Below are 144179 nucleotides of genomic sequence, written 5' to 3'. Positions count from 1 at the left end.
CTCCTCTCTAGGCACCCTGTCATATGCTTTCTCTAAGTCCACAAAGACACAATGCAACTCCTTCTGACCTTCTCTGTACTTCTCCATCAACAGTTTCAGAGCAAACATCGCATCTGTAGTGCTCTTTCCTGGCATGAAACCATACTGCTGATCACTAATCATCACCTCCCTTCTTAACCTAGCTTCCACTACTCTTTCCCATAACTTCATGCTGTGACTGATCAATTTAATCCCTCTGTAGTTACTACAGTTCTGCACATGACCCTTATTCTTATGATACTAATGCAGTATAATGCACTTCACATCTTCTATGCTTCTTCCTGACCAGAGTGCTCAATACATTTCATTACTGGCATGCACTTGTTTCATTTGTCATATAAAATATAGGCTGGATTCAATAAACCTTGCACGTCTAGCTAAAACCATGTGCGCACATGATAGTATGCCAATTTGTAATCAGTAAGCAGCTCTACATGGTTTTTAGAGCTGCAGAAAACTCGCTAAACATTGTGGCATGCTAATTACAGCATAAACAGCTGAATTATATGCTGGATCAACCAATCCAAGATGGTGGAGCTATTCAACAAGCTATAATGCGATTGTGTATACTTAGTGTAGGTTTTAGCCTCAAATCCAAATCATATTGGAATACAGCCACAGAAACTACATTACGTGAAAAGAACATTAGGGGCTGCTACTGCTCATCTGCATGTGTATGTGGGACATGCTCAACTCTATGCTACTGCTGATAGACCCCAGCCAAGAAGGAGAAGGGTATTTAGATCCCATTTAACATGGTCTACATGAGGTAGAAATAGCAGAGTGATATAAGGTGGATAGAGACACACTCTAGAAACTTTGCAACCTCAGTCATCTTCAACTGACAGCAATAGCAAACCAAGGAAAACCAATACCCGTGGAGACTAAGGAATGTGTAGCACTCAGAATTTTAGCTACAGGAACATTCTAGAGACCAACAGCGGACATGCAGGGGGTGTCAGAGGAATCAACATCCAGGAGTTTACATCAGTTCCTGAATGCTATGTTACAGCATGCCAGTGACAATATTTTCCCTATACCCCTGCAGACAGAGCCACAACTATGCAGAATTTCAAACCCATAACACACTTCCCTGGACTCTTGAGTGCCATAGACTGCACACACATTGAGATCAAAGCATCACCCGAGAAACAGGGAAGGGTCTACATAAGGGTTTCCACTTCATTTACCAGGTCATGTTTAACAATAAGGGACTCATCCTGAATGAATGTGCTGGCAGCCCTGGCAGTTACCATGACTCTTATATCTGGCACAACTCACAGTGCTTTCAGAGGTTTTCCAGGGGGGATATCCCACAAGGCCATTTACTGGGTGATGCAGGATATATAGGTTCATAGGTTAGTACTAAGCTAACTGCCCTTGTGAGCCATTTTAAGCCTAGCCAATTATCCCTTGTGAGACTCAAACCCTGCACCTTGTGCTTGCAAGACAAACACCTTAACCATTAGGCCACCCTCCCAACCCAATATACACATGATCCATGGCTGATGACGCTCATCAGAAATTCACACACACTCACAGAGGAACGCTATAATGAGGGTCATGCTGTCTATCAAAGAGCATGTGTTTAGTCTGCTGAAGTCATGGATTCAGTGCATAGATACATCGGGGGGGGCTGCAGTATGATCCCTGGACTTGTGCTGAAATTATCACTGTCTGTGCTGTCCTACATAATATTATCCTGAGAAAGTAGCTGCAACAGGAGCACCAAGGAGAAGGGGCACACATTCCACCACCACTGGCAAAATCACTACAGTCACATGAAGGTAAAGACTCAGAGGGGGAACCACCAGCTGCTATGGGTGAAACTAGAAGGAGGAATGCACAATACCCCCTCTTCCAAGCCAAGAAGCAATGGATAGCACACATGTTTAATACCTAAGGGGTATAACTTTCATCCTATGCACATACATGTAGTAAAAGTGATGGCAGGCAACACACACAAACTTTACTTATCCATGTAATGGCTGTGTACTGCTAGCATTAAACAAACTCAGACCTGAATTATAATAGTTGTAACTGCATTGCTATCAAGGTAAGCACTGAACCTGAAACAGAAAAATGAATGGGTAGAAACACAAATGAATGGCAGATAGGCGCATACTGTTACTTGAAAATGTACCTAAGTAGAATGGGTGTGAGCTTTCCAGCCATGACATCAGTATGTGACAGGAACGATTTACATCTATAGATTTCTGCTGCCTATCACCTAATAGACCTTATACGTTGAAAATATGAGCAATACAAAAAACAAAGTCTCTAGTTATCCATACCTTCTGACAACCGGAGCAATAAGCCTCACTGATGTATCAACAATTTCAATGCAGTAATCATAATAGTGAAAAGGCTGTAAGAAATCAGTACAAATTTCAAAAGAGCATCACCAACACACATATACTAAGCACCCAGCTAGTTGTGCACCCTGTGCATCAGAAAAACTGCATATAAATCCATGAATCCAAAAGATAGAAACAAGGTGATGGCACAGTTATCATCATTTGCACAGGGTGTTGTCTGGGGTGCAGGAGGCCGAGGCTGACACAAAGGTAGTGACAGTGTGTGAGTAAGAAGGAGAGACAGGCAGAAATGTAGCTATCTGTCAAATGGCCACTAAGACAGAATGACCTACAAGTCTCATGAATGCCTTATACACCTGTTATTGTTTCTGTCTGTATGAGCACTTGATGTGAAACACATTTGTAAGTGCAAGAACACAGCCAAGCTCTTTGATGGCTCTATGTCCTGGCATGATGAATATGTGTGAGCTGTGCATGGTAGAGGTATCACTTCATCATCATTTCCCTCAACCACAAGAACTGGCTCTGGCTCTACCAGGACTTGCGCTGGCACATCTATGCCCATGGTCAGATGTACTAGTCCTATCCAAATGTGAGAGATGATTGCTGGACTAGTTCTCCTCAAAACTACCTCCAGGTACATAACCTCGTGGCCTACCATGTCTAGTTGTGGACACCTCAACCACTGATGGAGCAGCAGAAGCAGTGCCACTGCAGGAGAGGGATTGTGCACAGCTGCATTGGCTAACAACAGATGATGATGCTGACCTACAGCTATGTGGATACTGTTCCTGTCCCAGCAGATGTTCCATGACAGACACTGTCCATTCCATTGTATCATTCATCTGACCCACTGAATTGGCCACATGGATGGCAGATGCAGTCATCCATGTCATCCTGTGTCACATCTAGAACCCTAAGCATCTGCTTGTAGGCCTAGTGGAATGTGCCTGCACCTCCATAATGCCCCCAACCATACACTGAGTGGCACATAATGACACATCAGGATCAGGTGGAGGGTGGACAACAGGAGTCCTCTGAGCACCCCTACCAACCCTGTTGTGTGACATTTCTCATGGGATTTGGCTATGGCCACAGTCAATCAGCAGTGAAACTGCAGTAACCATGCTACCTTGATCAAGTGTGTCACCCTCAACCTCTCCAATGTCTGGAGGCTCAGTAGAATGAGTTTGCATAGGCATACTGACTTTGTCTGATGAACATCCAGGGGATGTAGGAGTACCTCAGTGTCAGATTCAACCTCTGCACCCACAAACTATGTCTCTGTTTGGCCACCATCATCATCGCAGCCTACCAATACTCCAACATCAGGTAGTAGGAGTCCTACACTTCTACTGTCAGGATCACCTGTGATAATGCACAAAAAACACAAGAATGAAATTGCTACTACACTAAATATTAAACCAATTTATATGATAAGAAAGTAACATTGGTCACACAATCACAGATGGTATAGCAGTACAGAAACTCATTACACCCTCCTTACCCATGCAGATAATTTATATATGTAAAGAATGGTCATTAATAATCAAATAAACATTTGCTTACCATGTGCAGATGTCTGCACAGTTTGTAAGGATGATTGTCCTGGAAGAAATGAATCAGAGAAAGAACAGCAATTAACCATCATGATGGGAATAATACTGGGGGGGACAGGGAATACACAATCACTTATATGGCCAACCATGCACATGTGTACTGAACAACTGTGTTATATAACACTCTTAATTCATCAATATGTACATAATTGAAGCATTTTCACTGGAAGCATTATCTAGATTATATATTTAAATATACAAGCAAATATAAAACTTGTCATTATGTAAGCTTACCTGGATGCTGCTGCTGGAGCACACTTGTCCTCCCAGACACATCAGCACCAACATCAAGCACACAGTGTACAGTTTCCATTGAGCAGTCTGGATCTCTCACAGTGGACAGGAACTCTTCATTTGGTGTCAGTAATGGCTCAGTAGCTGGACCCTCCCTGTAGGCAACTGTTCTTGGTCTACTGAAGCTACTTTCCTCTGGGCTGATGAAATCATATGAGTGGCCTGATGACGTGTCTGGTCGTAATTCATGCTGCAACCTCCTACTGCATTGACAACACTGACTGACTGGTTCCAAATCTCCATTCTGCCAGCCATACCCTCATGCCTTATCTCAAGCAGAAAGTCTCCATGGCACCTTAAAGCCTGGATTATATCTTCATTTTCAGAGTCACTGAAAAAGGGAGATTATGTGGATTTTTATGCACGGGTGCCATAATCCTATGTGACATAAAACAGAGAAGAATAAAATGCATAAATATCACAAAACTGACGTCTTGTTTACATACACATTTGACAGAATTAAGCACTGGAGACGCACTTTTTACTTAGTAAAACTGAAGGTTACATGGTTGTCCCACCTCCCCGTCACAAAAAAACCGAGGTTTGTACAAACCAAGGAATACCACTAAAGCAATGTATTATGTTTCCTACTGAAATATCAGGATGCCTATACATTTTCAACAGAAAAGCATTTGAAATGCACTTTTTTTCTTGCAACACAGAATGGTAGGTACTCCACCCCACCCCACCCCCAAAAACAACAAAAAATGAAGGTTCATACAAAATAAGAAATACTACAAAATTAATGGTATATATGCTTTACACCCAGTTATCAGGATGTGTACACATTTACAACAGAAAAGTCAATCTATGAATGCCAGTCACTTGTCACTGTGGTCACCACTCCCACACGTGTCAGGGACACATACATTACATTTCTCACCAATAACATAGGATAATGTAAAATGAAATTTCAAAAATAATAGTTGTGTTGAAAGTATAACCTGTCTATCTGAGAAATGTAAATGCCTGTCAAAAATGCCTATTTTTACAGTAAAGTACATGAAATGCATACAGATAAAAATTCCATTTCTGCTGGATATATAAATACATCTGTAACATTTTACAACATTTAGAATGTACTTGAGTAATACAAGCATACTTTAGCCAAATTATAAGCCTTCTCTACCAATAATCTCCTTCAAAGGAATACCAAATGTCTGTTGTGTCCAAATACAAAAGTCTCCTCCTCACCTTCAAGTTCCCTAGATACACTCTTACCTTTTTACAGTATAGATTCATCCATCTGAGCACTGTGAAGATGCAGATGAGGTGTGAACTCATTAAAGTTGCTGAATACCAAATTTGTGACATCATCTGGCAGAGCCAAATATAGTGAAGGCTCTTCACCAGTGTTAGTTGTTAATGGCTTGTGAATGATTAGTGTGAGAGAAAGAAGGAAAACACTACAGTAATTCAAACACCCTTCCATGTAATCGATGTGTTACTGAGGGTACAATTCAAAACTGTGAAATTAACTTCAGCAAGCTTTTAAATGAAATAAAACAGCACACATTTAGTATTTTTGTTAAGTAATAGCCAAACTCTCCTGCCTTTGTTGAAAAATGTTTTTCACTGGCATGTAATTTGATCATACATTTAAAAGACAATGATACAAGATGCATTATAAAAATGATGACAATCTAAACCAAAGACTGATTTGCATTTGTGCAGACATATTCATAAATGATAGTGTGATCATTCAGTGCATTAAACATGTAAGCCACAAATGTGCAACCAACTGAGAATGTGTTTTATAATATCATTAGTCTGATAGCTCAGATCCAGAGCTGTGTAATTATTTAAGATGTTTAATTTTTGTTTGGTCTTTAACATTTGTTCAATGTGTGGCTTAGTCCAAACATGGTCAGGAGCATAAATATGTAAAAATTGATGTCAGTTTCCTTAGAAAATGCAATCATGCTTAGCGGCATTCCACGAATATCAACACTGTGGATGATAATGATGACATAAATTACTCTAGTGTACCAACTGTGTGTGTGCAGTACAACTTGTAAAGATGCATAATATATAAGCTAGGTAGAGATAAAAAAAGAAAACAATGTTACTTGTAAAAAAGAAACATTGTTACTTACTTCACCTACCTTCACGCAAGCAGGCCAAGTGGTATTGTGTGGCCATCAGCACTCTGGGCAGTACTGAGTGAAAAAGTACACCTGTTGCCCAGCTTTCCATGTGGCACCAGCTGTAAGTTCATTGCCAGAACACAGGTGAACCAGGGTTTAAATTCAGCATGCTGCATTTATTTTTTTATTTTATTAATGGTATTCCACTGAAATTTATATCAAAAATACTATAAAGATAACTATACTTAACAATAACTATGTATAGCAGGTTGATTGAACATACACATGGTATCATATGTATTATTTGTGCAACTGGGTATTATGACGATTACCGTTCTGTAATTAAAAATTTATATTCTGAACTGGGCTGGACTTTATACTTTGCTGACAATCATCTACACACTTTACATAGCAAAAGTAAAGCTGCAAAACAGAATGCATTGTGTGGTCTGAACCAGAGCTCAAAAATCTACTCTGAAAGAAATACAAGTATATGCATTTCCAGTACACATTATTCCTGCATCACACCTGAAAATGTATAAATCAGGGCCTTGTAATGTCAGGTGCACACACACACACACACACACACACACACACACACACACACACACACACACACACACACACACACATGGCTAATTGAAGTATAGCACCACTTATCTATAAGGTGTATTTTATTAATGACCATTGTTAGCAAATACTTCTTATGTGGCAATCAGGATAAAACACCTATTTAAAAATATATGTATTCTCTATTTTACATAAGTTTGAATCCCGCAATGTACAAATTACTTTTATCAGTCTGTAAGGCCCACACAATATGTGTCAAGTCAGAGTATTGATCCAACTGTCACATTATCCATGTTGCTCTCCAAGCATCATCATGCAAATGCAGTTGGCATGGCATGGCTTTGCTAGTTTGCACACTGGCCATAAAACTCAATATAATGAATTAGAGTGAAAACACTTTAACCATTGTTGGAGTCCTGTGCAGACATGATAAGAGCTAGGAAGGAAGGTGCCAAATTCAGGGTACAAAGATGAGCTGTGTAGGAGTCAAGAATATTCATTGCTTTCCTCATAAAATGCTACAGCAGTAGGCTGCTGCAGTGGACTATAACTGAGCATATTTAAACAATCCTACCTTAGTTTGTGATTTACTGTGGAGTTGGGTGGTAAGAGAAGTTTTATTTGAATTTATATTGTATTTGTTATCACTGTTTTTAACTGTTTGTAGCTAGGAAGGGATAGCTTGTTAACATGATTTACTTTGATTCATATTTTGTTGTTTTACCTTTAATTTCATTGTTGGTTGTTAGAAAGGGATAGGTTTTAGACAGGCAAGCTCTAGCCACCCCAAGGGGCCTAGACAGCTATAAATTCACACAGACTGCAGAGAGGAAAATCCTGAGCATATCTAAACAATCCTACCTTGGTTTGTGATTTATTGATGCTTGCTGTTTAAAAGAAGTGCTACTGTGAGTGATGTAAAGGAATTACAGCTTTTGTCTGACTTTCAGAGCTTGTATGCTCAGAAAAACTTTATTGTACTTAATTTATTATTTAGTTGAATAATACTGGTGTGTTTTTTGGTCATAGAAGTTGATATAAGTTCTCTTTGAATTCTGTGCATATTGTTTTTGATTATTCTTTTCGCTTATATTTTATTCGTTTGAATCTGAATATGGATTCCTTAAATGAGTATGTAATTAATGACTTGCTAATACACAGCTATCTAGTACAGTGTAATAAATACTAAGCATATTTAAAGTTAATAGCTGATAACACTGGTGATCTGTGTTCCTCCTGTCAAAAGTTGGATGATTTGCTTACCATTGTTAGAAGTAAATCTAGACTTAATGGTGGTGATTGCACTTGTGCAATTGGCATGGCTTGGAGAACTGTTGTTTCATATATTAATGGCTGGACTGATTAGCTAAATAATGTTAGGCACAGAACAAATAGAACACATTTAGGAAATGATGTGTCTATTGTCTGTAAAGATCATTCAACCACTATGAAACAAGATGATGCCTCTGACAACTTTGGAACTCTGGATGCAGGTATTCAGCAATCAGAGGATCCAGTTTGTTTAGAAGGAAACAAAAAACAGAAAGAAAGGAAGAAGTTCACAACAAATAACAAGGAAGAAAAAGAAACTGATTAATGACTGTAAAGGAAAGAGAATACGTACTAAAAAGGACATTTTGGCATGTAACACACTGGTGAGAGGGAATGATGATATTTTTCTATCAGAAAACAAACTTTCAGTCTACAGAAAAATGCATAATTTTTCCAACAGAGAAGGTAGAAAAAAGAGGCAAGGGGCAGGTGAAAAGGATGAAATCAAAATTGAACTTAGAAGGACTGAAGAATTTTACTGTAAGAAAAAAAGAAGGGAAAGACAGATGTTGAATACATGGCTCAAGCTGTGGATTTACAATACCAGCTTGATGAGAATTTAATACACAATGAAAGCAATGGGATTAATAAGACTATTGGTGATGAAGATCTAGCCTTCGTAACAATTGATAGAGCAGATATTACTGTATTAGAAGCTGAAGATTCTTTAGAGCAGGCCAGCAAAGACATTCTTGTAATTGGAGATTCAGTTATTAGAGGAACTAATACTTATAGTTGCAGAGAAGATAATGAACATTGAATAGTGTTATGCTTGCCAGGAACAGAGACAGAAGATGGGAGACAAGTCTTGGAACACCTTAATGTAAGGAAGTACGAATCCGTTTTTATTCATGTTGGTACAAATGATGCCATCCACAAGGTTTCTCTGACTGTTAGTAGGGAAATGACAGCCTTCTTAGATAGTATAGCTTGTACTGGTCTTTGGACATATTTTTTATAAATCAGCTATGGAAAGGATAGTCAGCTCATTGTGAATGAAAAGATTTTTGGGGGTAAATACCTACATGGAAAAAATGTCCTGTTTTAAAAAATGGAAATGTATAGAACATCCAAGCCTAGTTTTTGGCACATATATTTTCAGACAGGATGGTGTGCATTTGTCAAGATCAGGGAAGAGAATTTTTGCAGCAGATATTTTGCAATATTTTGACAAACACTAAGCAGGATTTTTGCCAGGTCTAAAATTTAACAGTTTACAGATAGCAACATTTGATGCATCTCTGATGTTTGTTAATGCTAGGTGCATTAATAATAAAGTTGTTTTATTGGAAAACATGTTACATTCCCACAAGATTGATGTAGTTATTTTTTGTGAAACATAGTTAAAGAACAATGACTGGAAATAAGTTTTGTCAGGGTATAAATGTTTTACTGTAACAGACACTCTAACAAAAAAACTGGTGGAGGTGTTACGATAGGGATTAAAGATAATTATAAGACCTGTGATTATTGCATGTTCAATTATAACACCAATACTATAGACTGTGTAACTGTGACCATAAAGACAGCCCTGGAACATATAACAATTGTTGGAGTGTATAGACCACCAAAGTCAAGTGCAGATGACCTAGAGGAATTCATACATTTCTTGCATTATATTATCTGGGGACTTAAATTTATCAGAAACAGACTGGAATAATATTGATTCAACAACATTAGTATGGAAATTATTCACAATGAATATTCAGGAACAACAATTGCTTCAGATTGTAAAAAACTATCAGGGGATGGAACATACTAGATATTGTTTGTGTTTCTAAAGAAATCACTGTTACTTCAAGTCAAGTTTTACCAACATTGATGTGCAGTGATCATGGGGTTATAAAGATTAATTTGTTGCTAGATATTTCAGCCAAATTGAAATCTAAACCAATGCACAGAAGGTTAATTACAGATTGTATGGAAGCAAAACAGTCACTATGTAAAACTAACTTGAGTGATGTGTTCAATGGAAAAACTGCAGATGAAATGTGGAAAGTTTTGAAAGAGAAATTGTTTGAGTGCAAAAAAATCAAAAATAAAATTGTTTAACATCAGGATCAAGACATACAACATCAGGAGGGTATATATCCACAAGAACAATATACCTGATTAAGGTGAGAGACAGAAAAGAAATGGAAGAGAAGTCAAATTACAACTTTTAAATCTGAAATAAACAAGCTGGACAAACAGATTAAGCTTAGTGTAAGACAAGATCAAGAAAAATTTGAAGAAAATTTATATAAAGATATTGAGAATAATAGGAAACTTTTTTATGGATACATAATATGTGGAAGGAGTAAAGACACACAAATTGATGAACTGTGTGCAGATTCTAAAATGTATTCTCAGACACAACAGATTATAAACATATTTACAAAATCTTAAGAAAAGCAGTTTGGCTCTACAAAAGGGGTGACAAGTTGCCCTAGTGACATCTAGGTAATCCCAGATAGTGGAATCAAATGTGATTATATTACAAAAGAACTGTACAAACTAGATCCAAACAAAGCGCAGGGAGGAGACGGAATTAGCAACAATGACCTAAGAACGCTTAAGCAAGAACTTACGGTACCGTTATATTTATTATTCACTGGGTCATGTAAATATGGGTAGATTTCTCAAGATTGGAGACATGAGCTTATTAAACCTGACTTCAAGGGAAAGGGGAGTAGGACATATAGACCCTTAAGTCTACTTTCATGTTGTGGAATAATAATGAAGAAGGTAATATTGAATAGGTTATTGTCATAACTGGATAGGTTGTGACTTGAAACCATATATCAGCATGCATATGTGAAAACAGATACATTACCACCTGTAACATGATATTTTATAACAATATAATAACAGCTACAAATGAAAAATTGTGCTGTGATATAATTTATATGCATTTAACTTCAGTATTTGACAAGGTCATACACAAAACACTGATCAATAAATTAGTACAACTAGGCACTGATGTACTCTTGATAAGATGGATAGCTGCATGGCTTACAAATAGGACATGGCAAGTATCATACAGCGACTGGACAGGTGAAATCCTTGGTTACTGTCAGGGTGTCCAACAGGGCAATGTTCTTGGCCCTTGCTTGTTTAGATTATGGGCCGGATTTACAAAAGCTTGCACGGAGTTGTAGAGTAGAGTAAGACATCAGACAGCCAATATGTCTGCCGAGCGATCCAGAAACGGCTGGCAGGGGTGTGCATAAGAGCTTCTAAAGCTACTCTTGCACAGACAGCATCATGGTATGCAAATTACCTCATTTGCTGCTGAAAGCTATGCACATAAGGTAAATTTGCAATCCAGGAAACACTAACCTGTCTGTGGAAGGGTAGTGTTATCTGCAGAAATGTACTCCGTTAGCAATGGAGTACCATTCTACAAATAGCTAAACGGAGCTATGACAGCTCCAAATAAAGGATGTATACAGTTAAGGAAGCATGCCAATAGCCAAATATAAGGCCATTGGCATTTATAAATGTTTAAAATGATTAAAATCTAACTTTTTTCCCCCGATCTCTGATGTTTAAGCATAGCGCAGCACCACACAAACGTGCAGTGCTTTAAAAAAACTAGAAAATAATTTAAAAAGAGCCAGAAATAGCAATTTTCACTAAAAAGCTTATCCTGCATGCAGGTGAATGGCAGGCTGAAGACAACATGGCCACTGAGTAGTGGTTGCTAAGGGGGGGGGGGAGCTCAGTGTGAGAGATGTAACCATGCATTAGTAGGCAATCCTATGCAAATGAGGATAAGGATAGTGAATCCTAATTTTCCCCAGCATGTGAGCCATGTCCCAAGAGTGTAAGTGTAGGAGTAGGGGAGTAGTAAAGTAGAATATAGGTAACATCATGTGGGGGGGCATCAGAAAGGCTGTAAGCTTATTGGAGCACAGTGTCTTGTGTTTACCCTGACTTGCTCAGGATTGTAAGAGACATGTCTACAGTTGTCCTTTTTGAAAACCAGAAACCAAAGGCATACACAGTGAATATATCTGAAATTTCTTGCAAATGTGCACACAGCGTGTGTGCACGTGTGCGCTCATGTACGCGTGTGTGCACTTGTTTGCGCTGTGCTGCCCTGGGCAGAAACAGAAAGGGAAAAGGAAGGAAAAGAAGTAGTAGGAAGTTAACCAAGGAGAACTAGCAGAGATACCAGGTGAAATATATCAGAATCAGCCAATTATACAGGTAGCAGGCTAACCCAGCCCAGCCCAGCACCTTAAACTCTGCAAACAGCATTCTTCCCTGTTTTTTCCAAAGAACTCTGCAACACTGCAGTATACAAAGAGGGAAAGCTTAAAAACTTTAAAGTCAGACAAAATGTTAGGGGCTGCTCTTGCTATCATAAACCAACATGTGCAAGGTGCTGAGGGTGGTGATGTTGTGAATGCTGCTGAGCAACCCACAGTGAGGAGACGGAGAAAAGTGTACAGACCCAGGGTAACCTGCCAGGGGCTACATCAGCTGGAGATAGTGGAGCGCTATAGGGTGGACAGAGACCTCCTGCAGCAAATTTTTGAGCTGTGTCAGCCATGCCTCACACACAGAATCAACAGAGGAGAACCCATCCCAGTGGATACCAAGGTATGTGTTGTCCTAAGAATACTATCTACAGGTACCTTCCAGAGACCAACTGGTGATATGATGGGGATTTCACAGGCATCAGCATCCAGGGTACTGCACCAGTTCCTGGATGCCATGTCAGGACATGTCGGTGAGCACGTATATTTCCCCAATTCCCGTGAGGCATTGGCCAGCAATATGCGTCTTTTCCACCAAATAGCAGAATACCCTGAGGTAGTGGGTGCAACAGACTGCATGCACATTCACATCAAAGCACCACCCAGTGAGCGGGGTAGGGTCTACATCAACTGGAAGGGCTTCCCCTCCATCAACTGCCAGGCCGTGTGCGATGCCCAGGGCATAATAATGAATGTGTGTGCTGGCTGCCCTGGAAGCTATCACGATTCCCACATATGGCATCTGATGCAGCTGTACCAGAGATTTACCAATGGGGACACCCCTGACAGTCACCTAGTGGGGGATGCTGGATACGCACTGGACCCGTGGCTGATGACACCCATCAGAAATGCACACACACCCGAACAAGAACTCCATAATAAGGCACACGAAAAAACAAGAAACATTATTGAGCATGTTTGGGATGTTCAAGTCATGGTTCCATTACCTGGACACATCTGGTGGAGCCTTGCAGTACTCATCAACTACATGTATCCAAATTGTCATGGTATGTGCCATGCTAAAGAATATGATCCTGCGGAAACAGCTGCAGCAAGAACAGCAACATCTCCCCACCATTGCCAAGGCCTGCACAGGCACAGCATGACTCAGAGGAGGAACAACCTGAGCTTGCCCCAGTAGGCAGAAGGAGGCGTGCCCAGTATGCCCTGGCCTTGGCAAAGAGGCAACACATAGCACATACACTGGCTCAGTAGGAACCATGGAAATTATACCTCTCCCTGACCTGCACATACAGTAAAAGGGATGCCTAACTTGACACTACCTGTTTTCAAACATGTATAGGAAGTGTACTACGTGCATCCGACATAGACAGCCCTGCAGTACCACCTGAGGCATGAATGCCCTATTTTAAGCAAAATAAAGCACTACTAAGCACATTTTACCAGTATTGAGCATATTTAAATACAATTGCATGTAGCTGTGCACCACGCTAACCAGCGCAACGTCGGGCAATGTTGAGCAATGTTGGGCAATGTTGGGCAAAGTCGGGTAAACACACTCACACCTGCTTTACTTTTCCTTAAGCAGTCTGGTCTGCCCAGCAGGAAAATAAAAAGCAGTGACAGGGCTCGAACTCAGGATACTGTGCACTATAGTCACAGTACTGAACCACTAAGCCATGACAGCATTTCACTGGCACAGACACAACTTAACTCACTCACACATACCAGGTAGGGGGGTCACATACCTAACAGTCACAGCCAGCAGGACAAATGTAGACAAACGCAAACACAAACAAATGCTGTATCATGCCCTCTGAAGAGGCATATGAGTAACCTCCCCCCAGGCCTATGCAAACAGATAACAGCAGGCCAGGCAGTGTGATGTGGGTTGGGTAGGCTATGAAGTCACAAACTAATATGTGTGTAATTGGAAGCTAAGGTCTGTAGTGCAGTGGTATGCCTCAAGCCAGTATGATAGGCAACAGTACAGACTGAAATGGAGTACCTGACATAGTAGTGCAGGCCTAGCAAATGTGTATAAGTGTCAGGTGAACCCTTCATCCTATGTACACCCACACTAACAATCAGGTGTGCCCCCAGGGTAGAAATGTACAAATAATAGCTATCCCCACTGTATGTAGAATGACTCATGGAAGCCCTGCAGGCACACTGTGCTTCCTGTTGATGTACAACACAAAGGTGAGCCCTGAAGTAAAAACCAACTTGATTTTCACACACATATAGTATATATGCTCATACTGGGCATGCTCACACAATTAAACAAATTTAGCAAATTTCAGTCAGCAACATACTGAAAGGTCATACTGGGCATGCTCACATACTTAGGCCATGTCTGAGTACAGCAGTGGGCGACACATATCTGACAGTTGCAATTCTTACTCCAGACACTTGTCACTATTCAGCAATCCTGCCTTGTGCACACACTGATATGAAAACAGACCCATATAATATATTGGACACCTGTCATAATCAAGCTATGTACTTAAGTTGTTCAAAGAAAGTAAAAAAACAAAGAAGATCAATAATTCTCTGATCAGTATCATCAATAAACAATGAGCACTCCTAACATTATCCAAGCCATTGTCAAAGAGTCCATAAAGAACCATGAAGCTTTATTTCGCTATGTCATAAATATCAATGTAAACTCATATATGTTCTGAGTCAGTGCAAGCTGTAAATGAATACATGTACATGACTGACATTGCCAACATCTTGTCAGACAGGTTCATACATATTTACCCCCTTCTCACTGACAAAAGAGCCCAGTTGTATTCCCCTGCATTTCCCCTTGGGACCTCGCCTGGGTGGACACAAACACCTAACCAAAGTCACCTACTTCATCCATTATTTGCACAGGCAGTATACTGCTCTGCTGCCTCGACCCCCTTTTGGAAAGTTGGACAGGAGTCTCCCAGAGGAATTTGAAGAAGTATGTGTATCTGCTGCTACTTAAGCTTCTGTAATCTCTAACTCCTGCTTGTTGTCTGTGTAAGCTATCTCCCTGCCAGGGCAGCCAGCAGCCTAAACCCCTCTTAACTCTCCCTCTCCATTCTCACTCGCTTCTAACTCCCTGAGTTACACTAGATCTTCCTTAATTCAACCCTATTTTAGTCCATAGACTTCCCTAGTGGGCCTAGTGCATTTCTGCATTTGGCCACTAGAGGGCGTCCCCACCCCTCTGTTATTTGCTTTTGCTTTACTCACTTCTTGCTTTTCTCAGCTTTTATTCTTACTTCTCACTCTCTCTCCTATATCTTATAACCCTCTCTACCTATTATATATATATATATATATATATATATATATATATATATATATAGATATACATATATATATATATACTACATCCAGAACCCCTACTTACCCTGCTACAACTTACTCTTCTGTAATCTTTGCTCCACTGATTGGCTCTCGATCTTCTTCTGGTTTCTTCCCACTCCGTTAGCCTCCGCTCACTCCGCTCACTCCTGCCCCCAAATTCCACCCCCAGCACCTCTACCTATATCCCTCTTGTAACCACACCCACTTCCTCTCTACACCAATCAACCTCCTAGACATGCCCTATTCCACCCAATTACTTTCTTTAACCACACCCTCTTCTATTCTACATTTTCACCCTCAATTCTAAACTCTCACTCAAATATTTGAACCTTTTTCCTCCACTAACACCTACTCCAACAACCACACCCCTCCACCCCACATACTCCATACTCCCCACTATCTCTACAGCTTTTACCATACTAACCTTGCATGATACTCCCTATAAACATATACAGAACCATTACAATACTATACCACCAAACAACCTTAATCAACATGCTCTCGAAACCTTCATGCATCTCTATTTTACTACTACTACTTCTTAAACTTTCATATCTTCACTACCTCACCCAACCCTGTACCTCCCACCATACACAATTCTATCACATAACTAACCATCTTAGTTCCCCTCTCACACATTCACACTCATCTATTTCTCCCCATCTATACCCTATAAAACACCTCCTATCCTTCTCATACAAACTGTTCACCACTCAGAAAACCCCCATTCCCATAGCAACCAAGAACCCCTTTACAATCACAATAAAACCCAATCCTTTTATTAAACTGCTAAATTACCTCTCTAATCCTATCTTTCATCTGATTACCAGTCTTTTATCAGGTGATATCCATCCCAACCCAGGCCCCTCCACCTCCACCTCCACACACAAACCTATATTACTTACTTCTATAAACTCCCAAAGCATAGTCAACAAAGTCGCAACCCTCCATGCCTGGCTCATGCATAACAAACCTGACATCCTAGCTATCTCAAAAACATGGCTAAAACCCTCTATAAAAGACTCTGAAATAGTTCCAGCTAACTACTCTATTCTTAGAAAAGACAGGTCCCACAAAAAAGGAGGTGGAGTAGCTCTCCTATATTCATCTTCCTTACTAATTACTCCCTACAACAAACCTATTCCACAATTTAACAACGCTGAATTACTCCTAACTCTCCTACAAGTTAATAAGCATAAAAACATATGTCTAGCATCCCTTTACATTCCCCCAGGGGAAAATATTTCCACACTTGAAGATATCCTCTCCTGGCTCTCCAACAACATCAGCAATGAAACCATAATCTTAGGAGATGTAAATATTAATTGGGCCTCCATCCAGTCACCAACTACCCCCCTTAACATCAACCTATATAACTTCTCCCAGCTGATCAACACTGTTACACATCAAAAACCTGTCTTGTGGCAGCATTCTAGATTGGATTCTAGTGTCACATCCCCACAATTTCTCAGACAGTGGTACTCTTCCAGACCCTCTAAGTGATCATATGCCCACCTTCACTCACCGACTCCCCTGTATCTTACACCGCACCCACAATTATATTACTACCCGTAACCACAAAAACTTCAACTCAACAACCTTTTAAATTCCTAAAAGCAGTAACTGGAACAATCTAAGGACACTATCCTTAGAAGATACAGTTGCTTACTTCAACTCAACATTCTTAGAAATACTAGACTCCCAAGCCCCTCTGAGGACAAAGAGAATAAAAACTAATTCTGCCCCCTGGCTAACCAGAAACACACTATCAACCATGCACCTTAGAGATAAAGCCTGGGGACTATATCAGAAAAACAAGACCCCTGAATACCATATTGAGTACAAAACCCTTCGAAATAAAGTAAAAAAGTTTATTATCTCTGATAGACAAAAATACTTTTTTACACTCCAAAACAATAATAAAACAAATCCTCAAAAGTTTTGGAAAGGAATTTCTACCCTCCTTAATCCCAGTAAACCTCACACCCCTACCTCAGACCCAAATGCTCCAGATTTAGACTTAGCTACCCAATTCAACTCCTTTTTCATTGAATCTATTAGCAAACTAACTTCCTCTTTCCTTAGCTCCACCTCACCATCTAATACATCCCCACCCTCTCCTGCAAACATTCCACCCTTCACTATCACTCCTCCCTCATTCCCATCCACTCACAGTCTATCCTCCAGCTCTTCTCCTACCCCAACTTCCACATCATCCTTACCATCCTCCAACTCTCTCTCTCTCCACACTCAGCTCTATTTTCACTAAAACCAATATCCACTTCTACTATAAAGAAACTCCTTCAGAAATTGAAGCCATGTACAAATGCACCTGATAACATTCCATCTTACTTCCTAAGTATAGCTGCTGAAGCAATTGCCTATCCTATAAGCATTCTAATCAACCGTTCCATCCATGAATGTACAGTGCCCCAACTCTGGAAACAAGCCTTCATCATTCCTCTGCATAAAGGTGGTAATAACTGTAACGTCAACAACTTCCGACCCATTGCTATCCTGTCCCCCATTTCTAAACTCCTAGAAAAGTGTGTCCAACTTCAACTCTTACATCTCTTAGATAATAACCTTCTAACCCCTACTCAACAGTTTCAGGCCCAATCATAGCACTATGACAGCCCTCCTCTCCTATCTTGAGACTGTTAATAAAGCACGTGACTCTGGCCAAATTGTTTCCACCCTACTACTTGACCTCTCTAAGGCCTTGATACTATCTCACACAGCCTGCTCTTAACTAAACTTTCAAAACTTAACCTCTCCCTCCTCCGTGAACTGGTTCTCCAGCTATTTATCAAATAGATTCCAAGCTGTAAAATGGAAAAAGGCCACTTCCTCCTTTCTTAGTACCCCTACCGGAGTTCCCCAAGGTTCCATTCTTGGTCCCCTTCTTTTCAATATATTTATAAATGATTTCCGCAAATCCATTCCATTCTCTAACATCATCCAATATGCAGATGATTCTACCATTATCTGCTCAGCTACATCTCCCTCTATGCTCCAAAAGCTTACACAAGAAGCTTTTTCAATTACTGAACATTGGATGAAAATAAACCACCTAGCACTCAATGCCTCCAAAACTGAACTAATGGTATTTACCCCCTCAAAAACTACTCCTTTCGATATGAACACATTCTCAATTACTAGTGAAAATAACTCATCCCTGGAACTGGTGTCTGAAACCAAGTTACTTGGTGTCCAAATTGACAACCAGTTTAACTTCAACTCCCATCTACAGCTAAATATTAAAAAAACCCATCAAAAACTAGGCATGCTCTATCGTCAGAATCAGTACCTCACATGCTCCTCTAAAATCACTCTCTCTTCTTTTCTTATCCCCTCCCTTCTCTATGGAGCTCCTCTGCTAACCAATCTTCAGTCCTCTCTAAAAAAACAACTTTCTTCCTGCTATAACAAAATCGCTAAGTTCACAAAATGCCACAGGTCCTCCACCCACTACTGCACCTCTCTCCGAAAACTAAACTGGCTTGAGTTACCTAATCAACTCAACTACACTCAGTTAACTATAGCCCACAAGCTCATTCTCAACCCATCTCTCTGTCCCTCCCTGTCTTCTGCCTTCATGATGCACCTACCCGATAGAGTTTTAAGGTCTAACAATCAAAACCTACTAGAAGTACACAAACCAGCTCGTCCTCCAGGCAAAAACTTACTATCCTTTAACCTAGCCTGTCTCTGGAACTCACTCCCACCATCCATTCGCACCACTCCCAATCATAACATGTTTAAAAAATCTCTTCATATGTATCTAAGGTCCCAATGGGAATGCTCTTGCTCCCACCCCTCATAAAAATATGGTATTTACATCTTCCTTCACACTCACGTTACCTGACTGTACCTTATAAAGCTTATGTTCCTTACAAAATAACCACTCTGTATGTGTAAAGTAACATCACTTTTCTCTAAACAGTACTGTTTGAATGTTCCTAAATTTTTGAGTTTTGTTTAAATTTTTTGAGTATTGTTTGAATGTTTCCGGAATTTTTGAACTCAAATGTTTGTATCTTGTACAATTGTATTATTTTTATTATCATGCTATTGTTTGTACCTAGTTTGTTTGTTTTTTGGAGCTTTTCTCCCCAGGACTCCATTGAAAACCGGTTCTTTTTGGCCCAATGGACTATCCTGGTAAACCAACTGCAAATAAAATAAATAAATAAAAAATGATCATACCTGGAGATTGTGAAAACCCAGAAATCACATATACAATAGTTAAACAGCTCTTTCCAAACCTAAAAACATGGTATGTATGGGATAAAATGGTTTCCCCGGCTGTGTCATATGTGAACTCCAAAACAAACAGACCCTGCACCTGAACAGTTTGTTGACACTCACCGTCTGTACAGGATATGAAACTGTTGAATGGGTTACAGCAACGTTTGGCACACTCCACAAGTGTTGATGCACAACAGACCATGGGAACTATTGACTTATAAGCCTAATAAGCCTGATGTGAAAGGCCATGGAATCCATCATTATGGGACTCATAAACAGAGATATTGAGAGCCTGCAAACACCCAACCCTACCCATTTTGGTTTGGTCAGGGGCAGAACATGGTTCCTAAACCTGCTAGACAGTTTTCAAGGCAGTTACCTAGGACATGCATCAATGAAATGAGCTACACATGGCCTACATAGACCTTGAAAAGTCCTTTTACAACATCCCACACACGTCGTATCCACAAAATCAACAACCTGTGCATAAACACGTATGTCATCTGATGGATTGCCAACTGGGGCACAGATAGATCCCACAAGGTAAGAATTGTGGCCTCCTGTTCAAGTTGGTAACAACTGCTGTCCCCCATGGCTCAGTCCTGGGACCCCTCCTGTCTGGTGTATACTTTTCAGAAATACAGTCAAACACGAGGGCTATGTTTAGCAAGGTTTGTGGATGACTGCAAAAAGGTTGTCATAATCAATGTTTGGGACAACAGAGACATCCTTAAAAAGGGTCTCAGTCAGACAGATGTGGTGTTAAACTTATGGGCTCAAGCTAGTCATACAAATACCACATATTTTCCAACACCCTAAATATGGAGGTAATAATAAGGGATCTATGGACACATGTGGATAGTCATCACTACTTCCAGAAACACATTCACAAAGTGGTTAGAAAATCATGCTATATGTTTCCACAAACTGCCAAGGTCTTTGCATGTAGGTCAAAGGAGGTTCCCTCTATTCATCAGTCATCAGACCCATCATAGAGTACCACAACACACTTGCGATGAATCTGACTAGGCACCTTCAGCAGCTGGAAAGATCACTGACGTACCTCAACAAGAGCATTACTGGCCTCAAACAGTTGCCCCATGCAACAAGACTGAATTTAACTCAATCTGTACTCTGTTGCATACTGTCTACTCAGGTGATCTCTGCCCAACAGACAGGTCCATGTCCAATGCAGAATGGATGTACATGTGCTATCTGAAGTAACACCAAGCTCACTGTACTACATGCTCTAGGGATATCATCATCACAACAATAAATAGAACATGTTGGAGGGATACATTATTAACTAGCAGACTTCCCTTTTTTTGGAACAGGCTCCCTCCCAACCTACATTAAGCTGAGTCCCTCACTGACATTCTTCCAGAGGAGCCTTGATGAGTGTATGTGAAAAATGAACTGTCACACCATGGATCATTTCATCAGCTCTACTACACAGAGACCTAGGGAACTAACTCCATGGGTGGTGATAGCTGCACACTCTGGCCATACTAATATATGCCTTCAGGCAGATAGCCTATTACCTCCCTATATATATAGATATATATATATATATATATATATATATATATATATATATGGGTCTACTTCTATTCGCTGACAGCCCATTTCACTGAAACCCATTTCGTCGACAGCTCATTTCACTGACAAACATTCTAGGTGGCGGGCTGCACCCCCCACACCCCCCCAACTATATATAACAACTCCACAGTCGCACAACAGTGGGGAGGGGGGCAAAACCCAGGTTTTTGCCTTAAATACTTTTGTCAATGAAATGAGCTGTCAACGAAATGGGTTTCAGTGAAATGGGCTGTCAAAATAGAAGTAGACCCATATATATATATATATATATATATATATATATATATATATATATATATATATATATATATATATATATATATATATATATATATATATATATATATATATATGTAGGGGGAACACAGTATAATAATCCAAAGATGGATGGGCAGAGATGTGTGTAAGAGGGTGACCATGACAGGGAGCCATCCAGGACTGTCCCACCCAGCACACATCCCAATGGCACAAAAGACATGAGGTGCACATCTCACCCAGTGTACATAACAGCCACCAGTATCTGTAAGCATTACAGTGTATGTGGTCCATGTGCCTGCTGTACAACATGATGGTACAATGAAGTACACATCTGCTATCTGTAGACATGTACCTGTCACATAGTCTACTCCATACCTATGAACCTATCTTCAATAAGGCATATGTTAGCCTAGGCAAGTTGTGCAGCTTTCACCACCCCATTGGGTAGTCTCCCAAGCCTTCATTCTAATAGTTAGTACCCTAAGCCCCTTTCTAGTGGGGCTGCTGATGTGGTGGCTGGCGAGAATTGTCTGTTTCACATCCACTCATCCGGGTTCCTGTTGAAGAGTGTCAGCGAGGGGCTCTGTCTGATGTACATTGGGACTCTGTTCCACAGTAAGGCAAGTGTCTGGGATGGTACTCTATCCCACCAGCATGTTGTATTCATTGTTGTAATGAGGTTCATATCCCTGAAGTGTGTAAGGCGACTCAATTTTGTTATCTGTGGATGGAGCATGCTCAGCAGTTATGTGTTGGACATGGCTCTGTATGTTAGGCAGAGTGTGCCTCTGAGTAGGTGGTATGCAACGAAGAATAGAGTTAGTTTTACCAGTTGTCTTGCATAACACAACTGTTTGAGGCCAGCAATCCTCTTGGCAAGGTACCTCTGTGGTCTCTACAGCTGCTGGATATGCATAGTCGAGTGCATCCAAAAATGGTGCATTGTACTCAATGATGGGTCTGATGACTTAAGAGTAGAGGGCCACCACTACCTCTTCAGATCCTGATGCAAACCCTTTGTTGATTAGGTGGGCCACATAGGATTTCCCAATCACTTTGGCAACATGTTTGTCAAAGGAAAGATGACTATCTACTTGTGTCCCCAGATCCCTTATTATCTTCTCAGTTTTAAGGGGGTAACACCTATGTGGTAGTTTGTGTGTACTTTGTTTCACCAAAGGGGATCACTATGCATTCCTCCACATTGAGCTTGAGGCCATGTTTCTGACACCACACATCTGTCTCATAGAGTCTCTTCTGGAGAATATTTGTGTTATCTGGGGAGACTATTATGGCGAACACTTTACAGTTTCCAGCAAACTTAGTCAACCTCAACCCTCCTGTGTTGGCATGTACATTTGAGAAGTCTATACCAAACAGGAGGGACCCCAGGACTGAACCCTGGGGGCCACCAGTTGTTACCGGTGTAGAGTCTGACATGTAGCCAGCAACTTTTAATTTGTGGAATATATCTGTGAGCCAGTTTGCAATCCATCTTGTGATGTATGGATTCATGCCCAAGTTGGTGAGTTCATCTATGATACCTGACTGGGGAATGGTGTCAAGGGCTGTAGTGAGGTATAGGTAGGCTGAGCTCATTTCAATCATCTGTAGCCTGGGTAATGGTCTCAAAGAAATCCACCCAGTTCAGGAGGCATGATCTGCATATGATGAAGCCAAACTGGGTGTGCTCAACTGTGTGAAGGTTCACAATCTCTTTTTTGTTGACTTCCATTATGATTGGCTCCATTGCCTTAAAGAGCAGACTCGTCAGGCTCATAGAGCATGAATGCCAAGGGGTTTTTGTGGCCCCACCCCTGTGGAGTGTGAAGAATGTTGTTGTGCAACATTCTATGGGTACATATCCTGTACAGAGCATGTAGAAAGAGGTGTAGGTATCCTTGATGAATATGGATACATCCCCATCCTATGTGCTATGATCCAGGTCCTGATGCTGGATGGTATGGAATGAGTAGTATCCTGGTAGTGCTGGTGTGCTCTCTGGAGCCTTGAACTAGGTTTCTGTTACTGCACAGATATCAATATTCTCCATACTGAGATGTGCCTTGAATGTGTGCATCTGGAGGCTGAGACTTCTGGCAATGAGTAACATTTAGCTAACTTTGTGGTTATTTGTGTTGTTTATGGAGTTTGGTTTGTCCTGCGTGACCGGTGTTCCACACCTGAAGTCAATGCCTCATTGGTCCCATCTGACCATAAGCTAATTACCCTACATATCCACATTCTGGACCCATCCCCCATTAAGGAAACCATGTTAAAAAAATTCTCCAAAGCCAATTTCATGCTTCTTAAGACAGAAGTGTTGAAATTCAGGACACCCATGCAGATGGACAATACTGTTACGACTACTGAATCCTTCACAATTGCACTTTATAAGCACTTATATGAGTGTATGCATTGTGCTATCCCAAACAGAACCAAGATGCTATCCTCCAAAAAAGGAAGCCAATCTGGTGGTCCCCTGCCATAAACAAACTGCACAACAGAAGGAAGAAACTGTTGCAAAAGAGGGTAAAACCCCATGAGTGGAGGAGCTCCCTGGTCAGCCTCAGGAAGAAACTGCGATCTCTGATAAAATCCTCCAAAGCTAGTTACAAAAACAAAGTCGACACTGATTCTAAAGACAACCACAAAGCATTCTATAGCTATGCCAAGAATCTCAATGGCAGCACTCAGATCTGCTCTGAGTTACAGCACAATGGCACTCAATATACAGACCCAACTGATATTGCCAACAGCCTGGCAGATAGGATCAGTGCTAACTTTACCTCCCTCTCACCAATGAAAGAGCACATCTCTATACTGGAAGAATGCAAAGTTGCTGTCATCATGGCTGCACAGGTAAAAATCACTCTCCAAAGCCAGGAACACAGCATCCATGGCACCAGATTACATCCCAGGCTGCGTTCTACACAAACTACAATGAACTGGCACCACACCTACATACCATGTTCAATCATAGCCTCACCTCAGGCTTTTTGCCTGCTGAATGGCGCACAGCGATGGATATCCCACTATACAAGGGGGGAGCCACGATGGACCCCAGGAACTAGTGCCCCATTAGCCTTATGAGCCTGGTCTGCAAGGCCATGGAAGGTATCATCATGGAATTTATAAACAAAGACATTGGTAATCTCCAAACTCTGGACCACAACCATTTTGGGTTTGTAAAAGGCAGATCATGTCTCCTAAACCTGATAGACTTCTTTGAAGCAGTCACCAAAGCCGTAGACAAGGGTAAGGTGGTTCACACAGCCTATCTAGATCTTGCCATGGCTTTCAACACCATCCCCCAGTCTGTAATTATGGATAAACCCACTAAACTAGGTATAAATCCCTATGTCACAAGATGGGTTGCCAACTGGCTCACTGACACAACCCACATTGTGAAAGTAGCAGACTCCAAGCCGACTTCAGACCAGTGACAAGTGGAGTACCACAGGGTTCAGTCCTGGGTCCTGTCCTGTTTGGTATCTACTTCCCTGAAGTACAGGTTAACATGGAAGGTCTCTGGCTAATGAACTTCCCAGATGACTGCAAACTAGGAGCCATAATCAAGACTACTAACGATGATGTGGACATCCTACAAAAGGGCCTCACTGAGACAGATGCCTGGTGTCAAAGCCATGGCCTCAAGCTCAATGCCAAAAAGTGCATTGTCATCCCCTTTGATAAAAGCACTGTACCCATGAACTACAACACAGGTGGTAGTATACTTAACACCAAAAGTGTGATAAGATACCTTGGGACACAGGTGGACAGTAGACTCTCCTTTGATAATCACATCATCACAGTAGTCAGGAAATCCTTCTATGTGGCACACCTCATCACAAAAGGTGTCTCATGCAGATTAAAAGAGGTCATTGTTCCCCTCTACTCATCACACATTAGATCCATTATAGCGTACAATGCCCCTTTTGCTATGTACCTCACAAAACATCTACAACAACTGGAAAGCCTGCAGAAATACCTCAAAAAGAGGATTAGCAGCCTCAAATACATGCCATACACAGACCGTCTCAAAACACTACAGCTTTACTCTGTCACATATCGCCTACTCAGAGGTGATCTCTACCTAACATACAAAGTTATGTCAAACACAGAGCTGTTGGACATGCTCCACTTAAAGAAATCCCAATCCCTCCGAGTGTCAGCCCCAAAACCCAGATTAAAATACAAAAGGAGGGGGTGCATCCATTTTCATAAAGGATACCCACACCTCCAGGTTAGTGGCACAGCACGAGACCTTGGAGACCATGCAAATGCAACTAACATTGGGCAAATCTGCTTATCAGATCATAGCCTGCTACAGATCACATACATTGTCTCAGGACCCTCACTCAGTATTCCTAAGAACACTGGGAAATATAAAGGCCCTACCAAACACCATGATATGAGGAGATTTCAACTACCCAAACATTGACTGGGAGAATTACTCGAGTACAAAGTCCTTTGTCCAATGCTTCCTAGAGTTTATAAACTCAAATGGCCTGGAACACCTGGTCACCATGCCCACCAGAGGTGAGAATATACTGGACCTGATCATCACCAACATGGGGGATCAGTGTTCCACACCAGAGATAAACCCCTCGCTGGTAATATCAGATTATGAAGTAATCACACTGGACATCCACATCCCTACCCCCCAGTCAACAAAACCACTGTGAAAAACTTTTCAAAAGCAAACTTCACACTTCTCAAGACTGAAGTGGAAAGTTTCAAAGCCCCCTTGCTACAGGATAATGCTATCCAATCTGCAGAATCCTTTACAAGTGCATTCTATGAGCATCTACAGGGATGCATGGATCAAGCCATCCCAATAAAAACCTAGACTCACTCCTCCAAAAAGAAGAAACCAAACTGGTGGTCTCTGCCCATAAATAAGCTACACAACAGAAGGAGGAAACTAACACATGAAAGAGCAAACTTCCAAAAAGGAAAGGCATCACTGACCATTATTAGCAAGAAACTACGATCACTCATAAAATAATCCAAGTCCAGTTTCTAAAGAAAAATTGCCAAGGAATCTAAAGATAACCACAAAGCCTTCTTTAGCTATATCAAACATTTAGGTGGCAACTGTCAGATATGCTTTCAGCTACTGCAAAATGGCAAAAAATACACTGAACCAACTGACATTGCCAACATCCTGGTGGACAAGTTCAGTGCAAACTTCACCCCCCTCACCCCCAAAAGGGCCCATGTCCATCCCAGAAGAATGCAGAGCCCCAGACTTCATGGACATGCAGGTAAAAACAGCCCTCTCCAAAGCTAAGAACAGAACATCAATGGGACTGGATGGTGTCCCAGGCTGGGTCTTACACAAGCTCCAAAAGGAACTAAACCCTCACCTACATTCACTGTTCAGACTCAACCTTACCACAGGCTATGTACCCAAAGAATGGCATACAGCAACAGTCATCCCACTCCACAAAGGTGGTGCCACAACAGAACCTGGGAACTATCGTCCTATAAGCCTGACCAGTCTGGTCTGCCAAGCTATGGAGCGAATTATCATGGAACTCATAAACAAAGACATTGGGAACCTCCAGATAGTGGACCCTACCCAATTTGGCTTTGTTAAAGGGAGATCCTGCCTCCTAAACCTAGTTGACTTCTTTGAAACAGTTACCAAGGACATAGATGAAGGGAAGGTAGTCCACACAGCCTACCTGGACCTCACTAAGGCCTTTGACACCATTCCCCACTCTGGCATCATAGACAAGAGATGGGTGGCCAACTGGCTCATGGATAGAACACACATGGTCAGAGTTGCAGGTGCCATGTCTGACTCTAAACCAGTCACAAGTGGCATCCCACAGGTCTCGGTCCTGAGACCCCTCCTGTTCAGTATATACTTCTCTGAGGTACAGGCAAGCACGGGAGGACTATGGCTGACCAAGTTCCCAGATGACTGTAAACTGGGGGCTGTAATCAACTCTCTGGCTGACACAGACATCCTCCAGAAGGGTCTTACAGAGACAGATACCTGGTGTCAAAACCATGGCCTCAAGCTGAATGACAAAAAATGCATAGTCATCCCCTTTGGAAAAAACAAGTTGCCCACATATTACCACATAGATGGTAATCCACTAGGTACGGAAAATGTAATTAGGGACCTGGGGACCCAGGTAGATAGTAACCTCTCCTTTGATAATCACATTGGCAAAGTGGTTAGTTATTCCTTCTATGTAGCCCACCTAATCACGAAAGGGTTCAACTCTAGATCAAGCGAGGTCATTGTGCCCCTCTACTCATCACTCATTAGGTCCATAATAGAGTACAATGCCCCATTTGGTATGTACCTTATTTGGCACATGCAACAGCTTGTAAGACCACAGAAGTACTTCACCAAGAGGATTATGGGCCTCAAAGAGATGCCCTATGCAGCTCGACTAGAGAAACTCCAGCTCTACTCAGCTGCTTACTGCTTGCTTAGAGGTGATCTATGCCTGACGTATAAGGCCATGTCCAACCCGGAATTAATGGACATGCTCCACCTCAAAAAAAAACAAATCTCTTAGAGCCACACGCTCTAGTGAATTAAACCTCAGCAAAGCAATAAGTAGAACGTGCTGGAGGGATAGATTCCTGTCCCAGATACTTCCCTCAATCTGGAATAGAATCCCAGTTGATGTTAGGCAGAGACCCTTGCAGACTCTCTTCAAGAGGAATCTTGACGAGTGGATGGGAAATTGTAAATTTACCCTGGGATCACTTCAGTGGCTCTGCTAGACAGAGGCCCAGGAAACTAATTTAAAAGGGAGGCAAAAGCCAACACATTCTGGCTAGGCTTATAAATGCCCTTGGGCAGATAGCCTAGTACCTACCTATGAACCTATGAACCTACATGCTCTAGGGACCTAAACCTTGTCACCACAATAAACAGAAAATGCTGGAGGGATAGATTCCTGTCCCACAGACTTCATCTACTCCAGAATAAACTACCTATCTATAGCAAACAAAGCTCCTCATTAGCACTCTTCAAGGAAAGTCTTGATTATTGGATGGGAAATAGGAAATTCACCCTGGGGATCACTTCTGTGTCTCTGCACGACAATGGCACAGGAAAATAAATTTCTTGGGTGACAAAAGCCAGGGTACCTTTTTGGCTGGCCTTGTATAGGCTCCAGGGCCGATAGACTAGTACCTACCTATGAACCTATGACCCTTTGAGCCTTGCCTAAAAAAGGTAATATGGGGACAGCAAGAGCCTTGGCCAGTATTCAGAAGCATAGTGGCGACAGGTGCAAACCATCTGTAGTGAAGCAACAAGGCTTGTCTATCATGTCATCACAGGCAGACAGAGACTGGATCCCCTTTGAATGACACCAGAAGCTCAGCCAATTGTTGAAGTTTATCATCCTTCTGTTATACTGCAGTATCATGTAGGTGAAGGTAAGATGCTACTCAAGGTTTGACCCTGTGTGTGCCAGCATGTGGTGCATCAACCCATATATGATATGATCATGGCCTATGCATACAATACACTCACAATACAGCTAGTATGATAAGCCTGCTGAGGATAGCAAATATGAAAAAAACCTTTGTGCAAACTGTCAGCAAGTAATGTCTGTATTGCACCTTGTAACTCCATATTGCTTGCTGAAGTGTAAAGACATACTTAGTTTGGATTAAGAACACTGCATTTGCCAACAGTGTGTGTGTTTGTGTGTCTCCCTGGGGAGGAGCAACTTTTTTGGAGACTACTCAAACACCTTAGAAGTGGTATACTCATCTTTGTCAAGTTCAATGATGTCACCATCCTACAAATATACCTGTGGAAAAGGGAAATCTCACTAATGTGTATAGCTCGTTGTGTAAATGTATACTGCTGTTGTGTCATAATGTAGTTAGGTAGGGTTTGAATCCTGCACTTGCCAACTGTGTGTCGCCCTGGGGAGGAGCAACCTTTTTGGAGACTACTCATACACCTTAAAAGTGGTATAATCATCTTTGTCAAGTCCGATGATATCACCATCCTACAAATATACCTGTGGAAAGATGAAATCCCAGTAATGTGTATAGCTTGTCGTGTAAATGCGTACTGCTGTAGTATCATATATAGTTAGATAGGCATTTGAATCCAGCAATAATCAACTGTGTGTGTGTGTGTCTGTCTCCCTGAGGAAAAGCAACCTTTTTGGAGACTACTCAAACACCTTAAAAGTGGTATACTCATCTTTGCCAAGTCTGATGATGTCACCATCCTACAAATATACCTGTGAAAAGGTGAAGTCCCAGTAATGTGTATAGCACATTGTGTAAATGCATACTGCTGTAGTATCATAATGTAGTTAGGAAAGAGTTTGCATCTCGCACTTGCTGACTGTATGTCTGTGCTCCAGGTGTGTGACACCATTGGCCAATGTGGAGTGGCTTTTGATTTTTATAGTGTATGACATATCACAATGACAGCTGTATGTGCATTAAACATGTAAGGTAGCTGTGGGGCAAATCCATATACAAACATGTGACCTCAAGTATTTCATAGGTGGGTACTCTGCTTTCTCCATGAACGCATGTGTTATCTTTGCCAGAGTGTGCTGGCGCTTTCCAGACCTTAGGTCACTTCTGTATGCTTGTGACAAGCTTAGTCACTGCAATGATCCCTGGGCTATGGCTTAATCATTATAGGTGTGCAACAACCTCTATGGATCTGCATGCAAACCCTTTATTGCTTATGTGCTGCAAAGATGGATTTCCAAAACCTTTTGGTGATGTGATTATCAAAGGAGAGATGACTTAACACATGGCTCTATGTATACATTAGTACCTGTTCCACATTTTGGGGGCTACTACCTATGTGGTACTCTGGGGATACTTTGTTTTCTAAATGTGGATAACTATGCTTTCTTAGGCTTATAGCTTTACAGTATGAGTTTGACACCAGATATCTATCTGTATGATACCCTTTTGGAGGATGTGTGTGTCATCTGGAGAATAAAGTATAGCCCACAGTATGCATTTTCATCAAACATGGGCAGACATATATCTACTGTGTTTGCTTGTACTTAAGAAAGCTATATGCCAAACAGGAGTGGTCCCAGAACTGAGTGCAGGTGAATACCACTTGTTACTGGCATAGAATAGTACATGGAGGCTGCAAATGTTACTGTGTGTCCTACATCTGTGTGTCAGTTGTCAAGCCATCATCTAACAATTGTTTATGGTCAGTCTGTTGAGGTTATGTCTAATACCAGTATGTGGGATGGGTATGATTTGCTGGTGAGCTATAGCTTGGCTGTGTTGACCTCCCCTCCCTCACCTATAGCCTTGTTGACTGGCTTGAAGTCTACTAGGTGTAGGAGCCATGATCTGGCCTTTAGAGAACCTAAGTGGGTATGGTGCAGTGTTTGCAGGTTCATAATGTCTCTGTTAATGAGTTCCATAATGCTGTGCTCCATAGCCTTCCAGATAACATTGGTCTGGCTTATAGGGTGAGAGTTTCCAGGACCTGTTGTAGTTATACCCTTAATCAATTTATGTTAACATTTGTACTGGGTGTGACGAGGGTGGACAGGTTTAAGAATAAGTATATTAGAGGGTCAGGCCAGGTTTGAAGGTTAGTAGACCATGCCAGATAGACAGGATTAAGTTGGTTTGCACATGAGCTGAGGAGGGATGCAGAGTATATTGTGAAATAGATGCTAAGGATGAAGCCGCCAGGTAACAGGAAAAGAGGAATGCCTAAGATGAGGTTTATGGCTGTGGTGAGAGAGGGCATGCAGGTGGATGGTGTGACAGCACAAGATGCAGAGGGCAGGAAGACATGGAAACAGATGATGTACTGTGGCGACCCCTAATGGGAGCATCCAAAAGGAGAAGAAGATGTTGTAGCTCAACAATTGTGGACTGTGAACACCATTACCGTACGTCATTCCACATGTATGTAACCTGTATAGAGGCTCCATCTGGACAGAACATTTAGGTTAGTGGTGACTTAATATGTCAGCTTGTGTATAACACAGCCAGGGAAATTGTCCAGTACCATTGCCACTGTGGCGTGGACCTTGTTAAGGAGATGTTTTAACTAGAGTGTCTGTGAAGCATCAGGTATTACATTCTGCAGGTCTGGAAATGTGGCCCTTGTATAGCGACAAGGTGGTGAAATCTGCATTCAAACTGTCTGACAAGGAATTGGTAATGTCAGTCAGATAAGTGTACTTTGTGACCATTTACATTAACTGTGACCCAATCTGAGATTTCCCCTGTAGATTATGAACAACAGTAAAGAAAGCTTTAGTGTTGTCTTTGGAATCGTTGCCATTTTGTATTTTGAAGCTTGCCTTGTATGTTTATTGAGGGATTGAATTTTCCCAATGATACTGACCAGAGTGGTTATCCCTTCTTGGTATGTAACTCTTTTTTGGCATAACATCACACCTTCTATTATATATTTAGTTTATGGCAGGGGTCCATGAGACTAATGCACTTTTACTGTATAAGTGAGAATTTATTGTGTTTGTGATAGCACAGTCCATGCAACCCTGTAGGTGAACAGTGTGCATTAATACAGGATTATGCAGCTGGGACAGTGTTAACCTTAGTAATGCAAACCAATGACAGATAGTAACAACAGCATCACCCACAGCACAATGTCAACCCATGTCATACACTCAAGTTCCAAAATGTGTGTAGTACAATGCATACTGGCCAGCAATAGAAACTATGGAGTGTTAACACAGGCCAATACAGGCCATGTCACCCTGCCCATGTGTACAATATGCATGTACATGCAGACAGTGCACCTCCACCATGTTCACAAATGTACACCTGCAAACCTGTGCTGCACACACCCCACACTTACTGTCCACTGTATAACACATGCTGACACAACTACACACATCAGCCAAGTGGCACATGGGCAAACAAAACACAATTGGAATAAACACTGGTGGAAACAATACAACATTGCTAATTACAGCTTTAATGCATCATGCCTGCTCAGCTACACCTTCAAGGATATCATTACACTTTACTGCTGACAACATGCTACACATTCAACCATTGCTATACTTTATCAAAGTCACCCTGTGCATCAGCACCATGTTAGCCTGTTCCTGCATCAATGTTACAGATGACAGGAGGTGGCACAGATTTCATCATATGCACAGGGTGTGTTGTTGGTTTGCCAGAGGCCTACACTGAGCCATACAATTGACACTTGTGTGCGAGTGTGTGTGTGAAAGCCATGAGTACTGTTATGGGCCAATGTTGATGTAATGTGTGTGGGTATGTGTTTGCCCTAGGTTTCTGGTTTATGTGTGTATGTCTGCATGCACACGTTCCACCATGTGGCTGCCATATACGGGGATTTGTGGGACAGCTACAGACTGTACCTGGCAGGCTTTACAGATCACCGTCTCTGGCCATGGATATGGAACCTGTGCCTGGCAGGAGTGCTACAGACAGTATCAGGTACTAATCCAGACTGGGTACTATCCTCAGAAGTTGACATATGTCCACTGGATCCAGGTCCCTGCTGGGACTGGTCAGAGCTACGTGCACATGGTCTTCTAGGACAGTCTATGGACAGCCCCCCCAACATTGCTGGGGCTGGTACTGGCACTACGGGAGTGGCTGTGACTTGCTGGACATCCACGGCGACCTCCAGCTGCTGATGTTGCTGGCATACGTCCACGTCGATGTCTCAATTGTCCCGCACTGTCCTGACACATGGACATGACATTGTGGAGGACATCCAATGTCTCACCCTAACATCTATCAATGACCTCAGTGTAATTACGTATGGCACCTGCTAGGTCACAGATACTGTCATTTACAGAGGTGTTATGAGCCCTCTGTGCCCTTAGTCCCTGTCTAGTGTACCGCTCCATTCATGCCTGTGCCTCCATGACAGCCTGGAGCATGCGTGTGGTTGAAAGAGTTGTGGCACGTCTGCCAGGGGCATGATGACCAGCAGTGCTCTGACGAGAACCCTTGGGCATCTGCCTATGTGGTACTGTTCCAGACATCTGGCTATGGCTGCTGTGTCCTGATACATGTGCCATAGATACCACACATTCCTGGCCAGTGCCAGCCGTACACTGTCCCTCAGCTAAGGGCAATGGTGATGATGGATGTACAGGCAGTATGACTGTGTGCATGGATGGGATGGAGACTTGTGTACTGTCAACTGGTGGCCCAACACCAGACCCTGACAAACCTGCCTGTGCCTCAACACACCTATCCTTATGATCACTGTCTGTCTCAGTGCCATCAGGTTCCCTGCTGTACTGAACCAGCCCCACCTCAGCACCTGTGAGAGGAAAACAGGAAACACACTTTAAGACCTGAACATGATGTCAGACCACATGCACACATGTGCACGTGCACATGCACACACACACATGCACACACGCACATATGCACACATGCACACACGCACCCATGTGAACATGCGCATATGCACACATGTATACATGCACACATGCACACATGCGCATGCACACATGCGCACACATGCACATGCACACATGCACATGCACAAATGAACATGCGCACATGCACATGCACATATGCACATGCACACATGTACATGCACGCATGCACACACACACATGCACATGAACATGCACACATGAACATGCACAAATGCACACACACACACGCACGTACACACACACACACACACACACACACACACACACACACACAAGACCAGCAATCTCAGAACATACACAATTGCAGGAGATGGTGGGGTACAGTATCACAAGCAAAACAGTCATATCACACATGTCAGCATGCAGGACATGTGTTGCTCAACAGCATGCAGTGCAAGTGTAGACAGTCTTTGTTACTAACAGTATACATGGCTTTGATGCATGTGTTTTGTTATTAGGTGATTGGCCTCCCCCTGGAATGCAATGCATACATGGACACAACATTGCTGTGCAAGTATTCAAAACTCTATAATGTACTGTGCACCATAACTCACAGGTCTACATACCATGGCTGGATGTGTATCTGTGTGTCAGATAGGTATCCAATGCTAATTACAGCCTCTGTGTCTTTAGCAAATAATTATGGATGCAGTTTTAGCACATGTATGATGAGTATTCACACAACATCATCAGTGGTGCATGCATAATTGATGGAATACCATTCATCCACATACCCAATGTACAGTAGTTATGGTGAGTGTAGATCATATTGTGGACATGCCAGTGCCATCCATGACATGGCATGCTAAAACACAACTGCATATTTAAACATCACACATACCCAATGTGTGTCATATGACCTAGCCACTCAATAGCATCACAAGACATATATGTGTCAGTTGTGCAAATGGTGATTGGTATTCATATTGTTTAGAGGTCCATATGTTTGCACACACACAACATTGAGGTATATAGCAATGAAAGCTGTGTGTAGTATTGTGATTACAATAACTGGATGGGGTATAGTACCATAGGCCATCATCACGAAGCATCATGTGGTCACTCAAGGCTACAAATGTTTCCCAAACCAGCACTAATCATGCTGTACTGGAACTGTACTACCTTGGCTACATTCACCATTTCACAACCAGGTGTTACATGGGTTTGTAAGTAGGTCAATAAGGAGCATTCCTTGACATGAATGTGTAGGGTGTTGCAGAGTGCTTAAATGCCCCATGATAGGCCTCTACCCCTCAGGTATATTATGCGTAATGTATGGATAAGATTTTGGATACTGGAGTGTGTCTTTACAGAGGGTTTGTGAATCCTTTATGTGTAACATGTTAAAATGCTCTGTGTATGACATAGTTGTGTATGCTATGTGCATGTTGAGTATCAACTTTGCCTATCCAATGGTCACTAGAGTGTAGCCACATTTGTTTGAGATGATCTGGGTATTGCATGTGTTTGAGGCAGCTAATCACATTAGTGAGATGTGTGTGGTCTTACACCAAACATGCACAGCATGCATTATGGGTAGGTGTGCTACATGTGTACATGGCCTACACCTTAACTATGACATGCACTTTTTAATTACAATTATAAATGTAGAACACACTCACCACCATCTGTCCACTGCCTTGATTTCACCCCAGAGGGACCTACATAGAGATGAGACAGTTTGTCAGTGGCCACAACTGTGGCATTGCTACTGTGTGTTTGCAATCTTACAGTAGAACAACAGTTTACATTCACAGGCCTACAGATTATGTTCCAAATGATCAGTATTGCACAACAGCAGGCTCCACATCTTCTAACTACACACTCCACATCTCACATATGCATGATCTACCAATACAGATAACAGTAGTCTGCAGATATGCCATGTTACCTGCATGCTCCACGTGTGCTTGCTGGGTGGCTCCAACCTCCATCATAGTGTATGTCTGCTGCTGTTGTTGGGCAGGTGCCACGAGGCTCAGGAGCAGCTCCTCCACTCTGGTGAGAGGGGGGATGAATATTAACACCACCTCCTGTTGCAAGCTGTTGTCTCCGCACATCAGAAGCACGTTGACGGACATGTCTGAGCAGATCACTGCAGTGGTGGCATACCTGCTCATATGACCGGTTATGCAGGCCTACCTCATTTACCCTCCGGACAACATCTTGCCACATTGCAGTACACTCCTGCTAGTTCTGGCTGGTTCGTGAGAACATTAGACTGTAGTGCTGAATCATACAGCTAGTAATGATCTCATCTTCAGCACTGCTATAGCTGGGATTTCTGTGATGTGCCATGATCCCTGGAAGACATAAAGAAAAAATATGTCTGAGCAAGTCATGTGGCACATTTAACATTATACAGTACAGATATCACTGAACTGCCATATATAGCAACCTATTAGCTAACTGAAAGTGAAACACTTTAACTACCACTTATCACTGCTCACCCCACAACTGCTTGAAAGTGCCTGGCTCACTCTATCTAATGAACCATGTTCTGCACAGCAACAAAATTAAATCACTATATAAGACTATACAAGAGTACCTGGCACACTGTATACAACACAATGCACCACCTAGCCACAGCAGATATACATCAAGTTGTTGTATAAAGAAATATGTCATCCATCACAATGAGTGTAAGGTCCAGTAAATGTATTACTATTATACCACACAACTTGTTAATGGCAAACCCGTGGCCAAAATATGTGCACAATTGGGAATATAGGTTGCATACTGCTGTAGTCCAATATAAATGTTGCTAGATATGCAGTTATATGTTTTAACACACATATGACAGAGGACATGTTATAGACATACCCACACACACATCAGACATAATTACAGGATACAAAGGTATGGCAATCCAGATAAGCTTTACAGGTGTACTATACGGTACTGTGTGTCAGTACTTACAAAACCTTAATCTTGAGGAAGGTAATCTGTGATGAATACAGGGACTACACAAAACTGTGGATGCAAGCAATGTGGACATACACCATACTTTGCTGTACAGGCCCAGAGCTTCAAATAGTACTACAGTACACACAGGATTTGGATTCAACATCAGTACCAATCAATAATCATAGATATAGTGATTTAGGCTCCAATGACACACCCCAGTTAAAACTAAGGGATTTAATCATATTGTATGCCATAGCACTTTTTCTGCTAGCAGCAGACTACACAGCTTTTTCTGGGATCAAAGCAAGGACCCATAATACCATGACATAAACAGTTTCCCACTAAGCTATCCCACAAATACATATCTTTGTCGTATTCACAAACACATTGACCATCACAGTCAGTCAACAGTACAGAGAATCTATTGCAACAAGTAGATGTAGGTGTGTATGAGTATATATATATATATATATATATATATATATATATATATATATATATATATATATACATATATGTATATATACATATACACATCCATTGGTGTACATATACATATATATGTAGGCACATATACATTTCACCTTTCATAGTGGGAATATCAATTATACAAAGGATGTGAGGTATACAGTAATGTAATAATATTGCACAGTCTTGTGATAAATGCATGGAAAGTGTTCACAGCCCAGGTAGCTTTAGCAGGCCTCACTGGCTTCAACATTGCAAACTGAACAAACCACCCACACTGTTTAACCCCCACATGTCATATACCAGCACTGTATGCTGTCTTGTTTGTCACACACTAAAACCTACATTCAAATATGTGCATACTAACCTTCAACAAAATATGTATCTCCACCCTTCACAAACAGGTGCAATATGTCCCCTGCTCTATGCACATATACAGATGTGAATATATATGACACATATATATTTCTCCGTATGTGTGTGGCATACATACACAAGGTCCACACTGTTGTAAGTCCCTGGACCTCACAGCTGAACTGTTGGGCCTTACTGCAACACAAACAGGTGTCATATGTGAACACACACTAACATTAGGGGGGGTATATATAGCTTCAAATGCTAGATAAGCATAATAGACTGCTACAGCAGTTGCCAATGCTAAGCTACACTTTAATATGACTATCATGCATATGCTGCTCTGTCACACCCATGTTTATATAATGGCAGCACTAATCCCCCCAACAGACATTGGCCACACCACTGTACAGAACACAGATAACATGGATCAGATTTTTGACATTTAATGCTGAGCTACACATTTTACAGGTATGTCCCATTGCCCACAGGTATACACTGTATTGTCCACAGCAGTAGTTAAGCAGGACATCTGTGCATAGATAAGTACTGCTGTCACATATGAATGGTTCACATTATGTAGACTATTCTTCAAAAACATCTACTACATGCCAGTAAATACATATGTGTCACATATATTTCCTTCGTATGATTTGGCATTATTTCTTTTTCTTATTCCTTTTCTCTGTCTCTCTCTCTCTCTCTGTCAGTCTCTGCAATAGAGTGATTGAGTTTGTTGGCAGTGATTGCAGCCTGCTGTTGTAGATATTTGCACATGAGCATGTGATGGCCTCTGTACCAATTAGTGGCCACCATTTGCTAATTGCATGCAGCCTGCTGTGTAGTAATTGCATTAATCACTGTCATAGCAACCCAGTACTATAAACTGCTAACTCAGGTAGGCGTGGCCCTTTCAGCTTTCCAAGATGGAGACTATCTTTGTTTGCTGTGGACATCATTGTTTAAGACAGAAGGTTGGTATAGTTCTTATATCAAAAGCCAGGGGTGTAGCCAGTGATTTACATTTTGTACTCAGACCTAATGTTGCTGCTTCCATTACACACTTGTCAGTGTAGAAATGTACTCACCCCTCAAAATGCTAAATCAAGATACATGGGAGGATGTACTTTCTTTTCAAATTTTACAATTAACTGCCATACAAAGCTAGTTATTGAGATGTATTCCTTTGGCACAAGAATTGTTTGTGAACTGCTATACTGTGAATATTAATTTACTCCATTCTAAACAGTTTGTGCTTTTTTAGTGTTGACATTAGCACAAGCTGCTCAAGAAAACTGGACAAATTTCAGTACAGTGAGTATGCTTACCTACATCCTTGGTAGACCGTGCACACACAGGTATATTCTACATTTGGGTAGGGGTGCAGAAGTACAGAGAGCATACGTATTATTGTGTGAATTTTATCTTGCTAGGCTTACATGGTTGTTGTGTACATGTTAGTTTATCAAGGCAAGCAGTTTTTCTGCGTAACTCCCAACTGTGGACCTATCCACATGGTAGCCAGAGATTAGCCTGTTATTCTTTGTCTGTGCACCACATAGGTGTTTTCAGCAGTAGAGCAATGGCATTGTTACAGTTGGTTGCTACCAGTACATGGCTACATCCTTTTGTATTACAGTGCTGTATTCCTACATAAGGGTATGCTTCCGGAACTCCTTCCAAAGCTATTTGCACAGTGTGTAACAGCAGAAAGGCTGCTATGCCTCTGTGTTTCTGCCTCTGCCAGACCTCTCAAACACTCAGGTGCATATTTAAACAGACTCAGGGAAAAGTAAAGAAAAAGTCAGGGACACCTTTAAATTATTAGTGCCATTAAGTTGAGACTTTGAGAGAACCAGAGCATATGGATTAATACACCTTTTCTGAAGTAAAAGAAGTGTCTAACTCTTAATTATTGTCATTACTCATTACATGTAATTCACCACCTTTCTGACCAAGGTCAGTAGTTTTCGGAGGGATTCAGAGGGACAGAGCTAAATTTTGTTTCAAAATCAGGGACATCCCTGAAAATTAGGGACAGTTGGGAGGTATGCCTCTGCCCTAAACAGATATGCCAGTATTTGTCCTGCTGTGATACTGTGTGGGGGTTGTAAAGTGATGGTGTAACATTATTTCCTGCTAAAATGGCTGCTTCTCTTATCACAGTCATATAATGTACTCCCACAACACCTGTTGGTAAAGATCCACAGAACAAGTTGTGTGGTATGGCATTCCTATTTTTCCTTTACATTCACTCATTCTGAATCATGATATATTTATTTCAGCACCAACTTGTTGTATATCTACCATCGCTTAGTGGTACTTCATGCAGTGTTGTGTGTACAAGGTCCTGGGTTCGAGACTGACAGAGGTGTTTTATTTTGCTGCTGAGCAGAACAAGGGCCCTCACATACAGAGTGACTAAGGCACTTTTAAGCAGTTGTAAGCGGGTTTGCGTGGGTTTGTACAATGCTTAGCTAAACACAAACAAGCACACTCCAGCAAACCCGCTAACTACTGCTTAATAGTGCTTACTCTCGCTAACCCCTGTGCTCATTTCTTTGAAAGAAAAGAAAATGGGGTGATAGGCAAGTGGTGAAAAAGGGGCACAAAGAGGGAAAGACAGTAGGGAAAAATAGCTCAGGATGTGCAGGACGGTTGTAGGGAAGGTCCATAGCTGCCCATTTCTTTAACAGCAACAGCTGTGCATATGGAATACATATGGAGGTAAATATGAAACCTTCAACCCCTGAGAGAGGGGTGAGGACAAGAAAGTATCTTGTAATGCCAATTAAATTACATTTTATGTGTCCAGGGGACATGTGTGCAAAATGGGCAGCTATGTATGGGGCATAATTTTTTTTTTGGGAGCAGATTGCCCTTTTTTTTTCAGGTGAGAGTGGAATGTGGGGTAGGGGAAGTAGGTATATTTGGGGAGATAGGTTGGTGAGGTAAACAGACAAGACAAACAAGATGCATACAGGGGTGGAATATGACATGTGGTGGTTGAACATTATTGACGGGGAGGGATGTTTGGAAATCACAAGCCCATGAGCCCAAAGATGGCAACAGTGGAACTGAGATCCCCACCCATGGGCAGTCACCACTGCACCTTTACAGCCCAGAGGGTGGCTGTGCTTGGGGCTGTGTAGGAGGGGCAGGCTGACCCGGGAGTTGCATCACTCATGCCTCGAGCTGGCGTAGAGGTTCTGCAACAGAACGCTCAATCTCTCTACGCACCACAGCCCACACTGTTCGAAGGGGGATAGGTGGCCCTCCACCCACGCTTGCATGGGGGGCTGAGCCCCATCCCCTGCAGCGCTTCCACTTGAAGGTGGCACAGGGCCAATGGAGGAGGAGGTCTCAGGCTGGGCTCCGGACCTGCTGGTGCCAGGTGCCATGGCCAGCTGAGGTGGGACAGGTGGGTCCGCTGGGACCGGCCTTCCCATACGAACTGTGTTTTGGAGAATTTAATAAAGATATGGGTTAGTAACAGTCAACAGCATTCCCAGTTAGTTATAACAGCATGCAGAATTATTCCCATTAACCCAACACACCAGAGTTTCAACAGTTGAAAAGCAAGCATAACACATGCGTATATAGAACAACAGTGGACATTACAACAGCATGCAGGTTTAATTGATGGCAACAGGCCACCAATATTGTGGTATTTGAACAGGGCACATGCATAGAAATGAATGCAAATATTTATAAACCAATAGGACATATGTCCCAACAAATGTTTTGAGATTAGACATATCCATTGAGGTGTGGAATTGTATTTTTTATGCACATACAGTAGGGTGGAAAAGATAGCTCAATTGACAACTTATATATCCTTCTAGTTTGCACTACATTCCTATTAACTGCAGTTATATGTCCCTTACATGTATTATTACACTACCCAATGTCCTTCTATTGTGCAATTGGATTTTGCTATATCATTATATACATGAGCTGTATCTGACATAAAAACTGTCCAAGATGCAGATGTTACTGCTACATATTTTGATAGTTGCTCACACACACTACTGCTGAGATGGTACACTGACAGCTCTACTTTCATATAATTATTAGATATGTTCAGGTGAAATTATCAGTTATATGTTAACAGCTCTCTACATTTCTGGCAGCACACTGACATTTCTGGGTAACACAATACCAAGCTACTCATGTGCCAGATTAACCTGTACATGCTGGGCATGAACCAACAGTTAAGGGTCATAAATATGCATAAAAGCTACTGTTACTCCCTTCATCCACTTTATATGGGTCTACCCAAGTGTGGGTTAACTAACACTGCTTAATACAACAGTACTATTTCTAAAATGCAACAGTACAACAACATATCAAAGAAAATCACACAGACGCACTCCAGGAATTATACCTTTATTAAAGAATTATTACACCTTTATTTATTGGGTTAAAACACTTTTTTGAAGGCTCTCTCATTTATTTTATATAACAGTACATGCAGAATAATTATTAAAGAATTATTATACCTTTATTTATTTAGTTAAAACACTTTTTTGAAGGCTCTCTCATTTATTTTATATAACAGTACATGCAGAATAATTACTAACCTGCCTGGTGACACAGCCTTTGCAGCCTATCTTCATGGGCTTGCTGATTCATAGCCCGGACACCTGCAGCTGTGAAGTAAATGCAGTGATAATGAGACATACCTATCCATAGTATAGACAAGAATAGCAATTCTTAAATACTTAATACAATGGCTACTTACTCAGTACTGGGGCATTTGCCATCCCACGGACCTCCTGGATCCACTGGTCCAGTTGATCCTCCTTACGTCACTTCAGGTCAGAGTAATGGTGCCTGACCTGCTCACCAGTCTGAGGAACGCCAGTGGCACTGGTGAGATCACAAGCTAGACAGTTCCAGGCCTACGTTTTGTATTTGGTGCCCTGGTACTGGCCCCGCAGGAGTCTTTCCTCATGATTGTGGACAAGGAGCCAAACCATTACTTTGGTCTCCTCAATGCCAAAATGTTGCGCTCAAAATCGAGTGCCTTCTCCAACACTGGTTATGCAGAAGAGAGCTACAACCAGTTATGGCAAGTATTCCTGCCTGTGGAGCTTAAATATGCCTCATTTCCCACACTTATTTGTGATTGGCCAGTTTTGAAATAACTCAGCTGTAGGCACACCTACTTAGCTGATGTTATCAATGTTTAATATTCCTTTGATAGATATGTGTCTGTTGAAAGTGCATAGTTATGAAATGCTTTCATGGCTTAGTGGTTATGTACTGTGACTATAGTGCACAGTATCCCGAGTTTGAGCCCTGTCACTGTCTTTTATTTTCCTACTGGCCAGACCTGAATGGTTAAGGTACAGTAAAGGAGGTGTGGCCGTGTTTAGCCGACTTTGCTTAACTTTGCCCGACTTTGCTCAGCATTGCTCGATGTTGCCCGATGTTGCCCGACGTTGCTCGATGTTGCCCAACATTGCGCTGGTTAGCACGGTGTGCAGCTACGCACAAACATGTTCTATTTGTGCTAGTGTGCGCGATGCACAGCTCTGCACAAAGACATTGCGCTAGTTAACGCAGTGCTCAGCTATGAGCAATTAAATATAAATATGCTCAATACTGGTAAGATATGCTTAGCAGTGCTTTACATTGCTTAAAATAAGTTACTCCTGCATCAGTATGCATAACCATTTCACCTTCCTATATATATATATATATATATATATATATATATATATATATATATATATATATATATATATATATTTGTTCACTAGTACATATAACATTTCAATGCTTTTTACAAAACTTTAAATAATACATATCTGGAAATATTTTTGTATACAGATTTCCAACAGAAAATGAAAAGGTGGGACTTGAACCGGGAATATCTCCTCTTTGTGCGAAGGCTCTAACCACTACGCTATCGCTATTTTGCTTAATTTGCATATATTTTTCTTATTATCCTCTTCGTGTCTAAACTGCTAACTGTAGCTAAGCAATGGGCAAAGCCGCATAAACACATGCAAATAGGGGCAGCAATATCGGAAAAGAAAAAAAAAAACATTTCTTTTACTTTTTATATTTGTACGGGGTTTACTATATGGGGGAGTTTAGTGTTAGAATGTACACATGTGAGTGGACTCGCTCATGTAACTAGACATTTCCCGAGTTTCAAACTTGCAGGGGCATGGATTTTTGGACTGATCGGCAGTCCGACATGCCCCCTACACTCGTCCATGCTCTGTGTTAGTTTTAGAGTTGAGGCAGCGTGCCCTCGTTAATATGCATGGCGCGATGCCAGCTTACTCTTAGATTGGCTCTTCCGTGTAAGACTAATTTAGTCTTACACGGAAGATTAGTGAATCCTGGGGTATATCTTTCAGACCCAACTTTTTCTTGTGAAGTGTTCTACAGTCTATATGCAGATGACCTGAAATTGGGTAAACTGATTACATGTGTTACAGATAAGGCATGTCTGCGAAATTACTTGACTAAATTGATCATTTATATCGGAACTTGTGCAGTGTCTCTTATCAATATTTAAGAGGAGATCTTGTTCAATTATATACAGCATTTAGAGACAACTACCTCTGGGAATGTTTGGGGTTATCAAAAAGTACTAGAAAATCATCTGACAATCTACATAGAAGATTTTATAGGAATGAGAAGTGTACCAATTGATTATCTGACAGAGTAGCTGATGCATGGAACAGACTACCAAATTACATTAACGCAAGCACTAGTTTAGATATTTTTATGCACAGCCTGGGCACTTATTGTGGGAACAAGTGTTTTGGTATATTAGCAAGCTAGAAGGGCATTAATGCCTGTGCTTGATATATTTGTATGTATGTATGCATGTATGTATGCATGTATGTATGTATGTATATCAGGTCTCAGTATAAGGCTGAGGCTAGGAACAGTCTAGCCAAGACTGTCTCTAGTGTGACTGGCATTCCACGCACTGGGAGCAATGCAGGCATCACTATAACAATCTGAAACCGTGCAAGTAGGCACATCTCATCCAGTGGCTGGATGCGTTTGGGACTGCTGACATCCCACAGTTGTGTAAGTATGCACATAAAGATACTTTAACTGATATAGAAAGCTGTAGATAACCAAGACTGGTGTGCATAATGCTTTCATGTCTCTTCTTCTGTCTTTCTTTATTTTCCATCTGCTCAGGAAATTTCAGTGAACAGGGAGGCACATGCTGAACTATTAGTCTCAAAATGGCAAGGGGTAGGTATACAGTACAAATTAACATGACTATTACATTCATTGCTCTTCCATACTTTACTACCAACTTAATCATGCAGATCTTAACTGTAAAAGCAAGCATGCATGCTTTAAAATGTAGCTCAAGATAATTGTATTAGTCAAGTGTAATAGTGTATTCAGATATGGAGGGGTTCAATTCCCACAAGTAACAAATGCATTTTAATAATAAAAGTATCTTTATTTAATATTAATTTCATCAAAACTGGTATAAATGCCATGTTGTTAATGTAATCTGTATTTTTTAAAAGCATATATGCAAATATCACAATGATTATCTGTTACAATTCACAATCCTATTTTTGATTTTGAAAGCTGTTTAACTAATATAATAGTAAGGATATAGTTAATTGTAATAAATAATTTATGTGACATATAATGATTCTAGTCATCTGTTTTTTTCTCTCACCCCACCCCTTATTTCTCTTTTTTTTCTTTTCTTTATATATGTAATCACACCTTTCTGATGTCATACCTTTCTTCCAACAAACAAAATGATATTCAGCACAGGGAGGTAGGTTAACCACTGCAACTCAGCCCGCCAACCCTCCAACGGCTGACACTCCAACACCCAGCACATCTGGGACACAACCTGGAGTACTGCTTCTGCAACCCCTGCAGTACCTAAGTCATCAACATCAGGTATCATTACACCAACAGCTAGTGCATTGCTACCCTCCAGTATTATTGGTGGAGGTGGCGAGTATATCACCTGCCAGGAGCTGCAAAGGATGGTGCATGAGGTATTAGAAAGTAGTATTGGTACACGCCTCAGCCATTTGGAGAAGTTGCTCATCAGAATGCAGAAAACAAATAAATGTCAAGCAATCCCACAGGGAGCCAAGGAATTGGCCAGTGATTACATTTCTGAGGTTGAGGACTAGATTCTCATTGTCCCTATGCTTGATAAGCATGTGCCTTCAATGTCTCCTAACTATTCTCAGTCATGGTGACCTCCAAACTTTTGGGTATGTGACCTTCCCTTAGTCAGTCTTGTTTGTCCTGTTTGTCTGCACCTGGTTCCTCACCTACCCTACCTACCTGACCCTGGTATTCCTGTCCCTTCCAAAACATCCTTCTCTTTTTGAAATCCAAAAAAAAGTGTACGCCTGTCCCACAAAAAAAAAAAAAAAAATTGTCCCACACATAGCTTCCCACTTTGCATATGTGTCTTCACGACATACTTGATTTGGTCCAAATGGCAATAGAACATGATTGCATTGTTGTCACCCATGTGTGTTGTGGTGACAGCCCAAATTCATCCAATTTTCTATCCACGTACACTTTACACTGTTAAAGAAGTGTATATTTATGGATCTTTCCTAATTCCTTCCTGCAAATTCCTATATTGGTTCCACTTTGTTCTTCCCCCTGCTTGCTCCTCACTTCACCACTTTCCTATCCATCCCATTTTCACACATTAATTCTGGTCAAAAAAATAGAATCACAAACTGCACACATACCACACACATGGCTCCTAATAAAGTCTTCCCTTTTTTGTCCTCTACATATGCATGGAGTTTAGTATCACTCACCAATGCAGAGCAGCGGTCAATGTCTCTTCATGTCCTATTGCAAAATGTGGTAAATTTTTGTCATTGGCTGTACTAGCCTGGTTATCCTATTGCAATACTGCTTAAACTAGCTGTGCTAAAGGAATACAGAGTTAAAGCAGAGTAAAGGCAGTAAACTGAAACTTTTAATCTGACAGTTATTCAGTCTGCCGAATATAACAAAATGCAAATTCCTGTGTGGGTGTTGATTTTTTTTACAGGAGCTTCAAAGGATCAATTCCAGATGCATCTCTCATTATTTTTTACTGTGATGATAAATGTGTATTACACATTCATCACATTCATATTACAATTTTCCAAAGTTATGATTTCTCATGCAGATATATTGAGAACTGCCCGCAGATCAGTATCTGAAGTGACTCCATCCTCACTGCTATCACATATTTACCACCTTGTTATGCTTGTCATAAAACTGCTGTCCCTCTCCTAAGCCTTCTCTACCCCTATGTCACTCACTTCATGCTGCACAGCATGTTATGGCAATAATGATAACAGACCAAAAACATGACCATTAATGCCCCATATTCATCCCATCCACCCAAATACTCTGTATGTGTTTGTATCTATTAGGTTGACTGATACTGTTTGCAGACTGACGTGATTGTGCTGATGGATAATACAAACATGTTACCTTAAGCCAATAGTTTATCAGTGCTCATGTACTGAGGAAGTTTTTATAAATCATCTGTATTATTCTCTTATTAACATGTTCAAGTAGTGATTAATAGATTAGTACTAGGCTAGTTGCCCTTGCGAGCCATTTTAAGCCAAGCCAATTATCGGATGAAATCTTCATCCAATATCATGTGCAAAAACTGTCTTTCCTGTGACAAAGCATAAAGAGCACACTTTTCAGGATATACAACCAGACACAAATAGCATATCTGCTAAGTCAGAAATAACCATTTCAACACGTACATTACCCCTTCTCATTTATAGAAAGCTGTACACACAATTAAATTGTGTGGTTTGCAGTGAAACCTGCAGAATGACTAATAGTTGTACAACTGTATAGAGGTAGTTATTAATGATACAATTTGTCGAAGATACACACATACTTCACTGTAGTCATTGCTTGTCACAGTTACAGTAATTAACACATTTATTTATAAAATGCCATCCTGAAACTATCTGTAACAAAACCGAATTAGCTGAATTTGAACCATGTGCTATTTGTGCTCTGAACATGAGCTCACTCCTCTTCCTGCTGCTGTCACAGAGAAAGCAAGGCAGCAGGTATATTTTTTGCACTCTGTACTGTCGAATGTGCTGACGGCCATGCATTACCAGTTAGCATGTTTGCACGAAGGAAGCCAAGTCAATAAAAATCAAAAGAATGAGAAGATACTGTGTATTTGTGGTTGCAATAAGCTGATGGAAGTTTCTAACCAGGATTCTTTTAAAATTTTCAATTTGTTTGATGTTACGTTGGCTGAAGCATGTGTGTTTTTAAGAAGGGATTTTAATTCCCAATTTTAATTTAGATATAGTTCAAGCTATTATTACTCAAATAAAATTGTTTACTAGAAGTCATAATTTAAAAATGTATTTTTCTGACTGAGCTGCTTTTACACACAATGAGCCTATTTTTTGCATAGGAAGAGCACCTTTAAGCCACCCCCCCACCCAATTCATCAGTGTTAGCACTTGAAAGAATTTGTGAAGGCCAATTTAGGAATATTTATAAAAACAGAAAGTTGGCTTCTGACAATTTAACCTTAGAGGAAATGTGGCTTTTAAACTCACTTTGACATGACAAAAATTTACATATAACGAAACCAGAGAAAGGTGGGGGTGGTAATAATGAAAAGCTTTGACTACTCTTCAAAAATGTTTCAGCTACTTTTGAATGAGTTAACCTATAAAAGGGTTTCGTTAAATGAAAAAAGCATTGGATATGCCAAGTTAAATTTTTTATTACCCAACATGGTCATTCAAGTGGAAACTGAGCATGAACAGTGGGAATACCTCAACATAGTTAACCAAAAGTAGCATTGATTTTTGGTATCCTTAAGGTATGCAAATGTGCTCATGACCCCCCTTTGATCAGAACAGCACATTTTAAAGTATTTTGTTATCTGTTAGAGACATAGTTCATTAGAGTTTACTGAAGATATAATTTTCACTACAGTGGCTGTGGTGGACCTGTTCTCCATTACTCCCCATGACATAGGCACTGAGTGGTTTTATGGTTATCTTTCTGAACACACTACTTTGACCACTTGGAATTGTCAAATAGTCACAGCCTTGCTTGATTTAACTTGGAACAACAGCTTTATATTTTTTGAGGGGGGTTACTATCACCAAATCTCAGGAGTTGCAATGGACACAGTGTGCACCCCACTGTATGCCATTGTAGTGCTGGTGATGTGGAAGAAAAAGAAAATTTTCACCCCCCAATTCTTTCACTGGTACATGAATATTATAGCTTCCTTGGCAGCATACTTATTCTGTGGAAAGGTAATATAGAACAATGGGAATCTTTTTTACCCAGTGGCAAAATTATACATCTTTCCTTAGGTTCACCTATTTGATTGGTACTGAAAGTATCAATTAATTGGACATCTTATTGGATAAGAACTCAATTAACGAGTGCTATTCATCCACCATCTATAGAAAGGAGACATTTTCCAACACATACTTACATTTTAATAGTTGCCACCCTTTCCACCAAAAAAGTCTGTTGTCAAGCACCAAATAGTGAGGCTCTATAGATTAAAATCTGACAATGATATTTTTCGATCAGGAGATACATCAGTTGATTTGTATGTTTGTGGAAAGAGGGTATCCTATTCAGTTGTTAAGTGATATTAGAGCTGAATTGGTAGTTCACCGACTTGATCATTTTTCACATATTTTAAAAACAAAAGTGAAATCCTGCTCACTTGCCAGCATAGGTGGATCAAAATCAGGTAAGACACGAAATGAAGTGTTTGACATGTCAACTCGTACCTTTATTGTTCCATTTAGTAAGGATGTTTACCTTTACACCAGCAAAGTGAAGTTGAACTGGGATAGAATATTTACTGACAAGGTCAAAAAGTGTCTAGGTATGGCCCTGGTGGTTGTTTATTCAAAAGGTAAAAATATAAAGACCCTTTTGAAATTATCTTTGGGTGGAAATAATTTGATGGTGGGTCATGTTAATATGTGAAAGTGTGGGACCTGTAAGATGTATAGGTTTATCTATGATGATCCCTATGTTGTAGTTAGCAATTTTGATAGAACTATACCATGCCCGGGGTGAAGTAATTGTAACACCTCCTACATTGTCTACTTGGCTACTGCATGTCCTTTAACACCTTTTACATAGAGAAAATGATCAGGAAATTTAAGAACAGAATACACGAGCATATTGATGACATCAGAAAAAAGAAAACCACTGGTAACCTATTTAGGCATACTATGGATTGCCCCAATTTTAAGAAGTATCTATTTTTTGTCAGGGTGATAGTAACACATTTTAGTGGGAATTTAGACAGCCTTCATAACTTTAAGGGACTTAGCTGGCAGCTATGACTTAATGCTTTGGTTGCTCCAAGTATTAATGATGCAGTGCCCCTTTCATGTGATCTTAAGCTGCTAAACTTGAACATGTGTATCAATTTAACACACACTTTTATTTATAAACATTGATGTGTTTACATTTAAATTAGACAAGTGTTGTTTATTCAGCTTAGTTTATTTTTTGGTGCAACCACATGCCCACAGTTCGTTTTTGCTTTTAATTCATCTTACCTAGAATTTTCATGTTGAATGACATCATAGGTTTGGAAATTTATTTTAACTTGACTGGTTGTGTGGTATGTATGTATAGTCCCAGATCATGGCAGATGAATACTCTGAAGAAGTCTTACAAGTGTGTAAGATGAAAGTGCTCAGTCTTTGTTTTATTTTATTTTCATTAAAGGTGGGATGAAGTACTTTGGTGGGCTCCATTCATTTGTTTTGTGTTAGTTTGCGCCTTGCTACCGAGTCAGTAGAAATGTTACTAGTTTCCCATTTAAGTAGAGAACTGCACTTGCTCTTCACTTTACTCCACACAAGACAATAGCAACAGATCTATGTCCTAAAAGTTATGTGACAAGACTTTAAATATTCACTACAATATGAATACCACAATATCTTCATGCCCTTTGTCTCATAATATATATTCACAACTACTTCTCAAGTTGAAGTTGTATTCCTTAAATGTAAATCTCACATGTGCAGACACTTTGCCATTATTCACACAAACCAGTTTCTCAGAGATGCCTTATGTAAAGAGGTGTTTGACATGTATTGCTATGTTTATTTTCCAATTATTCTTCATTTCCCGAAAAGGCATTTAAAACACAACCAAAGAGAAGGAATTGTTACTCTCTAAACACATATTTACTTATGCATGCCCTGCACCAATGCACTTGAAAATGACATCTCAGTAAGAGGTCTAATGTCAACTACAATACAGAAATAAAGAGCACAACTGCATTGTTATATTTGTTAAAGTTTTATATTGACACTAGACATTAAGATTTTCTGATACATGTAAGACTGTGTGCATCAATTCATCAGAATATGAACACGCATACATTAGCACTTGCATTTATGTTGTTTACAAACTGTGTGTGTGTGTGTGTGTGTGTGTGTGTGTGTGTGTGTGTGCGCACGTGTGTGTGTGTGTGCGTGTGTGTGTGTGTGTGTGTGTGTGTGTGTGTGTGTGTGTGCACGCATGTGGGTGTCTGTGTATGTACACAAAGTAATTGAGAAAAAGGTACATGTATGTCTCAGTTTTGCAACATGCATTCATGAGAGCATTTTGCCTACTGGTTAAGAAGCTGTATTTAAAGTATTTGTGCTCATTACAAGCACAAAAGCAAATCCATAGTCCACACTTTGCATGCAAGTCTAATAACAGTAAATGTTACCTGCAAAATAATAATGATGATGTCATCCTTTGTAAAGACCACTATGACAAGGAAAAAGCAGACTTCAGTGATGGTATGAATGTTAACTACTGTGTTCAGCAGCTGGAATAAGTAGTTAGGTAGTGGTTCAAACTGCACAAGAGAGAATTTTTTGTGTGTCCTATATACATAACTGTGTATGTCCATAATCAGAAGAGCAGGAGTTTATGTCCTAATGTCAGCACACGTCTCATGGAGAACAAAGTTTTAAAGTCATACATTACTACACCGCAATTTCATACAGCCCTCCAACATCTTTTTTACAAACATACACTGGTCTCATCTGCCAAAAAGTGCTCTGTGCCAGTGTAAATGTCACACTTGTGTCATGGTGATTGCATTAAATACTGTGCGCACTAGCTTGTGCAACTAGTTAGGCAGGAGATCTAATCTCCCAGCAGTCAACTTGTGTTTGTTCATAGTCAGAAGAGCATGACTCTATGTCCTATTATCTTCCCTCAGGTTGCATTGAGAACAAAGTTTTACAGTTGCACATGACTACACAGCAATTTAATACAACCCTCATAACATCTTCTTCACAACATACACTGATAATGTGATCTGCTATAAAGTGTTCTGCGACAGTATAAAAGTCAGACTTGTGCCATGGTGCTTGTATTAAGTACTGGGTTCTTCAGCTTATGTCAATAGTTAAGTAGGGATTCTAATCTCATTGTAGTCAACTTGTGTATGTAGTCAAAAGCATATAAGTCTGTGTCCTACTGTCATCACTCAAATCTCATGGAGAACAACATTCTACAGACATACATGACTACACAGAAATTTCATACAGCCTTCCCAACATATTCTTCTCAACATACACTGATGATGTCATCTGCTATAAAGTGTTGGCTGATACTACAAAAGTCAGACTTGTGCTTTGGCACTAGTATTAAGTACAGTGTTGTGTAGCTAGATAGGCAAGTAGGGGTTCTAATCTCACTGCAGTCAACTTGGGTTTACATTAGATCACCAAAACAGTGAATGCCATTTCAGTGACACATAAAGAGTGATCTACAACTTCCACGAATGGCCAGAATATCGATTTTTTTTCCTAGGGCAAAAAAGGCTTGGCTGTCACAGTGTAATTGCCCTTTTCCCCACTGTAGTGCAGTCTTCAAGTTAGTATACTTAGTTGTGGGGCTGTAGGGGACACAGCCCTCCACATTGGGTGGTGTGGGGGGTGAAGCACCCCCACTTTATAATGTTTGGTATGGTGATTTGTGTGTAGTTGGCCTACTGATTTTCCCTAGGAAAAAAACAATGCTCTAGACATTTGCAGAAGTTGAAGATTGCTCTTTATGTGTCGCTGAAATGGCATTCACTGTTTTGCCATTTTGGCGATCTAATATAGACTCGTCAACTTGTACTTAGGCAGCATAAGATGGTGGTTTGTATGATGACATTGGTGATCAAGAAGAGGAGGATGAGTGTGAGGGCAGCACCAAGGATCAAATGGTGGAAATTAAAAAATGGTAATTGTGAGGTGATGTTCAGGGAAGAGTTAAGACAGGCACTGGGTGGCAGTGAAGAGTTACCGAATAGCTAGGTAACTACAGCAGAGCTAGTAAGAGAGATGGCTAGAAAGGTGCTTGGTGTGGCATCTGGAAAGAGGAAGGAGGACAAGGAGACCTGGTGGTGGAATGAAGACGTACAGGAGAGTACAAAGAGAAAGAGGTTGGCGAAGAAGAAATGGGATTGTCAGAGAGATGAAGAAAGTAGACAAGAGTATAAGGAGATGAGGTGCATGGCAAAGAGAGAGGTGGTGAAGGCTAAGGATAAGGTGTATGACGAGTTGCATAAAAGGTTGGACACTAAGAATGGAGAAAAGGACCTATACCGATTGGCTAGACAGAGAGACCGAGCTAGTAAAGATGTGAAGCAGGTAAGGGTGATAAAAGATAATGAGGGAAACATACTCACAAGTGAGGAGAGTGTGCTGAGCAGATGTAAAGAGTACTTTGAGGGGCTGATGAATGAAGAGAATGAGAGGGAGAGATGGTTGGATGATGTGCAGATAGCGAATCATGAAGTGCAGTGGATTAACAAGGAGGAAGTAAGGATAGCTATGAAGAGAATGAAGAACGGAAAGGCTGTTGGTCCAGATGACATACCTGTGGAAGCATGGAGGTGTTTAGGTGAAATGGCAGTCGAGTTTTTAACTAGATTGTTTAATGAATGCTTGGAATGTGAGAGGATGCATAAGTAATGGAGAAAAAGTGTTTTGATAACGATTTTTAAGAATAAGGGTGATGTGCAGAGCTGTAGTAACTACAGAGGGATTAAATTAATCAGTCACAGCATGAAGTTATGGGAAAGAGTAGTGGAAGCTAGGTTAAGAAGGGAGGTGATGATTAATGATCAGCAGTATGGTTTCATGCCAGGAAAGAGCACTACAGATGCGATGTTTGCTCTGAGAGTGTTGATGGAGAAGTACAGAGAATGTCAGAAGGAGTTGCATTGTGTCTTTGTGGATTTAGAGAAAGCATATGACAGGGTGCCTAGAGAGGAGTTGTGGTATTGTATGAGGAAGTCGGGAGTGTCAGAGAAGTATGTAAGAGTGGTACAGGATATGTACAAGGGTAGTGTGACAGCGGTGAGGTCTGCAGTGGGAGTGACAGATGCGTTTAAGGTGGAGGTGGGATTACATCAAGGTTCAGCTCTGAGCCCTATCTTATTTATAATGGTGATGGACAGGTTGACAGATGAGATCAGACAGGAGTCCCCATGGGCTATGATGTTTGCAGATGACATTGTGATCTGTAGTGAGAGTAGGGAACAGGTAGAGGAGACCCTGGAGAGGTGGAGATATGCTCTACAGAGAAGAGGGATGAAGGTCAGCAGGACTAAGACAGAACATATGTGTGTGAATGAGAGGGAGGATAGAGAAATGATGAGGATGCAGGGAGTAGAGGTGGTGAAGGTGGATGAGTTTAAATACTTGGGATCAACAGTTCAGAGTAATGGTGAGTGTGGAAGAGAGGTAAAGAAGAGAGTACAGACAGGATGGAGTGGGTGGAGAAGAGTGTCAGGAGTGATTTGTGACAGACGAGTACCAGTAAGAGTGAAAGGGAAGGTCTACAAGAGGGTAGTGAGACCAGCTATGTTATATGGGTTGGAGACAGTGGCACTGACAAAAAGGCAGGAGTCAGAGCTTGACGTGGCAGAGTTGAAGATGTTAAGATTTGCACTGGGTGTGACGAGGATGGACAGGATTAGGAATAAGTATATTAGAGGATCAGCTCAGGTTGGAAGGTTTGGAGACAAAGCCAGAGAGGCAAGATTACATTGGTTTGGACATGTGCTGAGGAGGGATGCAGAGTATATTGGGAAAAAGATGCTAAGGATGAAGCTGCCAGGTAACAGGAAAAGAGGAAGGCCTAAGATAAGGTTTATGGATGTGGTGAGAGAGGACATGCAAGTGGTTGGTGTGACAGAGCAAAATGCAGAGGACAGGAAGACATGGAAACAGTTTATCTGCTGTGGCAACCCCTGATGGGAGCAGCAAAAGAAGAAGAAGAAGAAGAACTTGTGTGTTTGTGTACAGTAGCTGGAGACCATTTTAGAGCAGCGTGTGAGTCACTCCTACTAGCATCTTCTTCCCACCAGACACTAATGATGTCATCTGCTATAAAGTTTTGTCTGACACTCTGAAAATCAGGCTTGTGCCATGGCACTAGTGTTAATTACTGTATTGTGTAGGCGGTAGTTCTAATCTCAATGTAGTCAATACGTGTGTGTGTGTGTGTGTGTGTGTGTGTGTGTGTGTGTGTGTGTGTGTGTGTGTGTGTGTGTGTGTGTCTGTCTGTCTGTCTGTGGGCATACATTCAGTTAGCTGTTATTCTGGAGACCATTTTAGTGTAGTATGTGAGACACTCCTACTAACATCTTCTTCTCACCAGAAACTGATGATGTCATGTGCTATATAGTATCCACTAAAAGTAGTGGTGGTCAAAACAGAAAAAGCCAAGAAAGGCACTAGCCAATAAATCATTTTTTAAATCATAAAATCCACTAAAGCTGTAGAAAAAATAAAAACACATAGGAGATAACTGCACATGTTAAAGAGGCACAGCAAAATAATGGGTATAGTTCCCCATACTAAAGGGGTGGCAGATAGCCTAGTATGAACCTATGAACCTATGAACCTAAACCTATAAGTGCACAGATATTCCCCATGTATGGCAGGATTCCTGATAGTTTTTGACTATGCCCATGTGCACTTGAGCATAGTTGATGCATTGCCATCAGTCTCATACTGCTGTAACATTCATTTTAACAACCACTTCTTAATTCACTAATCAATTGCAGATGATTCAGACAATATCCATTGCTATCATGTGTGGCAGATTCATGCAATATACAGCTGTGTGTAGGAAATCCACTCATAACGGTGTGTTGTTTAAGTGTTGTTATCCTTATGGCTGATACCTATGTCAGCCTGGGATGCTTAATTCAAGTGTGCTACATTTGGCACAGTGAGCTTGCACTGATTTTGTTGCCTATACAGAAATATTCTTTGGTATGCATACCAAAGAGGAATTGACAATGCAGACTTCCCTTCAAGGTGTTGTACAAGATGCATGTTTGGTATGTAATTCTGTGTTGCACTCAGTAAATAAAGAGACCTTTGCCAACATCGTTAGCATGGGTTTGATTCTTGCACGTGTTTTGTGGCTTATGTGTCATGCTAACCTCTCAAATGGCCAGAATTGCCCCTGTATTCACCTCCAGGTTTTACCTTGTCCCACTTAACCCCTCCAAAGACAGTTTATTTTTGGTAAAGGAGAGGTGATTTCCCCTTATAGAACACTGACAATCATTATAGTTGTACATGTCTGTTCCTGCAAAACATGTTTAATAACTTAAACTCACATATTCTGGCAATGTCACAGATTAAAGATAATATTTAAAAATTGTTGCTAATTGTCCCTGCTTTAGTCATCAGTTTTCTGTGAGTCTGTTGCTATGTCTCCATGATTGTTTATGAAGTATGCTCACATTTCAGTCATATTCAAGAAAGTTACTTTGCAGATCTTCACAGCATGCACATACATCTTATTGTATATAACATCCTTATTAAATGACTTGTTTATTGAGCATGTCAGTGATGTTAATAGCACAGACATACATCTCCATTGACATGTAACCTTGTGTGACAGTCACATATATGCTATTATGTGTGATGATATAAATATATTCACACAGGGGGTGTAAACAGAAGTACTTACTGTGCTATCTACATATATGTGTAATGTTATGCTACTGACTTGTCTTGGAAGTGTACATACATTGACATTTTCAATCTTGTGTACATTGACATATTTTATATGCCCTCTTCCTCTTTCTTCATTCCTATTAATCACGTCTGTCGTCAGTTTAATCAGCACATTTTCCCAGACTAGTAAATTTATGTTGCATTGTATATGCTCTTGCTCATCATTGCTCATCATCATCATCCATTATTTCAGTCTGCAAAACCTTGTTGTAGTGTACATTGCACTGAGTACACTTTCCTGTAATGTGTTAATACTGCAGTCATTGCAGTATTTCCACCCCTGTTAGTCATTGTGGCTGTCCAGGCAATATCCTGCAAAGCATGCTTGCCCATAGACAAACTTGTATGCATGTTCTTTCTGCATTATTGCTGCTTTATGTGGTTTCCTGGCCACCAACACTTTTGCTGTCTCCAAATCCTCACTTGTATCTGTGTTAGCACCATGTGCAGCATGCATATGCAATTAGCTCTGCTGCTCATCGTGCTAACAAATAAACTCTGTGTAGGCATTGCACAGAGCTACATGGAGCTTAGTTTACTGAATCCCCAGGCATATCTATGTATGTATGTATGTATGTATGTATGTATGCATCTATCTATCTATAGATCTATTAAAGTTAATCAAAACTTCAGTAGATTGACAATCAAAAGGTTGACAAAAGAATATAAAATAATTGACCACACAGTGCATGTGTTCTGAGATGCAACCTTGGAGCATGCAAATTAGAAGCAATGTTTTGTAGGTGGGCCAGCCCCATGTACCCCCGTACCCCTTACACACCCTGCTACTTAAATGTTCCAACTTTGAGATCTCACAATGCTGGAGAAAGAACATATACCCCACCCTCAGTTTTACACCAAAGAAGCACACAAGTTGATCAGCTTATACAGATATAAATATGTAGAAAGAGAAAGAGAGAGAGTTCAGTCTGAAACAAAAAACACTGAGTGCAGAGTACCTGAACAAATGTATTTGAAATTGAAATACTCAAACACATTTAAAAAAAATTATCGAAAAACAAGAAGCATTTAAAACTGTGTCCTCACTCCACCCCAACCATTTGCAACTTATATACATCAACTCTAAGACTGCTACAGTTGGGAAAGTGTAAATACCCAGTTTCCTCAACTGTGATCTTGCACATGAGAAGATCAGCAATTTGCAATCTTTTTATATTCAATCACTTCATGTTCATTCAGCAGCATGACACGTGTGTGTGTGTGTGTGTGTGTGTGTGTGTGTGTGTGTGTGTGTGTGTGTGTGTGTGTGTGTGTGTGTGTATGTACACACATATACACGCAAACACAAATGGCTTATGCATTACTGTTACTGTATAACTTTTTACAATATTAGTCAGAAAAGGTGCTGTTTAGTGTTAATAGATTCTGCTATATGGTTGCAGCTATGGCAATAAGGTTTACAATAAACTGTAAGAACACCAAGATGCTGCAGGCACACAAGTAATAAGTAATCAGAATATTGAAACAGTTTTGGAAAACTGTCAATACACTGTTAACAGAAAAAATAATGAACTTATGAATATGTACCTGTAAAAAGATTATGTTCATTTAGTGTTACATACCTTTTTCTGGGACTACAAAAAATATTGAAACCTGCGTGTAAAAAGTGGCAGTAGATACAGGCATGAAATGATTTGAGGAATCAATGTATTTTCAATAAGAAATTGCATTTTCTACAATATATGACATACCAGAGTATGTTTATTGTATGTATTTTACTGTATTCACTCACTAATTATTATCTGATGCAGGGCAGGGGTGAGCATGAAAGTGTAGACAGACTATCATGATTAAAGAAAATGAAAATGTCCTATTTTCAGTAGAGAATTTCTGGATGTGTCACCATCTACTTGCCATCTTACGCCACCAGTCATAGTAAGTTAAATGATTAAACTAGCTGGTGTTTACTGTTCTGTTGGATAAATGTGACCTAGTAATCCTTTACCTTCTGCTAATAAGAGGCAAACTATCTGCAGCTGATATCCACACATAATGCACATAGCAAGAAGAACTAAGGAAGATGAGATCTAACAAAGCAATATTGTTTGCAATACAGCTTCGATTTTCAAACCTGCATCAGAATAAAATTGTGAAAATGACCAATTTTCTAATGCAGTCTGGCTTTCATTTTATATCATAACTGTGCAAATCAAAGCATGGCATCTATGCAAATGAAAATGTCTGATGCATCTGCCCCTGATTTTTCATTTTTAACTACTTAATGTTATCATTATTACATGCAGAGTTTCACTGGCACTACGACAGATTTGTTTTAACTGCTGTTTCTCTAAATGCACTACCCCTTCCCATCAACTCTCATATGTAATGAAGCCAAAAAGAAAAAAGGCACGAGAACGAGACCAGAAGTCTGTCCTTCATTCCTGTTCTTAGAGTAAAGCAGGTAACCACAGTCAAGCAGTCTGTTTATTAGACCAAGCAGCATGTCACATGGAAGGTGAATCCAGCCAGGGCTAAAAATACTTTAGCTGGAAATCAGACTACTCCAATTAGATGTATCTTCCTGTAAATTACTACTTGTGCAAAACCTCAGAAGAGCAACTGCAACAGCCAAAGCCCAGTGTTTAGCACCCTCATTTTAAGAGACTGCACAAAGTGAGTATTACTGGCTTCAGTGTTCACTTTAGTTTCCCAGTGGACAGTCTGATGTCTGACCCGCTTTGATTTCTCTACATTCTGCTGTCTGTCCATTATTCCAAGCAAGAAGTTTATCAGGTACTATCCTAGTATCAAATCTATAGAATCAATTCCACATACAAATGAAACGAGTGAAGAAGAAACATTTATAAGCAGTGAATACATGCATATGACAAGTTAAAGAAATGCAGAATTTATTTATATTACAAGAACTGTAGAGGTTCTAGCTTAGGCACCTTACAGAACTAAATACAAGGAATGTAAACAACTATTTATAAATGTTGTGCTACATATAAGATTAAAAGCACCAATATAAAAGAAGGAAGAAAAACAGGACAGACAGAGAGACAAACAGACATACGGAATTAAGAGATAGGTTGCCCCATGTGGGCCAGTGTGTAAAACTGTATTCTAAGAAGGTAAATTTGGTCATGTTAAAGGGATGCAAAATTAGGGTGGCTGCTGTGGTGCAGCAATTAGTGTTGCCACCTCCCAGCAAGAGATACTCTGGTTCGATCCTCGGCTGGCATGTCTACTGTGTGGAGTCGGCATGTCCTTGCTGTGGTCACATGGGTTTCCTCTGGGTGCTCTGGGTTCCTCCAGAAGACAAGCTGTAGGTGGACTGGATACTCTAAATTGGCCCTAGGCATGTGTGGCCTTCCATGGTTGGGTACCAGGCTGGCAACTCAACACTGTAAAAGTCCACTGCCAATCATGAGCAGACATATGATCTGCTGTGGCGACCCCTAACTGGCAAAAGCCAGAAGAAGAAAGGGCTGCAAAATTAAACATTATTATGTTTTCTTACATGCATAACACTGTGACTTCATACCTTACCATATTCATAGAGTTTGTATCTGATGCCCAGAGAACAGCCACTGTGGCTCTTATACCCAAGATCAGCCCTTCTATGGACCTGGGACATTATAGGTTCATAGGTAAGTACTAGGCTAGCTGCCCTTGTGGGCCATTTTAAGCCTAGTCAATTTATCCAAAGGTGAGAATCAAACCCTGTGTTTGTGAGGCAAACACCTTAAGCATTATTCCAACCCCAGTTTTGGCATTAGCCCCACAAGCCTTATTTGCAAGCCATGGGACATCTCATAGCAGATGTCATTTATGCAGGCACAGGCAACCTGACTGATCTAGTCCTCAATCAGACTGATTTTATGAAGGCCAGGTCCCATTTCTGTAATCTAGTAAGCATCTTTGAGAAGGTTACAGAGGCTGTGAACAGGGGTGGTTGTAATTTAGTGCATACTTCTTATTTAAGTTTGGATAAGATTTTTGAAACTATCCTCATTGCTGTTATTATTGAGAAATTATACAAAATTAATGTAAACCTTCACATTACCTACTGGACTGCAAATTGGCTAACCAAAAGATCCCAAGTTGTGAAAATAGATGGTACCTTCTATAAACATAAGACTGAAACTGCTGAGGTAATACAAACATCTGTGCTGTGCTGTACCCTTTCCTTTTTGGTATTCATTTTGTGGACATCATAATTAATATCCCAAAAATGTGGTTAACCAAGTTTGCTGATGATTATAAGCTGGGCGCTATTATCCACTCATACATTGATAATGAATACCTCCAACAAGTGCTGAAATATGTTTACACCTGATGTACCAAAAACAGTCTGAAGCTAATTGCAAGCAGTATAGTGCTTAGCAGGACAGCTGCTTCCACCTTGTACATTATAAATGGCATGCCTCTTAAGTCAGTCATGTTCATAAGAGACCTGGGAACTTAAGTAGGGCAAGTCTGTCTCATTCAACTATAATGTTTCATAGATCCTTGTATTCCTGCTGGTTGGGAGTTGGCATAATAGTTAAGGTGTTTACCTTATGGACAAAAGGAGCAGGGTTTAATTCTCAAATAGGATCATTGGTTAGGTTTAAAATGGTCCACAACAGCAGTTAGCCAAGTAAAAACCTATAAACCTAGGTTTCCATCCTAGGCAGGTAATCCTTCCCTCTCTCTGTTCCAGCTAATTTCCAATGGAATATCTTTATTACTGCTGCAATGTTAAAATTAGTTATCAGATCCATCATTGAATACAATGGCCCTTTTCATATGTAAAAATCCAAGTATATCGCTGAGCTTACTGGCTGGTCCAAGATGACGTACGTCTCACTTTTCAAGATCAAATCCTTCTGACTTTCTGTTTCTTCACCAACCAGTGGATCTAAAAATACCTGTACTATGAAGCTAGGGAAATAGATTCCAAACGTCAGTCGCCCTGCTAGACAGGGGTCCAGGGAAGTAAATAGTGTGGGAAGAAATAGCCAGGGAATTGTTATGGCTAGGCTTGTATAGGCCCTAGGGCCAATAGCCTAGTACCAACCTATGAAGCTTTGAACTCCATATATTCCCCGACTATGGAATATGTTTCTATTACACATGAAACAAATAACTACATTGGCTAACTTTAAGGCTAATCTTGGTGACTGGATGGGTAGACACAAATTTGTCCCAGGGTTATCATGTATGTCCTTGTTCGATTTGTGAGTTGAGCACTGTTAAGTGATCAAAAAGGGGTGGCAAGAACATAAGTGCACCTACTACAGAAAGATGTATATGTTTAGGCATTTTATGGTCCCCATGAATAGTTGCCTTCTACTGCACTTATGTTCCTTTCCTTGTCGCTTTTTCTTTCCCTTGCCATATTGTTTCACTAATGTAAAAAAATACTCATCACTATCAAATACTTGTTCAATAGGATTCACTAGACAATCTCGAAATATTGAAATATCGCATTTCAGTAATTCAAGACTGAATAGTCGAACATTCACATACCTGAACACGCAAAACTGCGAATAGCACAATCGTGACCATACACACACACACACACACACACACACACACACACACACACACACACACACACACACACACACACACACACACACACACACACACGCACACACGCACACACGCACACGCACACACACACACACACACACACACACACACACACACACACACACACACACACACACACACACACATACACCTACCTAACTATACTAAAATAAACAAAACAACACACACACATCACAACATAACACACACACACACATCTACCCAACCTATAAGCAGGGGGGCAAGCCACCCTGCACCCCCCTATTTATATATACTAGCTCCGAGGTCACACTAAACACACAAATAACACCACTACACACACTCACACACAGTAACATCCCTAGCCATTACCCTAACACAAACACCACTTACCTAAAACACCAGATAAATCCACAAACTGCATCGCATGTCACGAACGCGACACCACGATAGTGGATTCGGCATTTCCAAAATCGACATAGTGCAGTTTCATGTAACTGCACTTTCGTGAATTCAGTCTCGACGTACTGAAATTCAACATTTCAGTACGTCGAGATTCTCTAGTGTTTTTGTTCAATACTATATTAATTTATCTTCTTCTACTCAATGATGTTTTTGAATATCATTAAATTTTATTTGCACCATGCCTTGCATGTAGATAAAAAATTAACATGTGGAATGATTACAGTGACTAAAAAGAAATAACCTGGAATTTGTGAACACCGGCATTAAGTGTATACTATTCTGAGTGAATAGACAACACAAGCATAACTCAAACCTTCTTCCTCCTAGTTTTAGTTTTTTCTACTGATTCTTACTGAGTCTTACTGGAACATGGTACATGGAACATGGTAAAAACTGCAGCTAGCTGCCAAACCTGTCTAACCAGTTGACAATCGGACATGGGAAGCAGGGTCTACTTTAGATGAATGAAACGCCACTTCCCAAAACCCATTTCATTGAGATAAGAAGACCAACAACACCACAACACTGACATCCCAAAACACAGACTATTCACTCCAGGTAAGTAACATCTCAGCCATCCTGTTGAACTTTCCCATTTACCCCCATGGTAGTGCGATCTTGGAGGTGGTATATTTAGTTGGGGGGGCATGGCTTCCCACATGGGTGGGTTTAGTTTTCTTCTGTTTTTGTGTTTGTTTTATATGGCTGAGTGGTTACTTACCTGGAGTGAATAGTCATTGTTCCGGGACATCGGTGTTGTAGTGCTGTTGGTCTTCTTGTCTCAATGAAACTGGTTTCAGGTAAGTGGCATTTCATTCATCTAAACTAGACCTGGGAAGCTTAGTAAAAGGAAAATATCTGAAAGATCAAGAAAGAGAGGCTGTAGAACAGGAATTAAGGCCAGACTGAAAAAAAATCCACACAGGCCTGCACTTCCTTCTGTGCTGCTAGCAAATGTACACTCACTGGAGAGTAAGATGTACTACTTAAGGATGAATCTTTCCACACAATCTAAGATGAGAAATAGCTGTTTATGTGTGTTCACTGAAACTTGGCTGAACTTCAGTATAAATGATAGAATGATATATGTGGAGGGGATGTCATTATTTCATGCTGACAGAAATCAGTCTCTCTGTGGCCAATCTCGTGGAGGGGGTGTTTGTGTGTATATCAACAACAACTGGTGTACAAACTGAACATTGACCATTCTATATCTGTCAATAAATGACCTCCAGAATAAAAACCCTGAGTTTGCCCATATAATTGTAGGTGATTTCAATCAAGCTGACTTGAAATCTGTATTACCCCATTACCATTAACATATGAACTTTGCAACAAGAGGGGTGAACACTCTGGATAAGGTGTACACAAACATTAAACTGGTCTACAAAGCAGTACCTTATCCACATCTGGGCAGCTCAGGCCATCTGGCCATCATGCTGTTTCCTGCATACACACCACTGCTGAAAAGGGACAAACCTGCAACCAAGCAAGTAAGGATATGGCCTGAGGGAGCAGTCTTGGCACTACAGGACTGCGTTAAATGTACAAACTGGTTGGTGTGTAGAGATGCAGCTGTAAAGAACCACCATATACTTACCTGGAGGAGTATACAGAATCTGTAATGGCCTATACTTCAAAATGTGTTGATGACATAACAGTCATCAAATGTATTACCATGTATGCTAATCAGAAACTGTGGCTATCTGGTGAAGCATATGAGCTCCTAAAAGCACAAAATGCTGCATTTAAATCAAAAGACAAGAATGCCCTGGGAGAAGCCAGAGCAAATCTAAGTAGAGGTATAAAGGGAGCTATAAGGACCTACGGACATAAAATTCAGGGACACTTCTCTGACCAAAGAGACTCCAGATGTCCCTGGCAAGGCATGCAAGCCATAACTGATTACAGGCCTGCATCCTCCCCATGTGATGACAGCACAGAATTTCTGAACAAATTCAACATCTACTTCACCAGATTTGATATGGACAACAACACTGTGTCAAATAATCTCCCTGTCAAATAGGGTAAGGAGGGGCTATGTCTAAGAATATCTTTTGTTCTGAAGACCCTGAGGTAAGTAAACTCAAGAAAAGCAGGTGATTCTGAGAATATTATGGGAAGTGTTCTAAGAGAGTGTGCTACCTAACTGTCCACTGTACTAGCAGATATATTCAACACTTCCCTGCAACTAGCCATTGTAGCCAGTTGCTTCAAAAATACTACAATCATTCTCTAACTCAAGAAATCCCAACCAACAAGCCTAAATGATTACCGGTCAGTTGTCCTTACATCAACAATAATGAAGTGTTTTGTCTGATTGATCAAGAACCATATCTCTTCAATCCTACCTGCAACACTGGATACATTACAGTTGGCTTATAGATCTAACCGCTGCATGGCTGATGCGATAGCTGTAGCGCTTCATGAATCCTTGACACATCTAGAGAACAAGAATTGCTATGTCAGAAAGCTGTTCATCAATTTTAATTCTGCTTTAACACTGTCATCCCTCAGAATCTGGTATCAAAGCTGATCCAGCTGGGTTCAACATTCCCCATGCAACTGGATACTGGACATTTTCATCAACAGATCCCAGAAAGTATGTGTGGGAAATAACAGTTCAGTCAGTATTACATTGAGCACAGGTGTCCCTCAGGGCTGTATTCTGAGTCCTCTGCTGTTCACTTTGTTGACACACGACTACAAGGCCAAGCGTGAATCCAACAAAATCATTAAGTTTGTGGATGATACCATTGTCATGGGTCTTTTCAGAAATGGTGAGGAAACAGCCTACAGAGATGAAGTGGAGCATCTGATAGTCTGGTGCAACAGCAACAATCTGGCCTTAAATGTAAGCAAGACCAAAGAATTAATAGTGGACTTCAGAAGGACTCAGGTGATACATCTACCTCTGGAAATTAAGGGGGAGGCAGTGGAAAGAGTCCAAAACACCAAGTTCCTGTGGGTGCATATCTCAGATGACCTATCCTGGTTGACTCATATTAGCCACATAGTGAAAAAGGCACAACAACATCTGCACTTCCTATGGAAATTGAGGAAAGCAAATCTTTCTCAGTCCATCCTCAAAGCCTTCTGCAAAGGGACCATTGAGAATATCCTTTCAAATAACATCATAGTTTGGTATGGTAACTACAAAGTATCTGACTGCAAAGCTCTCCTGAGGGTAGTGAGGACAGTGTAAAAAGTAATTGGTTCCTCACTCCCATCCATGGATGATCTGCATGAGACTCGGTGTGTGGGAAGGGCTAGGAAGATAAGCAACAATCCCACTCACCCTGCCCATAACATGTACTTCCACCATTCCTCGGGCAGGCGGTATCACACCTTACACTGCAAAATATTTATACTGAACAGGAGCTTCTTCCTTGTATCCACAAGGCTTCTAAACTTAAATGCCAGGCATAACAGTGAATAATCAGATCAATATGCCACCTGATTACAACAGCAGTGTCTGTTGAGGAGAATATGGTAATAACACTGTCCCACATTCTGGTGTAAAAGGCTCTATATAATGTCAAGCAAGAGAACATACACACATAGCTGTCTGCATTGAGAATAGAACCCTTGCCTATCTGGGTACACAGATTACAGACCTCTGTCCTTAATGTAAGCGTCACAGTTCAAGTCTGAATTGGAGATTCTCAGACAACACTTTCTAGCTGATGAGATCAGCAGTGTCTGTTGAGGAGAATATAGAAATTACAGTGTCTCATATGCTGGTGTAAAAGGCTCTATGTAATGTCAAGGAAAAGCACGCACACACACACACACACACACACACACACACACACACACACACACACACACACACACACACACACACACACACACACACACACACACACACACACACACACTCTAATTTTTATAACAGTGCAGGTCAACTTATAGTGGATGACATTAGCAGGCCATGTGGGAGAGCAGATTTTGGGAGGTCTGCAGAAGTTCATACCTTCATAGATTCATAGGAGTTCACTAGCCTAATAGCCCTAGAGTGTTTACAAGCCTGTGTAAAAACACAACTACCCTTATTGAGTATATTTAGATGGTCATTGTTAGCAGAGAGATTTTGTGAGGAGCACCAACTGGCCTTGTCTATAGGAGACATAGGTGCCACCCCAGGGGTGACTTTACAATCCATCATCCAGTTGTCAAGGTTGCACTTAAACAAGGTCATTCAGGAGCACTGCTTCACACACAGTGGGAGCCTATTAAAGAGTAAAGAGTGTAAATTGCTGGGAGATATATCTGTTTCCACAACATGTTCTGTTTATGTCATGGGCTAGGTTGAGAATCTTGGAGCAAGGTTTTCTTGTCCCATTTGATTTATAGATGTCTAGCATTTCCAGTAGGGCAGTGTCTGAGACTGCTATGTAGGTAAGGCCTGCATGATGCTGACTACAGTGACAGGTATATCAGTCTTTCCATGTATGTCATGTTTTGGAGGCCCTGGATTCTCCCAGTCACAAACCTCTATATTTTCTCCAATTGCTGCAAGTGTCTGGTGAGGTACAGACAGAAAGGAGCATTGTACTCAGTTAGTAGCCTGATAAGGGAAGAGGACAGCAGAGCTATGGCCTCCCTGATCCTAGATGTGATTTCCATATGTATGAGGTGTGCAATATAGAATGAGTGTCTCACCACTATGGACACATAGTGATTAACATGTAGATTGCTATCAACATGTGTTTCCAAGTCTCACAGCATTGTGTTTGAGCTTAGAGGGGTGCTATGTATATCATAATTAGCAGGGATACTTCACTGCCAAAAGGGACAATGAGGCATTGTTTACTTTAAGGTTCAGTCTATGAATTTGGCACCAACCATTTGTCTGTGTTAACCCTTTCTGTAATATGTTACCATAATTGGGGGACTGTATATGAATGTGTCCATTTAACAGTCATCTGCAAACTTGGTAAAGCACTGGCCATCTACCACTGCCTGGGCTACAGAAAAAAAATCCTAACAGTTGAGGGCCCAGTACATATCCTTGTGGTATTCCACTGGTAAGTGGGCTAGTGGTGGAGACGCAGTCCCCAACTTTGACAGTGTGTGTTCTGTCGGTGAGCCAGTTGGCTACCCATCTAGTAATGTATGGCTTAATTCTCAGGTGGGAGATTTTCACAATAAGACATGGATGGGTATAGTGTCAAAGCCCTTGGATAACTCAACATAGGCAGTATGTCCTGTTATCCCTCATCCAAGTCTTTAGGGTGAGTATCAAAGAAGTCTGCTAGGTTTAATAAGCAAAATCTACCTTTGACAAAAACAAAATGTGTTGGTTGTGGTGTGTTGACGGTCACCTATGTCCCTGTAGATAAGACCCATCCTGATTCCTTCTCTAGCCTTTGAGATAAGGCTTTTTAGGCTTATGGGACAATAGTTGTAGTTCTGCATTTTACTAGATTGATGTGCATTGCATATTGCACAACACTGGATATCACTTTCTGTAGTGAAGGTGATATATGTTTGGAAAAAGTACTGAGTCACCAGGGTTGCAGTGCTTGGGGGGGGGGCAACACATAGCTGTACTGTAAATATGTGACATTGTTAGAGGCTTCAGTTTTTATGTTTCCACCTGTAATTTCATAGCATGGACAGGAAATGGACAGTAAACAGCAGTAAAACGTAATATTTACTTTTCCATAGTGTGGTGAGCAATGGGTTTGCCCAATGGTTGGCAAAGTGTTAGCCCATGCTAGATACACATTCCAATACTACTCATGTTTGCATGTAGATAGGCAGTACAAAAACATAAGCAGCATTGCTAAAGTCTGAGAGTTAGCATTGACTCTATGAAATACACCTGCTGCTTAACTGACTCTCTGACAGCATGTGTTAATGCACTGATACATGTATTTTTGAGCTCAGATGACACTGGGTTTGAATCCAGGTGTATCTCATACTTTTAAATACTTTTTAGTAAACATTGATATTGCAATGACATGAAATCTTTATAGTATGTGTATAACTGTGTGTTAGCATAGCACATCAGGGTTAAATGGTATTGTGCAAAGGTAACCACAGCAGTTTGCTGCTGCTCATTGTTGCTGCAAATTGTTATGCGATGTGCACCTCATTGCAAATATGGAGCCCAAAAAAGTGAAGGAGTCTATTGTTTTTTTTTCTGCTACTTATGTGTGCTGTCTGTGTTTCTATTTTTTGACCAGACTAAAGTGGTGAAAATAGGTTAGATAGGAAAGTGGTGAAATGGGGAGCAAGCAGGGGAAAGAGCAAAGGGAAAGCAGTACAGGAATGTGCAGGAGGGAGGGAGGAAAGAACCATAGATATCCCTTTCTTTAACAGTGAAAACTGAAAATATGTTTAGAATATTAACCGAATTTGGACTGTCACCTCCACAATGAGGGGTGACCACAATGCAATCATGTTGTATAGCTAACTGAACCAAATTAAGTGTGTCAAGATGAAGTGAAAAATTGAGAGGTATGTATGGGACAATTTTTGAGGAAAGGTGACCATTTATTTTTTATTTCAGAGAGAGAGGAATGTTGAGGAAGGGAAATAGGTATATCTGGGTCAGGTAAGTTGGGTAGGTCAGGAAGCAATTGCAGACAGACAAGACAAACAAGACAAAAGACAGGAATGGTGATGGACACAAAAGGTTAGGGGACACCATGATTGAGGTGAGGGTGGGGACAACCCAGGCCCATGGCCATCAAGCTTGGAGAGAGTGAGAATCAAGCCCTTACTCACTGGACTGTCATCACTGTCACTTTACTCCACTGGTGGCTGGATTTCTTGATGTCTCCTCCTTTTCTTCCTATGGAACATGAGGAAGAGCGGTCTCTTCATCAAGCAAAGGCATGCACCAATGGTGCTGTGCACATTCCTACATACCATCTCTGGCAACTTGCTGTGGGTGATGAAATCACCACCTCCATTACTGTTCCTAGAGGGTACCACTTGACCAGCCTCCAAGGAAGGACTACTGAGAGCACAGATAGTGCAGGGGCAGCAGAAGCAGTGCTGCTAGGTTGGGTTCCAGATGTGCTGGAGCTGGTGGAGCAGGGGCAGGCTGATCAATGGGTGGCCTACCCCACTGTGCTGTGGAACATTCAGTGATGTGGTACACATGGATGACATGCACTCATTTTCATGATACATAATAAAAATTAAAAAAAATAAAATGAAATAAAAAACTTAATTTTTAAAATAAAATAAAATATTTTTAAAAATAAAATAAAAATGAAAAAAATAAAAAAAGAGAATAAGGTTGATAGAATAAAAGAGATAAAATTAGTACCATCATATGTGACATGCAATGCATTAATACAATTATACAACTTTTCTATCTTTTTACATTTGCGTATACCTCTTAGATGCACACTATACTACAAAGTGTTCCAAGTAATCCTTGAAATGTACATATATTGGGCATAAGTGTGTTCCAGTCATATGGATTACAGTTTACAGCAGGACATTTGTGCCACTGGTATAGAGTTTTTAATTTAATGTAAATATTATTGAAGGAGATAACAGTATTGCATAGTTGTGAACTATGGTATTTGAACCCACAACCTCTGACTAAAGTCTAATATTGGACTCTTACAATTGGTTTGTGCTACAGACTAATGCATGCATACTTGCTTTTACAGTTGAGGTATGCATTCTCAATTTGATGCAATTCTATAAAATACCAAAAAAAGCTATCTTTTGCTTTTAATGCTACAATGACACATCTCTTCTGCTGCATATATACTACTTGCTTCCCTCAGCCTGTCCACTCTAGTCTCATTGCCCCAGACATTGAACTCCTGATCTCTGGGAGTTGGGGAAAGAACAGAAAAGAACAGAATAGCATTATGCATACAAGTATTGCCTATATTAAACTTTCTAAGTCTTATAAGTACTCTTTTTACTCGATACTAACACATTTGTGGGATGTCCGCAGTCCTAAATTCTTTCAACCAATGGTTGAGAGCATCCTTTTTTCTCCTCTGTGGGTCTTTAAAATGATGCCTACGTTGTTCTCCAGTGTTTAGGATACCAGTGGCACTGGATACAGCCTGGGCTAAACTATTCCATGCCTCAAACTTATACTGTGAGCCAGAATAATCTCTCTGCAGAAGTCTTTGGCTGTGGGGCTTTACCAAGAGTCCAATAAATATCCTGGACTCCTGGACACCCTACTTCTGTGTCCTAAACCTGGCAACATCATCCCTAATACCAGCCATGTCTACCAGCAAACCTGGAGCAAAGGAGACCGATTCTTTCCTGCCAGTTCCAGTTATTGTGTTTACTGGGAATGTGCAAACCCGAGCAATGCATTTGCATGATGTGGACAGCAGCTGTGCCAAGCAGTGAATAATTAAATATTGCAATTGGAAGGTTAATCTGACACTTGGCCTTAGTTTGAGGGGTGTCTTCTGATGTAGCCTGGAAATATATATTGGAAATTGGAAGGTGACTGTTAGGTGAGTTAGGTTTGCAGACATGCATTGGGGGCATAAATGCAATGACCTGATATTTTTGTTTTTGCCTTTATACATTGAAAGAATTGATTTTTACACTGTGGGATTCAAACCTAGACATAAGTGACAAAACATTTTCTTTTACAGTGTTGCTTTTTCATCTTTGCCACAGAAGAAGCACTGCTCAGATATCCGCTGGAATCATACATAAATGCAGGTGACAGTTTGAGTTGTTACACATGTATGGTTATAACCTGAAAAAGGTTATTGGATATAGATCCATTTATGTATGTGTCTTAGCCAAATGTGAAGTGCATGTATGTCCAGAGAGCAGAATTATGCTTACAGAAATATGCAACACAATATACCCTTAGTCATAGATCTGAAAACTTAATAATGCTGTCTCATCCCTCAGATATATAGTTCATATTAACTCCACTATCTAAAGTGTTATAAGTGAGAGTGAATACAATGGGAAGTGGAACAACAGTAAAAGTATATGGATATTCTGTATTAGAACCCAGGGCCATGTGTATGGGAGTTCTACACTTGCACCTGTTGCCACAAGAAAGCTGAAATAGCACCTGTCTATTTTTCAGTTTATTGCTATAAACTGCACTGTCACAGCAGTAAAACAAAATGGTTCCACACACTGTACTACAATTCAGGACTATCTGTGCTTCAACCCTATACTTACACCTGCTACCACATGACTATTTACATGACAATCCCTAATTGCTAATCGTTCTTAAGGTTTCTGTGTTAACTGCCATGCAATGTTGCTTAGCAGGTTTGTGTGGTGCCAAATAGAATTTATTGAATGTATCCAGTTTCTATTTTTGGCTGTCTGGGTCCTGCCTGGTTCATGGGTTGTCCAGTTGTTCAGTATGTGCACTGTCACGCTTCACACAAATGAGGTAAGTAAAGCCAAGCCCACCATTCATTTCCTCCATTCCCATGATTGCTCAAAGTGCAACATCGCGCAAGCACTGACCCAAAAACATAAAAAAAAACATGACAGAAAAGAAAAAAAGAAAAGAAAAAGGGCAAGTAGTTGAAATGAAGAAAATCAGTCTATGACATGCATACTAGAAAATGTTTGCTCACATGAGGTATGTTGATATAGATCTGGATTTGAACTCTCACTCCAATGAACCTTCATAAAACAGGGTGGGTGATTTATCCCTGTTTGCCACACAAACAGCTTTGCAGCAAAGAACTGAAATCATTCTACACCATTCCACTCAACTGTACAGATTTTTGCACAATGTCCCAATTTTTGCCTTATGTTTTTGGTCAGTTTTTCATAAAGTTGTGGCTTTCTGGCAAATTAGTGGCAAATCATTAAAGACTGAAGTTAGAAAATAATAACAGACATTTGAGTTTTAGACTTCATATCCTTCAGAAAATTCATACCAATGCAAAACCTATTATTCTATCAACTTTTTAAGTTTGTAAGAGCAATATTTAAAAACTGTCCCTATTTGTACCACTTTTTTCATGGCTTTGTCCAGATTTCTTATTCTAAGAGGTTAAGAGGTATGTTCTGCACACAGCTAACTGCAACATCATCTACAGTATTATGAAATCATACAACTGTTACTTGTATGTCTATTATTTTTGGATGTAGTGCACTACGTGATCACACAATCAGTTATAATACTGCTTGCAAATATACAGCTCTGTCTTACCTGTCTGTGTTTGTTGGTCATTCATCACTTATCTGGCCAGTAATCTGAGACACAATCTGGCCAGTAATCTGAGAACTACTCAGGTACCAACTCCTTTTCCCAACGGTTCTTGGAATTCATAAATTCCAACGCCCTGGATCAACTAATCCATTGTCCCACCAGGGGCTCCAATATCCTAGACCTGGCCATTACCAACATGGGAGATAGATGCTTCACACCAGTGGTCACCCCCTCATTGGTCAGGCCTGACCATAAGCAAATCACCCTTGACATCCACATCCCACCCCCCCCCCCAGTAAGGAAACCTCCTTAAAAAACTTCTCCAAAGCCAACTTCAAAATACTGAAGTCAGAAGTGACAAACTTCACAACACCCACGCAGACGGGATCTGGAATTTCGACTGCAGAATCCTACACTAAGGCACGTACGAGCACATCCACTCGTGCATGAATCGTGCCATCCCAAACAGAACCAAGATGCTTCTCTCCAAAAAAAGGAAGCCAATCTGATGGTCCCCTGCTATAAACAAACTATACAACAGAAGGAAGAAGCTGTTGCAAAAAAGAGGGAAAAAAAACTCCCTCACCAGCCTCAGTAAGAAGCTGAGATCCCTCATAAAATCCTCAAAAGCTAGTTATGAAAATAAAATTGCCAAAGATTCCAAAGACAACCACAAGGCATTCTATAGTTATGTCAAGAATCTAAATGGCAATGCTCAGATCTGCTCTGAGTTACAACAGAATGGCATTAAATATACTGATCCCAAGGATATTGCCAACATCCTGGCAGATTGATTTAGTGCCAACTTCACCTGACTCTCACCCCCTAAAGGGCCCATCTCAATACCAAAAGATTGCCAAATTCTGATAATCACGGCCACACAGGTAGAAACTGCACTCTCCAAAGCTAAGAATATCCATCCATGGGACCAGATGTCATCCCAGGCTGTGTACTACATGAACTACAAAATTAACTGGCACCTCACCTAAGTGTCATGTTTAATCATAGCCTCACCTCAGGCTTTGTGCCCACTGAGTGGCGCAAAGCTACAGTTATCCCGCTCCACAAGGGAGGATCCACCTTGGATCCCGGGAACTACTGTCCCATCAGTCTGACAAGCCTGATTTGCAAGGGCATGGAGCTCATTATCATGGAACTTATAAACAAAGACATTGGCAACCTTCAAACACTGGACCCCACCCAGTTTGGGTTTGTGAAGGGCCGATCTTGTCTACTGAATCTGATTGACTTCTTCAAATCATTCTCCAGAGCTGTGGACGAGGGTAAGGCAGTCCACACAGCCTATCTGGACCTCGCCAAGGCCTTTGACACCATCCCTCACTCTGGAATCATAGATGGACTTACTAAGCTGGGCATAAATCCCTACATCACTTGATGGGTTGCTAACTGGCTTACTGACAGAACCCAGACAGTAAAAGTAGCCGACTCCAAATCCATCTCCAGACAAGTGACAAGTGGAATACCTCAGGGTTCAGTCCTGGGACCACTCTCATTTGGCATCTACTTCTCTGAAGTACAGGCCAACACTAAGGGACTCTGGCTAACAAAGTTTGCAGATGACTGCAAACTGGGAGCCATTATTGAATCCCCAAATGATGTGGATATTCTACAAAAGGGCCTTACAGAAACAGATGCTTGGTGCCAGAGCCATGGGCTCAAGCTTAATGCCAAGAAATGTATAGTTATCCCCTTTGGAAAAAAACATGTACCCATGAATTACCACATAGGTGGCAGGACACTAAACATTGAAAGTGTGATGAGAGACTTAGGGACACAGGTAGACAGTGGTCTCACTTTCCAAAGGCCACAGAAATACCTCACTAAAAGAATCACAGGCCTAAAGCAGATGCCATATACTGACCGTCTAAAAAAACTCCAGCTATACTCTGTGGCATATCGTCTACTCAGAGGCGATCTCTGCTTAACATACAAGGCCATGTCAAACACTGAGCTGTTGGACATGCTCCACTTAAAGAAATCCCAATCCCTCAGGACCACACACTCCAGGGATCTAAACCTTGTCATCACAATGAACAAAACATGCTGGAGGGATAGGTTCCTGACCCAGAGATTCCCCATACTCTGGAATAGACTGCCCATACATATCAAGCAGAGCGCCTCATTGGCCATCTTCAAAAGGAACATTGATGATTGGATGGGAGGTAGGAAATTCACCCCGGGGATCATGTCAGTTGCCCTGCTAGACAAGGACCTGGAGAAGTAAATCTTGTGGGAAGAAGTATCGAGGGAATTGTTATGGCTAGGCTTGCATAGGCCCTAGGGCCGATAGCCTAGTACCAACCTATGAACCTATGAACCTACACAGTCTGCAAGCCATTCTCTACCACTGACCTTAGCATAGTATATATTGGACTATAGTAGTGTAGGTATTAATTTTTTTTCCTGTGTTTGTTGCTGTTTATCACAGGTGATCCTGACAGTGAAAGTTTGGGACCTCTACCACCTGATGTCAGTGTATCAGCAGACACTGATGCTGATAGGATCTAAACAGAGGCACAGTCAGGGGTGTAGTGGTTGAGTCTGATACCAAGATTGACATACAACCATCCCTTGCAATTCCATCAGAGACAGCCAGTAGGCCTATGCCTACTCATTCCAGTAAGGCCTCACATATCGGACAGGTGGAGGGCAAGGCCATTTATCAGGGAAGTGTGGATACTGTGGTTTCATTGCCTATTCACTCTGGCCGTAGCCAAACTGTGGACAAGGTGCCATGCAGGAGGGTAGTTAGGGGTGCTCAAAAGATGCCTGCTGTCCCTCCTTAACCTGATCCAGATGTCTCTTCCTGTGCTCTCAGTGTATGTTTAGGGCCATCATGGATGCACAGGTATGTTTCCATAGGTAATCCAGACAGACTTTCAGGGCTGTATATGTGACACAGGCTTACATGTGTGGCTTCCTACACTGTGTTGCTGAGTGAATGGATCGGATGAATTATATGTTGGAACAAGGAGAGTCTGTGATGGAATGAGAAGTGTCTGCCAAAGAATGAGCATTGTCTATGATGGGACATGGCATAATCTTAGGCATAGGTCAGTCACATCATCTGCTGTTAGCCAACGTGGCCATGCCAGATCACGCTCCCATAGTGGCAGTACTTCCACTACTTCAACAGTTGGTGAGCTGTCCACATCCAGATGTGGCAAGTTGTGAGGAAGTGGTCCTGGGTGTCCTCGTGAATGGAGCTTGTCCAGCAGACATCAGTTATATTCAGGTAGCAACAGTGCATCTGAATATAGGCATGGACATGCCAGTGCAACTCCTAACAGAGCCACTTCTCATGGTGGGGGATGGCAACAATGAATTGCCACCTCTACCATGCATGGCTCCCTCCTGTCCAACATCCCACAATATAGAGCTAGCACAGAGCTTGGGTTAGTTTATGCAGGCACTCACACATCAGTTTCACCTGAAGGACCCCTACAGACACACACACACAACAGATACATGGTTCGGCCGTGTAGCTTAAAACTCATTTTGTCTCACTGGCAATATGTTGCTTTATCCAAATGTCTGCTTGCTTCTCTTTCTTACTCACACACACAAAGTCACCTACCTTTTATGTCAGCCTAGGCATCATGCCCTGCATACAACACCCTGTGCAAATGATGATAACTGTGCCAAATCCCTGTTTTCTATCATTTGGATTCAGGGATACATAAGCTTTATGTCTGATGCTCGGAGTGCATAGCTGACTTAGTACTTAGCATATTTGTATATGTGGTGCTGAACTGGTAATTCTACCTTTGACTTATATTGGCCTTAGAAAGTCAGACAGTTGATAGCATCAACATTTCCCAATTTATTGTGAATGCTCTTGTGAGGGTTGTGAAGTCTAAAACTGCAATGTGTATCATTATTTTCTATCTTCTCTCTTCAATGATTTTCCAATACAAACATGTGGTGCTAAATTGAGGGCATGCAGTGATCATCAGTACTTTTGAGAGGTATGACTGTGTGAATCTTTGATGCCTGATGCCTGCTACTTTATAATGGACACATATATATCAAATAAGCCCCTGCTGTGACATGTTAAGGTCATTTCTGTACAAATTTCCCATCTTTTACTTGCTTACACTGCCAAGTAACAGCATGCAAGGATATGCACTCATTCATATTATTACACATTACACTCCAGGTTCAGGATTTATCTTATAAATGCAGCAGTTGTCACAGTTTTAGTTCAGGGCTGACTCTGTATGATGCAAGCAGTACATAGCCAATACATGGGGAGGTAAAGGTTGAGAGAGTTGCCTGGCATCAATGTTACTATATGTATATGCATAGGAGGAAGGTTTTAGGCTGTTAGGTGGTGAGTGAGTGCGCTATGCATTGTCTCTCAACCAGTGCGAGGACATCTCCAGCATGAATATATCCAATGCAGCTACACCCAAAGCAGCTGCTGGTCCCCCTCTAGCTCCTCATCTGTCTGTGGCTGTGGTGACCTTGGTGGTGGTGAGATGTGTGCTCCTCCCCCTTGCTGATCCTGCCGAAGCTGTTCTCTTAGGATAATGTTGTGTAACATGGTACATATTGTGAATATTTCAATACATATCCATGGATTGTACTGCTGGTCTCTCCCAGATGTATCTAGGCACCAGAACCATGACTCCAGCTTCCCAAACACACACTCTATGATATATCTAGTTTGAGTGTTTGCCTCATTATGGGATTCTTCAGTGGGGGTGTGTGCATTTCTGATGGGTGTCATCAGCAATAGTTCCAACGCATAACCTGCATCTCCCCCAGTAAATGAGTCTGTGGGATATCCTCCATAGCGAACATCTGATACAGTTGGGAGGTGTGCCAGATATGCGAGTATCTGCCAGGGTTGCCAGCACACATGATCAAGATGATTCCCTTGGCATTACATACAACTTGGCAGTTAACAGAGTGGAAGCCCTTTCTATTTATGTACAGCCTACTCTGTTCCCTGAGAGGGGCCTTCATTTCAATATGTGTGAAATCTATGGCACCCAGTACCTCAGAGTAGTGTGCTACAGGGTATAAATCCTGCATATTTCTGGCCCTCTCCTCAGGAGTACAGGGAAAATATACATGGTTACTGGCATGCTGGAGCATAGCATTCAGGAATTGATGGAGTACCCCGGCTGCTGATGCATGTGACATTACAGCATGTCCCCTGTCAGTCTCTGAAAGGTACCTATCACTAAGATTCTAATTGCTGCACATACATTTGTCTCCACTGAAATGGGTTCCCCTCGGTTGGCCCTGTCTCTCAGTTGAGAATACCAGAGGTTGCAGAGTTCCCGTAGTCTGTCTCTATCCACCTTGAAGCACTCTACAATTTCCACATCATGTAGGTTGTGATATGTTAAATGAGGCCTGAAAACATTTCTCCTTCTTGGCCTAAGTCTATTGGCAGCAGCAGCAGCATAGACTTCAGTCTGTTGCACATACAAATGAATTAAAGTAGCAGCAGTCCCTAGCATTCTTTCTGGGTAGATTCCTTTCTTTGGCTGTATTCCAATAGGTTCTGGAATTCACAGGGAGAACCAGCATTGAGTCTTCATGGTTGCTTTATAGCTTGTTGAATAGCTCCTCTGTGTTGGATTGGTTGATTAGTATACAGTTCAGCTGCTTATGCTGTAAATAGCATCCCATGGTGTTTACCTTGTTTCCGCAGTGGTACATGCTTCTACATGGCACTTACTGAATCTAAAACACTGTGCTACTGTATGCACATTGTGGCGCAACACTCAAACAGTAGAAACAGACCGTGTAGGTTTTACTGAATTTAGCTGAGTGTCTCATGACTCACATGCCCATGTACTTTTACTTCTTAAATGTGTACTATATCCTCCTTTATTAAAAAGACAAGACCCTTTTTAAAAATATGAATGTGTTCCTCATGCAATGGATTTTTAAAATATCTCTGCTTTCTGATACTGAGTCATAAGACAATTACAATAATGTTCACATCAGTAACTGAAATCTTATTTGACCCGTCATTGAGTACAAACCCCCCTTTAGTATGCACCTGTAACAACTGAAACATCCACAGAAGTTCCTCAGAAAATGAATACAGGGCATAAATAGCATGTCCTATGCAGATCACCTCAAAGTCTTCTCTAGAATCATTTTCCTACAGACTGTTGAGAGGTGATATATAGCTGGCATACAATGCATCCTTGGATCCCACTCGGATTAACTTTTTGCATAGCTGCAAAATGAATAGCAGCAGAATTACTCAATCTAAGGACTTAAACTTTTCTTGCGACATAAATAAGATATGCTGGAGGGAAAGGAATGTGCCTCCGAGAATTCCCCTTCTCTGTAATAGACGACCATCCATGCAAAATAAAGCTTATCTCTAACCTTATTCAAGAGAAACCTGGACAAGTGGATGGGAAATAAGAAATATACCCCAATTCTAGCACCTACATCTCTAAGGAACACTGGCATCCTATAAATCTTGCCCTAGCTTACAAATATCCCTTAAAATAACCTCTAAGGCACGTAAATTTGTGGGATACATTTGGGAAGTTTGGCAAGACTTACAAAGGTCAGTGCACAAACTTGTCAGATACATTTGGAATGCTTGACTAGGCATATAAAGGAGTCAGTGTTCATTAGCCTAGTATACAGCTATGAATCTAAGAACTGAAATAAATTAGAATTTCAACTGTAAACAACATGCACAGAGTTTGAATCAAGGTGGCTTTTTAACTAGCAGACTGAATGAGATGTAGCACTGACACACTTGCCAGCAGGATCTGAAAGTAGCAGTTCCTTAGCTGCTTTTCTCACAGCGTCTTATGTAGATCTACTTGTATGAGCTGGAGTAGAATTTGTCTACTTAGCTGTTCCTTCAAATGAGAACAATTGCAGAAGTTCAGGCACAAAATCTCATGACTATAGGTTAGGTCTGTCATTCTTTTTTTATTGAAAGAAGTCTTGATATAGCAGTTTTGCCAAATGTCTTTGATTACTTTTTGATAGCTATTTTTCTTCTCTTGCACAATACATGATCTTGGACTCTGGTGAGAACACACTATACTGTTGCTTATTAGTGAAATTTGTGACCAGAATTTTGACCAAATGTCATATTCTTTCTCCTTCTTTGAGACAAGACATGATTCTAGTGGGTCTACTTCTAATGAATGAAATACCATTTACCCAAATCCCTGAAGACCGAGATGATGCCACCAAAACCACACTACAATGAACAATCAGATCACCGATAAAGAACTCCAGGTAAGTACCCAATTGGCCACACTACAAAAACAATGCAAACCAAAGTAAATTAACCCACTCATGTGGGGTGTTGTGCCCCCTACACCCCCCTTACTAAATATACGAACTCCGAGATCGAACTACAGTGGGGAAAGGGACAACATTCACTGTGGTGGGCAAGTGGTTCCTTTCTGAAGGTAACTTTTTGGTCATCTGAGTGTTCATTAGTTTCTGGTTTTGGCAAAGTCGTCTTGAGATTTACAGATTTGGTAAGTGGGTTTTCTTGCATTTGAAGTAGACCTGATTCTAGCGCTTCTGTCAAGGGCTTTTTTTCTTTTCCATTCAACTTTATTGATAGAAAATATATCAGTACCAAACAACTTAAAAGAACATATGAAACAAGTAAGCAAACAATCTGCCATTCGATTTGAAGAATCCAATATACCCCATTCCTGACTCATTTCTAATTATTCCCTTTCAACACTATAAATATACAAGCACAAAATTACAAACATTCTAACATATTAATTTAAACCTCTATATAAACATGGACCAACATTGAATAAAAGTTGTCGAAATTGTCTTACCTCAACACATCCATTACCTACTTTTTTGTTGAAGTTGTCAATGCTTATAATATAGGGACCCTGACAGCTACTCGAACCCCAGCTGCTTAAACCCAGGAACTTGAAGCCATGGACTCCAGTGGCTATATCCACATCCTCACACCTGCCTGAGAAGCTGATCAATCTCAAATGTGAGTTTAGGGCTGCATCTGCTGTAGTGGTCAGATGCCTTCAAGGTCATGTATTAGTGGCACTAGTAAGTGAAGAAGGGAAATGGGGAGGGGTCTTTTGGTTCAGAGGGAAGAGGGGGATTTTAGGTTTAGGGAGCAATTGGGAGTTGGCTAAGAGTTAGGGTAGGGAGAGATCAGGAAGTGGTTCAGAGATAGAGTAAGGCAGAGATGGGGAGCCAGCTGAGTGTTAGGATCAAGGATTGAAGGGGCATTGTGTTTAGTGCTAGGGTCAGGGTTTTGGAAAGGATCGTTAGCTTAGCATAAAAACTGGAGTAATGGGAGTTATGACACTTGCCAATACAAGTGAGTGGCAGCAGTGAACTGTTTTCTGAGTGAATGGTGTTTGAGCACTAGGAGTAGACCCTATAAGATGACATCATTTTCGTACTCCAGCCAATTGTGGCCTATTTCCCAAATTTAAACATAGCCACTAAGGCAGCTGCAGTTATTTCCCTGCATGAGATCCTAATGTGTGTAGGAAACCAATAATGTTCCTGTTAAATCCCTGGTAGCCAAAAGGTATCATTTGCTGTGTCAGGGATATAAACACTACTGTTCATAGTTGTTGCATGATCGACTTCCAGCCTAGTTTCTACACAGCTGGGCATTCCCAAGCTATATTTTTTATTATTTATCTATTTTACATTTGTTAACCGGGTTAGTCGGGCTGAGCTTTTGGCTCATTTTCAGCAGAGACCCGGGAAAAAAAGCTCATCTGGACTAGAAAACAATTTATTAAATTTTAGTAACATAGTAGTAACAATCAGCTATAGGATCTTCCAAGCAGAGACCTGGAGAGAAAAAAAGCTCCTCAGGCAATTCAATTATACAGAGTATTAACAACTGGCAGACAAGTATGTGAGCTGTTACAAACAAGGTTTTAAACAATTAGCAGAAGAAAATGTGACTAGTTACAATATGATTTAAACTGCTTAGAGCAAAATGAGTTAACAGGCAGATGATTATTTAAAGCGGGTAGGATCTAGTTGCATAAGAGTTTGGAAACAAGAAAGGAAAGTAAGAATGGCTAGTAGGAAATGTAGGGGAGGTAGAGTATAGGAGACAGACTAGACAGGTAGGTTGTTTTGAGACTGTAAGAATTAAGAGTGGTTGGAGAGAGAGGAAGGGAAGAGGTAGAAGAGGCAGGGGAATAGTGTTAGAGATACATTAAGAGTGAGGTGATGAAATAGGTGAAAGGATGGTGGTTTCAGGGTGGTTGGCTACAGTGGCAAGACCACTTTGTTTTTAGGTATTTCCTTGTGGCTAATTTGAAACTTTTGCTATGCTGGAGGGATTTTATTTCCAAGGTATCATTTGCTGTGTCAGGGATATAAACACTACTGTTCATAGTTGTTGCATGATCGACTTCCAGCCAGAGTTCCAGGATGTGGCTGGGTTATAGTTATAGAGAAGGCAGCCTATTTTGTTTTTGGGTTTGTAGATGTCTAATAATTCTGGATTTGAGCTGCATAGTGTCCTAGCAGGGGAATACTTGGATATGATAGTGGAGAGGCTGGGGCAGAAGGCGGGTAGATAGAGGATAGAGTGGATGATTTGTAGTTGGTATAGCTGGAGAGGCTGAGGGAAGTATTTAATGGACGTAATTAGTTTTCCCTTCTTCTCATTTCTATAGTTCTCTTGTCTTCTATTCGTCTTATAGCCAAAATGTCTGAATATATAATTCCTCTTACCCATGCAAAATGTCTTATTCTTTCCCATCTTTCCTGAATCCAAGTATATCATATCATTTTATATTGCTGTATCAAGTACTTCCTATTTTCATGATAGTATCCAGAATTACAGCCATCTATGTTTTATAATATCTCTTGTTCCTTTAACAGAGATTCTAGCTAATTCCTTTCCTTTCCTTTCTCTACATTCTTTTCCTTCCTCCAATTTACCAAAAACAGCTTCCATTTTGTCTTGAAATTTTCCAAAATATTTTTGATCTCAAACCCCTTCCTTTTATGCACACTTCAGAAAGTTTTAGTCCAGCCTTGTAAAGATTCATTCCCTCTTGCACATTTTAAATAAAAGATGATCTGCCCTCCAGAGTCAGGGACCGGGTCTCCTGTTCAGTCAATTCATTTCTAGGACTATGATGAAAAAAAGAAAACATGCAATGCTGCACCTCTGTTGTCCTGTTAAGGCCTTCCCTACCTAGCAACCAGTTGTGAATTCTAATAATCTTATTTTGTTGTACAAAAAAATGTATAATCCCATTCTCGAAGATGACTAGCACTCCATACAGACATCAAATCTAAATTAGACATATGGTGTTGTAAAGTATACTACACTTTGGGTAGTTGATGTCTGTCTGCTGGAATCCTGTTTATATCTGGCTCTGGTGCAACACTGAAGTCTCCCATAAGTATGACCAGTGTCCTTGCATCCCTTTCTTTATTTTGCATTTGGAAAAATTCCTTTGTTGGACCATCTCTGTTTCCATTAGGGCCATAAAAATTCCCTGTTAGTATCACGCCTACACCAAACTATTTTAATCACTAGCTGTCATTCCTTTTTTTTTTTGTTTCTTCCTTTCAACACTGACTGCACCACAGTTAACACTCTTCTGTTGGCTGATTTAACTTGTATCGCTTTTCCCCTCCCTTTCTACCATTTCACCACTGTTTTCATCTTCTTTTTTTAACTTTGTTCTCTTGTAGCAAAACAATGCTAGGCCTGAGGTTGGTCTAATTTATCTATCACTGCTTTCATTTTTAAAAGGAGTGCCTGACCCGCTTACATTCCAGGAAATTAGTTTCATAACATTACCTTTGCTTTCAGGTGACTTACCTGCGCCCCATTCATACTATGCTTGTATTATAAATACTCCTTCTTGCCACTTCTTTAGTTATTCTCTGATTAGCAACAGTGCCACAAAGCAGTATTAACATTACAGATATAAACAAGCAGTAACATACTTATTTAAGTGAAACTTTCAACATTTATCTGATGTCTTATAAACTTTTAACAAAATCCTGCATTAGCTCCTGTAGAGTTCTTAAACAAGTCACTGATAAACACTAAAATGTAGCGGTTATGCAAACTTTCTTGGATTGGAATAATTGTCAGAGCAGTCACTAATTAAGGGACAGAAATAATGAATATTAACTGAGCCCTTAAGGCAGATATATAGGAAAGAGTGCTGCTGTTTGCTAATACTAAAAGGTGCACGTGGACTTGTTTGATAATTATGTATACTGAATGTTTGAATGCATTACCTCTGTTCCTGGTATAGTACTAATAATCATATCCCCTCTCTAGGTGTTCCTTCCTCACCTCCCCCTGAAAGGCTTGTAAAAGCATATAGGGTCATTCTGGGAATAGCAACAAGTATGGAAGACTTTCCCCACCACGTAACTTGTTTTAATAAGGTGTTCCTACCTCACCTCCCCCTGAAAGGCTTGTAAAAGCATATAGGGTCATTCTGGGAATAGCAACAAGTACGGAAGACTTTCCCCACCACGGAACTTGTTTTAATAAGGTGTTCCTACCTCACCTCCCCCTGAAAGGCTTGTAAAAGCATACAGGGTCATTCCGGGAATAGCAACAGGTACGGAAGACTTTCCCCACAACAGAACTTGTTTTAATAAGGTCAATATCCACTAAAATACCTTGCCACCTGTAAACCTAACAAACTGGGTCTAAAAAAGCACTGGTGAATGTCCCCATAACTCCCACTTGTAATCTGTTTATGCTGATAGGCATTAGGCTGGAAGGGTTAGACTTTCCTGTAGCCTTCTTTCTTCCACCATTAATGTAAAAACAGTGTGCTTTCTACTATTCAATCAGACAAGCATAGTGTGCTCTGCACCCCCAAGCAGTGTATTTCTCAATCAACTAAGTGAAACAAGCATGCTACAAAAGGGAATTGGAAAACGGGCTCCCTGCATTGTAAATTCAGAAGCAGGCAGGGAAAGGTTTTTAACAGTAGGGCCTAGGAACAGAGTATTGCACATATAAAAAAAAAACAAAAAAGCGTGCTTGTAACTCATACCTGCACATGCTGCCTCAAGGCATCTGCTTTACTGGTTTAGCTCACTTCACTCACCCTGCACCTCACCCTGCCCCCATATCATACCCGCCCCCAGTAGTACTATGTTTATAGTACCACTGGCACGCACCCTTAATCAACTAACTAACTACACATGCTCCTAGAACCCAGCAAACACCTAGCACAATAATACACCTTCTACCCACGCCACTGTCTGTATTAATCCACCCATAGCTATTCTATTCTATCTAATCTTTTATTAACCACATACACTCAATACAGACCCTACCCTAGTAATTTACTATGACTACAGCTAAAACACTAATGCTGCTACCCTTAGTAACTCTGCTATTCATTCCTTATCACCTAAGCTCCTATGAATATGTACAGCATCTTGAAATCCGATACCCAAACTCTCAGACACTAACCCAGCATTTAATAAGTTTATCCAACACATAACCACCCCCTCTCCTGATTCCTTGCCCCCCAATTACCATCACCTGACTAAATACTGCTACATTAGCTTAAAAACCAAAAGCTATGAAAAAATCATAAACAAATTTTTAAGACTCATAAGCAACTTAAAAATTAATCTTATGAAGGATTGAGACATCCACCCCAACCCTGGCCCATCCACAATAGTAGACCCAAGCACACCATCTAACAACCCAATGTGTACTACCCAGATTTATAGACTTCCAAACTCATTTCTGGTCTGTCAGTTCAACATCAGAAGCCTAAACAACAAGATCCATAGCCTACATGGACTCTTAGCTGTTCAGTCTCCTGATATCCTCTGCCTCACAGAAACCTGGCTAAAACCAATAACCAAAGATAACAAAATAACCCCTTCACAGTACAGCATCCTTAGACTGGGCTGGATCTCCAGGAAAGGTGGCAGGGTAGCTGTACTGTACAAGTCTACCCTAACAATAACACTTGACACCCAACAGCCACCCCAGTTTGGCAATGCAGAAATTCTCATTGCCAAACTAATAATAAACAAAAATAAATGCAGATGCATTGTCTGCATTTATATTCCACCTGGCAAGAATGATAATACTATAGAAAATATCTTACATTGGCTAGCTTCTAGCTATCCCCAGGAAACCATTGTCTTGGGGGACTTTAACATTGATTGGAACAACAGTTCCTCTGAAACTCTGTCCACCCATTTAAACCTCCACGGGTTTACTCAGATCATTGCCACCCCCACCAGATTTAGCAAAAATAGAGTCAAAGATAGTATCCTTGATTAGATACTTATTAACAGCCACACCCAAAAGTACAAGTCAGGTACATTACCCGATGATCTAAGTAATCACTGCCTTACCTATATTATTCGGCTCAAAGCCAACAATCCAAACCTGCCCACCTACAAAACTATAAGAAACGTCAGGAACTTTAACCTTGACAACTTCCAAAATGAACTCAAAGGATGTAATTGGAATGTCTTGAAATGACTCCCATTACAAGAAGCAGTTGATTACTTCAATACCAGATTTCTGGCTATCCTTAACCACCATGCTCCTACCTGTACCATCCATGCAAAAGCCACAGTTGCACCATGGCTATCTAAAGAAACAAAAAACAAAATTAAACTAAGAAACAACACCTGGGCAAGGTGGCATGTTACCAAAGCCCCTATGGGCCAAGTAAGATACTGGCAGCTAAGGAATAAGACCAAAAAAATCTGTCATTCTAGACAAAAAAAAATCACTACACCCTCCTACAACAAAAATATCAGCTAAAGCCTCAAAAGTTCTGGGCTGGTATTAACAATCTTATTCACCCAGGCCATTCTGCCACTCCTACCCCATCAGCTGCCCTTGATAAATCCCCTGTAGAAGTTGCAAACAGATTCAACTCCTTTACTGAAACTATCCAGTCTCTAGCTACCCTTCTCACTCCATCGGACACAAATACCAGCTCTGGCATATCTAGCCCTGATCCATCCAGCACCCATCCCACCTTTACCTTTCAAACCATACCTACCAACCTGATCCGGACCTTACTCAAAAAAGCTAAGACCTACTACACTAGCTGCCGGCCACCTCCCAGCTGAATATCTTCAAAAAGCAGCTAATGCCATAGCACTTCCCATGACTCTCAGCGCAGCTTTAGGCCATTAAACAGCACCACCACAGCTCTTCTATCTTTCTCTAATGTCATCAATCTTAATCGTAACAACAACAAACTATCTTCAGCATTTTTCGTAGATCTCTCAAAAGCTTTCAATATGGTCAACCATCAGCTACTGCTCAATACTCTACAAACCATCGGTTTAGACCAACACGCAATACAATGGTTTCACTCCTACCTAAATGGTAGACAGCAGGCTGTCTTATGGCAGAGCAAGCTGTCATCCCAACTTTCTCTAACCCTAGGTGTCTCACAAGGGTCCATACTAGGTCCCCTTCTTTTCTCTATCTTTATCAATGATCTGCACACTACCATCCCAGGAGCCACCTGCATCCAATATGCAGATGACTCAATGTTAATAAGCTCCACCTCTTCTCCTACACAACTTCTAACCCTCACCCAGACCACTTTCAGCACATGGCTAGCTAATCGCCGCCTGCTTCTAAACCCTAACAAAACCAGGCTACTACTTTTCTCACCTAACTTTTAGAATTTCTCCTCCTTCCTTCAACATCAAATCTAGCAATGGCACCATTATCTCCCCTGATGACCATACAAAGCTTCTAGGCATAAGAATAGACAACAACTTAAATTTGATAAACATGTAAATCACACTATTAAGTCCGTCAACAAAAAACTTGGCTCCCTGTACAGAGCCAAACCTTTCCTTACCCCCCCCCCCCCAGCTAGGGTAGCTATTGCAAGATCACACCTCCTCTCTACCCTTATGTATGCATCCCCTGTACTGAACAACCTATCCAAAACCGATCTCAACAAATTATCAGGATGTTACAATCATATAGCCAGATTCGCTACTGGCATTTCTTTTAGGATTCATCATTGCCAGAACCTCAAAGCACTGGTTTGGCTAGAGTATCCTACCCTTCTACAGTTCAACCAGCTTATAGTACAGCATAAAATACTCCATCAACCTGATAACACCCCTGCCCTCAAAAATAGTCTCACCCCTCATAGTGCCCCCAGGCCATTATGTCCAGCTGATAAACTATTGATACTGACCCAAAAATCCAACAACGCTGCAGGCGATGCTATATTTGCCAACTCAACCGGTAAAATCTGGAATCTTCACCCTACTACCGTTACCAAGGAAACCTTACTACCCCTGTTTAAAAGAGAACTCAAAAAATACCTCACATCTCATTGGCTGTGCTCTTGTTCTAAACCTAACAACTTCACTAATACATGTCTTGCTACACAACCTGCTGTTTAGCCAAGTATCTATGTCTCACAGCATTTGAATGTCTAAACATTGTGAATTATGAGATCTGATTGTATTCTATGTTCACATTTTCTTATACGTCTCTGCCAATCAGATATAAGTCTGCACAATGTGTATATTGATATCTGCCTGTATTCTTTGTCTATATTTTTCTAAACATGTCTGCCTGAGTTTATCGCTCAGTGATGTATGTACTGTCTCTTTTTTGGCATGTGGAGCTTTTCTCCACGGGCCTCCGTTGAAAATGAATATATATCCAGTCGGACTATCCTGGTCAACAAATATAAAATAAAATAAATAAAATAAAATAAATAATTTATGCTTCTGTGCACACAGTCATCTACCTTGAATTTTCTTCCTTCCCTTCACTTCACAGCATATCCCATAATTTATGGAATTGACTGACAAATACCATTCCTGAAAATATGAGTAGAACATTCAGTAGATAAGATCAATAAAAGATATTAACATGGAAAGCATTAGTGAGGATGCCAGCATAGGTTTCATCATTTCTTGCCCGATTAGGTATGGAGGCCAATAATCACAGTTTTACTGTTTCCCTGTGTACCAAAGTCCATCACCTATTACCGAACAGTGGAAGTTTTTAAGCAAAAAAGAAAAAAATTGCATTTATCTGACTCATCTGGTCTCACTGAGGAGGTACTGAGCACGTCTGTCCTGGATGATCTGCTCACATCCATTACTGTTTGGTCTATCTGCGAAATGTCCAATAACAATATATCCATCATACAGAAAATATCAGACTTTTCCATTTCTGTTGCTAATGCAAAAGTCTGCATTCTCCCTCTATTCTACATTCTGTTGTTGAAATGACTCTATAGCAAAGTAGTCTCTCTGCTTCCTAGGCAACTGGTCATCTTTCTGGGTTGAGGCTGGAGGTTTGTCTCTCTTTATCTCTCCTCTCTTCTTATAATTCAGTGTCATTAAATTGTTCCTTCCTTTACCTGCACCCATCTATGAGGTCATCTTGTTCAATGCCACTTCTGCTTCATTTGGCTTTTAAAAAAAGTGTGCATTATTCCATTTATTTGAACTTTCATGCTTGTGGGAAATCTCATTTAAGCTTAAGTCTCTGCAGCAATGGAATATCATCAGGAAAGCATTTATTTTTAGAGAAAGTACGGGTTGTAGCCAGACACCAACCTTATATTGTGTTCTCCTGTAAAAAAAAAAACTCACCAGCTTCCTTGCTCTTCTTACATATTTTCTCCTGCTCCATATAGCTCAATCAAGCTTATAGCACATTTTTGTACTCTTCCACATCACACCTACAGCTCCATATGGTGTACAGACCATTTCTTCATCTGGCTTCTTTATCTAAATGACTTACCAGCTAATAATCAGCAATACTAGAAAGGACAAGGAGTTATTAACAGAATGACACTAAGATTTTTATTCTAGAATGTCCTGCACTAGAGAAATTATTCACTGTGTTGTCATTTATTATTTATATTTTCATATTTATGTTCATGTTTTCGTAGCATTGAGTCCTACATGCTACTGAAAGATACGCTAGGATATGCCATGGTGAAATACAGGAAACTTCATTGTCAGTCTCCATTTATATCACACTACACATGAGATATTGCAAGTTATTTGTTAAGAACTATAAAAATAAACAATCTCCTACATTTAATAAAATCTGTGTAGGCATAATGTAGCGCCTACACATAAGTTACCATGTCCGTGTACACAGTTCCCCCTCAGTTGCTCATCATGCATATTAATGATGGCATGTTGCTGAGGGACAGCCATGGAACATGGTTTTTGAATCAGTGTGGAGAGTGTGTGAGAACTATGTCTGCAGATGAGTAACACACCCGCTGCACTGTCCAAGAGTATTATAGCAATGGAGTTAATTTATTTATTTTTTTCTTTTCTTTTTTTTTACAAGTCTGTGCAGCCCATCATTGAGCACAGCAGTGCTTAGAGGCACAGAGACACCAGACATCTAAAAACAGAAGCCGGATATATTTAATTCATGATTCAAAGGTCAAGTTTAAGCATAGCTTAGCAGGTTTGTGTGGCATGCCTTGATGCTTAGCAGTGCTTAAAGTTAGCTCAAAGGTATATGTAAAAGGATAGCAGTATTCCAGACATTCACATAGCCAAGTGGTTGTCCAATGGCATGTAAGGGTGGTATAACAGGCTATATTAAGCTCAAGAGGTGACAATGCAGCTTAATTGGTTGGAGTGTATTCTCTGAGGAATACATTATGGATGGCATTGGAGATGGTTCGTGCTTCCAGGCACAATGTTGGGGTATTCAGGAGTCCAGGGTCATGGTTGGACTCCTTGTGAAAAACCATGAGGGCCACCTGATGCAGGGAGGTTATCAGGGCACAGAGTGCAAGACAGATGCTTGGGACTGGCTGGCAAAGGAACTCACCAGTGTAACTGGTGTTCTCTGCACAGGTGAGCAGTGTCATCACCACCATGACAACATGAATAGATGGAAAGGGGCTCTCTTGGACACCTGGGCCCAAGAATTCTGGGCTGGGAATGTCTCACATGTATGTATATACCATTATCTGTGTTTCACCAATATCTAAACTTGAATGTCTGCTAAACTGTTATGCTTCTCTCCCAACAGCTGCAGAGGAAAGGACTCGCAACATTGAGGCGCATGCTGGACACTTGGCCAGGTTGCACCATGAGTGTGGTGAGCACATTCTGCGATCTATAGTCACATAAGCAAGAGAGAGTAAAGCATTACCTGCCATTAGGTATATACAGTAAAGATTGCATTGCGATGAATGTGGATGCAGATCTGTAGTTCAATAACGGACTACTGCCAACTGTAGTGCAATAAGCAGGGAAGAGTAAAGTATTAACTCGTCTTCTGTGTGGAGACATGCGTGAGTGGGCGTACCTTCGTTGAAGGTTGTGCTTCAGAGCTGGCAACTCGGCATATAAAAATCTACTGCCAATCATTAGCAGACTGGAGTTCTGCTGTGGCGATCCCTAACCGGGAAAAGCTGAAAGAAACAACAACTACAATAACTGTAGAATTACAACTGTATTGCAAAACCTGCATTACAACAATTGCTATGCAATAAAAACATGAAACTATAACAATAAATGGATGAAGGTACCTCTAATAAAGCTGTGTTGTGCAATATGTGTGGATTTATGGCTGTTTTGCATGAAATTGATTATGACAACAGTTCTGTAATAAAAACACAAAACAATACCAGTGTCTGCCTCAAGTTATATCTAGCAAAGAGTGTTGCACAATGAGTATAGATTCAAAGTTGTTTTAGAAGAAATTAATTATGACATGTTTCGCAATAACACATGAAGCAATAATAATATCACCCAAGATATACTGTACATATCAGGATTGTCTTGTTTTAACCATTGCATTTACAATGATTAAGTGTGCAATTGCACTGTACCGTAATCATAAGTTTCTTTCTCCCTCCTCCAAACCCTTCCTGGCTACATCCTCCTCTTACCCTGTCTTCTGTACACTGCTCCTGTCCTGACTAACCTCCAGTCATCTCTTCTCAGCAAACTAGAACAAACCTACAATAAAATAGCTAAGTTTGCCTCCAATCTCCCATATAAATCTCATCACTGCCTTGCCCTTAAGTCTTTGCAATGGCCTGAATTCCCCAAACAACTGCTCCTTCCACAACTGCATATAACATGCTGTTATCTATAACCCCACCTTCTGCCCCTCTATCTCTAATATTGTAGCACTATACAAACCAAGATGTCATCTTTGTACATCTGAAAAACATCTTCTGGACACCTACAAAACCACAAAAAATATTGGGAAGTGTCTATGCAAATACTCAGTAGCCCGCTCCTGGACCTCCCTCCCACATAATATAAGAAGTATCCCTCATAAGTCCCAGTTCAAATCTGAACTTAAGCCCTATCTTCTAAACACCTGGTCCTGTCCCTGTCAAATTTCAACTTGATACTAGCTACCCTCCTCCTAAATCTACTTTTCTTCTCTCATATTTTTTCTCTTCCCCAGCGTCTATCTCCTCTCCTACACACCAACACTCTCTTTCTTCTAAATAATCCTTTGTCACCCCAAATAACTTGCTGCTAATATATAGATTTACACTGAAACCTGCACAAATTTTTTTTAAATTCAGTCATTTCACCCTGATGTATATTTATTTTTTCTTGTTATTTGCCTTTTGTTATGTAAATTTTGTCTCGAACAATTGTAATTGTAACTGGAGCATTTCTCCTCAGGTCTCCACTGAAAATAGGCCTTTGGATCAGCTGGACCAACAACAAATGACAATCAATAAATAAATAAATATATAAATATCAGCTATATGCATGCAGGCTCAGGGGTATGGTGCTGCAGGCAAGTATAACAGTGTAATAGCTGCAGACTGCAAATATACTATTTGCAAATGTATATGGGTGAGCTAGCCAACCTAATAATCTGATATGGTTTGCAGACTTCACAGATATTTCAACCCACTAACAATATATTGTGTACACCAGCATTCTATGTAGTAATGTATAGGTTAGCTAATATCTCTGTCATGTTTGAATTTCATGCCTGTGTGTTCAACTGTCGCTGCAGTCTACTATATAACTGTAACACTAACACCAGGTCATATATTGCTTCCAGATGAGCTATAGGTAACTATCAGTCAATCAGTAATCAGCAGTGAATCAGTAGTTCAGTTTGTTAACTGCTCTATCTAAAGTAAATTTTGCCACACACAGACCAGGGTTCAAATCCAGTGCTCTGTAGTACTAAAACTTACAGTAGCAGTCACAAAATGATTACAGATTTTTCTCTCCACAGGAACTGCAGGAAATGGATGATTTAGGCCATAGTCTGGGTAATTACATGTGTGCGTAGATGTCACAGACTAATCATTACCAGGCATGTGACTATACAGCATAAAATAAAGGAAATAAATGCAATACTAATAAAATAAAAATAAAAAAAATAAAATGTGTAATCATTGGTATGGCTGTATGCCTGGTGTGTCTGTTAAAGGTTGCTGCAGTCAATTAATACATTTGATGCAGATGTCCTCTGCAGTCACTGCTATTGGGTTCTATACCCTTGCCTGTCAAACAAGGCATGATAGTAATATAGTTTTTGTACTGTACACATACATGTGTCACAAGTGTCACACTGTCACAGAATGTAATTAGTACTGCGTAATCCCTCTGTCACACATTACCATCAACATGAGTATCTAACCAGGAATGTAGCACTACATCAGCCCACAGTACACATTCGTAGTTACATAGGTCCACCTGATGTGCAAGTGTTCTGTGTAGTTTATTACCTACACTTGTTATGGCTTGGCCCATACTGCCCCATGCAGATAGCTTGAGAGGTATGTACATGCTACAGCAGCTATAGTCCACTTGTAATCATAAAGAAAGGACAGACCTGTAGAGTAGATACCAGTACTGTTCTCCACGAAATAGACTATAATGGTATTAATGGGCTGATTATTTGTCTCTCTTTCCCCACCCCTTATCTTCTTTATTTGTTATTGTTATCCATCGGTTATGGTTTACAATTAACATCTGTTATTACATGAAACTTTATTTTGGGGCATGTGTTTTACTATTATTGTGTATTATAATGGTTACATATTAACATATCCTGTTATATACCTATGTTTTTGGCCTTAACTGTTACCGGCATGCTGTTAATATACTGACTGTTATATTATTTATTGTTGCATTCCATATGATATGCATTGAAATGTGATTGGGTTACTTCCAGTGTTCTGGCATGCTGTTATTACTAACACATTTTGTTGTTCATAACTAACCTATACACATTGCTATACCTCTATCACCACAGCGTGACAAAGTAGGCCAGTTCCTGCTGATCTGCCTACTCTACCTCAGCCGGCCATGGCACCAGTGCATCTGGGACCCAATCAGGTGGTGCACCCTCTGCTGGCCCTGCACCACCTTCGGGTGGAACCGCCTAAGGAGATGGTGCCCATCATCGCCTCGGTGCAGTGGCAGAGGGGCGGTGGTCACCCAGGGATGACTACCATCGACTACCAAGATCACCATGGTATGCATAATTCTTCAAAGGAGTTATGAACGACGATTGCGCTGGCTTGAGGGCAGACTGGACAGCCTAGTGGGGCCTGCTGTCCCTGGCACCCAGCATCCAGCACAGCCACCTTCGGGAGAGTGAAGGAACAGTGTTGACTGCCCATGGGAGGGGATCTCAGTCACACTGCTGCAGTCTGGAGGCACATGCTTCTAGATTACACAAAACCCTCACCATTCAAGGTGTTTATCCCCCACATGTGTCACACACTGCCCCTGTATGCTATCTTGTATGTCTGCAGTTTCATCTTCTCCTACCCATTTGACCTCCCCACACATAATTATATGCCTTCCCCAATATTCCATTCCACTCCCTCCTCCATACCCTTTTATCAGCAACATCTTTAAACACACCTGCTAAGGCAGCAATGGCAAAGTACATGTGTACAATTGGGACCCTGCTGCAGAACAACTGCTTCTGAAAGCCATGCACTTAATGATGGATGCAGACCATGTGTGTCACTGACTGTACGTATGCACATATATCTTGCAAATACATCTGCTTTAGCAGTGACTCAGTAGCTCAGTCTGTTAAATGTCTTGCAAACAGTAGATGTTTGCCACCCACAGTCCTGGGTTTGAATACAATGTGTTGCACTTCAATTACATTATTGTGAACAAAGCAAGTAATCACTGAGTCATGCAATTTTAACCCACCCAGTTGCTGCTACTGAATTAACTGCTACCCATGTTTGCAAGTCAAAAGCCTGTAGGTAGTGACACACTGCACATATTCATATAGCTTAACTATATGTCGCCTGCTACTCTGTAATCTGCACTGTTACATAACAAATGTACCTTAAGCACAAGCCTTGAGTGGACTGTAAAGGGTACCCTTACCCTGGCTCTGCTGTAAAGACAGAAGTGACACTGCTGCCTCAGTTACACATACAACGTGCTGCCCTCCAGTGTGTTCACACTCCCTCCTAAGTGTCCAAGGCTGCAGCAGCTGCAGTCTGGAACATATTCAACTGTATGTTAAGCTAGCTGCTACAGACCTATCATACCTAGAACAAGGGATCCAAACAAGACCATACATAAAGGGGGGGGGGTTAAAGGTCCAGTGACAGGGACAGGTTTCACAGTTTGCCCCTAAAAGACAGTGAGCTGACAGAATAGCAGCTACTGTATCAGCATGCATATTCTGATGGGTATGACATCTGACACTCACATGTCTCTCTCTCCTTATTCACCACAACCCACAATGTTTACCACTGAACGGCCAGATAATCACAATGTCATGGGACAATGGCCAAACATATTATGCAAAACTGTGGACATATCTCATAAATCTCAACAGTGCACAGTATTTGTACCTACCCTCTGTGATGCTGTAGTCTCCACACCTCACTAATGTCCATCTCAGAGACTAAGAAAGGGGCCAAGGCCTACATGAAGCCCTTAAATATTGCACTGTGGTGCTATGTTTTTGGCTAACGAAAGTGCAACCCAGCTGTCTTGGATGCAATTAGCAAGTCTGAGCCACAGATTGGTGCACAGGCAATCACCTGTTAATGAGTATTACCTACAAAAAGCAATCAACTGCTCATGGGGATCAGGTCTGTATGTTGCATTATTCAGACAGACAATGGTTTTGGAAGCTGTTTGAAGAGGTTGTGGTCAAGATAGGATTACTTCACTCGACCAGGTTTGTAATAAATGTCCCCATATAATGGGTTGCAGATGGGAGGATGGAGGTACGGGGAATAGGGATTACAACAGTAGGCCTGTAGTACATCTATCGTATTGACATGTTGGTTACTCTGCTGTCCAACAGCTACATGCATGCATCTCAGTTGCCCCTGCTTTGAATCAAATCACAACTTTGCCCCTGTTACTCCCTCCTACAATGGTTGGCTGCTGTAGAAAAGCTAGTGGATTATGAGTTAGACGTATTGACAGCAAGTAAGGGTGTACACAGCTGTAATATCAAATGATATATTGTAATTCACCTCCTCTCAGTCTGTCAGTGTCAGACAGAAATAGTTCTGACATTGTAAAGGTATCCCTGACTGTCCATGATGTAATCTGGCTAGGTCAATGTTTTGTTGACATTCGTACCTCATTGCTTGAGAGCTATGGCTAACATACCTGTCAACTCCTTTCAGTAGGAATTCAGGTTATACCCATAATTAGTAGAGGGTTACAGGCCCAAACTCTGTGACAGAGTATACATATTGACCATACAAAGTAAGAGTATGAATAGACTAACAGATATTACTGTAGAATAAGTGTTTTCTGAGGGGACTGGCATGTGACAACCTGATTCTCTATATTTTGACAACAACCATCAATGACTGGCCAACCATTTGTCAGACATCCACATGAGTGTGCCAAAAAGACCACATTGATGAGGCACATGGGCACATTTCAGAAACATCTGTGTAGTCGAGATGTATGATGCCTACAGGGAAGATATACAACACCAGGTTTTCATTGCTGTCTGTCAGTGTGGCACACTGGTGTTGCTGGACTGTCCCCATATAGTTGATGTAATAGCACACAGCTATTTGTCTGACAGTGGCTGTATGACATAGTAGTGGGACTGTTCCCATAGAGGACACACCACAGTAGACTGCAGTGATGAGTGTAGAGGCATACAGCAAACTCTTTCATGGCACACAGGGGCATAACCAGTATTGCTACTATCTTGATGATAGCCACACATGTAGTGTGTTGATAGACTCTGGGGTATGACTTGTGAGGGAGCGGTGGATAGTGCAGCCCATTTTGGTTGTACAGGGTCTGTATATCATGGACATCCATGTATCTGGTCCTGTAATGTGTTCCCCCTGTTGTTGTCCTACAGGTACGATGTATCAACACAGACATTCTCCATTTTCATCTGCAGAAAATGATGCTATATTGGATGCCCTCAGACTCAACCATCACATCCTGCTGTCAAGGGGTCACCAAAATCAACAGCAGTGGCAGCACTGTGGTCCAACCTTGTGAGGGCTCTGAATGATATTGGCCAACAGGACAGGACCTAAGGACAAGTTCAACAGTGGGCCACAGACATGGTCAATGCCACACGTCAAAAGGTAGCTGCTGCTGCCAGGGATCATACTGCCACCGATGGAGGGCTTGCAACATGACAACCACTCTTAGCCACAGAGGAATTACTGGTGAACCTAGGATCAACCCACAGCTACCAGCCAAATATCATACCATACATCCTGAAGGTGGGTGCCACAGTGTCCACATCAAAGGAACATCCAGGTAAGCTGACTCTGTTCACCAATATAATACAGTTGCAGTCATTATGGCAGGCTCTACAAACCAGCACATGGGTGTCAGGTCTATCTGCATTGGAAGGGGGGTTGGCCTTTCATCACATTTGTGCACACATACTCAGAATGTCAGCAATATAGCCAGTATCACATTAACTACTGTACATGTAGATATATACACATATTACCTTGTGACACTGCAACATTTGGTGTTGCTGACAATACCGCTCCCTCACCTTTCACAGGTATGTCAGGTTTGGCCAGAGTTCATGGTCCTGTACCTGGTAAGTGTCATACTGTTGTTTGGCCTGATCAGATATAGCCTGTGAATGTTAAGGGCTGTCATTTTGCCTTTTTCACAAGTGTTCTGCTTAGCTACAGTAAACTAATTGTATGTTCCATATCAAAGCAGTTAACTACAGTGCATAGCCTATGGAATAACAAGTGTGTATATGTACGAACAGTAACATGTTGGCACTTATAATTATAAGCAACTACGCAGCCTGCTATACATGTGGCAATTATTCCAAGATGCCCATTCAAACACAATAGGGAGAAGGTACATACCTGAGTACTACAACTGGCATAGCATTGTCAAGATAGGTGTACTGGGTGTTATGTGTAGTTCTGCCACATACACTATCATATTACATACCTCACTTGTGTAGTTAACTGGCAACATTACCCAGATGTAGCTGATGTGCATGTTATACAGGCCTGGGTTGTCTGTGTAGGTTGTTATGGGTGTGGGTGTTGTACAGGGTATCAGAGATGAGAAGATGTGAGACATGTAATGCAGTTGTGGACCCTCATCTGTATGCATCTGTGTGGATTACCATACATAATAGTGCAGGTAGTAATGTACTGCTTTTGTCTTGCTTGTTACAGGTGAACAGGGGCGTTGGAGTCTGTCCCCCTCACAACCTGATGTCAGTGTCTCATCAGTCTCCGATGATGATGGTAGCCATAGTGAGGCACAGGTGGGGTTGTCAGTAGCTAAATCTGTCCCAGAGGTTGACATCCCTCTTCTTCCCCCATTATCCCTGCACGCAGTCAGTATTCTCACACATACCCAGTCACCAGAGGTCACAGATATTAGATAGTCACAGAGTGATGACATAGTAAAGGACAGTGTGAGAACTATGGCATCTGTGAGTGTAGACACAGGCCATAGCCAGAGAGCTGGAGAGGTTGCACACAGGCAGATTGTCAATGGTGCTCAAAGGAAGACTGTTGCCCATCCACTTCCTGTTGGAGGTGTCACATCACAAGCCACACGCTGCATGTTTTGGGCTGTCATGGAGGCACAGGCAAGAGCTGAACACAATATCGGATGGATGCTTAAGTTATGGATGCAGCATAGTCTGACATCCGTGACTGCCACCATTGCTGTGGTGATGATATGGATCATTTCTCTGATGTAGTGGACAGATGCTGGTCTCAGAAAGTGTCTGTCTTTGACAGCACATTGTCAGTGCTGGAACATGTGGTTGGGGTTGGGTGTTGGAAACCTGGACGTAGGCCAGCAACACCATCTGCTGGTAGTCCACTTGGTCATGCACACTCACGTCCCTGTAGTGGCAGCACCTCCAGTGCTACAGAAGGAGGTGTGCTATCCACACCACAATGTGGCAGACCATGGGCATATGGTTTTGGGTGGTCCCATGGGGAACACAGGCCCAGCAGACAGCAGCCATCATCAGGTACATGCACCGCATGTGACCTTGGCATGGTGCTGCCCATGCTACTCATGAGGAGCTAGTTCCTGTGTTTATGACCAGAAATTGTGAACTGTCCACTCTACCATGTATGGTCCACAAATGTCCACCATACTCATTTGTAGGGCTAGCACTTAGCTTGACTGTGTACACATACATACTCCAACACCACTGTCACATGCAGGTCACCTACAGAAACACACAGCACCACTCCATGACCCATGTCTCCAGCACCCATTCCTAACTCACACACATGCTGTCAAATGTTTGCCACAGCCTAGGCCTCTGGCACCACCACAATGAACCCTGTGCATATGATGATACCTGTGCCACATCCCTGCCATCCATGCCATTGATGTGGGGACCTGCATATATGTGTCTGATGCAAAGGGTGACCATATAACTTTGCATGTGTTTGTGTGGTGCAGTAGTGTCATGTCATGACACTTGTTGTGGGACATGACAGATACTGTATGCTGGCATGTGTCAGGAGTACACATCAAACATTGTGTATCTTTGTTGCCTGATGGTACACTGACAGTAGTGTTACAGAATGAAAGATGTGTCATGGAGCTGTGTATGTTTTTATCCCAGGAGTCGTGGTGGTGTAGCTATGAGCACATGCCAGAAATACAGTGGCACAGGATGGCAAGGCAGCATGGCAGAGATATGACATCAACAAAGCATGCCTGTATATATGCATGGCTTCCTAGGCACATATTTGTAGAACATTGTGTTAGGGACAATAGGGGCAGCCATCATTATCATGCTTTTATACCCTGTGACACACTCTACTACCCTTGATATATGTCAGCTGAATAGTCTGCACATGCAACCTAGATGGTGGCAGACATCAATTATGCTTATGTAGAGGAGGGCAATTTAGTGCCAGCATCTAGTCACAGGGCCATAAAATGCATAACCAATGCACAGGTGTAGCATGGCACATACTGTGAACATCTGTGCACATGTGGCTGGAGAGTACTGCAGGGCTCCACAAGATAGATCAAGACACCAGAACAGTGACTTCAGCAGCCCAAACACATGCTCTATGATATTCCTACTTTGTGCATGTTCCTCATTATGGCATTCTTCAGTGGGTGTGTCTGCATTTCTAATAGGTGTCATCATCCATGGTTCCAGTGTGTAGCCAGCATCCCCCAGTAGATGGCCATATGGGATGTCCTCCTGGCAAACATCTGGTACAGCTGAGATGTGTGCCAGAAATGGGAGTTGTGATAACTGCCAGGGCTACAAGCACACATATTCATAATAATGCCCTGGACATTGCACACAACCTGGTAGTTGATGGAGTGATACCCCTTGTGGTTGATGTAGACTCTACCTCCTCACCGGATGATACTTTCATTTGTAAATGAGTGCAGTCTATAGTACCCAGTACCTCAGGGTAGTGCACAACACAGTAGAAGAGTCCCATACTGCCAGCCCTTTCCTCAGGAGTGTGTGGAAAATAAATGTGTTCACTGGCATGTGTTAGCATGGCATCTAGGAAATGGTGGAGTACCCTGGATGCTGATGCCTGTGAGACCCCCCCCCCCATCATGTCCCTAGCTGATCTTTGGAAAGTACCTGTAGCTAGTATCCTAAGGGCTGTACATACCTTTGTTTCCACTTGGATGGGTTCCCCTCAGTTAGCTCTGGGTCTGAGTTGATGGCGACAGAGCTTGGTGAGTTCTTGTAGTATGTCCCTGTCCACCATGTAGCTCTCTGCTATCTCCAGCTCATGTAGCTCCTGGAAGGTTATCCTGGTCCTGAACACTCTTCTTCTCATTCTAGGCCTATAGTCAGCAACAACATCAGCACTGACCTCAGCATCTAGCACATGCATGCAGATATAGCAGAGCTGCAGCAGCCCCTAGCATTGCTTTAGTTAAAAATCCCATATTTGTACTCCACTGATATGAGGGTAAAATCAGATTGTAGGGTGTATGCAACTTTGCTAGTGCTCTGCTGTAGATACAGCCTGTGTGATTGGCTATGAAGCATTCCACCTGCAACATACATTGTTATCAGTGTTTTAATGGCCCAATTTAAATGGTAAAGGGGTCATCAGTAATTTATGTCTGATTGGCTTTCCCAGGCAATTTTATTTCTTTTTTTTAACAACTTTCCTTGCTAAGCACTGCAGCACAGTGGGCAATCATGCTCTGCAGATATAAGCTAAACACTCAATGGACACACCCCCATAGATGGGCACATTCAGCACATTGGAGTGCCATGCAAACACACTAAAACTAGTTAAAGCACGCACGCCAAAGATAAACAAAGCTTAGCAGGCACAAACAGGCACTGCTAAGCTCCAATGTGCTTAAAGAAATACAGACACACCCCATTTTGATGTCAGCTATCTCTTCTGGGGACACCAATATGGTTATGGGGATACATGGATGTGATCTATGGGCACTGATACCCATTTTTGCTATTCAGTAACCCCAACTCATTTGCATACAGATCCAAACAGGAAACTACACTATTCCAAACCTTACCTTCTTAGTAACCATAGAAATCTACCATTGTACATACTCCATGCAAGGCCCTATAATGCATTCTTGTCACATATTTTATTTTTTTAAGTTTTTACATTTTTAAATATTTTCCTTTTGCATAGTTGCATGTTTGCTCACTTCTGAATGCCACGCAATCATTACATGGGTATTAAAATAAAAACTATTTTCCATTATTTTCTGGACACACAGGGCATAGTTTTACACACATCTGTATCTGCTATGCTATTTTTATTGTTCTAACTGGGCTTTTATAGTCCCTGTTCCCTTTTTTTATCTCGTGTACACATAATTTTTCCATATACACACCGGACACCAACACAGGTTCTGCAGGACTGCCTATCATCTTGCTGGATCACTCCAACACCGTCATTTGCTTACAATTCACATGCTTATGAGGTGATTTGCATACCACAGACACTCCCGTGTTCGCACACTGATGCACACCTCTCAGCTCAGTTTATTGGATTGCATGGCTACTTACTTCTGTGTAAGCTCTTTGCCACTATGCCTAAATGGAAAATTGATCCATGTAGGCTTTATTAAATTCCCCCTAATATTTTCAAATGTATTTAATACTTTACAAAACAAGTGACTTGCAAATTGTTGCATGACATCAAGTGAAATCTTAGATTTTGTTGAAGAAAACTAGCTTTGATATTCGCACGGTAAGTTGCAGATCATGAGAACTATTCCATGTTATTTAGGTTGCTAATTATAGAATTAAGCAAATGTTTTCATATTTCTGTAAATATGTCAATAGAGGAATTTATTGCTGTCGTGTGAAAGATTAGTCTGGTTAGCAAAAATGTTCTAAAAATATATGTCTAGTATGCCCATTTTCCAAGATATGACAATTTATTTATAAAAGTGTAACAAAAAATATAATTTGAGGTTTGTGTGCATTATAATGTACTATAGCATTTATGGAAAAACTATGAATGCACTGTAAAGAAAACTTCTTACTGATAACATTGCTATTTGTACTTAATGTTCACAAAGTACTTACATTTCTTTATTTTATGCTTTTTTAGTTTATTTTTCAGAAAATGCTCTGGGATGCAAGACGTGCTAGGCTGCGAGAGGTGAGACATTCTACACCATATAAGTATTAATAAGATAATCCAGGCAATGAAATTAAACTGCTTAGTTATGCTTGAATTATGTAAACATGGGATAACACTATGATTCATTTTTATAATCTTTTTAGAGCTGCCACCAACCTTTTTCTCCAACTGCTTGGTTATAAACTTTACTAGGTCCACACCTTCCAGACTTTCTGGCAGACCAAGCAGTCTTATGTTGTTTCGCCTAGTCCAGTTGTCCACATCATTGATCTTATTCTCCATGTTGACAACATGAGATTGTGTGTCTTGGATTTCTCTTGGGTTGTTTTCCACTATATTTCAACAATTCCATCTCACTTTGCAAATAGCTGCACATCTCCACAATCACTACCAGTTTGTGCCTGTGGTTAACGGACACTTCTTTAATCAGTTGACTGTCTTTTATTTGGTTAAAGCTTTCATGCTTAACCTCATTGCCTTAATCTCTTCTTCAAGAGCTAACATGAGCTCAGCCATCTTAAAATGGCAAAAGATTACTGCACTTTCCTTGGGCACACTTTGTCCAGTAATACAATATTTGACTTTCGTCCTGCTCAAATCCTTTAAAAAATTGATCAGGGCACTCTACATCATCTAATTTTCTACTCAAATGATCAATAAAGTTGCTATCACATATATAATCTATAGTTAATAGATCAAGAAAAGCAGGAGGGATTCAGTTCACCCAATCATCGGTGTGCGATCATGTGCACCCTCCCCCATCAAGTGCTGTTTTTGCACAAGTTGTAAAATCTTGGGTTTTATTCTCTATCAGTAAAGTAAAAGCCTTTGGCAGTTTTGATTCCAGCAGTTTTTCCATCAGTAATTGTAAAGGGAGTAAACTGATAGTATTTAGCCCCATACTTCTGTAGTATATTAAAGCTAGATAAATGCCCAGTTAATTTAGATCATCTAATTTCTTTAACATATTTTTCATAGTCTGTATCATAAGTACCATTTTCCCATCTGCTTGAGGATATCTTGGACTTGAAGTAACATGATGAAATTCATAGGGTCTTGAAAACTATTGGAAAACTTCCCTATTGATTTGTGCACCATTATCTGATATTGTCTACTTGAAGTCACCGTCATACAAACACCAACCTGAGCACATCTGGCTTGAATAATAGTAAACATATAACAGAAAGTTTAGTTTATTATGAAGAGCAAGTCAATACCTGTTCGGAGACATGGTAATCACAGAATGTCAAGAAGTATAAATTCTGATTTTGGTTTCCATAAATACAACAAAACAAGCAGCTTTGCATCATTTGTTCTACTCGCACTGTCATTTTAGTTGAATACATTATAGCTATTGCACTTTCTTTTTTAGATTTTTACGTGCCGAGTTGCCAGCATTTACATATATCCAGGTGAAATTCATAAAATTTTCTGAAGAATCTGATTTTCTTAATTGTATTGGAGTTATTACTTCCTTGTCTTTAAGTAGCAAAACCTGAATATTAGATAATTCTTCCTTTATGGCATTATATGATTTAGTTAAAATCTGCTTAATAGATCAGCAATGTGCATCCATTTCCTGTTTTATCCTGCAGGCCGTCTTTATATTTTTAAAGATTTACTAACATACTTCCTTTCAATTTTGTGAGAACTTTACACATGCAAAGTCTTGTGATCTGTCTCAACTTTAGTATGTATCCCAAAAATATATAATCAAAGATTTATTTGAGAGCTGAACAGTATGCTGTGATGATATGAGGTAGTGCCATCTGCACCAGGGATTAGGGCAGTGCATGTGTATCATATGCCAGTATAGCTAGCTAGAGTTTTGTAAAGAATTTTATGTCATTTCACTATCACACTGATTTGTACAGATGCTTGTGTTAATAATGTATTTATAAAGTTGTTTGTGTTAAAAATGCCTCAACAGTGGGTCCTGCTGGACAGAAAAGAGATAATATATGTATGTCAGACAGTATTATTATAACTGATTAAATGTACATGTTTTAGCAGAGAATTCTGGAAGGGAAGAGGGTGATCTCAGTCCAGATAATTTTGAAAAAGAGGTTTAAAATTAAATGGTTTGATTTAGGCCATAAAGATTTTATCTTACAGGTCTGATTGCAGCCAGAGACAAAAATGTCTGAGGAAACCAGAAATAAGAATCTTACTGTATTGTCCTTAGGGGTGAATCAATTGCTACACTGGAAGGGTGGAAGTTTTTGAAATTGTTTTACACCTTTCAGATGCAACAGATCTTAGCAAAGCTCTGGGTATGTATTCTACCAGAGTCAGGTGACCAGAGGTGATGTCAGTCTATAACCAGCACTGAAATGATTTTCTAAATATTAGTCAGAGTTAAGCTGCAACTCTCACAGCACCACTTTGTTTTTGGAACCAAACAGGAAAGATCTCTCACAGATATCTCACACACCTCACATCTCATCTTGCCTTGCAAGCATTTCAGCACACTTCATCATGTTTTGCTTTAGTAAATAACCAGTTAACAGTAATTCTTTTGTCAGTCAGGAAAATATAATGAGATTAGTTAAATATTGTTTTTCTGCATCTTTGTGAATCTATACAAATGTGTTATTTTGTATATCTCCTGTGATTAACACTGGTGTTTATTGTAACTAGATATTCAGTATTCTCATGTTTTCTAATTATTAAATATTTCTATACTTTTCATTGTGGCTGGTCTATTAGAGAATACTTTTAACATCTTAAGAGTATGAGTACATATGCTTATTTTAGTGGCACTGTGGCTAGTTCTGAAAGCATTGCTAAATTGGTCAAACTCTATCATTTGTATTAGTATTCATTTTACTCAGTATAACTGGGTACCCTTTTAAGAACCTTAGAGTAGCTGACTGGTAGCAGTGTAACTACCATATAGTCTGAGAAGAGTAGAGCTGATAAATCTGTGCCAGTTTTTCCTAGGCGTATGTGTGTTTGTGTATATGTGTGTGTGTGTGTGTGTGTGTTTGTGTGTGTGTGTGTGTGTGTGTGTGTGTGTGTGTGTGTGTGTGTGTGTGTGTGTGTGTGTGTGAAAATCAAATATCCAAGTGTGCATGTCAGCTACTTGGAAGAGGGGCACAGAGCTTCAATGTGGTCAGTGTGGAGTCTTGTTTGGGGCCTAGAAAGAGACAGAGTGTCCAGCTCCAGGTCTGGAGTGTGCTCCCTGTGTGCTTATAAGGGAAACTGTGCTTGATGCAGAGAGCTGCATCTGAAAATGTGTGAATCTATTTTTGCTCCCAATGGCTATCCCTCACTAGTATCAGTGGTGAGGTTTGAGGCTCCTTGATTACAGGCCAGAGTAAGGACCATCACATTTTGGTGACAGCTGGGTGGGATATTAATTGAACTTCAGTAGCCTGTGGGCAGTTGCCAGTGAAGGTACATGTACTCTCAGGAGCTACAAGGTAAACATACAAGCTTTAATTTTCACAACAGTTTGATTTCTTTTTTTTTCTTTTTTAGTTTAGTTTACTCAGAGAAATTGAGCAAAGATGTCAGCAAATGATTATGGCAAGCTGACAAAGAACTAGTTGAGCAAGGTGTACAAAGACAAAGGACTGGACCATGCCAATCTGACTAAATAGAAAATGATTTCAGCCTTAATTGCCACTGCAGCATGGACAGACAACCAGTTGGGGAAGGGGATGTGCAGCCTTCAGAAATAGGACAGTTCACCTTTTCCTCAGACTTAAAAACCCATCTGGAGTTAACGTGACTTGAACTGGAAGCCAAACATTTGGAATTAGAATCAAGAGAGAAACTGTGGCATTTGGAAGTTGAAGAAAATGAGATACTGTGGTGTTTGGAGGCCGATGAAAAGGAGAAACAACACCAACATGAGAGGGAGATGCTGACTCTTTGGCAGGGTCATGGAGGTAATGGACAAGGGAATAACTGCATTCCAGAAGCAATAAAGGGCAGTAAATTTCTTCCGCAATTTACAGAGGATGATAATATTGATAGCTTTATTCATATATTTGAAATAGTATGTTAATGGTATAATGCTGACCATGGGCTCTGGGTACAGTTCCTGACCCCCTTACCCCATGGTAAAGCTGTAACTGCTGTTTCTAAATTGTCTGATACTGAAAGCTTAAACTATGATGAAGCCAATCAACATTTATTGGAATATTGTAGTTAACACGTGAAGTTTACAGAGAAACATTTATTGAGCATAGACGCAAGACAGATGAAAGTGTATGTAATTATATTGCAGAATGATGCACTTATTTTCATAGGTGGCTGAGTGGGTGTTAGGTCACCACTTTTGAAAGGGTGGTAGACCTTTTGGTAAAGGAACAAGCCCTTAGAATGTTGCCTGAGGACATGAGAATCTGGTTAGCAGACCGGGAGTATAACTCTGTAGATGAGCTAGGGAGAAAAGGGGATCTCTACTTAGCAAGGGGATCCCCAGTGCTGCACATGGATATAAGGGAACCATAGTGGGCAGCCTAAAGCACTTCAACATAGTCCACCAGTAACAGGGGAAGCCAGTAGTTCAGGTTCATGGCCAGGATCAAGGGTTAGATGTTTTAAATGTAACCAGAAGGGGCATGTAGCATACAAATGTCCACTGAATAAAGATTGGGAACAAAAGGTGAGGGGGGGCAGCAATCAGGAATAACAGCATGCCAGTGGGAAGTTGTTGAGAGACAACAGGGGTACTAAACTATCACCAGAGTTTGTATCTTGTCTTAGTGGATGTAAGAGAGGCCACTGCTAAGAGAGACACAGCCTCTGACATAACCATTGTGAAGCCTGCAGTGGTTAAGGAGGAGCAGCACTTGATTGGGTACTCCACTCCAGGCAGAGATTTAGGAAAGGATACCATTCTCATTAGCTTTGGCTAGGGTTCACCACAACTGGAAGGGTGGAAAAGGAAGCAAGTAGGTAGGTATGTTTGAGAATATCCCAGCAGATGTACTGATGGGGAATGATCTGGTAATGCATTACCTTGTGTGCATGCAGTTACATGAAGTCAGGCTTGGAGAAAGGCATGTGGGTCTGGTAGGTTGGGCAAGACTCAGACAGCCACCACACCTGAATCTGGGGCTGTTGATGTGTCTATTTCAGGGAGAGAGCTACCCTGTAGCAGTTAGCCTGAAACTGAGCCACAGCTGCTGGAAGGTACTGATGTTCCAGTGGTCAGGGTGACTGCAAGGGCGGAGGTGGTGGTAATACCCAGGCTGACAGTGAGACACCACTATCAGAAGATACCAGGCTTCCTGTGGAAAGGGAGCTAGGAAGGGTGACAAAGGTTGAGTTGAGACAGGCTCAGCTTTTGGTTCCTACCTTATGAGGCTTGAGAGAGGTAGCGAAGGAGGCACCTGATTCTCATGGAAAAAGAGAGAATGCATACTGGAACAAAGGGTTACTGTATAGAGACTAGACCCCTGAGGGAGGGCTAGAGGGTGAGGTAACACAGCAGTTGTTAGTGCCCAGAACCTACCATCTGGCACTTCTAGCCATAGCCCATGACATTCCTTTTGCTGGTCATATGGGCATAAAGTATACCAAGAAACATAGTATGCAGAACTTTTATTGGTCTAGGATTGCAAGGGATGTAACAGGGTACTGCATGACCTGTAAACAGTACCAAAAGGTAGGCAAGGCAGGAGATAAGGTCAAAGGTCCTTTGTTGCCTTTGCCTGTGATTGAAGAGATGTTTTAGAGGGTAGCTATTGATATTGTGGGGACTCTGAGTACCCCAAATTCCACAGAGAAGAAATATATCCTGATGGTAGTAGATTATGCAACTAGATACCCTGAGGCAATGGCTTTGTCCTCCATTGAGACAGAGAAGGTGGCAAATGTTTTGGTAGAGATTGTCAGCAGAGTAGGTTTACCAAAATAAATACTGGCTTACAGAGGTTCCAATTTCATGTCAGACCTCCTGGCTTGTCTGTGGAAGCGCTTTGGAATGAAACTCCTAAAGATCACCTCCAGACTAATGGTCTTGTGGACAGGCTAAACTTTACACTAAAGACCACGCTACAGGCATTTGCAGACCAGTTTAAGAGAGAGTGAGAAAATATTTGCCCCAACTACTGTTTGCATACAGAAAGGTACCCTGGGAATCCACAGGTTTCTCATTCTTTGAGTTGCTGAATAGGCATATGGTGAGGGGGGCCTTTAGACTGGATTCATGTTGAGTGGGAGTGTGACTGTGAATCCTACAAGGAATTTGTTGTGGCATATGACCTAAACCTCAAGACAAGGCTTAGGGAGCTCATGGGCTTGGCCCAGGAGAACCTTGCAGGAGCCCAACAGCAGAAAAAGGCCCAGTATGACAGAATGCTGGAGCCTTAGAGTATGCTGTGGCACAGCAAGTTATGGTGCTCATTCCTGTCAGGCACAATAAGCTGCAGGAAGCTTGGGAGGGAACCACTGAAGTGATGGTGATGGTCAGTTATATTAATTACATGGTAAACCTACTAGGCAGGAGGCAGGGGCACAACTTGTACCATGTTAACATGATGAAGCCTTACCATGATTGGGAGGCCCTGGTTTTGAGTATTTGCAATGGATGGCAGGAGGAGTCTGAGGGGGATCTGGTGACTTATCTCCTCAGTGAGACTTGGACTGACACCTCAGTGGAAGGGTTAACAATGTCTCAGCAGCTATCCCCTACCCACGTTTGAGAAATCCAAACAGGGTTGCAGGAGTTTGGGGGAATTACTACAACAGCTGGTCCCCTGACAGACCTGACAAGGAAAAACTGGTCAGATAAAGTATTATAGACCACAGCCTGCAAGCAGACATTTCAAAAGCTTAAAGGGGCTTTGGGAAGACCCCCTGTGTTAGTCAGTCCAGATTACAGCAAATAATTTGTTGTGCAGGTGTCTGTACTCAGCCAGGTTTCCTCAGAGGGAGAAGCGCACCCAGTTGTATATCTCAGCCATAGACTCCAACCCAGAGAGGAGTGTTATACAGCTGTATAAGAAGAAGAATGTCTAGCCATAGTATGGGTACTGCAGAAACTTCAGACCTATCTGTATAGGAGGAAGTTCACTGTGACTACAGAGCACAATCCCTTAACATGGCTACATAGTGCCAGCCAGAAAAATCCCAAGGTGTTAAGGTGGAGATTAGGGTTGCAGGCATATGACATGACAGTGCAGCACCGTAGTGGGGTCAGCAATGTCAGTGCAGATGGGCTCTTATGACAAAGTATAGGTTAATGTGTTAACAGACAGACACATTTCTCTCAAGCAACATTCTTCCAGGGTGACTTGAAAAACTAACTTGAGTCTTCAAAGGGGGGAGAGATGTGAGGATATGAGGTAGTTCCATCTGTGCCAGAGAGAGAGTAAGGCAGTGCACATGTAACATATGCCAGCATAACTAACTAGAGTTTTGTAAATAATTTTATGTCATTTCACTATCACACTGAATTGTACAGATGCTCGTGTTAAAAATTTATTTGTAAAGTTGCTTGTCTTAAAAATGCAACAACAGTGGGTCCTGCTGGACAGAAAAGAGATATACATGTATGTCAGACAATATCATTATAACTGATTAAATGTATGTGTCTTAACAGAGAATTCTGGAAGGAAAGAGATCAATCTCAGTCCAGCTAATTTTAAAAAATAGGTTCAAAATTAAATGGAGTGGTTTAGTCCATAAATATTTTATCTTACAGGTCTGATTGCAGCCAGAGACAAAAATGTCTGTGAAAACCAGGACTAGGAATCTTACTGTATTGTCCTTGGGGGTGAACTAATTGCTACCCTGTAAGCATGGACATTTTTGAAATTGGTTTATAACTTTCAGATGCTGCAACAGATCTTAGCAAAGCTCTTGGTGTGTTTTCTACCAGAGTCAGGTGACCAGAGGTGATGCTATTCTATAACCAGCACTGAACTGATTTTCTAGATATTAGTGAGAGATATTCCAGAACATGAAAGGAAAGATCTCTCATAGATATTTCACACATCTCACACATCATCTTGCCTTGCTGTAATAGGCGATCCAACGCACTTCATCTTGCCTTGCCTTAGTAAGTAACCAGAGAAGAGTAATTCTTTAGTCAGTCAGGAAAATATAGTGATATTAGTTAAGTATTGTTTTTCTGCATCTGTGTGAATCTATCCAACAGTGTTATTTTTATATCTCATGGGATTGAAACTCTGGTGTTTATTGTAACTAGAATTCTCATGTTTTCTATTTTATTATTTATTATTGAATATCTCTATACCTTTCATTGTAGCTGGTATTTCAGAGAATACTTTTATCATCTTAAGAGTACTTATGCTTATTTTAGTGACACTGTGGCCACTCCTGAAAGCCTTGCTGCATTGGTTAAACTCACCATTTATATTAGTATTAATTTTCCTCAGTATAATTGCATACCCTTGCAAGACCATTGGAGTAGCTCACTGGTGGCAATGTGATTACTTTATAGCCTGGGCAGAGGGGGCACAGCTGGTAAATCTATGCCAGCCTTTCCAAGGTGTGTGTGTGTGTGTGTGTGTGTGTGTGTGTGTGTGTGTGTGTGTGTGTGTGTGTGTGTGTGTGCGTGTGTGTGTGTGTGTGTGTGTGTGTGTGTGTGTGTGTGTGAAAATCAAATATCTAAGTGTGTGTGTCAGATACTTAGTACAGGGATATAGCATTCCAAAGTGGTCAGTGTGGAGTCTTGTTTTGGACTTGAAGAGAGACAGATGGTCCAGTCCCAGGTCTGGAGTGTGCTCTTTGTGAGCTCTTAAGGGAAATTGTGCTTAGTGCAGAGAGCTGCATCTGAAAATACTCTGTGAATTCACTTTTGCTCCTAGTGGCCGTCCCTCACCAGTGTCAGTGGTGAGGATTGAGGTGCTTTGATTACTGGCCCAGAGTAGGGACTGTCACGTAGGCCAGGCATTTATTTCTCATTCTGTACATATCTAGAATGGGCCTGTATAAGGGGCTGGGAGTTGACAGGGGTTGGGAGTTGCCATAACGTATAAGGTGTTTACCTCACAGAAAAGAGGTTCAGGGTTTGATCTCAACAAGGAACATTGGCTAGGCTTAAAATGTTCCACAAGGGCAGCTAGCCTAGTGCTAACCTATGAATCTGAGCTCTCAATCCAGAGGCTCTAGGGCTGTCTGCTTAAAATACCTCACCTGTACTTCTTCTATAGGACAGAAAGAGCAGCTTGGTGAAGATAGGGAAAGCTATTAAGATACTCTCCTTACCCCAATAATTTCCTGCAAGATAATGATGAAAGTCTTGGGGTTATAGACATTTTATGGTTAGATTGATATTTTGCAACTTATTAAATGCTATTTACACTGGTATTCATAATGATAAGAAAATATTCCATTGTTGAAAATGATGTGGTTGAAATGGAAATGGTAAAATGGTAAAATACATGACCTATTATATGTCTTGGTTTGTAAAATTTAGACATGGGAGAAAATCAGTGAGTTATTTTTACTTTAAGTTCACTTACATTTGAAATGTATTGCTCTTCCTATATATTCCTAAGTATAAAAGTGCAATCTTATTCGCTTTAGACTCTTACCTGAAATGCACATAATGTTTATCATTGTAGATAATGTGATTAAGGGATACTAGTTTGGGGAATTTAGAGCTAAGAGTATTGTCTGAAAATATATAAAATAAGAAGCAATATATGTGTGTGTGTGTGTGTGTGTGTGTGTGTGTGTGTGTGTGTGTGTGTGTGTGTGTGTGTGTGTGTGTGTGTGTGTGTGTGTATATATATATATAGCACATTGCATTTGTTTTCTTGTTATGACAAAATTTCAGATAATGTGAATATCTCTGAAAATGTAGTGTCTGTTATCCATATGTAGTTCTGCTCTTCATTTATCACACTCCATGCCATTATGCTACAGCATTTTTATAACATGTTGGCTTTAACTTTTTTGTATAAACAAAATTAATAATATCAGCTATATAGTAAGAAAATAACACTATGAGCAATATCTCCAGAAAACTGCATCCACCTCCTCAGATCAAGAGAATGAATTCTTTGGGAGGAGTTAATATTTTTTTTTCCAGAATTAGCTGTTTAAATTAGCATATTGACAGGTTGATTAACAATGTATCTTCTGACTTGTAAATGCAAAGAAATTTCTCATTTTTCCTTGTTGTTGTGACACCAGAACTTATATAAAAGGTACAGGTCTGTATGTGGAAAGTATGGAGGCTCTATTCACATAAAAATGGCCATTCATATAGTTTTGGTAATGTGGTCAATTATCCAAACTGAATTTGAACATGCCATTATGGATTATGCAGTATAAATCCAATTGTTTACTTAATAGTCATAACTGTACATTGATTATACAACTGCATTTACAGGGGTAGTGAATGTACAGTCCTTTGCATAATGTTTTAGGTGTCCAAAGGGGAAGGCCAGTTTGTATAAAGATGTGACACTCAAGAATTTAGGTTTTTAAATGTATCCTAAGCTAATTAGTTTTCTGGGAGCATAGATTGTAATATTATGATTACTTATACATACCAGGTAAGGATCAAGCCTAACTTTAAGAAATGGAATAGGATAAGATACCCATATAAAGGAGTGTGTTTGAGTGTCTGATCATACCCCATTTTATATGTTTGAGAAATGAATGTCAAGAAATTCACCTTGAGAGCAGAATGAGCCAAAGCTTTATCTCTGAATATTGTTATCCATTTCGAGAACATATAGCTGCTAAGTTATGATCAGAATGACTGGATCACAGTTCCTTGCAGAACATGGAACTATATGTATACCACGTGTTACCAATTTCAGAAGTGAGAGAAAAAATCGTTGCATAACCAAACATTTTACAGCTTTGAAAGCTGTAAGACACTCAGTACTGCTACACAAGTTCTTGTAGCACATGGTGCTATAACTCTACAGCTACTCAAGTTTTATAATACACAGAGCTTTAGCTGCTCCAATGTACCATGATACAGTGAGAGCATGAGGGAACAAAAAGAAACCGTTGGACTTTAAAATATTCTACAGGTTTGAAAGCTGTAATAAACTTAGAATTGTCTCACATACAGTGGCAAGAAGTGAAACATATCTGATTTTGTAACACTTTTAAATGGCCTCCTACAATCAACTCTGCACACAAATGCACACACACACACACACACACACACACACACACACACACACACACACACACACACACACACACACACACACACACACACACACACCTACAAACACCAGCATGGCAATCTAAACTGCATTACTGTTTTTAAAGCTGATTGCAGTTTCTAGCACAGTTTGTGGTGACCTTTTGTATGATCTAGTGTGAGAACAAAGCTTAACAACACTGGAATGTACTTAAACTTTGTAATGCGCCCTTCTTACTTCAAAATGGTACTCAATAAAGTTTTCTTCTTCACAAATTTAGAGAGCAATTGCGTGGTTCCAAGCTCTACCTAAACGTTTCTTGTTTCTGTTTTTCCGTTTTCTTGTTTAAGCAGAGTTGCACTACATTCCTTGTCTGTGAGAATCATTGCATCTGTGCCTCCACTGTTCTGACACTGCAATGTTGATATTACTTGTGGTACCGGAGTATCCACAATTTAGCTGTAATTTAATATAGTTTTCTGTACCATTTACTGTGTATATCATATCTCAAATAATACTAATTGTTACTGTACTATTACAGTCCTATTTCCTCTATATATTGTACCTCTATAAACCTCTATAAATCTTCTGGGTGTTCTGGATGTTTTTGCTGACAGCCATGCTTCAGCAATTTTGTATACTAGCAAACTCTCTTAGCGTTGTTGAGAAACACAGTACTTGGCTGAGCTGCATGTTGCTGTGCCACTTGACAAAAATAAATAAGATTACTAGTAGTAGGACACATACTTCCTGTTCCAACTGACCTAAAACTACACTACCTTCATACCTCATTACTCATGATTGTACTTTGTCTATTATACTCTATCTATAGCTGTAAATCAGGATTCCTCCCTCTCACAGCATTGCACACTCAGTAAATAATACATTCACTCACCACTACAGCATAAAGCATGTCTACTATATTTATAAGCTGATAAGAGCCACGAACACAAGAATCCAAACCAAATAAATGAAGAACGGATCCAGACTAGCAAGAAAACATCTTTAATAAATAAAATCAGCTTAAAACAGCTTAACTAGCATGTAAAAGTATTTATGATATACGCTCAACAAGAAAATAGCTTACAATAGCTAGAACAGCATGTAAATAAATTTACAAATACGCTCATAAACAAGTAACGTAAGCGCTTTCATTTGTAGTAAATGACAAACTTCCTCTGACAAAGTACATCATTTCCTTTTCATTTTAAAACCATGATGAAATTAACTAAACATTTTCATTCGCCCATCACACTGATAGCTAATAAACAACCATCTATATCTCGTACACGCGTCAACCCCTACACAAACCTGCAAATATGAATTAAGACACTGTCAAATAATAAATATAAAGATGTAAAACATATGAAACACATGTACATATATGTACAGAAAAAATAATATATACATATATATATATATATATATATATATATATATATATATATATATATATGCACATTATATAATCCAGAAAAACATATATATATTTCATACTAATAATATCACATAAACCTATATGTCTTTAAAGAAATAATATATTTGCATATCTAATTCGTATAGAACACATTGTACAATACATTTAAAATATGAAATATAAATCTTCAAATCTAATATAGGAACTAAGCTTTAACGTTCCAGGGCTTTAAGTTTCAAGACGCTTCCCAAGGATAGCATACCATTTAAACCTGGCCAAGAATGTGCACCCAACCGAATTTGCCATTTTAACTCCATTTTCTCAAGAATTAATTGCCATGCACCTCCCCTGCTACTACTTTTTAAATTATCTAAAACAAAAAATCTAAATGAGTGTATACTATTTTGGATAATATATTTTGCTAGTGCGTTTGTATCACTACCATCTCTAATAGCTCTAATATGTTCACCTATTCGTTCTTTTAACTTGCACTCTTTTTTCCCTATATAGAAACAAGTACAATGGGTGCATAGAGCGCAATAAACTACTTTTGTAGTATCACAATTAAATTTTCCCATAACCTTAAAAAATGTTTTGAAGCTAGCTCTATAACTAAAACTAAGGGTTATATGTTTAAATGTAGTAGATGTAAGATTTGCAAATTTATCTTAGAAACAAATTCTATAGTTATTAATAACTATAAAATTAATATAATGGGAAATAAAATGAATGTATACAGTCTAGGAAGTGGAATGGCAATAGGTGACATGTCTTTAGGCAACTGGATAAGGACAGGCTGACAGTTAACTGTGTTTCTGGAACCAGAGTCCAGGATGTTGTGAGGAGTGTTAGATCTGTCCTTTCTGATAAACACAACTATGGCTGATAAGTACATGGAAATAAGGAAATCAGTTTTAAATGTTTTCTTGCCTTCACATCTAATGATGTCAAATTCAAGGATAAGATAATTGGCTTCAGTAACATGCTTAGTAACTGGTGTCATCTTAGGGGGATCCACTAGACATCTGCTTGCAACCTTCTGCTTTCAATAGGATGGCCTGTACCTCTCTTACCAGAGCTTTTGCATTCTGTCTAAAGCTCTTTCTGCCCCTACAATATATTTTCTTAGGCAGAATCCAATTACATGATGTTTCCATCTTACAAATTCCAACTGAGAACACACTAAGGTGACTCATCCCAATGCCAAGAGTCTTATCAAAAAGATGCCTGAGCTTGAGGCCATACTGCAACGCAGACATGTGCCTATATGTATGGTAACAGATACTTGATCTTAATGCAATGAAAACTGCCCTCTATTTCTGGGTTCAGCACTTGTCATGCATTCTTAATTGTAGCCAACTGCCATGCAATGTCAGACGCCATCACATCAAGACAGATTTCTTGTGATCCTAATTGTGAAATTTTGAAAGTCCAATTCAGAATAAAAAAATCATTATTTATTAAAGTTTTCAAGTTTCAAATGCTTTTAAGTGGAAATGGTGATAGAACCATTTGTTTTTGGAGTAAATAAAATCATTAACCACTTTTTTCTTGCCAGAAATGGATCAGTTACCATGTCCAACAAAGATTAGGAAAGGTACCTTAACACCATAGCTGATAATCCTTAACCCTAATAGCTTTATTTTATGTGGTTTCAATCTATAATTTGGCTAACTTATACTGTAAATGAAACTCATGACTTATGCTCTCTTGTCTATGCAAATGTGAGCTATCCAATACAGATGGTAACTATCCCTACTATCTCTTACATGGTTAATTTCTTTTTATCCAGCACTGCAACAGTGTCATTCCTAACCATATATTCACCCCGGGGTTCCACCTGTGTCCCTCTTGGACAGGGGCAATAGGTGCTGATCATGGAAACAAGGGTGGAACTTGGCAAGGCTTGTAAGGACCCTAGGGCCATTAGCTTAGTAACTTCCTATGATCCTATGATGTTATGATCCTACTACTAGCATAAGACATCCTGAAACATGTCCTTAATAATATTGTCCTATCTTCAGCAGCTTCAGAAGGTATTGTCCTCCATCATCAAATCAGACCACAAATTGGTGATGTTCACATATACAACTGGAGTCATCCTCCCAAACAAATGCATTGATATTTAAGTAGCCTAAACAATTTTTGCCTCACAGACTGACCCTATAAATAAAGCCAAATCATTTTTCTCCAAATTCTACTGGCAACTAAATAGTTATATAGACAAAACAGTATATACCCTTACTGGATATTCAGGGAAATTTAATAATAAATACTTATGGTGGAATGCTTGCTTAGATAAGCTATGCAACAAAAAGAAGACAGTGCTAACTGTTTCCAGAATTAACATACTCCCCATCTTGAAAGGGCACTTAAACATGTTAGTTAGAACTTAAAACAAAAGTAAAAAAAAAAACAGAGCAGTGAGTATATACTCAATATGGACATTGATATTAAAAGTAATTGCAAATCCTTTTGAACTAGATTAGCAAGCTAAAAAATTGCACCCTTCATTTTTTAGAACTGATTCACAATGATACCAGCCATTCTGAGCCCAAAGATATAACTGATGCATCATAGCCAGCAAATTTGATGTGAATATAAACCTGTCTACCATCAAAACTGTCTCCATGATTTTGTAGCCCCTGAGCCACCCAAGATTACTACAGATCAGTTCCTGGCATCCCTTTCTAAAATAGTAAACATGACATCCATGGACCTTGATGATATTGTGGAGTTTTTCTCCAAGATTCTCTACTGAAAAAGATTTTTTCACCAAGCTGGACTTTCCTGGTCAGCAAAAATAATTAAAAAAATTAGCAGGAAGCTTAATAATTAAGACCAAATTTGACTTATTAGAACTGCTACTAAACAGTTTAAGCATTGAGACTTGCAATGAGCTATATCCCTGAATTTTAGACAATGCTCATCATAACACCCACACATTGAACAGGTCCAACCACTGACTCTGATAATTATACATTCATTAGTCATACCAGTCTTGTTTGTAAAGCCATGGAAAAGATCATCTCTGACTTTATAAATTTAGACTTTGATAATCTCTTATCTTTGGATCCACATCACTTTGGCTTTGTTAAAGGTAAATCATAACTTCTTCACCTTGTAAACATCTAACTTAAGCAGCTGATCATGGTTATGTGGTGCACATGGTCTACTTGGAGCCGGCCAAGGCTTTTGTTACTATCCTCCATGCAGGCGACTAAAACAGCAATCAGTATGCAGTAGGTTGGATAGCATATCAGTTATTGGACAGAATGCGTGTCAGTAGAGTTGCAGATACCACCGCAGGAAATAAAAAATATAACAAACAAGGTTCCTCAAGGCTCAGTGCTAAATTCTATTCTATATGTCCCTTAGCTCTCTGATCAACAAACCTCTATCACATACTTTGGTTAACAGAATTCTCTGTTGAGTGTAAACTAGAGCTTGTTGTTTGAACACCCACCAACATGAGGGCACTATGGGACAGACTGGACTGCACAAACAACTGGTGCTAGTACAATGGCCTCAGACTAAATGAAAACATGTAGTATAGTCTACTTTGGCAAAATAAGTAATTCACCAACATACTACATGGGATACCCACCCCTTAAGAATAACATTCTCGTTAGAGACCTAGCCATTCTTGCAGATGCCACCTTGTCATTTTATCATCATATTTAAGTGTTTCTATTTGACTCAAATAAGAACCATGGTCATCCCATCCTAAACCAGAGAAGTCATACTTCTTCTACATCCATCTTTTATCCAGTTCATAGTGGAATATAATGCATAATTGCATCTGTAATCATCAGTGTATATCACTGAACTGGAGGGATCTCAGAGGTTTCTAACAAAAAAATCATAGTTTTTAAGAATCTTTGTTATGCAGACTGACTGGCCACCTTTTATCTGTATTCTGTTTCCCCCTGAATCCTATATAATGATCTATTTGTCCAGTTTGGCCTTTTGGGCCACAAAAGACATACAATCCTAGACCTACTATGTCTTCATAAATATTGGTCCTTCAGTCACATTTACAAAAATACTTAGCTTTTTTCAACAAATTAATATGCCCTTTGGAACAACAGGTTCTTATCCCAGCTGACTCCACATCTCTGGAACAAACTACCCCTCACATTAAGCAAAGCAGCAATCTAACTGGATCCCGGATTAACCTAGAAAACAGAATGGGTACTGACAAATTCACCCTGTGCTAGACCACTGTGAAAGTCCTTGAGGTATGAGGTAACTCTTGATGTTGTTTCTTCTGGACAAGGCTGTTAATAGTCTAGCATCTGACATTGTAATATCTACCTATGAAAGCATGGTCTTATTCAGCTAGAAGTGAAATGTAATACTAATATTTATAATGTTTCTCAATGTACTCAAAACGTATAAAATGAGCAGAGTCAGTATGTAGTTGTCTTATAATTTGGTTCTTAAAATTTTATAAGCTATACAATACAGAGTATCATTTATTCAATCAGTATATGGCAAGTGTATAACTGCATACATCCTCTTTGGATACTGACTTTGGAAATATTCTGATTTACTGTGCATGTTAAATGACATATCTACAAAAACTGTCATATCTAAATATATTCCATGGTATTTTAACTATTCACATAATTATCAGATTCTAACAAATGCTGTTGTTATAAACGGTAGCCACCTATCCTTGGTTGCACTGGTTGCAATCAGTTCAGCTGATAGTTTGTTTGAGACAGTTTGTTTAAATTTATAATATCAAGTTCTTGATTTCAATTTGATATACATTATTATACATCTGAAGAAATGCAGCAGAATATAAAGTATGAAAACAAAGTATAACACCTCCAATTTCATTGCACTTAATTTGTAACATTGTGCAGTAATCAATGCATTCTCTGCAGTTATTGTAGCATCTGCTGAACAAGTAATCCTTACTGGTTTTCACATAACCACAAATATATTAATGCACACATCACTATGGCAGGAAATAAGCAAAACAGTTTATAGCTCATCCCAGCACCAACCATTGATGTACTCTTCTGTATTAATAACCACTCTGGTTAGAACTTTCATATTGAAATCCTTTACATTTGGCATTTTAGACAAGTAATTAGCCACTGGATGATATCAGGATCTATATGTATCTTAAATAGTTTTGGGGTATTAAAGTACAGAGAAAATAGCATCAAATGCTTTGTTTAAAGACACAACTTGCATGTACCCTTGCATCAAAAGTTATGCTAGCTGGTTCATAAAAGTCACATATGCATGGAAGGAAAGATCTCAAATATTAATAAATAATGTGGTGTAGCTATTATTAATCAAGGTGCACATATATGGATTTTTTTAATAACTGTAGAATGTACCTGTTATATCACTGCCGTGTGTGCTCTTATCTAACTTATAATCTTTTTCATGTCAGTTGACACGTTGTCATTATTCACACAAGCACTTTCAATAGCGTTCCATATACCCAGTACAAAGGTCTGTTTACGCTTATTAAATACTAGACCTTGACAAATGCATCTTTGTTTTTATTTTTTTTACATCACATACTACAATGTCATGTAAAAAACAAAGCTGCATTACATCACTTACTACAATGTTACTTTATCAAGTGCACTATTTATTTACTTGTATGTTTCTTTGTTGAGTATATCCAACTTGACTGGACTGACCCTTTTCTGCCAGGACCTGGTTCATTAGACACAAGACAGTTCATGAAACATACTTATATTATATAAATATCCTCCCTTCCATCTTTCAAAACCACTGCGAAACACTTCCTAACTAAAATCTGTCTCTCTTCTTGCTCAAAACCAGGATAAACTATATCCTTAAATGTGAGTAAGTACCTTTCCATTCCTTATACCTCTTTACTCTCCCTTCTTCTCTTACCTCCATACTGCTATCAAATTCTCCTTCCTGACTTTCACTCTAAATATACCATAAGCCTGTTTTTCCCTCACTTCATATTGCATTTCCTATTTCTATTTGATTAACTTACCTTTAATTTCAATATAAACTGTCTAAAATTTCTTTAAATGTTAAATGACTGCCGTACACCTTGAATAGATTCTTAAACAATGTTTTTATATTATGTCTAATTTGTTAGAATTATTTGAACCGCAGATGTTTTGATCTATTTCTGAAGATTGTAACATTTTTGTTCTTAAAATGTTTTGTAATAATTTGGAGCTTTTCTCCCTGGGCCTCCGCTGAAAATGGGCCTCTACCCAGTCGGACTTTCCCGGTAATCAAATGTCAATAAATACATCGATAAATAAATAAATAGATTGTTACACATGTCGTAGCTGGAGGAGAGTGTAAAGGACAATATGTAGAGAACATATAAATTACACAGCTAGTCTCATTTGAAATAGAGTAGATTAATCTGAAAGTCAGTTGCTGAAGATATTACTTGAATAAATGAATTGCATACAGTATTGCATGTTTAATTTAAGACTGATGAGAACTTCTAATAAATGTTAATGAAAGGATTGTTTCCCAAAAATGCTAAACTCTTGTGTGGAATAAAAAGTTTTGTTTCTCAGCCGGGTGGTCCACACTGCTATTATTTGGTTTAACTTCTAATAAATAGCAAAAAATATATCTCTCCTTGTGAAGTTTTTTTTTTTTCAGATTTAAGTCACACCAAGGACATTGACTATGTGATGTCTTTGACAACTTTGAGTTTTGGGTGAATATCTGTGAACTATAGGTTTACAGATACGGCAATGTTTTAACAAGTTTGGTTAGGATTTCTGATTTAAGTTCAAGATCTCAAGTTTGGCTTTCTTAGTTCTGAAATAGGGCAGATAGTATTAAGATAAAATAAGTTTCTAGTCTGATGATTCATAAGTAAATCTCATAAATTTACAGATGAACCAATAATATGGACAAATGTCTGATCTGTGCACAATTAAACATTAGACATTTTTGGTGGAGTAGTGTCTCTCACTTTCATGCACTGTGCTGTATCCCTTGTACCCACTACACATAAAAGACATCTTCAGGATCATTGATCTTCAGGGATGGGAGAGGACCTCCCACCCAAAGATGTGAACTTTATGTGCTTGATTTATATTATCATTTTTTTGTACAGTTTGACAAAATAAAAAAAATTGACTGCACAGCACTTTGCCTAATACTCCACTTGTTGAACAATCCACTGTCAATACAACTCCTGAAAAATATTGTTGTTTGTTTGATAGATCCATGCCCCAGTATGAAACTTGACAGATTAGAGGTATAAATTACTAAATGGATCAGAAGCAGGCCATTAGATAAGTGTTTACAGTTAGATTCTAACAGATTTAGTGTGTTTCCCCATATAGATGAGGAAAATCTTAATTCAAAGTGGTTAATTCTTTGTTAATCTAGGAACTTATTTTGTACAGTATTTTCACAGTGTATATATATATATATATATATATATATATATATATATATATATATATATATATATATATATATATATATATGGGTTCCATACACTAGATCGAATTTTCACTAATTCAAAATAGTGCATGGAATGCTCACTGCAGCGAAAGTGCACTTAATCGAAAGTGCACTTACGCGAAGTTTAGTACAACGGGTGTTGTACTGAACTTCTGTGCAGTACTCATGGACCTTAGGGTTAGGGCACGGGTCATAATAAGGGGATAGCCCATAGGGCTATCCCCTTACCATGACCTGTGCCGTAACCCTAAAGTCTGTGATGACTGCAGTGCAGTGAAGGACATAGCAATGTCCTCCACTATGGTGCGATAGTCACGAACCTTAGGGTTAGGGCATGGGTTAGGGTAAGGGGATAGCTTTACTAACTATCCCCTTACCCTAACCCCATGCCCCAACCCTAAGGTCCATGACTATCGCATCATAGTGGAGGACATAGCTTGTTTTTTATGTTCTCCACTGTGCTGCTGTGTTTTTGGCGAAGTGCACTTACGCAAAAGTTCACTTTTGTTAAAGTGAACTTTTGCAGAAGTGAGGCTTCCTATTACAAGTTCGGAGTAGTGAACTTTCGTTCTTGTAATAGGAATCCATATATATATATATATATATATATATATATATATATATATATATATATATAATTCTAGGATAGTGAAAAACCTTAGATGTATAGTAGAATTTATAAAAATAGCATTTTTATGTAATACAATTAATTAAAGATGATATATAGCATTTTTGCTGGGATACACATAACAACATATAAATAGTCACCCTGTCTGATTGATGCATTTTAAAATGTCTGTAGTTAATATTTCAGTTATGGTTTATAGATATCAGTAATGATGTTGATGTTACTTGTTTAAAACAGATTGAATTACCAAATGTGATAATAAGACTTGGGCCAGTATTCATAATCTGGGCCTTGCAAATAGGTCATAGTTATCTGCAAATAACAGCTCTACATGGATATGCAAATAAGGTCAGAGAAAGGCATTTGCTATGAATACAGAAAAGTGAAGTATTTTTTTAAAAGCACACCCACTTTTAGCAAAATAATAAGTTGTATAAAGTTCAGCATTGTGAAATTGCAAATCACTTCACAAAATCTTAAGTGCAGGAGTTTTTTTTTTTGCATGTTGCTGGCAATCATGGCTGAGTGCAGTCATGTTCAAAACATTTTAAGAAAGCTGTGGACTCAGCAGCAGCTAAGATAGATTTTTTTTAAAGAAACAGGGTTTATATTTTTTATATAGGGGTAGCCTTTTTGTCGATATTCTGATGGTTTCAATAAAGTATCAAAAGGGTGCTAGGAAAGATTGAAAAAGGGGAGACAAAACACAAAAAAACATCATGTGCTGGAGGAGGTGGGAGAGGATTAGAACTGTGTTTTTGTTGGGGGATTAACCCCCTATTTTTTTTTCAATTTTTAATGAGAAGGTAGTGTGGGTGGAAAATGGGGAAGACACTGAATGAGAAAGGGTAAGGGGAAAAGGGTTGAGGAAGTGCCAGCTGGAATCCCAGTCTACAGACCCTCAAGCATGCCCATGGCTAGATACTGTTGCAGTGGAGGACACCCAGTGTTGAGGGAGTTAGGGTCAGTGTTTGTGCTGAGGCTAGCACCAACTGGGAGAGCATGTCCTACATGCTGAAGAGAGGCATTGACTGGCTGAAATCTTTTGTCCACCACCACTACAAGTATGTCCTCAATCATGTTCTGAAGCACCATTTCTGTGGGTCTTGCCAGGTTGTCATGTGCTGGAGTTCCTGCAGGAATGGCACCTCCACTCTGATCCTGCAAGAACATCTATCAATGGGCAGATGGTGACTGTTCCTTAGCCTGCAGATATGTTCCCAGTTTGCTCCTGAGGGGTTTGAACCTGTAAAAAATAAATAAATAAACGGTAGAGAAACAAAACAAAAAAAAAATGAGAAAAGGATTCATAAGCATAATAAGAAAAACAGATACAAAAGGGGTGGGAAGAGACAAAACAGAAAAAGCAGAATAAATCCACATGGCACTCTTCATATGTCATTTCATAAAATATTGAAATACTGCAGTAAAATCTTTATTGATGTTAAACTTGTGTACAAGAAGTGCTTATGATGTGGGTAGTGCTTATGTATTGTATAGGCGTGATAAATTCAAATGGCAAGACTTTTGATTTTCTGAAGGGGTGTGTGTTTTTCTCAATTTATGTACTTGCAACAGAATACAGTACAAAAAACTCTGCAATTATTGCAGCTAATCAGGATAAAAATCAGGTTAGATAAAAATTATCTTGATCTGTTAAGTCTTTAGTTTAATTTCTTTCATCTGCAAGGCTATACCAATATTTTCTTATGAGTAATACAGAAAACAGTTCTAAAACCAGTGCTTGTTTCACTTTTATTTTTACCATTACATTAGCTAATCATTTCTTATACATACTACAAACTTGTAAGACAAAAACATTCTCTTTGATCCTTGTTATACTTACTAGAAGATTTCATCAATCTCCGTAATCTTCTTTTTTGATGCTGGCTATTATATCTAATTTCTTCCTCAGATCTAATTAAAACAGAGAAGGCATACCTTGCTTACTTATATTTGATTTTTTGGTTTACTATCATTATTTCGACTCAAACTCGATCGACCGCAGTATGCTCAATAATGGAAAGTCGAACACAACAATATCGAACTTTAAAAGCAAGCCTATGAATGGGTTTTAACATGGGACGAGATAGGGGTTCACTGCTATTGCCAAACTACAAACCTCACCCTATCTCGACCCATGTTAAAACCTGTTCCTAGGCTTGCTTTTAAAGTTCGATATTGCTGTGTTCGACTTTCCATTATCGAACATAATGCAGTCAACCGAGTGTGAGTCGTAATACTGATAGTAAATCGATTTTTTTCTATGTATAAATATAAATATGTCCTTATTCCTGTCTAAACATTAACTCCTTTTTTTATTTTTTAATTTTTAATTTTACTTCCATATGGATACCTATAGGAATTAGTACATTACTGTACTAATATTACCTTTAATTCAAGAGGAAAACATTAAATATAAACTGTATGCTGAATGTAGTTTTCAAAATGCATGTAACACTGTGTTTTGATATCATTAAATTACAAATACAGTATTATATAATTTCATGCTAGAGTGCATTTCCTTTTCTGCAAAAATGGGTCTGATTTAAAACAGCATGTTTTCAGAAATATTTTTGATGATCACTCACTTGGCACAGCAACATCCACCCCCTCTCTTAGCCTGCAGTCTAACTAGGGTTTGTTGTGCAAGATTTCAGCCATACCCTCGGATTCACAAATCCTCCGTGTAAGACTCAATAAGTCTGCAGTTGAATGGTTTGACGTCAGCGTGCCATGAATATTCATGAGGGCATGCTGACTCAACCGTAACACTTACACGGACTGAGTAGGAAAGCAGGGGGAGTGTCCGACTGCCGAGCAGTCTAAATGTGCACGCCCCTGCAAGGTTTTAAAAATTATAATGTCAACAGACAAGAGTGAGTTCGCTCAAATGTACCTGCACCCAACACCACACTCCCTGACACTGTAAACCCCCATCACAGTTATAAAATGTAAAATATTAATTTTATTTTTTTTAAATCCATGATATAGCTGCCCGTATTTGTACTTGTTTGCGCGGGTGTGCCCATTGCTTAACCACAGTTAGCAATCGTGACATTGAAGAGCATATAAGAACTACTTATGCAAATTAATCCAAATAGCAATAGCGTAATGGTAGAGCGTATGCACAAAGAGAAGGCATTCACGGTTCAAGTCCCACCACTCCCTTTCTCATTAATGTGTAAATCAGTATTTGAAATAATACCAGACATATATGATTAAAATATTATTAAAAGCAGTGAAATGGCCAATGTATCAGTGAACAAAATATATATTTTTAAAGGATCCAGATATATAATAGCCTGCTGTTAAGCAGCGCTTTACCCAGCTAAACAGAGGTGCTCATAGTTTAATAGCACTTTACCCAGCTAAACAGAGGTGCCCATAGTTTAATAGCACTTTACCCAGCTAAAAAGAGTTGCCCATAGTTTAATAGCACTTTACCCAGTGCAATAGAGTTGCCCAAAGTTTAAAAGCGCTTTACCCAGCGCAATGTGTTTGCGCGGACGTGTGCGCTGCGCCAACCAGAGCACTGTAGGGCACCGGGGAGCAACGTAGAGCTAAGTTGCTTAAACGCAGCCACACCCCCTAGCCTGTATAGACAGTAATAAAATAAAAGAATGACAAGGTTTGAACCTAGGACCCTGTGCATCATAATCAAAGTACAGAACCACAAAGCCATGACAGCTTAGGAGAAACAGCCACTATTAACATACATATACTTAGAAATGGTAGATTAACCATTACTAAGCAGGTCTGCAGTCAGCTTAGAATTTTCAAGAATGGCCAATCACAAAAAGGTGTGGGAAATGCGGCATATTTAAGCCCCATAGGTGGGAATACTCGCCATAACTAATTGTAGCTCACCTTTGCAGTCAGAATGGCAGGTGCAGGAGAGGGTTCACGTTTCCGAGCGCAGCATTGGGGCATCGAGGAGTCAAAATACATGGTTTGTCTCCTTGTCCACCGTCATGAGTCCAGACTCCTGCAGGGCCAGTTCCAAGGGATGGAATACAAGGCTGAGGCTTGGAACCGGTTAGCTCCTGACCTCACCAGTGCCACAGGAGGTCCTCGCACCGGTGAGCAGGTCCGTCACCACCATGCAGACCTGAAGAGACGGAAGGAGGACCGCTTGAACCAATGGATCCAGGAGGCCCATGGGATGCAGGATGCCCCACGACTGAGTATGTAGTCATGGAATGCAGTATGTAAGAATTTATAATTGAGTTGGTATAATGGATAGGTATGTCTCAATATCCCTTCATTTACTTTACAGCTGCAGGTGACCGTGCTGCGAATCAGCAAGCATATGCTGATAGGCTGCAAAGGCTGCGCCACCAGGCAGGTTAGTGATTCTTTTGCATGTTTTGTTATATAAAATAGGGGAGAGAGCATGAAATAAAGTGTTGTAGTACAATAATAAAGCCATAAAATGGCCTGAATAAGTCCTCTGCATGTACTGTTATACGACAATTCATAGAGTTAGAAAAAGAGCGTAGTAACCCATTAAGAATGGTAACATATGTCTGGAATAAAATCTCTGCAGATACTGTCATATAACATAAGTGACTGAGCCTGAAAAAGTGTGTTCTAAACCATTAATAAAGGTCTAATCTGTCTTGAATATGTCTTCCATATGCACTGTTACAACAAATAAAGGTGTAAGTCTGTGGAAAAGTGTGTAATGTCAGTAATAAAGGTTTAAAACCCGGAGTGTGTGTATGCCACTTAGTTTGAATTGTTGTTGTACCCTTGCATTATACAAATAGTACTGTTTTAAAAAGTGCTGGCAGCCCAGATTTCTGCAGTCCCATCTAAAGTGGGTGTTGAAAGTGCTAGTAGCTGTGAAGCATATATACAGTCAGTTACTGGCTGGCATGCATAAGTAAATCTTGCGCACGAGTAGCATGCTAATATGTTCCCCAGAAATGTGAGTGTGCTTCCATAAATGCAGGGTTCTGTACAAATTGAAGTGAAAATGTCATGTGAAAACATCCAATGTAGATAAAGAAATATAAAAGCAATCTTGAAATATGTAGCAGTAACATCAGCATCTTGGACAGTTAGTATGTCAGATATAGGTCAAGTATATATTGAACTAGCCAAACCCATTACACAACCTAATGCATGGTGGCAAGTGTAATAATACATGTAGGGAACATGTAGGTCAACACAAACAAACCACAAACTGTTCAAAAGTGAGTAACGTACTAATGACAGTATAGCAGTTCACAAACAGTGCATGTGCCTGATATTCATAATTGGTAGTACAACATACTTAGGTTTCAAATATCCCACCTAATGTATTGCATATGCACAACTGTTGCTGGTAAAGAAATGGGCAGCTATGGACCTTCTCCACACCCATCGTGTACATCCCAAGCTGGTTTCCCTACTGTCTTCCCCTCTTTGTGCACCCTTTATCACCACATTCCTATCTCCCCATTTACTTTTCTGTCAAAGAAATGAGTGCGGGGGTTAGCGGGAGTGAGCACTTGTAAACACTAGTAAGTGTGTTTGCACCAGTGTGCGCATGTGTGCACTTAGCTTAGCATTGCTAAGATATGATAAGCTAAGCCAAGCTTAGTTTAGCATTGCTAAGATATAAGCTAAGCCAAGCTTACCTTAGTATTGCTAAAATACAATAAGCTAAGCATAGCTTAGCATCGCTAAGCGTCGTGCAAACCTGCGCAAACCCGCTTACAACTGCTTAAAAGTGCCTTAGTCACTAGGCAAAATAAAATACCCTTGTCAGTCTCAAACCACACACCTTGGACTCACCAGTCTGCATGACGTACCACTAAGCCACAGCAGATATACAATAACTTGGTGCTGAAAGAAATATAACATGCATTACAAGGAGTGAATGTAAAGGGAAAATAAGAAAGCCATAGGAATACATTGCAATAAAGAAATATAACATGCATTACAAGGAGTGAATGTAAAGGGAAAATAGGAAAGCCATAGGAATACATTGCAATAAAGAAATATAACATGCATTACAAGGAGTGAATCTAAAGGGAAAATAGGAAAGCCATAGGAATACATTGCAATAAAAAATATAACATGCATTACAATGAGTGAATGTAAAGGGAAAATAGGAAAGCCATAGGAATACATTGCAATAAAGAAATATAACATGCATTACAGGGAGAGAATGTAAAGGGAAAATAGGAAAGCCATAGGAATACATTGGAATAAAGAAATATAACATGCATTACAAGGAGTGAATGTAAAGGGAAAATAGGAAAGCCATAGGAATACATTGCAATAACTACTGTTGTATGCCAGTTAATTCCCTAATTCCAAAAGAAAGTACATACTCCCATGTATCCAGTGTTAGCATTAGGAGATGTGAGTAAACTTACACACTGAGAAGAGTGTACTGGAAGAAGCAACAGTCAGGTTTCAGTACAACATGCATTTCACTGGCTACAACCCAGCTTCATATATGACATATACCAACCTTCTGACTGACACAACAGTGTTCACAGCAAACAAGCATGGTCCCCACCTTGCAAAACTGAAACACCTATGTCTACCTAACCTATCATTTTATTGCAGTGTCCTGAAATCACAGTAAAAACTGCAATTACCACACAGAAGGCTGCATGCAATTACTAAATGGTGGGTACCAACTGGTGCAGAGGCCATCACATGCACATGTGCAGATACCTACAAAAGCAGCCTGTACTTGCTGTCCAAACATGCAATAATATCATTGCAGCAACTGGAGAGAGACAGACAGACAAACAAACAGAGGCAGTTGGAGACACCAAAAAAAAAAAAAAAACACTTCAACAGGTACAACAGACAGAGGTGAGAAATACAAAGGTAAGGTATGTAACAGATATGTATTTGCTGGCATCCGAATGATGTGTCTGAAGGGTACTCTACATACTGTGAACCCTCCATATGTGGTAGCAGTCCATATCTATATGTATATGCAGATGTGCATAGGGCAAGGGACATACTACAACTGTTAGTGAAGGCTGGACATATATATGTAGTTGAAGGTTGCTATGTGCACATATCTATGTAGGTTATAGTGTGTGGCATTGAAAACAGCAATCAGTGCAGGTATATGTCATGTGGTGGTTAAATGCTGTGGGACTGAGTTACAGCCAGTGAGGCCTGCTACAGCTATACAGCCTGAGGACAGCGAAATGCATTCTGCACAACACTGTGCAATATTATTACATAATTGTATGTCTCACAACTGTTTCATAATTGATATTCCCATCATGAAAGGTGGGCAGTATATGTGCCTATATGTGCATGTATATGTACAGCAATGGATGTTTACAAGTATGTGTGTATATATCTATCTATATATATATATATATATATATATATATATATATATATATATATATATATAGATATATACATATAGAGACATATATAGATATATACATATATACATATATAGATATATATAGAGATATATAGATATATACAGATATATATGGATATATATGGATATATATAGATATGTATATATATATATATATATATATATATATATATAGAGAGAGAGAGAGAGATGTATATATATATATATATATATATATATATATATATATATATATATATATATATATATATATATATATATATATATATATATATATATATATATATATATATATATATATATATATATATATATATATATATATATATATATATATATATATACATATAGTGAGAGAGGGAGACACGGGGTCAGACGTATTGCAAAAGGTGCCTGGTGACCAAGGCATGGTCTGAACACCAGTGTTGATATTGCAGTGCCATACCCCATTCCAAAACACTTTACCCACTAACTACCAGATAGGTGGTTGCCTGCCTAACACTGAAGGTGTCAGAAGGGAACATGGGACACAAGTGGACAGTAGCCTCCCCTTTGATATTCACAGTGCCACACTAGTCTTGTAATCTGTCTACATGGTACGTGTCATCACAAACGTTGTGTCATGTACGGAAATATAGGTCAGTGTTCCCCTGTACTCATCACAATGCCCCATGTGGTATTTACCTCACATGACAACTACAGCAAGTGGAAAGGCCACAGACATACCTCACAAAGAGTAATACTGCCCTCAAACACATACCCTATGCAGACTGACTCACATAACCACAGCTACAGTGCGTTGCATACCAGCCACCCAGAGGTTACCTCTCCCGAACATACAGAGGTATATCACACCCATAGCAGTCAGACAGCCACCATGTCAACACCTCAAAATCCCACCGGGCTACATGGCCTAGGTCCCTAATCCCTGCCACCTCACTAAACAGCACATGCTGGAGGGATAGGCTCCTATTGGCAAATATGCCATACTCTGGAGTAAACTACCCAACATTAACAAACAAGTCTCCTCAGTAGCAGATGTCATACATACCCCTAATGATTGTATGTGGGATAGGTAACATGCCCTGGGAATCACCTCTGTGTATCCGGTTGACAGGAGCAAGTGAAATCAAATCACATGTGTGTCAAAGGCCATGGTAGCATATGGCTAGGCTGCTGTAGGCCCTAGGGCCAATAGTGTATTACCTACCTATGACACAATGCACACACACACATGTACTCAGTGCAATACCTGCTATGTGAGGTGGAATAAGTGTGACAGTGAATGTGTGCAAGGTCTGTAACGGTGTGATAGCTTAGTGTGAGGTTGTGTCTGTCATGGTCATTTGTGTCCTAGGTGTGAGGCCAGAAAAAGATGTGTCAGTTATTGGGATGCAGACATAGTAGGATGGCATATGTTGTGACGTAGTTCCTTCTGTATGACTGTGGTGTCCCATTGTAGGCTGAAGAAATACATATATGCTCAGTAAGTGGTACTGCTGGTGAATCCAGCTGACATTTGAACTGTTGTACTACCTGAAGCTGTAGGCCTAAACAGCACAGTATGGTGTATGTTCACATTCCCTGGTAACACTGTCTTGTGTGTTTCCTGTAGTCTGCACAGATTACATACCTCAGGCATAGGTATCTGTAAGTAGGGGCACACAGTACTGTAAGGTACACAGGAAATGCTCATCTGTGTCAGTATACATTTGTTTGTTGTATGAATCTCTGATGTGTGTGTAATGATGCCTGTACCATGTCCACAATCACATGTGTGTTACAGGGTTTGTGTGTGTACCTAGCAACATGTATACTCTGTTACAGCAGTATGCCAGCTGTATTAACAACTGTGCACATATGTTAGGTAGGGGTATGGCATCAATGACTAGGGTGGGTTACTGGTAATACTGTAACTGTACTTCACATTCATTGCAATGGATGACATATTTCTTCATGCATTAGCTTGATATGTTCCCCCGTGGCGAGGTTGTGAATTGGATCCCAAACAGTGTGCTGAGTACTGGTGTATACTGGTTTGTTATATGGAGTGTGGCAGGCACTATCATCCAGTTGTGGGCTGAGCACTGATATGTGGTATTAAATGTGTCTATCCTCTGAGTAGGTATGCCATCACTGCAGTGATTTAATTAGACATGTCCGGTGGCGTGCGTCTGATATCCATAGACAACAGCTTGCCACAGGTGGTGGGATGGCCATACACCCCCCCTCACCAGAGTGGAGGAACTGCTGGTGGCTCCTGGCCTACAGCAGCAACAACATTACACATGTGTCATCATGGAGGCCGTAGCCACCCAGCATGGTGACATGGAACGTGCAGGTAACATGCCCTAGCTGTAGACTACTGTTACCTGTATTGTTAGATTATGCATATGTGAGATGTGTACTGTGTTTAGCAGTTGTGCTGCCAATTGTGTGCAATACTGATATTTTGAATAGTATCTGTACACCTATGCCTGTTGTTCTACTGTAGTTTAGCACACTCACAGTAGCAATGCCACAGTTGTGGCCACTGACAAACTGTGTCATATTCTTGTAGTTCCCTCTGGTGTGACAGCAGGCCAGACAATACATGCTGGTGAGTGTGTTAACACTTTAAAATTGGTATTGAAATGTGCATGTCCTAGGTGAGGTGTAGGCCACGTACACATAACACACTTACGCATAATGCATGCTGTGCATATTTGCTGTGAGACATTAAACATCTCAGTAAAGTCAGTAGCTGCCTCAATCACATGCAATGTACAGAGCATCAGACACAAATGTGGCAACACTGTACTGCACATTGGATAGGCATAGTTGACAGACATGTACACAACATAACATGTTTGTCATACGCAGTACACCTCAACATGCTACACATAGTGTAACCGGACACCCACTGCCGGGTCACACTTTAGTATCCCACATGTCATCCACACACCACACATACTATACCTGAGGGGTAGGGGCATAGCATGGGGCTGTGCAACACTCTTCAACACATAACACAGTCATGTTAGGCAATGCTCCCTATTGGGCACCTCACACACTGTTGTGCAATGTGGCTGTGTAATTGTGAACTTAGCCACGGCACTGCGGTTCAGGTACAGCATGCTAGGTGGTGGTCTAGCACACTTTAGTGGCCTTGAGTGACCACATGATGCATGATGATGATGGCTAATGGTACTACACCCCATACAGTTACAGTGACCACAGTACTACACATAGCTGTCATTGCTTTGCACCTCCATGTTGTGTGTGTGCACACATATGCACCTATACACATTATGCATAGCATGTTGTGTGTGTGCAAACATATGCAACTATACACAATATGCATAGCAGTCGCATTCTGTACAAAGTGACACATATTTGTCCTGGAATGCTATTGGGTATATAGGTCACATGACACACATTGGGTATGTGTGATGTTTAATGTTGCAGTCATGTACCATGCAATGTCATGGCTGGCACTGGCATATCTGGAATATGACCCACACTCACCATAGCCACTGTACAATGGCCATGTCCAGGATTGGTATTCCATCATGTATACATGCACCACTCATCCTGTGTGTGTACATAGCATGCATGTGCTACACCTGTGTACACAATTATCTGCTACAGACACAGACACTGCAGTCAGACATGGAAATCCATGTGACACACAGATAACACATGCAGCCATGGCATGTATACCTGTGAGTGATGGTGCACAGGACGTTGCAGAGCTTATAATACTTGCACAGAAATGTTGTGTCCTTATGCACATTGTGTTCCATGGTGTAGGCAATCACTGAACATGTACACACATGCACCACAGCCATGTACACTGTCATTAACTATGGCTGTCTACACTCACACTGCATGGACTTGATCAACACTTATTCTGCATGCTGACATGTGTGAAGTGACTGTTTGCCTTGTGATACTGTCACCCACCTTCAACCACTATTGAGTATGTTTTGGATTGCTGTTGTGTGTGTGTATCTGCTGTAGTGAGGAGTGTGCATGTGTTCCTGTGTGCATGTGTTCATGTGTGCATGTGTTCATGTGTGCATGTGTGCATGTGTTCCTGTGTGCATGTGTTCATGTGTGCATGTGTTCATGTGTTCATGTGTGCATGTGTGCATGTGTTCTTGTGTTCCTGTGTGAATGTGTGCATGTGTGCATGTGTTCCTGTGTTCATGTGTGCATGTGTGCATGTGTGATAACATCATGTACAGATTGTAAAGTGTGTTTCCTGTCTTACTCTCACAGGTGCAGAGGTTGGGTTGGCTGAATGCAGCAGGGAACCTGAAGTCACTGCCATAATTAGTGGAGATGATGAGACATGTATTGTGGCACAGGCAGATTTGACAGGGTCTGTCGTTGGTCCACCAATCGACAGTACACAGCTTTCAACCCCATCTATGTGCACACTCATACTGCCAATATATCCCTCATCACCAATGGCCGTAGCCGAGGGACAGCATACAGTTAGCATTGACTGGGAGAGTGTGGTATCCATGGCACATGCATCCCCTCACAGCAGCCATACCCAGATCAGTCAACGGTACCACATAGGCAGATGTCCAGAGGTTCTCATGGGAGCACCGCTGGTCGTATTGCCCCTGGCAGATGTGCCCCCACAGGTCTTACAACCTCAGCTATGTTCCGGTCTGTAATGCAGGCACAGGCACGTATGGAATGGTACACCAGACAGGGACTAAGGGTGCAGAGGGCCCATAACACCGCTATCAATGACAGTATCTGTGACCTTGCCGGTGCCATATGTAATTACACCGAGGTCATTGATAGACATTGGGGGGAGACATTAGATGCCCTCCAAAATGTGTTTTACATGAGCCAGGACTGTGCGGGACAGCTGAGACGTCAACGCGGACCTATGCCAGCAATATCAGCAGCTGGCAGTCGTTGAGGACGACACACAAATCACAGTCACTCCCGTAGTGCCAGTACCAGCCCCAGCAGTGCTGGGGCTGGCCTGTCCATTGACCATCCTAGTAGACCACGTGCACATGGCTCTAGGCAGTCCCAGCAGAGACGTAGCTCCAGTCGACATACCTCTGCCTCTGATGAAAGTATCCAGTCAGGTTTGGTACCCGATGCTGTCCGTAGCACCCCTGCCAGGCACAGGTTCTGTGTCCGTGCCCAGAGACAATGATCTGTACAGCCTGGCAGGTACAGTCTGTGGCTGTTCCATAACCTCCCGTATATGGCAGCCACATGGTGGAGCTGTGTGCATGCAGACACACAAACATAAACCAAACACCTAGGGCTCACACAGACATGCACACATAACATCAACATTGGCCCATGCTGTACTGTTGTCCCACACACAAACACACACACAGACATGTTGATTGGATGGGTCAATGTCTGGCTCTGGCAAAACGGCAACACACTCTGTGCATATGATGAGACCTGCTCCACCTCCTGTCATCTGTAACACTGATACAGGAACAGGCTAACATGGTGCTGATGCACAGGGTGACTTTGTAGCAGTGTAGCAATGTTATCAGATTGTCGACAGGAAAGTGTAATGATATCCTTGTAGGTATATCTGAGCAGGCATAGTGCATCAAAGCTATGATTGTCAATGTCATATTGTGTATACCTGTGTTATGTCTGAGTATGTCTTGTTTGCCCATGTGCCACATGGATGCAGTGTGTAGTGTTGGCAGCATGTGTTAGTGAGTGGACAGTACGTGTGTGATGTGTGCAGTACAGATTTGCAGGTATACATCTGTGAGCATGGTGGGGGTGCACTGTCTGCATGTACGTGCATACTGGACTCATGGGATGTGTGACATACCCTGTATTACACAGTGTTAACATCTCCGAGTACCTCTTGATGGCCAGTATGCATACTACTACAGATATAAACACAAATACCACGGCCGGACTGCAGAGAAACGTTTTAAAATACTTTAATTAAACGCTTGAAAATAAAAATAACGTTTTTCGTCCTGTTTACATACAGGACTTCTTCAGAAAGCTCACACAATTGAAAATTTTCAAAGTGTAGTAATTTTACAATGTTTCTAAAAAGCGCGCAAAATTTTTTATTATTGCTTATCTTCTTAAAGAGATATATGTACATACATACTGACAAAAAAAAGAGAGAGAGAGACTGGACAACTTCATTTTATGCTAACAACTTTACAAATCCCTATATATATATATATATATATATATATATATATATATATATATATATATATATATATATATTATCTTTCTAGATAGGGAAAAATTACAACATAACCAACATTCAGATACCTATGATTCAATATTTCAATATTTTAATAGTGTAAAATACACGAAAAATTGAATATTTAAATATTTAAATAAAATTATGTGCAAATGTATGTGTAGATTTGTATGTATTGTGCATGTCGAAAGGTGTAATGGATCTGTTAAAATTTATATATGTGTTATATGTACACATACAACATGTGTTTTATGTTATGTATACACATATACACACACACTCACACACCCACACACACACACACACACACACACACACACACACACACACACACACACACACCCACACAAGCACGACCTCCACCTCACCTTGTGCATGATATAAAATATAAAATATAAGATATAAAATATGTAAATATAAATATAAATATGTAAGAAATTAAATAAATTGTAATTATAAATACATATTTGATCTTTATAATATATAAAAATGTATATTTTATATTTTATGAAATGTGAAATGTAAGTTATTAAGTAATTGAATTATAAATATTATATAATAATTATGATATGCGATAAGAATACGCTGATTGTGCCTTTGAATATTTGTATGTGCACAATCTTAACTTGCATTTCGATAAACCTTATAAAATACTTAAAGATTTTGTATTGACATTTCATCAAATATCTAACATTCAATGTTTAATAATACATTAAAATGAAAACTTTATATATATATATATATATATATATGTGTTAATAAATTAAATGAAAATACATAAATTTAATAAATTTAATATTAATATTGATGTTAATATTCATAATTTAATGAATTAATAATTCAATAATTCCATAGATTTTATATTTTATAAAATATTTATGTAAAAAAATTATTATATAAAAATTATTATTATTATATGAAAAAAATGTATTTTATTGTTATTAAAAAGCACTTTTTGTGTTATGACCTATCTTTCTAAACTTTTCAACCTCAACAGACACATTATTGAACATTTATCATTTAAACCTGGGTTCACAAAGGCATTCAATCTAAGTTGCCAAATCAATTCCATTTTCTCCAATAATAGGGTTAATGGCCCTCCTCTATCATCTTGTTGGATTTGCTGAATTATCTTAAATTTGAATTTATGTTGTGGATGGATTATGATATGCATTGCCAAAGCATTGTCCTCCCTTTTATGTGTTATACTTCTTAGGTGTTCAGATATTCTATCTCTTAATTTTCTATCTGTTTTACCTATATAAAAGGAGGGACATGCTTGGCACTTTGCAACATAAACTACTCCTCTGGTATTGCAATTGAAGCTGCCCTTTAACCGATTCAGATATGTTCTAACATGGGTACACATGTGTGTGACATGGTTTGGCACTCTTCTGTGGGTGATACTGTTACTAACTGTCACTGTTTAGCATTCTGGTAGTATACACAACCTCGTCAGCCTGACTATAAACAATTATCAGATGTTGTACAGACAAGTGACACACAGATGTAGTGAACTCAGTAACAGTTGTATCCTTCCGGTACTATACTATAACAGTAACCAGTGGTATTGACCGCCACCCGTTCCTGGGCCCACACATGTTTGGCATATAGCCCCTTAGGTGCATGCAAACACACTAGGGATATGTCCATCCACATCTGGAAATGCATGCAGTGGCCTACAATGCATTCTCCAGATGGGACACATATCCTACATAAGGGTATCATACAGACAGATGCCTGTTGTCCAACACATGCTGCAGAGCTGTAAGCCTACTATAGCATTGTCATCCATATTTACTATACATAGTATCCTGACAGAATCTCGCATCTTGGGGCAATGCAGCAATTGCCTCATGTACACAGACAACCCTCTCCTCCTACCACCCAACACTACAACCTGTGAGTGATGCACTGATATAGCCAGACTGGAAGCAACCGTCTCTTCACCCATGACTGGACTAGACAGTCAAGAGGTGATGGTAAACACTTACACCACACCACACTCATCACATAGTCCCTCCAAACCTACACCACCATAACACACACATAGAAACACAAAACACACACCTACATTCACGGAGCCTCTCAATAGAAACCTGCCTGAGCATCAGACACATCCGAAGCATAAACACAAGCAAACTCCACCCCCCAACACAACCCAAATGACACATAGACCACTAACTCAGTGTGCCACCCAAATACAGCCCATAAGGCATAACAACGTACCCAACAGTCTAGTCATAGGTGGCTCTATAGTCAGGCACACTGATGTTCCACTCACTAGATTAAACAAGGAGAAAGTTACTGTCAGTTGACTGCCAGGTGCCAGGATCCGCCACATAATGCATGCACTCAGGTTGCTCCACAATAAGTACAAATATGACACTGTCATTGTCCATGTTGGTTTGAATTACCTGAGATGTACCTCCTTGGACTACATGAAAAGAGACATGGAGGAGCTCTCCAATATTGTATCCCAGCCAGGTATGACCCTAACCTTAAGTAGCATCCTGCCATCAACCAGAATGATACTACAGTACAAGGACAAAATGATTGCCTTCAACAATTGGCTATGCTTCTGGTGTAATTCTAAGGAGATCCAGTATTTGTCTGCCTGGGACAACATGATCGACAGACCACAATACTTTGTCAGAGATGGCCTGCACCTGTCGCCCTTAGGATTACAATAACATTGTCATCTGTGCAGTGGCAGGGACCTGGTTCAAAGCTCCTGAGAGCACCGCTGCATTACCAGGCCACAATTCATACCACACCTTTCGGCCACATAACCCTGAATGAAGCACTAAAGGCGGCGGCGTGTCCATATTCATTAAGGATATCCACACCTCCAGGCTAGTGACTGCTGATTCCTACACATATACACTTTATAAGCACTTACACGAGTGCATGGAGCATGCTATCCCTAATAGAACCAAGATGTTATCCTCCAAGAAGAGGATAGACAATCTGGTGGTCCTCTGCCATAAACAAACTCTACAACGGATGAAAGAAACTGTTGCAAAAAAGAGTAGAACCCATGACTGGTGGAACTCCCTGGTCAACCTCAGTATGAAGCTGAGATCCCTCATAAAATCCTCCAAAGCTAGTTATAGAAACTAAATTGCCACTGACTCTGACGACAGCCACAAAGCATTTTATAGCTATGTCATGAATCTAAATGGGAACACTCAGATCTGCTCTGAGTTACAGCACAGTGGCACTAAATATACAAAACCAACTGATATTCCCAACATCCAAGCAGATAGGTTCAGTGCTAACTTTATCCCCCTCTCACCCCCTAGAGGGCACATCTGTATACCAGATGTATGCAAGGTTACTATAATCACGGCTGCACACATGAAACACACACTCTCCAAAGCTGAGAACACAACATCCATGGGACCTGTGAATATCCCAGGCTGCGTTCTACATGAACTACAAAATGAACCGGCACCCTACCTACGTACCATGTTCAATCATAGTCTCACCTCAGGCTTTGTACCCACTGAATGGCGCAGTGCGACGGTTATCACACTCCACAAAGGTAGAGCCACGAAGGACCCCGGGAACTACCGGCTCATTAACCTGATGAGCCTGTTCTGCAAGGCCATGGAACATATCATCGTGCAACTCAGAAACAAAGACATTGGTAAGCTCCAAACTCTGGACCCTAACCAGTATGGATTTGTAAAAGGCAGATCATGCCTCCTACACCTGACTGACGTCTTTGAACCAGTCACTAAAGCCATACATGAGGGTAACATGGTTCACACAGCTTATCTAGATCCCGCCAAGGCTTTCAATACCATCCCCCACTCTGGCATTCTAGTTAAGGTCACTAAACTAGGTATAAACCCCTATGTCACAAGATGGGAAATAAATTATCCTCACCTCTACTAAAGACACCGAGGGTAGACAAATGAACAAAGAAAAAAGACCTTAGGTGTCGTCCACAGCTTCAGGCTTCAGACTGTTAAAACACAATTTATTAATCGCTTAAAAAGTGAAGCTGACAGGATGTAAACTTCACTAGAATATGATGAACTGAAAAAAGGTAAGTATCCAAGCAGTTGCCATCCACAGCTTCAAACTTCAGGCTGTTAAAACTCAATTAATTGAAAACTTAAAAAGTGAAGCTGACAAAATGCAAGCTTCACTGAAATGCTGAAATAATTAGCCTAGTAATTAACATTCACAACTTCAGGCTTCAAGTTGTTACAGCACAGTTAATAGATGCTTTGTAAGCAAAGCTGACAAAAACATATACTTCACTGGAGTGTAAAAAGCTGATGAAATTGTCCAAACGATAAGTGCTTTCGCCAGATGCCTTCTTCAGATTGTATAAAAGTGTGGTTAGCTCTTCTTGTTTATAAAGGAAACACAATCAAGAGCTGGTAGCTAATTGTCTTTGGTGTTCTTAAAGGCACAGGACAAAAATAAATGTTCAAAGTGGAGATTTGTCTCCTAAAATGTAGTTCAATGTTAAAAATGCTAGAATCATGTATTAATGTTTGGTAGGTTTCTTCTAGATTTTAGAACAGGTCTGAGAGGTAATATTGTATTAAAACATGGGGGTCGATTGGCTCTAAAACTGTTGATCCAAAAGATCTCTCTCAATTCTGTCCTGTTATGGACATCTCCTTCCCTGATGTTTTGGGTGACCACTTCCACTACTTTAAACAAGAAATTATGCGTAGGATGGACCAATACGTGTGCTGCTAAGGCATTATGTGGAACTTTCTGATCAATGTCTCTGACATGTCGTAGAATACGATCCTTTAATCATTGGTCAGTTTACCAAGATAAAAAGCTTGGCACTTGTGACAGGTAGCCAAATAGATAATATGGCTAGTAGTACAATCAGAATAAACATCGAAATGAAAGTTACATCCAGATACTGGGTGGAGAAAAGTATTACTAGTATCTAAGTAAGGACAAGCTTTGCATCTGCAGCATTTAAAAGTACCTTTGCGGTCTGATAGTGGACCACCACGTTTAAAGCCATCTTTATAGCATAATAATCTCTTGATATTCTTTTTATTCTTATAGAGAAACCTGGGTCTCTCTCCAACGATGTTCTTTATTTTTTCATCCACTGTCAGAATCGGCCAAAATTTCCTGATTACTCCACAGACCTGTCGATTGTCTGAACTGGAAGTAAGCATACATCTAAGTTGTTGAGGTGTTGTGTCATTAGACTGTCTTCGTGAAGCTTTTTCAGACCTCTCTGAGTAATAAGGTTGACCTCTTTGCTTTCTATAGGTTTGCACCTGTGAAACTGGTGGAAAATTATTTTCCTGGTAAGTCCTATCCTTCAAATATCTACGTAGATTGGATTGCTCTTCCAAGAATTCCTCCTCATCAGTACATAGTCTTGAGACTCTTAAGATTTGGTTGTCAAAGATGTTATCAAAAATATGTCTTGGATGCATGCTCTACCTGTGTAAGAAATGATTTTGCCAGGTCTCTTTCCTATGCAAAAAAATACACCAATGAAAGAAGCAGTCAGAAGGTGAGATAAAGAGAAACAACTTTAATCCATGTTATTCATCCTTCCTGGTACCTCGGCAATTCGCCTTCAATGGAACAAATATTCAAATATACACATTCTCTTTTATATGCTCATCAATTAAACAATCAGTCAATTCATCAGTTGATTAACCCTATTAACACTTTGGCAAATCATCTAACATTCATTTACTATTATATATAGAAATTTAAATACAAAATCTAGTTTATAAAAAAATGTTAAATCTAATGTAATATAATAATTCATGTTATTTTAAGTCTTACAAATATTATAAATCTATTCCAATATACATATAACATTGAAATGCACATTTAGAAAAACATTTAAATTAAATTAAATACACTCAAATTTCATTATGATTCAAAGATTCCAGCACACACATATATCAAATTTCATCCACTATCTAAATTCATCCCAGCAGGAAATAATGTATGGTACCCCATAATCATTCTATGCTCTAATCTATTTAATGCAGTCTTAAAATTTCCTGTACAGAAATGAGGTCTAGCAAGTACACTAAATACAAAACCTTCAATGTTATCATTATGCGTGTTAATAAAATGAGTGGCTACTGGACTATCCATATTTCCCCTCCTAATATCCCCCAGATGCTCCAAAATATGCACCTTCACCTTCCTGGTAGTCTGACCAATGTACCATACAGGCGTGATACAATCACACCCCAAAATGTACACTACACCTGAAGACATACAATCAAACCTTTCAAATGCCAGATATTTCCTACCACTTATTTTCATCCCATGCATATTTTTTGTCTTGTCACAAACCAAACAACAACCACAACGATACATCCCAACATTTGTATTGACCAAAGGTTCAAGTTTCCTATTTTACATTTCTTTTAAATTAGAATACCTATTGTAAGAAAAGGTAATATGCTTCGGGAAAAAGCGACCAACTGTTAGATCTTCACACACAACATGCCACAATTCTCTAATAATTTTTTCAACTATATTAGAGAAACCTGAAAATCTAGATACAAAAAATATCTTTTCTAGTGTAGATGTGGTCACAGAATGATTGCGGTTATAATATATGTTCCTCCCTGATGTATGAATTCTACACAATCTATTCATTATATCTAGGAGTTTAGTACTCTCATATCCCCTAGATAAAAGTCTATTAAAGGTTC

Source organism: Protopterus annectens, chromosome 9.part0 (genome assembly GCF_019279795.1).
Source record: "Protopterus annectens isolate FY-2018-M chromosome 9.part0, PAN1.0, whole genome shotgun sequence".
Taxonomy (NCBI): Eukaryota; Metazoa; Chordata; order Ceratodontiformes; family Protopteridae; genus Protopterus; species Protopterus annectens.
This window is presented reverse-complemented; position numbering follows the sequence as displayed.